At 49.4% G+C, this 121,896-nt stretch overlaps 2 protein-coding genes across 2 annotated transcripts; one reads left to right on the forward strand and one right to left on the reverse strand.

Annotated features, from left to right (window-relative positions):
- Positions 1 to 36,038: 36,038 nt before the first annotated feature.
- On the reverse strand, positions 36,039 to 91,668 carry USP31 (ubiquitin specific peptidase 31). Its single transcript, XM_065412316.1, has 16 exons — positions 91,066 to 91,668; positions 61,325 to 61,462; positions 60,139 to 60,227; positions 58,045 to 58,137; positions 56,411 to 56,546; positions 55,589 to 55,733; positions 51,018 to 51,198; positions 49,850 to 49,961; positions 47,899 to 47,993; positions 45,581 to 45,658; positions 44,945 to 45,074; positions 42,682 to 42,801; positions 41,956 to 42,181; positions 40,590 to 40,748; positions 38,478 to 38,630; positions 36,039 to 37,576 (listed from the first exon to the last, which is right to left on the reverse strand). The coding sequence occupies exons 1-16, from the start codon at positions 91,666 to 91,668 to the stop codon at positions 36,039 to 36,041; spliced, it is 3,996 nt and encodes a 1,331-aa protein (XP_065268388.1).
- Positions 91,669 to 104,719: 13,051 nt separating this feature from the next.
- Positions 104,720 to 121,192, forward strand: SCNN1G (sodium channel epithelial 1 subunit gamma). The gene is made up of 13 exons (XM_065412360.1): positions 104,720 to 104,750; positions 108,397 to 108,721; positions 109,842 to 110,139; positions 110,915 to 111,108; positions 112,843 to 112,946; positions 113,436 to 113,599; positions 116,718 to 116,816; positions 117,827 to 117,944; positions 119,115 to 119,193; positions 119,283 to 119,340; positions 119,972 to 120,033; positions 120,235 to 120,310; positions 120,815 to 121,192. The coding sequence occupies exons 1-13, from the start codon at positions 104,720 to 104,722 to the stop codon at positions 121,190 to 121,192; spliced, it is 1,986 nt and encodes a 661-aa protein (XP_065268432.1).
- Positions 121,193 to 121,896: the final 704 nt, after the last annotated feature.

Genomic DNA, 121,896 nt, shown 5'->3' on the forward strand with positions numbered 1-121,896 from the left:
GCCGTAACTGGCTTGTACAGGGATCAAGGTGGGTCGACAGGCAAGAGGGTTGTCTCGATGGAAAGTCATTACCACTGTCCTGGTCTCACTGAGAATCACACTTCAGAGCTGGAAATAAAAGTGGTCAAAAGATCTCTGTCTTGGCTGAGATTCCCTTCAATCCGGGGGAAGCCATTTCCAGAGCCATCAGTATAGCTATACTTCTCAGCCTGCAGTTCAGGAAGCTCATGTGTGCGTGGGTATTGAACAAGAGGGGAGGCAAAGCACACCCTTGGGGACAGCCATTGTGGAGAGGTTTAAGGCGACTGATTTTTCTCCCCTGCTTCTAGGCTGAATCTTCAGTTACTAACCAGATCTTGGCTGAACCGCACCGTCGGCCTGCGGGGCACAGCAGTCAGCCCAAGGTCCCACAGGCTGCCGACAGATCAATAAGGACTAGACCAACTTCCTTTCCTGACTCCAATGTTTTGTATGTCTTGAGTCAGACCAAGCACCTGGTATTGGGTGCATCGTCCCTCCTCAATCCAGCCTGAATGCAAGGCAGACGAGGATCTACTGCCTTAATCCGCACCAACATTAGTCTCTCCAGCTATTTCCTTGACAGGCGGGAAAGGAAGAGGGATGGTTATTTCTATTTTTAAATACTTGTGGGGTACCTGCAGGAGATGGGGCCAATGTAAACAGACAGGACAATGGCAGAACATACAGGATTAATTCAGTAACATCCCCACCTGCCTGACCTTTCCCCAGCCTCTCCACCTGCTGAAACCCAAACGTGGGACCGAGACCCAAAGAGGCCAGGAAGCCTAAAGTTGCCTTGCATCAGCACATTGAGCAGGAAGTGTTTGCCTCAGTGTCCTGATTCAGCATTTCTGAAGTCAATAATTGACACAAATGAAAGCAAGAGAGCAGCCGTCTGGGCGTGGGGATCGGGACATGAAACAAGAGACAAGTGAAAGGTTTGAAGATGTTTTCAAAGCAAACAGCAAAGTAAAAGTCCACAGCTCACAGCAAGAGGGTGAAGGAATTTGTATCAAATGCTGCTGGCTAGAATTTCAAAGAGCCTTCGGTTCAACCCGCATTCCAGGGCTGGCACTTCCCTGAGCCCTTTAGTCAATGGAGGAGTAGCCTGAAGGGTGAAGAATGAAACGCTTGGTTGGCTTCATGGAAACCCACCTTGGAGCAGCTGTTGTGATGCGTCCATCAGAGAGACGCATGGAACAGCTTCAGACCAGCTGCACCCGGCCTCGCCGTTATCAGGCTACATGGAGGCTCCAGCAGTCTCCTGCCGCCTGTAACTAGCTCCACACCGGCCTCCCCCAGAGCGCTGGGCTCTCACAAACGTCATGGCTCCCAGTCAGTGGCCATGGGCTGCCACACAGGCTGGGCTAGGGCTGTTTCACCTTCGCTTCTAGCCGCTTAATCCAGATCTCCTACCCCAGGTGGCTCCAAACCCCCTTCTCCCTCCTCACCCAAGGGCGACGGGTGCCAGTGGGAGCCCAGCCGAGCCCTGGGGAATCGGCCTCGTAAGGACCTACTCTGTTTCTGTGGTGGGGGTTGGGGCCCCACTGAGCCGGGTGCAGCAAGGACAGAGCTCGAGCCAGTGCACCAAACCCCAGGGGTGGAAGAGCCGGGGGGCGGGTGAGGGTGAGGGGAGCAGCCATAAACTCCCCTAGGGACACAGACTGGCCGCGTTTAAGAACCAGCACGTCGCACAGGATCAAATTTCTTTCTCAAATAAAAACCAGCCCCCTAACTGAGTAGCACAAGCCAATCGCCACTGAGCGCCCGACTCCTTGCAATGCCACCCTGTGCTGAGACGCCTGCAATGGGGGGCGGGTCTTACAGAGAAACCCAGGCAGGAGGGGGAGCGGGAAGGAAGCACCAGGATGTCTGTGGGAGGAGCAGCGAAATTGGCATCATCAAGGCTAAGGGACACACCAGCTCCTCTGAGTGCAGCCCCCGCCCGAGCTCCTGGACGTCCCAGAAGGCTCGGGAAGCAGAGGGGAAGCCAGGAGTGTCTGAGAGCTGGGTCCGTGACCCTCACGGACAAAGGCCGACACACAGTGGGGAGAGGGGAAAAGGCCCAACCAGCTCCCAGCGCCAATCCCACAGGCAGGGGCAAGAGCTCTTCTCCGTTAGTAACAGGCTCCCTGGAGCCATCGACGCACCCAGCTGCAGAGCAGCTCCCCGGGGGCACGTGCGTCTGAACTCCTACCTGGCTGCTGAAGTAGAGGGGCAGGGAATGAGCAGGGCGGGGGGAAATGAAATGCCCCTTGCCCCCCCCCCCCCACGCCCGACAGCAGCTGGCCTGGGATGCCTGTGAACACACATGATAAATAACGACATTGTTATAAATATTCTAGAAGCCCAAGAACTGCAGCGCATTAAAAAATGATGAGGTCTCTGCTTTCCAAGCAGCAGCAACTATCTATTTGCATTGGCACGCTGGGAGAGGTATTTAAAATAGGGTGTCAGCTGGGGCCGACAGCTGTATTTGTCGTGGGGCTGATGAATAGTTTAAGAAATATTCAATACATTTAGGAAGGATTAATTCATCATGGCTTGGTTCAGGCTGAGTGGAAACATACAGCCATCCATATTCCATGTGTTTATTAAGAAATTCATGTCATTATGTTAGACATGAGGTTTCTTATTATTTTTCCACTGGATGAAACCACTGTGAAAAGGAGACCACGTGGTGACGTGATAAATGGCTCCAGCAGCCAACAGTGTGTTAGTTATTCCTGATTTAAACATCTTCTGGGGTGGGGGGGGGAGAGGAACGGGGACACACTCTAGTTTCAAAGTAATTAGCATTTGCAGCTCCCAGCTGGGCTGGGATTGGGACTTGCCTTCAGTTACCAAATAACTAATAATTTTCACATGATTTGCTATCATGGCAATTACCAGAAGTTCCCCAGGTCACAGCGACTGACTGTCCCCGGATCTGGACACACGCGGCACCATGCTAGGAGTTTTTAGACTGAATGGCAGCTGGGTCAAGGCACAGACCAGAGTGGCCAGCCAGGGGCTCTGCGCACCAGTGAGCAGGAAAGGAGGTCATGGGGATTGAATGTGTTTGCATGTCACTTGTTATCTCCCCAAACACTCGGCTTTATAGAAACAAACCCCGGTGTCTGCTGAGCTGCTCCATGACAAATGAATGTTGGCGTGTCAGTGAACAGGCAGTCGGAGGCAGCGAACAGAGAGCACATGGCAGGTGTTCAGCTCAACAAGGCGAGCCAGGGTGTAGTGCTCCCTCCCTACCTATGCCATTTACCAGGCCAAAAGATCGGCGCTAAGAGTGGCTCAACAAGCGAGAGCTCGCTCTAAACGACTAGTCCCTCTAGGGTCATTGCAACAAATGAGTCAATTGTGTTCGCAAGCAGCATTCAAGCCCAGCTTCGCTATTTCCCGTCGGTACATCGGGTTTATATTCTCAGAAAGGCCACCCAGGGACCAGGGCTCCCGCTACACACAGCAGCAATCACTGGAGTGGCAGTCGGCTGAAGAACACCGTGCTGCCAAAGCTGGTGAATTAATGCAGAGGGGAAGGCACCGTGGCTCTCACGGTCCCTGCTGGGCTCCTTGTCGGACCCCATTACGGAAGTGATCCGTAATGATAAGAGACCCCACCCCCTTCCCAGGCCTCCCCAATGGACAGCACTGAATAGGAAGGAGGGCAGCAGGACCTGAGCCTTGGGGAAAGGGATGCCGGAGCCACAACCTCTGCTCCCAGGGGCCGGCAGGAACTTCGAACTCCAGAGGCCATGAGACCAGTTCACTGACCGTCTCTCCCACCCCACTACCCTGCTGGAGATGCACAAACACACCACCATGTACCATCATTTTACGTTCGAATTCCCCATTAGCGCCACCTCCTATTTCCCCCCGGAGTGCTCGCTGCCCTGGAAAAGGTCCCTGCTCCAGCAGCTGCACGGCCCCTCTGCCCCACAACCAAAGCCATGTGCTGTGTGTTAGCGGGGACCTAATACCATCTCCCACTAGCATGGCCAGAGGTTGCTTCCTGAAAACCACGCTAGGACCTCAGTTCCTCTAGGGAGGAGAGGACCTAGTTCTCGGGCAGAAATCCTGGTCTGCACCAGCAGCAGAACCCCACTAGGCCCTTTGAGTGGAGGGCATGTCTACACCACCATCAGGAGGAGCGCTTGCAGCCTGGTTAGACAAAGTTAGCTTGGAGCTAGCTAGTGGGGGCACCAATAGCAGCGAAGACGTGACCGTGCACCGGCTGTAGGAGCCCCAGCATGGCCAACCCCAAACGTTCAAAAACTATGAGTCAGGCTCACCAAAAACCATGAGATTGGCTTTAAAGTCAGGAGATTGTGTAAAAATACTAGATTTGGGGGTCTATTTCCCTTCTGAGCCTTTGGGGTGCACTGGGGTCACATTTTGAAGCTTCCTCCACAGCCACGAGGGCTAGAAACTCACTTTTTCTCTAAGAACGAAGGCTGAAATCATCACAACCACCTGATTCCAGGAGCTGGGGCTTTAAGGAAAACAATAATTATCATGAGACTCATGACAAAATCATGGACGTTGGCAACACTGAAGCCCACCCAGAACCCTGGACGTATATTCATTGCGAGCGTGTGGCAGGATCCACACTGCCACATCAGAGGGTGGCTCCCTCCAATGAGCCCTGAAATCAGGGTATATAAAAGTGAGGTCACCATGTGGGACCCCAGAGTTGACTGCACCCACAAAGAAGCTGCTGAATCCCCACAGCAATAGATGCCCAGACTTGCCGTGTGGAAAGGACTCACCCCCCTGCCAAGACTAACAAGATAAGAAGTGGTGGGTTTCATTGCAAAGCTTATAGCAAAGAAAAGAAGGAGAAATACAAATAACCAACAGTTGAAATAAGTGAATTTTGATCCATTGTTTCTGACATTCTAAACTTAGCTCTTTTGGACCCACCAGCAGGGACCAAACTCTCAAACGTGCCTTAAAGAAACGGGCGTCATCACTCCTAGGAGAAATAGCGGGGAGCCGACGAGTGTGTTAGGTACTGAAGAACTGATGATCATAAGTGAACGTCATGAGAAATCTTGGTGATCTGCATTGATCCCTGGCGTAACGGCTGAGCCTTGACCCTAGTCTTGGACAACTGCCTGCAAGACGGTACCTACCTAGAACCTTGGTTGTGTCTACACTTGATTGATGAGCTGTATTGCATACGAGGTGGTTCTGGGTGAATTAATAAATTGCTGATTGGTTAAAATAACCACATGCCCTGATCTGATAAATATTGCTCAAGTTAAAAGTTGACCTGAAAAGAACCTAGCATTAAATTAGTAAGCTAATGCTCGCTGGACTCAACACAAGGGGGTCACCCTGTTCGATTCCATTCTCACCTTGGCTGTAACATGCAGACTGGGAAATATAGTTTGTTTAATTCATCTTCAAAGTCTAACTGGAACCTCAGCAGATTCACAGAATCGTCCCCTTCGCACTGACACCCCTCCCTGGAAAAGGGCGGGAGCGGCTGGCCAGGGATTCTCTGTGAGGGCTCCAGGACTTTGCTGTCACTCAGGCTAAAGCAGCCCACACGTGGCGACCTTTGGGACACGCTGCAAAGGGAACCTGTTCCGCGGGGATACCTGGGTGCACTCCCCACAACGCTGAACGGGCAGCGAGGGGGTCCTGGCTGGGATCTCGTGTGAGATGATTGGTTTTGCTGCTGGGGTTTTATTGTTTCATTAATGACGTACTAGGGGACCTACCCTGTTCCCAAAAATACAATGCACCCTCCACCCCACCCCCCGCTGACAGCCTCTCCCCTTGTTGCTCCCCATCCAGCAGGCACCAGCACGGGGAAGACGAGCGCTCGCTTTCAATAGGACCAATTGCACATCCTGCTCCTGGATGAAGCGCGTGGGGCTGGCTGGTCACACCAACGGCCTTGTTCACACGAGGACTGGAGAGGAACTGCGTTAGACGCACCTGACTCTGCCCTCATTTACAAGGAAAGGGCTGGAGAAAGGGTCCTACCCTCCCCCCTCCCTCTCTGCTCCTCCCGCCTTGGGCCAGCGCCCTCTCCTTCCCCTGCTCATCCCCAGCTCTCTCTCTCTGCTGCCCCATCAGAGATCACCACATCCCCCCAGCCAGGTCACAGCACAGACTCCGCTCCCCACTGAGGAGGATGGTAGACAACATTACTAGGGATAACTCTATTTAAATCAGCAGGCCTGGATAAACTTGCACCCAATCAAGTTTCCCGAGAAGATCTCTGGCCCACTGAGGCTAATTTTTAATAAATCTGGAATAACAGGGAATTCCAGAATACTGGAAGAGGTCTAATGTAATGACAATGTTCAAAAAGAGCAAACAGGATGACCCGGGTAACTACAGTCCAGTTAACCTGAACATCAATCCCAGGAAAAATTGATACAGGATCAAAGGATAGGAATATAGTGCCCATCAACATGGTTATATGGAAAACAGGTCTTCACACACACCTGATTTCATTTTTTGATTACATTACATTTGGTTGATAAAAGTAACTGTAGATTAATATACTTTTGTAAGGTGTGTCACTTAGTACCACACAACATTCTAATTAAAAAAAATAGCACTATACAATTTCAACAAACACACATTATGGAGATATCCTATCTCCTAGAACTGGAAGGGACCTTGAAAGGTCATCGAGTCCAGCCCCCTGCCTTCATTAGCAGGACCAAGTACTGATTTTGCCCCAGATCCCTAAGTGGCCTCCTCAAGGATTGAACTCACAACCCTGGGTTTAGCAGGCCAATGCTCAAACCACTGAGCTATCCCTCCCCCCATAGATTATAAACAGACTGTTCAATCCCAGGAAAGAGTTTTCCATAGAAAATCACCATCTACTGGGGGTGTTTCTAGTGGGGTTCGGCAAGGATCAGTTCCAGGTCTGACACACATTCTCATCAATCACCAGGAAGGAAGCATTCAATCACTGCTAATAAAATTTGTGAATGACTCAAAAATTGGCGGAGTGACAAATGATGATGAGGACAGGGCAGGCCAAACGATTGGGATTGTTTGGTAAATCAGGCCTATTCAAATCAAATACATTTTAAATACAGCAAAATAGAAAGTTACACATCCAAGTACCAATAATTCAGGCCAGACCTAGAGAATGGGGGACAGTAGCCTGGAAAGCAGCGACTCTGACAAGGATTTAGGTGTCACACTGAACAAGCAACTCAACGTGAGCTCCCAGCATGATGCTGTGGCCAAAAGGATTAACGTGATCCCTGGATGTATAAAACAGAAGAGCAGTGGGCGAGAGTAGGTAGTTGATTCTACCTCTGGATCGGGCACTGGTGAGACAGACGCTGGAGACTGGGTGCCATTCTAGTGAGCACATTTTAAAAGGTTGTTGAAAAATTGGAGACGGTGCAGAAAAGAGCAACAAAGTGATTCAAGGGCTGGAGAAAATGCCTGAGAGACCCAGGGCTGGTCTACACGACCGCTTACCTCGACGTAACTTACGTCAGTCAGGGGGGTGAAAAAGCCCCCTCCTCCCCGAGCGACGCAAGTTACATCAACCTAAGCGCTGTCCACACCAGCCCTATGTCAGCAGGAGACGCTCTCCTGCCAACACAGCTGCCGCCTCTCGCGGAGGTGTGGAGTAATTATGCCAACAGGAGAGCGCTCTCCTGTCAGCATAGAGCGTCTTCACCAGACACGCTACAGCAGCGCGGCTGTGCCGACGTAGCACGGCCGTGTAGACTTGCCCTTAGAGAGCTCCATCTGCTTAGTGCATCAAACGGAAGATCTAGAGGTGACTTGATTACAGTGTAGAAAATACCAGCACTAAAAGGCTGTAATCTAGCAGAGAAAGGCATAACAAGAGCCAATTTAACTGACTTAAAGCTAGAAATAAGGCATTTTGTTTTTGTTTTTTGAACAGCGAGGGTGATTAACCATTGGAGCAAACTCCCCAGGCAAGTGGTGGATTCTTCATCTCTTGACATCTTTCTGGAAGATGCTTTAGTCAAACAAGTGACTGGGCTCAGTACAGAGTAACTGGGTGAGACACACTGGCCTGTGATATAAGGACACCAGAGCAGATGATCTAATGGCCCCCTGGGGCCTTCAAATCTGTGACTGTTAATCGGAGTCTTGTTCTTCTGCTGTCTCACCTCCTTGATTAGGGAGCCAGCCGCAAATTCAAGGCACGACTGGTGAATTAGCCGTAATTCCAACTGAAGCTACTTCTAAAAATATTGAGGCAGTCGCTGACTTGGCCTGAGCTCTCACACTGCTCACAGACACGAGGGAGCAGGAGAAAAGAGCCTCAGAGACAAGGGGCAATGGAGCCGAGGGGCCAATCAGTGTCGGCGCTGAAGAGTGGGATGCAGAAGCAGAGTATTTCCCCCCTGACCTGACGGGCTGGGCTTTGGGAGTCACCGGCTCCTCCACTTCTGTTATCAAAGGAAAATGAGCCTGTCAAATGAACCCCCCTGGCCCTGCTGGATGATCCCTGATCCCATCTTCAGGGGACACAAAAATCCAGTTTCCTTACTGGGCTGAAAAACTCCTTCCGGATCACACATTTGGCGTCAGCCTACGCTGTCCACGTAAGCAAGAACAGCCATCACGATAAGCCTCTAACAATCCCATCATCCAGCCTATCCCCAGGGCCCCAGCGGGCCCCAGCAGGAGTCTATTCACTCTGAAATCCCAGTAACACACTCAATCCATGGGGAGAAAGTTCAAAACTCTCATTGTCTCTCAGCAGCCAGCCCTCCTTCGAGCAGATGATTGATGGAGCTGGCCTGTTAGACCAGCAGCAGGTCACATCTCAAGCCCCCGCACTCGACTGGAAGTCCTACTGCTTGACTATTAGCCAAGACACAGCTAGTGTCTTAGGGCAACATTGTAAGGAGCCGTTGACAAAGGGGGGGCATGATAGAGATCTATAAAATCATGACTGGTGTGGAGAAGGTGCATTAGGAAGTGATATTCACCCCTTCACATAACACAAGAACCAGGGGTCACCCAATGAAATTAATAGGCAGCAGGTTTCATAGATTCATAGATTCTAGGACTGGAAGGGACCTCGAGAGGTCATCGAGTCCAGTCCCCTGCCCGCATGGCAGGACCAAATACTGTCTAGACCATCCCTGATAGACATTTATCTAACCTACTCTTAAATATCTCCAGAGATGGAGATTCCACAACCTCCCTAGGCAATTTATTCCAGTGTTTAACCACCCTGACAGTTAGGAACTTTTTCCTAATGTCCAACCTAGACCTCCCTTGCTGCAGTTTAAGCCCATTGCTTCTTGTTCTATCCTTAGAGGCTAAGGTGAACAAGTTTTCTCCCTCCTCCTTATGACACCCTTTTAGATACCTGAAAACTGCTATCATGTCCCCTCTCAGTCTTCTCTTTTCCAAACTAAACAAACCCAATTCTTTCAGCCTTCCTTCATAGGTCATGTTCTCAAGACCTTTAATCATTCTTGTTGCTCTTCTCTGGACCCACTCCAATTTCTCCACATCTTTCTTGAAATGCGGTGCCCAGAACTGGACACAATACTCCAGCTGAGGCCTAAACCAGAGCAGAGTAGAGCGGAAGAATGACTTCTCGTGTCTTGCTCACAACACACCTGTTAATACATCCCAGAATCATGTTTGCTTTTTTTGCAACAGCATCACACTGTTGACTCATATTTAGCTTGTGGTCCACTATAACCCCTAGATCCCTTTCTGCCGTACTCCTTCCTAGACAGTCTCTTCCCATTCTGTATGTGTGAAACTGATTTTTTCTTCCTAAGTGGAGCACTTTGCATTTGTCTTTGTTAAACTTCATCCTGTTTAACTCAGACCATTTCTCCAATTTGTCCAGATCATTTTGAATTATGACCCTGTCCTCCAAAGCAGTTGCAATCCCTCCCAGTTTGGTATCATCCGCAAACTTAATAAGCGTACTTTCTATGCCAATATCTAAGTCGTTAATGAAGATATTGAACAGAGCCGGTCCCAAAACAGACCCCTGCGGAACCCCACTCGTTATGCCTTTCCAGCAGGATTGGGAACCATTAACAACAACTCTCTGAGTACGGTTATCCAGCCAGTTATGCACCCACCTTATAGTAGCCCCATCTAAATTGTATTTGCCTAGTTTATCGATAAGAATATCATGTGAGACCGTATCAAATGCCTTACTAAAGTCTAGGTATACCACATCCACCGCTTCTCCCTTATCCACAAGACTCGTTATCCTATCGAAGAAAGCTATCAGATTGGTTTGATATTTAAAACAAACAAAGGAAGTATTTCTTCACACCGCGCGCAACCCATGGAACTCATTGCCAGGGGATGTTGTGAAGGCCAAACTGTTGAACTGAGCTCAAAAAAGCATTAGATAAATTCATGGAGGATAGGACCATCGATGGCTATTTGTCAACCCCATGTTCTGGGTGTCCCTAAGCCTCTGAATGCCAGAAGATGGGACTTGATGACAGGGGATGTATCACGTGATAATTGCCCTGTTCATTCCCTCTGAAGCATCTGGTATCGGCCACTGCCAGAAGAGAGGATACTGGGCTCGACCATCGGTGTGACCCTGTCTGGCCGTTCTGGTGTAGTAGAGAGTCCCGGTGGTGTGAGGGAAGCACTGTCATCTTCTCACCCTACTGTCCTTGCTCCCAAGCGGAGGTGACTGGAGTGAACATCTCTGAGGACAGAGTGGAAACTCAACAGCCCACGCCATAGAATCAGCCATGGAGTAGCGGATGCTAAGCCTGGCCCTGGAGAGGCCTTTCCTCATCTCCGAGTTCAGCTCCTGAGCACACACGTACCAGAGACAGACAGAAGTGGGAAGTGATGAATCCCATAGCGAAGGGCGTGGGGCTGGCATGGGGTGGAGCCCTAAGAACCTGCCATTTTCACCGAGTTTCTACAACCTCCTCTGCAGTTCAATGAATAAAACCAACCACCAGCTTCCTTCCAGCACAGATACAGAGCAAGGCCTTTTCAACCCTAAATTAGAGATTTCTCCAATGCACAGATGGAGGCGATAGCATGGCAAATCTCTGTAAGAATGTATTTGTGCTCCAGACCACAGCTATTCAGTGCAACCCTAGAGGAGCGCTGCTCTTCTCGGCACGGCGCTCGGCTGCATTCAAATGTTAATAGGAGAGGATCCTATCGCCCAAAGATTATCTGTCTCCTTTCTGTACCTAATAAAAAAGCTGCACACAAATGTCTCTCTGCCGGGAGGAGACAATGATTTTATCAGGAACATGATCATACAAGCCCTACTGATGCCCCAATTAACTGTCAAGAGAAGATGTGGGCCAATAGCTCTCACTGGTTTCCATTGGCCTCTGTAGCTTCAATTAGGTACCTAGATATTTATGCAATTCTCCGACAATTGAAAGACTCGGTGTTACAATAAAAATCCCTATGTGCAAAATGACTAGCGGCACGGGTGCTCCCTTAACTGCTAAATCCATTCCATAATCAGGCCAGGCTGCCGCTAGGAGGCTGCTGGCCGCGGTTTTTATTAAAAGCTGTGCTTTTGCTGCAAGAGGTACTAGCTTTATGTTACCATAAATTGTCAACAGTTGGTCAGATCCCCACAGAGAACGGATCGATACCCAGCAGAGGGGAAAAGTGCTGAGACAGGGAAAGCAATGCTCTAATTAGAACAAAATTTAAGAGTCCAGGGCTACCACTGACAGTGCCTAATATGTTATAATTTATTAACGTCCCCTAAGATTAGGCTTTTGTTCTGGCTCTCGTAGTGAGACTGCTGGCTGTTCATAACATATCATATAAAGCCTCGTACCTAACTCCAGGGAATGGGCGACTCTTGTGCATCTATTGCCTGCCGCTTGTCTCCGACAATCAGTGTAACTAATGACCCTCCCTCCTAGAGTGGAAACACCATCGCTCGTGCTCTGCACAGCGTCAACTTGTGCTGCAGGCTCTCCACGGAGCAGAGCCCGTCTCCCACGCGTCTCTCTCTCGCTGACCTCTGTCAGCGGCCCGGGATTTCTCTGCTGCTACGGTGCATATTAAATAGGGCTCCCTCCCTGACTGGGATCTTACAGCCCGACTTAAACGTCATTAACAATCCCGGTAGCCAGGAGAAGGCAGCTTCTTGTAGGGTTAGTAGGCCTCAAAAGGCCCTTCGGCTGCTGCATGAAAGTGGAAGCCGGGGTGCGAGTCTCCAGAAAGTGGCGCTCTGCCAGGGCTGGCAGCTTGCTCACGCTACAGATCAGCCTGGACAGCACGATTTGGAGCATTGCTTTGACGCCTCCACAGCACAGGTCAGCCACATCGACAGCTGAGCTCTGAACCCCCCCACCCCCCCAAAGCCAGAGCCCCACAGAGCTGGTCTGCGCACACCCCACCAGAGTCACCCCCGCCTAGGCTGGCACGGGACGGGCAGTTTGATTCACAGGAACACGTTCTAGCCCCACCAGCCAGCACAAGACCCTTCTCAGCCACCCTTCCCGAGAGGGGCAGAGCACACTCACTGCTCACCTGGACGAGACGCCGGAGATGTGCAAACAGCCCACGGGCCGTGCTAGCCATGGAAATCCAGGCAGCTCCCTAGGGTGGCTGACTCTGCGTAGGGCCCCGCCCCGGGGGTGCCAAGCCCAGCCTTCATGGTGCATCAGGGCCAAAGCCACTCCTCAGATTTGGCCCAGCCAGCCCCCTGTCATGGAGGAGGGGTGGCCAGCCAACCCTGAGTGAGTGGCGCGGCAACCTGACACTTCTCCCCACACCCCGTTTCTGCCATAGCCACTGAACCGTCAGAAGGGTCACTGCGCCCCCAGCTGAGACCCTCTGATCTCGGGGGTTGGAGGGGGCGGCACCCTGAGGCTTTGCCTAGGGCAGCAGATTGTCTTGAATGACCTGAAATGGCCAGTTATGCTTCCAGCCCCCACCCCTCACCAGACCTGAGAGGGGCACGTAACTACCCGCCAGGGAGAGGCAGCTCAGGTTGTAGCCAATAGGAGCTGCGGAGCCAGCAATCAGGGCGGAGCCTGCAGATGGGGGCAGCGCACGGAGCCCCCCGGCCGCCCCTGCGCCTAGGAGCTGGAGGGACATGACAACACTTCCTGGGAGCCGTGCGGAGCTGGGCATGGAGCAGGCCTGCCCCGCTGTGGCCAAACAGACTTTTAGAGGCCTGGTCAGCAATGCTGACTGGACCCAGCAAGGTCCCTTTTTGACCAGGCGTTCTGGTCGAAAACCAGACGCTTGGCAACCCTAGACTCAGATCAGCAAGCACTCAGGACCCACCCCAGGGAGCCGGGGGGGGGGGGGAGGAAGAGAGGGAGACCTGAGTCCCACTGAGATGTGGGTCCAAGCCCTGTTATTTTGCAGTGTGGACGCAGCTCTAGCCCCAGACCCGAGTCGGGAGATCTAACCGCAGTACGGCCGTGTTAGCTCAGTGGAGAGACCCGGGACCAGCAATCGTAAACCCAGGTTTCCAGCAGCGCAGCCTAACAGCCCGTCCCTGCCCCAAGCAGCAATAGTCCGAACTGACCAGGCGGGCTCAGGGTGGGAGAAAGGAGACATCTGCCCTGCTTCCCACACGGGGAGCCGAGGCCCCGAGCTCAGTGACTTCCTTCAGGGCACATGGGGAGGCTGTCGTAGAGCTGGGAATCGAGGTCTCCAGGCCCAGGCCGGTGCCTGCACCACAGGCTCATGGGGGCTCTGCCCAGCCAGCCGGGGAGTGCGAGCGACGGGCTGCATGACCCTGGGCTCCCTCAGTCACGGGGTTTGCCCAGGGGGGTGGGGTCTGTCCTGCAGCTTTGGGCTCCTGGGGGCACCGGAACAATCTCAGGTACCCGGACTTGCTCCACCCCCTCCCTTCACACATTGCAGGAAAGACGCCCAAAGAGGCAACCCCCAGCTCCACCCAGGACACCATCCACACAAGCCAGGGCCCAGCCATAGTGACTCCCACACAAGCCTTCCTGCTCTTTCCCCCCCCCCCCCCCCCCGACTCCTGGCCTGCATGCCCAAGCGGAGGCGCTGGTTGCATTAACTGCAGAGGTCTGGGAGTATGGCACCAAGCCCTGGTTTGCTTGCTAGGCTGCAGCGCCAGCTGGCCTCGTTAGTCCTGGGTTGACAGCACTTGCTGCTGCTGCTCCACACTAATCAATGTGACCTTTTGTATTGGCCATGGGTAAAAGGGCCTCCAAAGATCACACTGGCATGCAATGCAAGCTAATCCTTTCACAGCCACCCCACAACAGGCTTCCCTACCCAGCTGCAGTGAATGAACTTCAATCCAATTCAGATTAACCCCTGTGCTGGGCTTGCTCACTGACAGGCAGGGCTGGCTCCAGCCATTAAACCACAGCCTGTTACAGGGGGAATGTGAGACTGGCAGGGGTTCTGGGAGGCACCATGTCCCCGGAGTGCAGCCACTGCACCCCTCTCCCCCTGGCTAGCTCCACTTCGGAGGCACTCACCCTGCAGAGTCCTTTGTGCAGGGGCTGCCACTGTGTCTGGCTGCGTGACCCCGTCTCCACTCCACCCTTGTGCAGATGCACAAGGGTCAGCCCCCAGCCATGATGCAGGAGCTGCCCGTGGGTTTACGCAGCCCAGTGGAGAGAAGGACGGGGTCACTGCAGTGGCTGCACTTTGGACTGGCAAAGTGTGGTTGAGGATCAGGACTAAGCCCCGGGGAGGATTTGGGGGGTGGTTCGTCCACAGGCCACTTTGAACCAGGACAGGAAATTTTACTTTTCCCAACAAGAGACGTCTCTCTCTGTCCAGTGACTGAACATTCCTAGCAGCGGAATGGGGGGAGGGGGAGAGAAAGGAGCCTCATACCCCAGCCCATGTGGGACTAAGGTAGGGTCTCGTTTACACTGGGACTTAGCCAGTCCCAAGCACTGGCATGGCCGCACCGGGTGCAACGCCGGCGAGTTTCAATGCAGGTTCAGGTGCACCTTGCAAGTCACCACTGTCACAGGTCAGTGTAACTTAGGGCGACCAGGTGTCCAGTTTTTTACCTGAACACCCCGTCAAAAAGGGACCCTGGTGGCTCTGGTCAGCATTGCTGACCGAGCCGTTAAAGTCCAGTTGACGGTGCTGCAGGGCTAAGGCAGGCTAGTCCCTACCTATCCTGGCACCACGCTGCTCCTCGGGAGCGGCCAGCAGCAGGTCCGGCTCCTAGGCAGGGGGATCATGGGGCTCCGCGTGCTGCCCCCACCCGAGCACCGGCTCTGCACTACCATTGGCCGGGAACCAGCCAATGGGAGCTGGGGGGGCAGTGCCTGCAGCAGGCAAGAGCAGCGCCTGGAGCCTCCTGCCTCCCGCCTGCTGGCGTTGGACCTGCTCCTGGCTGCTTCTGGGGCATGTGCAACGTGGGTTAGGGCAGGCAGCCAGTGCACACTTCATCCTGTAGAGGCTGTGCAGACGTGCCACGCTTGTGATTCAGCACATCCGGGAGGTGGAGGCAGGGGACGTTCCCACTGGCTTTGGGAGCAGCACTGGTTGCAAAGGGGCTACAACAGGAAATAGCATGGGAAAGTGCCAGGCACCAGAGTCTAAAGCCAATCAGCACGCCGTACTGCGGCCCAGAGAGCTCGCAGTCTGGTTTAGATGGTTAGCAGCTGGGGGCAGGGGCCGAGTCTGTGTTCTGTGTTCATACAGCACCTTCTACACTGGTGGGGGGGGGGGGTCGTCCTCAGCATTCCCACAATACAAAACATGCTGAAGATTCTCCCGCACTAGGGAAAGGAAATGGAGGACTTGCCCTGGATTCTGCAGGCTAGGCGGGCAGCAGGAAGCCAAATGAGGCAAAGGAAAGCACGGCCGGGATGTTGAGAATCGCCGTCTCCTGACACAGAGCGTCTGGTCTAAAGCAAACCCCTCAGCTCAGCCCCCAGCTCATCATTAGAAATCTTAGCCTTGTTTCACAATCACCTAATCCTGGTTTAGCCTCGCAGTAATCCTGACCAAGCAGTCAAACACCAGCTGGGCTCGCATGCTCTGCTCTGGTACTTAACCTTCTGTTGACCTAGATTTAACCACGCACGTTCTAGGCTACTGTCCGCTCCTTTCAAAGACTACAAAGCACCTTGTACAGGACCCTTCATAAAGCTCAGGAGCGATACAATCTAATCACAGCAAGATCAAAGTTCTCAAGTGTTTTCCAATTGCCTGGTCAATACCCTTCCAGCTCTATTAGGGGAGCTGCAGGGAGGTCTCCATTGAATAAGTGGCTGTAAAAACCTGACAGGATTGGAAAAATATTGGCCAATAAGGCTTAATATATTTTTATTGTGTATAATTCCATAAAGCCTAAGGCTATATTAATATATCTTTAATATAATCATCTATAAATAAATGATGGGCCTATGATTTAATTTGACATCTGTCATACCCATTTCCATACAAGATATGAAGCAATTATGCTCTTTAAAATGTAATAAAAATATGGATTTCATCTGTGTCCGTGACCGTACAGTGAAATTTAGAGGCCAAAGCTGGGGGTAGCCAAGCAACAGAAAAGGAGAAATGCAAGGTATTCTGGGACTGCGAAGGGTAAGTGAAAACAAGCTGCTATTAGTGATTTGTACAGCACTATTGGCATGCAGAGGCCTTCACAGTCAACACAATTGCTTGGCTGCTGCTCCAGGGTCAACACACCCAGTGAGAGAGGACAAAAGGGGAGAGGGGCCTGTGGTGGTGGGAGGAGAGCAGGGCTTGGAAATAGAAAACCCCCCACGTCATTGGAAAATTCCCTCTATCAGAAAATGCCTATTTGTCGCCACCAAAACTCTTGGCAGAAGCTTGTCAGTTTCAAGGAAACTTTCATCTTTTGGTAGGTTTCTCAAGCCCAGGATGGAATTTCTGATTCAAACAAGAGGGATCCCCCAGACTAGTTCATAGCCCAGTGCTCAGGGCACACACCTGGGGTAGGGGAGACCCAGAGTCAAGTCCCTGGTCTGACCAATTCGGCACAGATCACAAGAGATGGGGGGGGGGGGGGAAGTGTCCAAACCACTGGGCTATTGGCTAGTCTGGGGGCGCCTCTGTTTGTGAAAAACGTCACAAGGGCTCCGCGCTGCAATGAAAACAAGTTCTGAAACGTCAACGTTTTTTCCTCATGGCCCAGCCAGCCCTCCTCAGCAAGTCCGTTCCTGCCTTCACCACCAGCTCCCCGCAGGACCCTCGTTGAGTCTCCCTGGACCCCAGGAGCTGCAAGGGGGAGGTTTGGTGCCCGCATCGCACAGAAGAGGCCTCGCTGCTGGAGCGCTCAGCTACAGCCGATTGCCCCGCAGGGCCTGGCCTGTTCCCTCAGCCCAACCCCACACCACGTCCCCATGGGCCAGGGGCCGAGTGACAGCTGATCCTCACGGCCACAGGGGCTGCTGTGGGGCCAGTGAGGGGCAGCCAGAGGTGCCTCCTGCCCCCTCCCTCCCCTATTTCCCTGCCAGGAGGCAGCAGCTCCTTGATGGGGGTGGGGGCGCAAGGTGCTGAGGAGCAGTAGGGGGTGCTGGCTGAATGGGAGAGGCCAGTAGTAAGACTCTATCTCTGCCCCCCACCTCCGCATCCCTCCTGACCAGCAGCCACAGCCACCCGAGGGCCCTGCCCCCCTCCCCGCTCCCGTGGCCCCCGCAAGGCAAGCGGTGCCGTGCCGGCAGGGGAGCGAACGCCATCTCGCTTACCAGGGGCTCCAGACCAGGGGGCCGAGTTTGGGCTGCGTGCCGCATGCTGCGGAGAGTCTCAGGCTGATGCGAGTGACTGGGGCTGACCCTCAGTGCCCCGAGGCCACTCACCCGGGGTGCTGGTGTCTCAGGAGCCCTGTCCCGGCCTCTGCCTCTCCACCAGTCACCAGGTCCAGGCAGTCATTAATCACAGCATGTTTCTTAATCAACAAGATCTTCTCCACGTGCCCATAAATCTCAACTGGCCTGTTGGAGAGAAACAAGAGCTGACAGCACAACCCACGTTTTGGGGGGATTTATGGGTGTCCGGAGCCTGCCTGGTGCGGTAAATGCAGCTCCCTTGGCAGTGCAGGCCATATTTCATTCGGTTAGAACAACCTCTATTCAGTAATTTATGGCTCCCTTACGAAATTCCCCTTAACGCTGGCAGGACACGGAGTGTTTCACCGACTCCCTTGCGACTGGAGCCTCCTTGGGCTGGGCTGGAGGAGCAGAGGTCAGAGCCTGTGGCCAGGCAGGCGGCCAGGCAGGCAGCCAGGGTCCTGCCGCCGGAGTCTGAGGCCAGCCTGGACTCGCTAGCACACCGCACTGCAGAGTGCCTGCTCCAACAGCCTCACACGCTGCAAGCGCACACAGCCAGGGTCTCGCTGGTCAGGGATTCCCACAGCCTCCTGGAGTCACCAGCCCCGGAACCCGCTTCCCGCGGGAGGAGAGGCGTCCACAAGGCGCGTCTCCAGCAGGGATTGGAAACACACGCAATAGCTTAAGAAACCCGAGACCAGCCCTCAGAGCAACGTACCCCTCCGACCCGGCTCGGCTGCCTGCACTGCTCCATCCGGACACTGGGTCGGACTCGGGTCTCGTCTTCAACACCCTCCGTGGGGTTAGCCCAGGCTACCTGAGGGTGCCTCAGCCTGCGTGCCCGTGAGCTCCCCCAGCTACATCCCACCGACACCCTGGAACCATCATCCCCAAAGGCCAGGCTTGGACGTGCAGCAGGTAGAGACTTCTCAGCGACTGGCCCACGGCTCGTGAACTGGCTCCTGGGAGAGACCGGAGTGAGCAGGGGCCTCAGAACCCCAGAGCAAATGGCCCCCAGAGCCGCCTCCCCCGGGCAACCTGCCCCCAGAGCCGCCTCCCTCAGGCAACCTGCCCCTGCAGCCGCTTCCCCCGGGCAAAGCGGCCCCCAGAGCCACCTCCCCCCCAGGCAAAACAGCTCCTCCCCCTGCCCCCCAAGCCTCTCGCTGTGATTTTGGGCAAAAATCCACAAGGGACGAGAAAGAGCAACGAACTCACTTCATCTCTGACCTCTCTTGAGGCCGGCGAAGAGGCCAGGTCACCCCCTAACCTCCAGCACCAGTGCGGCCTCCTGCAGCAGGGTCCTTCCATTCCTCCCCTCTCCAGCCCGGCGTAAGTCACGTGACCCAGTCGAGCATTAGGTGGTGGATGGTAATGACGGCGGCTTTGTCAGCGGGGGCTCACGTGGCAGGGCCGGCCTGTTACTCTGGCCTGCTGAACTCTGGCTAGAGTCTGCCAAGGCCTGTGACCCTTGTCCAATATGCTTTGAACATCTCCCAACGTAATGCTCTGTAACCCGCACGCTCCAGGGCGCCTGCCTTTACCCTGCCGTGGGCTCAGGACGTAACCCCGTTCATTTAGACACCCACCCATACCCAACTCCTAGGGCTCAGAGTGTAACCTGGTTCATTTAAGTACCATCCTTACCCAATTCCCAGGGCTCAGGGCATAATCTTCTGCGGGTTTGTGGGGCCTTTTACCAGTGAAAGAGCCTCACGCAGTAATATCCTACTTAACCTCGATTTATTAACAATCACCAAAAACAGACGGCACACGCTGAGCATTCAATGCTCTCCACTCCCAGTAATCAGACAAACTTTTCCTGCCGGCCAGTCAGGATCAGGTTGTCCAGGGCTCCTCCAACTTCTGCACGTTATAGTTGGCAGGTGCTGAGGTCTGGTGGCTCTGATCTTGGGCTGGGTCCTGGGGTTAGGTTCCAAAGAACTTCCTTTTGGACTCCAGTTGATATAGTTAAGCCTGAGTTCTGCTTAGCTGTAGTTTAACCAATCATTGTAAACTAAAGTGCTACAAAACAGTGTTTTGTACCAATCCTAGCCCACTACAAAACAATTCTTTAACAATCAGACCCCACCACCATAGCAGATTTAAATCTTGCAAAATTAGTTATGCAACAGACAAACAATTAAAGAATCAGACAGAAGCCATACAGATAAACAATAGAGACGTAGGGACCGTAAAGGTAAAACAATAAAGTAGCAGAGATTTCACACTCACAACTGTTGACAAGTGATTCCTTGCCAGACAGATGCCATCAAACAAAGTTTTCTTTAAACATCTTAAGATCAGTTTCTTTATCTGGTGAAAGTGGATTCTATTCGAACAGGAGCCTTCTCAACAGCCCGATATTTCATTGTTTGGATAGAATTTAGAGGGATTGTGAGGATGTGACTTTCTGCTTCTTGGCTCATGGCTGCGGAAAAAACATCTCTGGCCTTACAGTCCCTCTGCCCGTTCAGAAAGTTTGCATGGCTCCCAGGAGGTCACAGCCACCGGACGGCGCTGCTCGCCTGCTGTGTCTCTGAGCATTTGATGGACGCTGGACTCTAGCGATCAAGTGTCATTGCTCTAACAGCCTACGGCAAAGCCGCCGCGCCAGAGTCTCAGATCAGCAACTCTGGGTCAGCTTCCGAGCACCCCTCACAGGGCTGGCTCCTTAGCAGTGCCGAGGCGGGAGGCATCACCCCTGCTTCCTTTCCCAGCATCCCCAGCGTTTCTTAGCTTTCCGGCGAGGACGCTAGTCCTGCTCTGCGCCCGGGCAGGCCTGCTCCTGCTGTGGAAAGTGGTGTGGGATTTAAAGCTTCACCAGCGCTCGCCTAGCGACCTGGAGTCTCACCCAGCTGGGTACTGGGTCCCGTTCAGGTCCTGCCACCCCCCCGGAAAGCTATTTGCCAACGTCCCCACTGCAGACGGAGCCATGGCAGACAATTCTGAACTGCTCAGAGAGCTTGGCTTTGCGTCCCTCCACCCCCACCGCCCTGCAGAGGGGGTGTGCGTCCCTTGTAACCAAAGCACAGCTCGGGGGGAGGGAGGGCGGGCGCAGTCTGGTCTATTGAAGCCAGCAGCTGCCTCCCTGTGCTCTCCATCTACGTACACAGCAGGCACCGCACGGTAACCGGCTGCCAACGCAGCACAATCCAGCCCTCAATGTAATCGATACAGAACAGGCTGGTCCTGGGGGACTGCAAACCCCTATTTCAGGCTACTCAAACCAGGCTGCTTTGAGAAGGGCAGAGACTTTCCTTATGGAGGCTACAGACTCCAAGGAAGACGCTGTCGCTGGTACCAATGCACTGGCCCAATTAAGCTCTTGCATTATTCAAAACACGCTCCAGAAGCTTCAGAGCCAACTGCCAGGACGTCAGAGCGTGACGGGTCACCTGGCCCATCCGGAGGCCAGGCCTCGCTGCGGGGGAACTTCCAATGGCAGGAACACACAGGATTGGTCTTGAGCTCGGAGTATCAGCTATTGTCCCGCCTGCAAGGGGAGACGCACAGGAGAGGAGCCAGCCCCCCCCTTGAGCCTGGGGTCATGGCTCATTCACACCAGTCTGCGGCAGCTCGCGGTGAGCACTAAGCAAAGGGAAGCAACGGCGTCTGCCTAGCAGAGCCCATTAGCCCAGAGCCACGACTGACCTGTTAGTCTCTGTGCTGCTGCTGCAGACGCAGCTAGGGGAGGGAGCCCAAGTTAACTAACAAACCCAGAGCTGCGCTGACACAGGCAAAACTGATTCCCAGAGCCAGGTGCTCAGCCGGCCACGACACATGGGTTCCTGCTCCCGAAGGAGCCCAGGAGTCAGCGCCCACTTTGCCTAACGGAAAAGGCAAGCCCACGAGGGGAAGGAGCAGCGTGCAAACAGTGTGGCTAGGAGGCAATTGCAGGAGCTGGGAAAGAATAGAGTACAGGGGCCCACCACCTCCGCCAGCCTCAAGCAGCCCTGTGACCCGGATGCTTCCAGACAATCGCCACAATCCCATCTCAAGTCTCACCCCAACCGCTGAAGAAGTGATCAAGCGAGACTCCACTAGGGAGCTGCAGCATCAGTCTCTTCATTAGCTTCTCCAGGCTCATGTCCGATGCCAGGTCTTCACACCAGCAGTAAATGAGATAGTTAAAGCATGGCTGGCTCCTCAGCTTGGTTAAAATCGATGCTGGCAGATCAGGTGCCAGCTCCGGCCATGGCCCCTGGGCCTCAGCGGACACCGACATGGATTGTATCACCAGCCAGCAATTCCAGATAGCTGGAACCCAGTCTGGCTCACCCGGGCACTAGCCTTGTTCAAACCCGTGTGACGTTGAATGTGTTTAGACTAGGGCTGTTGATTAATCACAGTTAACTCACACGATTAACTCAAAAAAATTAATCCTGATTAATCACAGTTTTAATCGCACTGTTAAACAATCGAATACCAATTGAAATTTATTAAATATTTTGGATGTTCTTCTGTGTTTTCATATATATTGTATTCTGTGTTGTAATTGAAATCAAAGTGTATATTTTTATTACAAATATTTGCACTGTAAAAATGATGAACAAAAGAAATAGTATTTTTCAATTGACCTCATACAATTACTGTAGTGCAATCTCTTTGTCGTGAAAGTGCAACTTACAAATGTAGATTTTTTTTGTTACATAACTGCCCTCAAAAACAAAACAATGTAAAACTTCAGGGCCTACAAGTCCACTCAGTCCTACTTCTTCAGCCAATCGCAAAGACAAACAAGTTTGTTTACATTTACAGGAGATAATGCTGCCCTCTTCTTAGTTACAACGTCACCAGAAAGTGAGAACAGGCATTTGCATGGCCCTTTTGTAGCCGGCATTGCAAGGTATTTACGTGCCAGATATGCTAAACATTCGTATGCTCCTTCATGCTTTGGCCACCATTCCAGAGGAAATGCTTCAATGCTGATGATGCTCATTAAAAAAATAATGCGTTAATTAAATTTGTGACTGAACTCCTCGGGAGGAAAATTGTACGTCTCCTGCTCTGTTTTACTTGCATTCTGCCCTATATTTCATGTTATAGCAGTCTCGGATGATGACCCAGCACATGTTGTTCATTTTAAGAACACTTTCACTGCAGATTTGACAAACCACAAAGACGGTACCAATGTGAGATTTCTAAAGCTAGCTACAGCACTCAACCCAAGGGTTAAAAATCTGAAGTGCCTTCCAAATTCTGAGAGGGACAAGGTGTAGAGCATGCTTTCAGAAGTCTTAAAGGAGCAACACTCCAATGCAGAAACTACAGAACCAGAACCACCAAAAAAAGCAAATCAACCTTCTGCCGGTGGCATTTGACTCAGTTGCTGAAAATGAACATGCGTCAGCCCACACTGCTTTGCATCGTATTTGAGCAGAACCCATCATCAGCATAGTTGCATGTCCTCTGGAATGGTGGTTGAAGCATGAAGGGACAGATGACTCTTTAGCGGGTCTGGCATGTAAATATCTTGCGACACCGGCTACAACAGTGCCATGCGAACACCTCTTCTCACTTTCAGGTGACATTGTAAACAAGAAGTGGGCAGCATTATCTCCTGAAAATGTGAACAAACTTGTTTGTCTGAGTGATTGGCTGAACAAGAAGTAGGACTGAGTGGACTTGCAGGCTCTAAAATTTTAGATTGTTTTATTTTTGAATGCAGGTTTTTTGTACATAATTCTACATTTGTAAGTTCAACTTTCATGATAAAGATTGCACTACAGTACTTGTATTAGGTGAATTGAAAAATACTATTTCTTTTGTTTTTTTACAGTGCAAATCCTTGTAATCAAAAATTAATATAAAGTGAGCATTGTACATTTTGTATTCTGTGTTGTAATTGAAATCAATATTTGAAAAATGTAGAAAACATCAAAAAATATTTAAATAAATGGTATTCTATTATTGTTTAACAGCGCGATTAATTTTTTTAATCGCTTGCCAGCCCTAGTTTAGACTACATGAAATGCTTGTGGGATGCTGTATGTATTGATCTCGCTTATAATATCTGCAGCCCATGGTCTAAAGTTACATTGAGTGTTTGCATTGCAAACCTCTGTCCCTGTGTAGCTCACTGAACAGGAAAGCAGCATGAATTATTGTGAAGTGCTGGTCCTGCACACAAGGGCCCACTGAAACCAATCGAGCCGTTGTGAAACAAAGGCCAAAGACTTTGTTGATTGTCTGTCCCCCCCCCACACACACACACACCATGAAGAGGAGACAGGCGCGGACACTTATTCCATCAGTTTGAACTCCGGAGGAAGGGAATAAAAAACCCTGACTAGAATAAATGTGACAACGATGCTGTTTGGAATTTGGAGAGGGTGATATTTATAAGCTTAAGCAAGGGACCCCAACCTGCTTGGCATGGGTTAGCCCTAAAGGACAGACTGATCTTGCAGATTAGAGCAGCTTCTATTCTCTTGTGAAACCCAAGATTAACTCACTTGTGTGTGTACGTTTACCTGCTTTAACCTTGTAAGTAACATTTCTTTTCCTTAGTTAATAAATCTTTAATTAGTTTATTTCAGGTCTGGCTACAAGTGTTGACTTTGGTGAGAGATCTGAGGTGTAACTGATTTGGGGCAAGTGACTGGTCCTTTGGGACTGGGAGTAGCCTAAATATTGTTCTGATATTATATGTAAAGGGACCATCTACCACAAAGACAGGCTTACCTGGGTGGCAAGACAGACTGGAATGCCCAAGGGGACTGTCTGTGACTCCATGGCAAGGCCATTCTAGTGCTTGAGGAATTCACACTTGTTACTTGGTTGTGAAAGCTAAGCGTAGAACACAACCGGTTTGGGGTTTGTGCCCTGAGGTTGGCACTCTCGGCCGTGAGTCTCTCCAGACAGTGTGGCAAATGCCTATTGATTTGTTATGAAGTTTCCAGAGGCCTCCAAGACACTGGCAGCTGGGGACACACAGATAAACCCCCTAGTAAATGGCTGAGTCTTGTTCCCCCTTAATGGCTGGCCTCATACCTGCCAAGAGTCAGAGGTGCTGGCCTTTGTTTCAGAACTGTGCCATTCACACTGCACTGATGGGCACCAACTGCACTATTTGTACAGGTACACGGGCCTGGGGGGCAGGAAAAGCTCTCAACAAGGGAAGGAATATTAAGCTCAGCAGCCTCCAGAAGCAGGTTTAGCTTCGGCTCCTATCGCAGCTGGGAGGGAGCTAGAGTCCCCGTGACAGATCTGGAGAGGAGTCCACTTTTGACCACCAGCAGGTGTCTAGCTCCCTGCCCTGCTGCACAAGGAGTCTCCATAGGAAGGGAAGGGAGGCGGCAGTGGTTCCACTTCCTCTTTCGAGCCACGTGGCCCAGAGACGGGGCATCCCTCCCAATGCATGCAGAAGCCAGGATAAACTCTCAGAGCAGAACGCGGCAGACGAGACAGGAGCGTCTGACCCCTGGGGACAAGGGACCAGAAGAAGAATCGAGGAGAGCGACTCGCCTGGTCATCAGGGGTTACATGGATGAGGAGTGTCTCCCCATCCCCGCCGCGGCGGTTCCACTGGCCCTGGAAAGGCAGCCTGAGCCCCGCCAGCAGAGGCAGTGCAGCAGTCCTACGTGTTCACAAAGTGCAAGTCAGACCCAAACCGTTATGAGGTTTTAGAAAGAAAGATGGAGTCGGGCTCTTGGTCCGTCTGTGGTTGTTCCCAGCCCCGGTGCTGCCCCCGCTCAGTGATGACGGTACTTGCTAGAGGACCTGCCGAGATCAGGGTATTGGGCTCCGCAGTCACCATTCCATCCTTAACCTGCCCTTCTGGTCCAGGCAGCCCCAGCTGCTCCTGGGAGCCATACTGGGACATTACCCTAAGTACAGCTGCTCAATGGTCCATTCTGTGTCCCCTCAGTTCTCCAACCTGGGGAGCCTTTTACACTGCTTCGCTGTGAGCGTTACCACTCCTGGTGTCCTCACACCCAGCCTCCAGCATCTACATTACTCCCAGCTATGCTGCAAGAGTGCGACAGCCAGCCACTCCTGAATTATATTACCAAGTGACACCAGCAAATTCCCAGTCCCAGACTTGTCCCCAGAAATGTGCATCCTGTACTGCCCAGCTCTCTCCTCCTCTGGACAATGCAAGCTCATGGAAAGTCCATCATTTCATTAACAGGAAATGATACGCACAACCCGTTATCTCCAATGGAGGTTCCCAAACACTTCAACCAAACACACTGGTTTACATAAAACAATAAAACAATTTTATTAACTACAGGTAACTTTTAAGTGACTACAAGTAGTGAGGCATAAAAGTCAGAATTGGCTACAAAGAAATAAAAGGTAAAACAAATACTTAACTTAAGCTAAGTGAATTCAAAGCAAAATGTCCCTCGCCACATGCTTTTGCAGTCTGACTGGCTGAATCTTTCAACCAGGATCACTCCCCAGTCTAATGATGCTTCCTTTGTCTTTCAAGTGTTGTTGATGCCGTGAGTAGAGATGAAGGGAGAGAAGATTTGGGGGCCTCTGTTCCCTTTTTCTTATACTTATCCTTTCCTTTGGAAAATGATCTCCAGCTGGGGTTCAGGAGACTGGATGTCTGTGGGGACGAGAACTTCCAGCTGTTCCTTGGCTAAAATATAAATTTCTTGCTCACACCCTTTTTCCTGCCAAAGAATGGCCACTTAACCAGGTGATTGTCCGTCTGATGTGGACGACACCTGGCTCCAATGTTGGCTAGCCTTTTGTCTCTGGGGAACTGGTTTGAAGTGGTTTCCCCAGACTTGGAACATGTCTTATAGAGTAGAATCTTATAACTTTACATACAATGTTGCCACACATTTTATCAGGACAATAATGTTCAGCGAAATATGGGTTTTTGAATGATACCTCACAAGGCATACTTTGTATAAAATCCATTATAGTTTTGTAGAAAGGGTGAACATAGGGATACAGACTGTCACTGTGCTTCCAGTTCAAGCAGCCCAGCGGCTCCTGGGAGCCATACATACTTAGCTACAACAACGGGAGCCAGCTCCCAGTCTGCCTGACCACAGCCTAGAGAGTTCATCGACATCAGAATTAGTCACGAGCAAACAGCTGGCTGGAGCTTAATCAGCCATCAGAGCTGGAGATTTCTCCAATCTCTTCTCCTCCAGCCCCAAAACAAGGCTGGAGCACTCCCTCCAGCACGGTCACCAGCACCGTCTGGACCAAGCGAAGCAATGGAGCTGGAGAACTACTGTACATCCCTGTTCTGACAGCACAGAATAAATCAGCAACTCATCTACATTCCAGGAGAGCTCGCATGTTCTCGTCACTGACAGGGGGAAAACCACCACTGCATAACCTACCAAATGAAAAACAATATTTAATTAGGACAGAGCTAGACAAGCACACAATTAAATGTTCTATTACTATCACTCTTACACAGTTTAAGCCTCAGTTCAATAAGGGGCCATTAAAAAAGGCTAATAGAATATTGAATTGTACATAGGGAGGTTACAGGTTGCATTTCAATAACTGCTCCAGCACAGGAGATCCGGGGAGAGTTCTGCAGAAACCAGTATGAAAACGAAAGGCAAATGGGAGCAAGAGGTAGGAGTCAGACAAGACCTGAATGGGAAGCCTCCCAGCTCCCTCCAGTGAGAATCAGAGGAGATGGGAGCAGCAGCTGCTGTAGGACTCCACAGTTCCTCCTGGAGAGGCAGAAGCAAATGGCTGCAGGAGAATTGAACTAGCTGCCTTTTCTAAGCAGAGGCCCAAGCCTTCCCATTGCACGAGGGAGCTTGACAGTGAGGCTGCTTGAGAGGAGCCTGCACTCTGCATAAGGGGATCGTCCCCAGACGCCAACCTGGGGGGATGGCAGACACGTGAAGGGCTGGCGGAATCCTCCCGAGGGAGCCAAACACAGGAATCTGAGAGCGATTCAGACTGCCAGCCTCCTCCCGCCAGACCACCACTCACCAAGGTAAATGGGGCTCCCGCCCACTTGGGGTCTCCCCTCCCCAGGGCATCATGAGGGGATTCCAGTCCAACACAGCAGCCGCCATCGGCAGCACAAGAACCAGAACATCCGACATGCCGAGTATCCGAGAGGAGGCCTGAAAAGACAGTGGGATGGAGCAGGGGGTCTGCTTCTCCTTAACCTTAGCGTACAGGAACCATGTCTGTTCTTCCCTGCTTCTGCTGGAGGACTCCTCGGTGGACTAGAGAACTGAAGCGGAAGACTTCCCAGTCCTTTGAGGAAGAGATGCGAGTGTTGTGTCTTTTACTGAGAGCGCTCTCTGCCCCATTGTCTGTCAGGAGATGGAATTAAATAAGGTGTAAAGAATGTTCTAGATCACTATTGTCCTCTGCAGCAACGGAACCATTTGTTTTCCCAGGTTGTCTCCCCTGCCCTGCAAGGGTCAACGGACATTGAAGACGACGCACTGGGTCTCTCTTTGCTGAAGGGCACGTGGCAAAGCGATTCAGGGCCGGGGAGCGGCCTGGGTTGCCTGAAGTTCTCAGCACCGCCTTACCAACCTACTGTGCTACCCCGGGCCCAAGCAGAGCAGAGCTGAGCTGAGCTGGACTAGGGTGGATTTCTGGGAGGGACTGGTTGAAGCCCTGGTTTAGTTGCTGACACTTTTCAAAGCGGAGTAGGAAGGGACCCTGAGGAGAGGGGCCGTGGGCAGGAGGCACTGGAGTGAGGTAGGATTTGTCGTGCATCCAACAAGGGGCTCTGAGCAAACACTGGAATCACAGACATTCGCTCCCTTTAGGTCTGCGCTGCACCTTGGAGAACCAATTCCATGAAAATCCCACCTCAGTGGTATATAAACCCACTGAGCCCAAGGCATCAAAACATTTCACTCCTGGATGAGTCTGCAGGCCTGAGGAGCCTCCAGATGAGCTTCTGAAACTTGCCTCCCCATCAGGGATAACACAGGATGGTTGTGCCATCTAGTGGCCACAAAGGAGATTCTACGCTACCCACCAGCAAGACAGGAAACATGCAATTTGAACGTTGTAAAATCTCATCTAACTGTAAGAAGTGCCTTTGGATCCGGCTCATCTCTTGTCATTTGCTCACAGGGACAAGAGACAAACCCCCCCCCAGTCACTAAACGGAGATGTCAAGTGTAAAGGCTTTGTACACCCCCTGTATGCTAGACTCACTGCACTCTATGCCTTGTCATCGTCCTACTCTAGAGGCCCTTCCAGAAAGAGCTCACAAGTCCAGGCAGCAGCATGAGAACAGAGGAGGGAGAGGGAATGCCCGGTGAAGCCAGGGGGCTGATTGAAGGGGAGTGGCCACAGCATGACAATGCCATCTTTACGTGCGTCCCTGGGCCTGGCCTGAAGGAGAGACGTGGTGTCAGACCAGGTTCGGGAAAGGGTTTGAGCACGGGGGTGCGTGCAGGAAGGGAGGCCAACCCAGAAATGGCAGAGACACCCCAAAGGGAGAAGCTAGTCTGTGGCCAAGGTGGAGCGAAGTGGAGAAAGGGAAAAACAGGGAGTGGTGCCGAGATGAAGAAGGGGCAGGTCTATGGGGTGAATCCGAACCACGTGCCTTGGGTAGCAGGCACCAACCCCTCACCCCTGAAGAAAGCTCATGCAGCCAAGATGCATGGTAATAAATTTATTGTATTTCATTACATTTTCCCACTTTTTCCACTTAATTCCAATTCCTTGTATTCAAAGCTCTTCTTTCTGAAAGAAAATGATCTTTTAACATAAAAATATAAATTCTGCATATTAAAAGTGCATACACCTCGAATAATAAAACATACAAATAAATAATAAAAGGCATCACAGTCTCATGCACTTGTCCTCAAATAATTTAAAAGTTTTTATGGTACAATGTTCAACCCCAAGTAAAGACAGCCTGCTTTCCAGATTACTGTACAGTTCAAAAACATTAAAATACAGAAGAGTATCAAAGGTGGGGTGATCCCCACTGCCCAGTATCCGTGTACAGTGATAGGACATGCAGCTTTTAGAACTGTAGATATTCCAGTGTAAAATCTGAAATTTGGTGACCAGAAGAGAAACTGCATTTGTAACGGGACTTAAAATTCAATTTTAACCAATGGTGAGGCACAGTTGGTGAGCAAACCTGTATACTCGGAAGGCCACAAGAAAGTGTTCTAGCCATGTGTAGCCTATATCTCCTGGTGTTTAATACTACCCAAGGCTGTATAGCACCTAGAAACATTCCCATATTGCATTGCACAAATGCTGCATCCTAACACAAGCTTTCTTGAAAAGTGTTTGTGCTGCAGGGCCTTAAGAGTGGAATAGAATGTATGTTTGCACCTAGTTTTAATCTGTGCCATTTAAACACTATTTGCAGGTATACTGGGTGTTAGCGGGGTTTTTTAAAAAGCCACTAAGCTTTGAAAAACCTGAAAGATACTGTAGGAATCTTCATTTTACCTTTATTCTGCAAAATAAAGCTCCCTATGGTAACAAATGCTTTGTGGTGCTTTTATTAAGAAAATCATGTAGCACTTTCATCTCACCACAGATTAAAACTAAATTTCAGTTGCCTCCACAGATAACATGAGATACTGCCAAATTATTTCGGATTAGTAGGCAAATGACAGCAAAGATAAAGAGGATTACTGTAAAATGATTTGGAATGTCATTTCAAAACAAACGTTCTTTATAACTGCTGTCCAACTGAGAAAAAAGGGTCCTGGAACAGATGCCACAAAGAAGTGGGGGTGATAAGTATGTCCTAGATGTGACCAGTGACTGACTGGATTGTTGGTGATGGAAAAGATGTTTGTATAAGAGGGAATATCTCCTATCGGGGTCACATTCCGTTTTCCAGAAAAATTATAAACATTTCATTGTGGCTCTTTAATTTTCCGTAATAAAACGCCCAATCCCTCAAGAAGTCTTGAAACCCATCTTTGAATTAAGAGGGCACAGTCCCTTAGACCAGCTGTTCTCAATCTCCTCAGACAACTGTACCAAGCTAAGACCTCAGCCAACCCCATGATGCTCCCATTAGGCTGTGCACGCTCTACCCATCATGGAGCCTGCACTCGCACAAGACTGAGGCTTGGAGAAAGCCAAGCTCCATGGTGGTCATAGCATGGGGTACACAGCGGAGTGTAGACAGCCAGTGAACAGCAGGGCCTAGGACAAAAGCTCATCATTCAGGGAGGAACCTACGGTCCCAGTCACCAAAGCCTGCTGTGCCAACATAGGCAATGTGCCAATGGCTGGTAACCATTCCCTTAGACAGCACTGAAATTCTACAAAAGCTCTTTTAGACCGTCAACACTGCTACAGGCGACCTCCTTGTCTCACAACATGATGTACAGAATGTGTCATTAAAACCATATAGAACGTGGCAGGCTACATACAGAACATAACAGAGTCAGGCTATTCCAGTTTAAAAAAAAATATATAGAAAACCAGTTTGTTCTCATTTCAACACTTCAGATTCCTTTCTGACTTTACTCTACACTGCAGTCTTGTCAGTAATCCAAAATTCTGCAAAGGAAAGAGAATCAAAGATGTGCAAATAAAGCAAGAAATCAGATACATGCTCTTCTCTGGTGCTGGATACTTTCTGTGCTGACTTGCAGCCACATTGGGAAATAAAACTACAGATTCAAAAGCAGAGCTCCAGAGTCTACCTAGTAGCTTGTGATACTGACAGTGCAATCTCTAGTTTATATTAATGCTTGCATAGTTAATAAGTGCATGCAGTCGGGATACAGCAAGAATTGCCATGCAAAAACTGTCTTCGTTTCTTAGAAAAAATGGTTGGTCATGCTTAAATTTCTGTTGTGACAAGGAGACAGCTCTGTGTGTAGAGACCAGAGAACTTGTAATGGGCTAAATGTACTGTAATTAAGCTGTTAGTTTTCTACCTAAAGCATGTGGTTTTTGACTTAGCCATACAGATCGCCTAAGTTTGAAAGGGTTAAAAGTTTGTACATCCATCCAAAGTGAGACACCTATCACACTTAAGAATCTGAGGCACCAGTTTGTCTATCAAATGCAAGTAATCCAAAGTACAAGGTGCCTCTATAAATACATTTCATTGAAAATGTACTTCTAGTTCACATACTACTAAATACTTCCCCCAAAACCTTGCCCAGAAGGGTGAAAATAATTTCTTCAAATGGCTCTAGCAAGAGTCTAGCTATGGAATGAAAGCTCAGCTCTTCTGCGATCAGAGGGCAAGACATCAGGATTAGAAGCGAGTAACTAGAGACATTTTAATCTCCACAGTTTAAGAAATGAATTCATTCACCCCAGGCCCACCCACAGATGGTTATAACCATCTATTAAGCTCTTCAGATGACTAACTCTCTCCCTTCTCCTCTGAGGATTGTGTGGCTCTGCAGGAACTTCAAAGACAGGGCTAGCACTGGAATTCCCTACTCAAAAGGACTCTCACATCTAGTACTGTAACTTTCTCTTCCAGTTCATCAGTCTCTGGTCTTGCAGGATCTCACCTGTGAACTAAACAAGCTGGAGACCAGACTCAGCCCCACTAAAGGCTACACTGGCAATTCAACAGAAGCCCAAAGGCTCCCCTGACTAATAAAATGGAGCAGGGTTACAGCCACTTGTCTTTAATTCAGAGCTGCAGGCATGAGGACTACAGGACCCAGCATACAAACCCATGAGATCAGAATGGCATCCTGGGTCCTGCCATCCCCCCAGGTTGCATCTCCTCTACATCAGGTATGAGCTGCTCTGGGAGCCAAAGCTAAATTAAGTTACTGTAAACCAGGTACAGGTCACTGCTTCAGGGCAGTCCGAGACCTTTAAGGACGAAGACATAAATCCCTGCCAGACCTGGCTTTTAGGACTTGCAAAACTCACAGCCAAAGGGACCCCATACTGGGGTTACCCCTAATTTGGGGTCGAACTGTTGCGTTGGACAACAGCACACACCAACTGCTTTCCCTTCCTCTCATCTTGTAGACAGGAGAGAAAACGGATTGATGGGGAAGTGAGGGAAAGAGATTGAGATGATGTCCCTCCTCCCCAAATCACCTCACTGGGAAGCCTCCAAAATCATGCAGATGGCCCTAGAAAAATCTACTCCCCATAACTGGTTCAGTCAGGGCTAACAAGACAGATGCTTGGCTTAGATTCGTATTCAGGGTGGTTCTTTTCTGGAGCCACCACCAGGTCAAGCATCACATATCCCTGGAATTTCACATTCTATTGATATGAATAGAACCCAAGGGCAGAGGAAAGCAGTGAACGACCGCGACACTTTCCAGATAGTTTTGTGTTCGTGTTTCATCTGCCCATAAAGACACAGCTCCAGTTCTAGTTACTGTTAAGAGTCACGGCCATCATATTTATTCACTTTGTTGTGCACTTTATGAGACCACCAACAGAAATCCACTGCCCTATATAAACTGAAGTGATTTGCTGTATGGCTCAGCCTGCCTACTCAAAAATATATCAGAAGTGCAGGCAGTCTGCCACAGGAGAACAGCATGTCACTCACTTGAAGGAGAGATTTCGTTCTTACACTCTTCCCCCGAGATGAAAATTAATGGGAAGAGAGTGATATTCTAAAAACTTCAGATGGGCGGGATTGACCAGACGCCAGGGTCCTGTGTATCCTGCTTTCAAAGGCGCAGGTACCAACTCGCATTGGACAGTTTGCAGAAGGAGAGAGAGGATTTTGGAGCTAGTGGGAATTCCCAAGGAGGGATTATCAGCAGACCCCAGAGAAAGATTGGTGTTACCTACCAGAACGGGGCAGTTTGGCTGTTTTTTATCTTAACTGTTGGAATATTTGGCAACAAACTTCTTGCTCCCATTTTGGTGCTGCAGCCTATGTCTATACAGCAAACTCACCACATGGTACCAGCACACTGGATTAGCATTGGTCTACAACACAATTTCAGTCATTGCTGCAAATTTGCTTCAATAAGGCAGTGAACACAAGAAGTAAAGCTACCACTTGGAAACCCTAAACCAACTTTCAGCTGTATGTAATACAGGAATTGCTCAATGAATGAGTGCACAAGAGGGGGAAAGCTATTCCATAAGGTCACTTTGCACAATGACACACTTTCTAATGAGGTGGCAAACTAGGCCCGGTCTATAGCGAGAGGTCCAACCATGTTAGCACTGGCTACTGGAACGGTGTTCCTGCTAGAAGAGCTGTTGCAACTAAGGAGATACCATGGTTTGCACTCTCAAGACGACAAAGCCTTAAACTAATGCTTCAATATCAGAAGTTTTAGGTAGAAATTTACGACTAGAGGAATATGCCCAGTAACTCCTGCCTGTTCAGGAAACAGAGTACAAGAAACAAAACAATCCAGCTTCACAAATTAAGATCAATTTTCTATGCTTCTTGCCCCCTTTTTGCTCCATTAAGTGTGATATAGGAACAGGAATGAATGGAGAAAATGGCCATGTTTGGGTTTTAAAACATAATCCACGACATGGAAAGTCAGGCAGAGTATAGAGAAGTGTTACAAGCTACTAGCACTGCTTCTGGGGATCAAGAATGCTTGTCCTGCAGAGGGTATGGTCTGGACTGGATGGTGTGGGTTACACTGCACATGGGTTCATATTCACAGGTTACACAGAGCTTTGTGGTATGCACAATCACGTATGAGGCTGTATATGCAAGTCTTGTGTATTACCAAGATAAAGCTACCCTGAAAGTAAACCTCTCAACACCTTGTTGCAGATAAGCTAAGTGTAAGTGATCAAGGAGCAGCCACAATCAGTGACCTGTGAGCAACTTTCCCAACAGGTTCAAGAGAGGAGATTGAACTGGATATTTAATAATAACTATTTGTTCCAGGGTCATTTGTTACTGTAATACTGAGCAGGAAAGGTTAATAAATAGGTCTGTCCACACACTAAGCTCACAGAGCCAGAAGTGTTCATGTGACAGACAAAGAATGAACGTACATAATAATGTAAACTGGAGATGATTTGTGCACACAGTACAACTGAGCTATCATACACCATTTATCACAAAACACGATTCCATACATGAAGGACACAGTTTGTTGTTTTCTTAAAATGAGAATGCAATTCATCATCAGCTCATGAAATAAAAACAGACAATGCCACGTGTGTATCAAAGGACTTGAGGGAAGAGAAGCCACCTTTCAGAGAGACAGTGTGTGCAAAGATGTTGCCGATGTAGTGTTTTAACCCTGACAGAATTCCTCATCTGATCAGAAACCAGACCTGTCTTGTAAGACATTGTTGCAGTTGGACCCATCAGCAAGCATTAGAAATGTAGAATGAAGAGAAGAATGTGGGACTACACTATTGGTCAAAATACAACCGCACAGCATTTTGGCCTGGCCATACAGAGGTGCGTTGAAACACACTCGGAAAATGCAAAAAGGGAGCAGAGAACATGTGGCACATCTATTCACTTCTCCTGCAGATAGAGAGATGCCAATTAAGCATCTGAGCATGTGTGTTAGAAAATTCTTCTCGGGGGTTTAACGATAAGGGTCCTACCAGCTTCACTATTATTCAAGACTAAGAATTCCAGCTGTCTTTCTAGGCATTGTAATAATCTTTCACCTTGGACATTTCACTGCTAGTGGCTGGCAACTGACTAGTCATTTTCTCTGTTGCGTAGTGTAACACCTCAAAGGAAGAAGGAAGTTGGAGCAGACAGTGGAGTCTCCAGATATGGCAACAACAAAATGCAAGTTATATTTTATAAAAAAAAATTAAGCCTGTTGGAATGAAAATATGAAAACTGTTCTGCACACACATACATGGGAGTACCTTTTGGATCTGTCCAGTCACTAATGCTAACCCTCCTATACTGGCTGAGTATATACCTGAGAAACAACATTAGTGTTGAGATATTGCCCTTTAAAAAGCTTGAAAAATGGGGGATTGGGGAGAGCACAAAGAAGCGGCAGTCTCTCTTTTTCACGGGTCCCTTAGCATCTTCTGCAGCCAAGAACCAGGTCACCCATCACCACAGATGGAGCCTGCTTAGACTAAAACCAATGGAATATTAGTTCACAGTTCTATAAAGCACGCTAATTACAGTATAACTGGGTCACAGGTTTCAAACCCGCTGTCTGAAGAAAGTTGTTGCATTTTTCTATAAAGAGACTTCTGTACAAGTGCTATGGGACAGCTGCGTTCATGTTCTATGACTCCAGCTGGACTTCACTTGGTATCAGTGCTGGCCAGCTGTGGCTATTTGGTTTGATGGCAGAATCAAAAGGCGCTTTACCAATTTGCAGTTAAGTTCTCCTCAAACACACATTAGGCACATGAACAAAAAAAACAACAAGAACTCAGAATAAATTAGCTCTCAGCAGAAGAAAAAAACACCTGGATTGCAGCATCTCACTGAGGTTTCGGAGAAGGCCGTGCAGACATGTGCATGCTGGAAGGTAACTTTTTCAATGACTTGTCAGCAGACTGTTTGTCACTGGAAGGAGACTGCGCTCCGGGGTCTAGCTGGGAAGACTTGGATTTGCGGCTGGACAGCAGAGAATGTTTGCTGGGCATGGCATCTTTCAGGGCAAGCTTCTCTTTCGCAGCAATGTTGGGGTTTGCGTGAGAGGATGGTGGGAGGCTGCTCTTCTCGGACTTGTCTTCTGCCACATTTTTACTGCCTGGCTTGGAGGAGCCACCTGCAGTCTTTTTTGAAAGCATTGTCGTCTTTCCCAGATCAGCCGACCGTCGGGTCTCCTTCTGCCTCAGGGCTGATTTGAAGAAAGACAGCCCTTTATCTTCCGACTTGCTGTCCCTCTTTAAAGCGGAACGCATGCTGATGCTTGGGGACCTCAGGCTGGCCATGGAGTTGCTCCGGACATGCCTGCTGTCCATTGCTCTGCTCTCGCTTCTAGGCTGGCTTATCCGAGGAGAGCTGGTTCTTGAGCTGGAAGTGACACTGGTCTTATCCGAGCCAAGGCTTACCTTGGAGCCCTCCCTGCTGAGGCTCTTCCCAGCAGACGGCCCCCGTGTCACTGACCCCGAAGTGGTTTTCTTGGCAGCTGTGGAGGATGGGGAAGAAACTGACTTGTGTTTCTGTTGAGTCGATGACAAAGCCTGGCTTTCCTGGAGTTTGGCGCCAGATTCCTTTCTAGCCTGGCCAGAAGCAGGAGATGCATGTCGCCCACTGGCCCTGGAAGAATCTGTTTTGCTTCTGGAACGGGAAACCTTCTGAGAGGTCTTTAAAGGAGGAGCAGAGGCAGGAGAGGGGTGAGAAATTGGGGATTCTTGGCTAGACAAGACTGTCCTTCCTTTCCTCAAATTTTTATCTGGCTCAGAAATGCCTTTGGAGCTGGGAGCCTTCTTGGGGGTGCCATCTGCCTTCTCGGAGAGCAGCCCTGTCCCACTGGGGGCTTTCACCTCTTTGACTGGAGAGCTCTCTACAGAGTCACTCTGATCCACAAAAGCAATTTGATTGTTGTTATCAAAAGGGTCCAGAGCCAGCTGGCTCCTGTCTGCTTGCACCGAGCTTTTCCCATATGGGTCCATGAAAGCAGAATTTGATTTCCTTGCAGCAGATTCCTCTCTGAACACCCCTTCCATGACAGCCAGAGGGGCTCTGCCCACCGTCCTATGTTCTCGCCTGCTGCTGCTGTCACTTGGTTCCGGGTAACTACTGGAGAGATTCCTTAAGCTGCCAAAGCAGGAGGTGGACACTTTATCATCAGCAGCCTCCCCGATCTTCTCCAGTGTCGAGGCAGAAGTGCGCACAGGGGAGTCTCCAGAGAAGCGTGAAGGAGAGTTGGAGCGCATCTGCAGCTTCGCAGACAGCGACCAGGATGGCCGAACACCATTTTCATTTACTGCCAGAGGGCTGGTGACAGAGGATCTAGAAGACAAACTCTGACGCTGGACGCTTCTTACAAAGGGTCGAGTCGAGAACCCCCCTGCAGGGGAAGAGAGCCACAGTTTTGTTTTGTTTTTTAACTCAGAAAGCTAAACCAACAGCAGATGGAGAAACCCTGGAGAAGCGGAGTGCAGCCAGCAGCTATCGGGTTATTTGTGCTAGTGTTCTCTTTGCTGGGGAAATGAGAAGATCGTGCCTCATGCGTGCTTGAGCATGGCAACACTACACCAGCGGTTCTCAAACTGTGCGTCACTACCCCATTTTAATGGGGTTGCCAGGGCTGGCTTAGATTTGCTGGGGCCCAGGGCCAAAGGCCAAACCTGAGGGCTTTACCCTGGGCGGTGGGGCTCAGGTTACAGGCCCCCTGCCTGGGGCTGAAGCCCTTGGTCTTCGGCTTTGGCACCCCCAGGACAGCAGAGCTCGAGTGGGCTCAAGCTTCAGCGCCCCTCCTGGGGCCGTGGAGTAATTTTTGTTGTCAGAAGGGGGCTGCGGTGCAATGAAGTTTGAGAACCGCTGCTCTACACTAAACGTACGTGGAGTGTCAGCCTGATATTGCTCCCTGCAAACATGAAAGAACTTAATTCTCAAAAAAAACAAACAAAACTGCTTTCTAGAGGGGCTGGGTAGATGCTGCGGTTTCCACCTTACATTTTCTTCCTCTCCAAGGCCCTCTATGCTGGTTCCCACCCTCCCAAAAAGGGCAGCCCCATCAGTGCCACTCAGTCTCCTGGCACTCCCTTGATCACTGTCTGTTGCTCCTAGAGGCTGGGTACACTGCCTGCCTCCCCAGCACTCCCTGCTCAGCATAGGGAGCCCACTTCCGGTGCTGGGTGCATTCTGCTGCTATCCTAGGAGAGGGTCTGTACTGAGAGGAAATCCACAGACCGGTTTTGGTTTGATAACCCCCTTTCCACACAATGCATCAGAATGCTCATACACACCATCATCTTCACTCCTTTCCCCAGTCAGCTCAACCGATTCGGAAAGCGAGGCCAGAGACGTGCGTCGGGAGGAAGCTGCTGAGGCGATGCTGGGCTGTTTGCTGCCAGGAAGCCGGCTCACCCAGTGTTCACACAGAGAAGAGCTTGTAGAGCCTGCAGAGGGGTCAGGGCACTGAGATCAGACCAGCAGCATGTGGCCAATTACAGATCACACCCCCCCTACCAAGGCACTGACTGATCACAAGCAAATTACATTCCTGCCACTGGGATTCAACTCTAACTCCCGGAAAGCTGAGCTGTGCCTATGTGACCGCAATGTTCTGACTAGTGAAGGAATAAATCCACCTTCACGTCACATGGTTTCACCCATAAAGTGAAACTTCTTCCAGCAACATGTGAACTGCAGCCAGGGTGTCACTAGAGCGGAGCTCAGCCCAGGCTGCCACTCAAACGCTCGGCGGCTCCTCTCTAAAGGCAGAGATCCTGATCCTGCCCCAACACCCCAGCGACTTCACTTCTATCCGACCCCACAACGAATGGAGTCACTCCTTTCAACTGACCGAGGACCGCTGACTTGCTGCATTTGGTTGGCTTAGAGAATGAGTGAGATTCTACCAATGACAGACCAGGTTATAGTTAAAGCAGAGCACTGTAATTGGATGAACAAGCTAGCTTCAGACTGGCTAGCTTTAAAAAAAAAAAAAAAAAAATTTTAACTGAAGAATAATGCTCCGGCAATCTGACTGGCTGCTACATACGCAAACGTCCAAATCAAAATGGGCTCCAAGACTTACCTATTTATTCTTTCCCCTTAGCTTTCTCCCCTTCATATTCCACTTTCCCCTTACTATATTCTTCAACTCAGCCCCTCCGAGGTGGTATTCCCCACCTAACCCTGTGCCCCCCAATGCGTGCACACGTACAATTTCCCTGAAGGAGATTTTTCTTCCTCTTGTGGGAAGGAGGAGAGATAAATCAGTCTCTCCCTTTGTGGATATTAAGTCTCCTAGGATTTCTTTAAGGCCCTGTCCATGTCACATCTTTTACCCATGATTTTGTAACCAGTTAGAGGCACCGCCTCTTCAACCAGCTACCAGGAACACTTCAGTTTGTGTCCAGGGGGCATGGATCCACAGTCACGTCGCACTCCCCATCAGTACCCGGCCTGGGCCAAGGAAGCTAATGATCCACCCAGCAGACCAAATCTGGTGATGAAACCTGGGTACATGCCACCTGAGGCCCGGTGCACATACACTAAGAAGAAGTTTGTTTGTAGGAGTGCATTCTGGGAAGAGTCTGGGCAGCCATCCTACAGCACCTCAGCCGGGAGAGCATGCCTGGAGAACGTGCAGGTGGAGCTGCTCCAGTGACACATGGAGCTGTGCACTTGTGCTGGCCTCCTAATCAAAGGAGGACTGACCAAAGTACTGTACACATGATCAGGGCGCTCTAGATAAAAAAACCAGAGCTGAACTGGTTACAGGAAGGAAGCCACGTGCCTCTGGCAGGGTGAAGGGACACAGCTGAGCGCAATAACTGAACTGGGCAAGGACACTAGCCAGGCTGGTTAAAGTTCCCTCAGCACTGATGAGACTGAAGTCCTCCCTCCAGGGCTGCTCCGACAGCAGCCGTGCTAGTGTGATCAGCAGTATTTTTGTCTCTGGGTTGTTCAGAACAGCCCTCTGTGGTAAAAGTGCCTGTGCTACAGGAGTGGGTCCCCCAGGACTAGCCCCAAGAGAACAGAGCAAGTGCCAGAGCAGCAGTGGAGGAATTTCCCAGCATCTTCAGCATCAAGAAGAGGCCTCAGTGGGAGCAAACTCAGGCATATGCTCTAGGATGGGCAGAGCTTGGGTTGTAAGCTCTTTGGGAGCGGTCTCTACTCCTGCCTTGTCAGCACAAGCTGAAACCATCATTAAGAACAGGCAGCCACAAGGGCTAGCGACACGGCTAGTTAGCTACGCCAGCTCCCTAACCACTCCCACAGTAGCCCTGCGCACGGGGGCTGACGAGGAGCGAGGCACAAGGCTGATTTGATCACTAAGCTAAAGCTCTTCCGTCATTTCTATAAGGAAAGACCATGTAAGTTCCTTGACCAAGCCAGCCTGGCTTTACCTGCCACAGAGCTGTTAGCCGACCAGGATGGGATCGTCGTGCGCCTCTGGTAGAAGAGGATATAAGCTGTCTGCTTGCAGACTTCATTTTCTGCCAACTGCTGCACGTCAGTATCATCGAAGCAGTACCACAAGCCATCTACAGAGTTCTTACAATATGCTGTGAGACAGAAGAGTGCGTTAGAGACCGCACAGCACCAGGCACCATTCACTTCATTCCTGCCAACCCAGCAGCCAAATCCGTTGTACGGCAAACGGCAAGCAACCTCTTTGTCTAACTGAGCCCGTGGTAGCAGAAGTGGAGAAGGAAGGATCACAGATTTATTATACTGGCTACCCAGACGCTGAATGGCCAGTGGGAAGCTTGCTGAAGACACCAGAGATGTACATCGTAGGCACTCCAGTGCCTACGGTTGCCCCGTGCTGCCCATAGAGGAGGGACCCCCCTGCTTTGGGGCAGCTCTATTTGTTTTATTTTTTGTTTGTGGCATTTTGCTTCTGTTGCTGTATCTTGTCTCTTAACGGAACCTATTCAGAATGATGCAGGACTAGAACATCCACCGGATACACACTGAAGGATTGGTATGTGTCTGATCACTGGGCTGGGAGCGCACAAGCAAAGACATTGAGCGGTGTTAAATTCCTGTCTCTCTCCAGCTGTTCCTTAGAGCTACAGAAGGCCAAGCAAGTAGGAATCTGCTGGGATATGCACACACACAGCTGAAGCTCATATACAACACAAGCTTTGGTGGCAGGCTAGCACTGACCAGCATTTTGGAAGCTGTAAGGAGAGTTAACTTGACCGTCCGTTCTAAGGATTATGGCTTTTTAGCATTTCTAGCTCCAAGAAAAGCAGTTAGGACGACTGGGAGACATGAAGGTGTGTCCGATTTGATTGTATTTTCATCTAATGTGCAGCTCGGTTCTAAACCCCTATTGGCACTCCAGCATCTGGCAAACGCCTGTCAAAGTCAGCGCCATTAGGGAGTAGGCAGCAGCAAACAGGGCTCTACGTACCGATCTGGCAGCCCTCATCACCACGTTCTCCAAGCACCCCGAGTTGGAGTCTGCTATTCGACTGGGTTTCTGGACTTATTTGCACTAGAAGGAGCTGTGCCCAGGCTGTTTGGTAGGACGTGTGAAGGGAGTTTGGGCCTAGAGGGCATTGTTCCAGTTCCCTGTAAGCAGGTCACAAAAACACACCTATAAAATGGACGCTAAATGGCCCCTTTTTAGCAGGCTCAGAGGGGCCAAGCTAGACTCCGGCAGGTTTGGGAAGGTGGCACATTGGTGAGGGTACAGAGATCCACCTTGACAGTTACCCATCTTCTGGAAAGTGTATCAGTCTAACGCTGCAGAGCACTTGCCTGTATAGTGCCCTCCTTGCATAGTGCCATGGTGATTGCACACCGCATACAGGTCGTAGACATAATCCTCGGGATCCCTTCCAAGACCGTAGGGTCGTCTCCAGGGGGACCAGTGAGATGGCAGACTCCAGCTACTCTGACTGCGTTTGACGACGTGAGGGGTCATATCCAAGCCGGTCAGAGGGAACTTGACCATGTTTTGCAGTTTCATTCTTCGGTCTCCTTCCTGTTTGAAAGGAAACATGTGTTACAATGGCAGGGAGGATCCGGAGCTTGAGGAGAAGAGGAATGCATGATGCAGAAGCACAGTCGCACCGTAAGGGACTTCTCTCTACAACTCCTCTCTCCAGAGGCTACTAGAGAAACGAGAGCAAAGTTCCAAAGCCGGAAGCGGTTATGGCAGACAGAAGAACGCACAGGAAGGGAGGCAATGCCGACATGTTCCAGTGTGCAGTAAATGCAGCTTTGAACCGCAGTGTCGGTTGTGTTGAGGAACACTCCGACTTTACTTTGGTTTGCACAAGAATCACAACTCCAGGTGTCAATACAAGCCCATCTAGGATATTCATACTTCTAGTGAGCACAATTGGCCACTTGGGGACAGTGTTTCATTGCAATGTAGCCAAAAGGCAAAGTGCCAATCAACCGCCTACCCTCAGAGGGTCAGTAGTTTGAAAGCCCATTTTTCAGGGTTCCTTTTGGAGTCTCCCACTTCAGGTTTCTTACCTGTCTAAACCTCTTTAGATGTATGATGAGAACATCGGGTAAAGTCCATAGGCTCAATGTAATACTCCCCTGCTGCAGCTGCTTGCAATGGGGGCAGCGCCATGCATCATCTGGAGCAAGCTAAGAACAAGGAGCATTAGCAGCTGTTAGCTGGCAAACATCTCAATTCAAACATTTCCCTACAGCCATTGCTCACTTATGCACTCAGACACGGTGCATCCAGACACCTGCTCCAAACACCTTCACTGTCCGGCTGGCACCCTGGCCAACAGGGGCTTCCAGCAGCGCAGAGGAGCTCCCCACCACTCGCCACATTGATGGTGCGTAATAAACATGAAGTGGATGGATGCAGGAGGCACTTCAGCCAGTGCAGCTGTGCAAAGCACCTACTTCCACTTCCAAACACTCCCTTCTACGTTCTCTCTCTCTCTCTCACACACACACACACACACACACACACACACACACACACACACACACACACACACACACAGATTAATGCATGAGGTAAAAAACGGACAGGTCTGGCAGCATGAGAAAGCGATTTTTTGCTGAGGGCGAGAACACGCTTGCCCATGGTCCTCGTGGCTCAATGGAACACAGACAAATACACTGCTGAAATCAGTCTGGCTCACCAGGGTGTTAGTATTGTTAAAACAGGTATTGGAATTACAAGGATGTGTTTAGTGTTTAAGTTTTATTGAATGCTTGTGAGCTGCTGCATGCATTAATCTCACATTTAACGTCTGTATCCCATACTGTAAGGTAATATTTGAACATTTGCATTCTAAGCCTTTGTAACTGTGCAAATCACCAGGCAGGAGAAACATTATTTAGTGTGAAATGCTGGTCTCCCACAGAAGGGGTTCTATCCTGCCTCACAAGGAAGGCCCATCATCGGCAGATGGGCTAAAGTGGAACATCAAAGGGCAAAAGACTGTTTACTCTGCCCCCACATCCCATGAGGACAAGTCTTGCAAGTGAATTCCTCCCATCAGCTCAGTTTGCAGCTCAAAGCAGAAGGGGGCCAAGGGTATAAAAGCCCCTAACAAGGAGGGGCTGTATCTCTATGCTGCTTGGACTCTGGAGGACAAGGATTATTTGACATAAGCAAAAGATCCCCCAGGTTTAGCCCTAAAGGTCATATAGAGCTTGCTTATCATAGAAGCTTTTATTATCTTTTAAAACTTAGACTGCAACTCATTTGTGCGTATCTATGTTCCTGCTTTAACCTTGTAAATAACTCTCTTGTATCCTTTCCCTACACAATAAATCTTCAGATAGTTTATTATAGGATGGGCTACAAGGGTTGTCTCTGGGGTGAGATCCAAAGTGCAAGTGACCTGGGGTAAGTGACTGGTCCTTTGAGACTGGAAGTGTCCTGAGCATTGCTGTGATACTTGGTGTAAGGGACGTTCTATCACAAAAGTAAGCTTACTAGGGTGGCAAGACAGAATAGGGGGTACCCAAGGGAACTGTCTGTGACTCCGTGGTTAGGCTGTGATAGTGCCCGAGGAGTTTACACTTGCTAGTTGGTTGGTGAAATCGACGTATAGAACTCACAGCCAGTTTGGGGTTGGTCCCTGGTTCCGAACAGCCTGCCCTGAGGCTGGTACTCATGCTCTTGAGCCACTGCAGAACAGCTTGAACTTAGTTTTGGGACTACACTGCTTCCTATCGGTAATTACAGCCCCCTGCCCAAGACATGTGGAACCCAATTTCATGTTCTGGATTGTGCCAGCCCGTTTCATGGCCAGGCATGCAGATCACATGTGCATGCATTAAAGTGACATTTGCATGTTAGCCTCCTTTACAGCCCCATGCTTATCATGCACAGAACATCCCTCCCAGAAGCCATGAAAAGGCTGCTCTCTGAAGGAACCGGATACCAAGCTGGCAATCTCTCCCTCTAACGTCCCCAGCTTGAAGAAGTCCTTCTACAAGAGGTTAAGTAACTTGGAAACACACAATAGCATATTCCCATGAGAATAAAGAGAAGCCCACACTGTCTCCAGACTCTCGTGAAGCACATCTGCAGAACGCATTACCCCTTCCAAAGGCGGACACTGCCAGAGGGGGAGAAGGATTTGAACCTGGGGCTCTGACACCCCAATGAGTCATGTCTGCAGAACAGCTACTCCAGCAAACTAGTGCATCTCGGCAGCACCGGAAGTGACTAAAGCAGCAGAGAAGATGATGGAATCCCCTTCTCCTCCCCAGCTTCCCGCTCCATATTGAGAGAGGCCAGGTCCTGGACTCCTACCTGTTCCTCTTTGGTGTAAAGTTGGAAACACTGAGATAAAGTGCAGGACTGAGGCTGGTGATGAAGTTCCCTCTGCTGGCGGACACTTTCGGAGTCTGGGACGTACTCATCCTCCATGTTCACAAACAAACTGCATCAGGGCAACAAGGCATTTACCAGTTATACAATACACACCCCAACGTTACAGATGAGCCACTGCAGGGCTGGAGGTATTGCTTGCTTGATCTGTCCCATCCCATAGGGAGCCAGCCTTGGTAAGAGGCTGCTCTACAACAACTAACTTAAAGCAAGAAAGGGAAGCAGTTTTCACTCAGCCTTCGGTCTGGATCAGGTAGCAGAAAAGCCACCCGATGTATTTCCCTTAAGACCCCTCTGACACGAATGGGAGCTGTGCACATGGCGCAAGCGGTTTGTGCTTGAGAAGCCAGCTCGGATAGTACGGAATCCAGGCTAGACAGAAGTAGGGATCCCAGCACACAGAAGCTCCAGTCGCTAGATCCTCCTGTCTTTACAGCTACAGTCTCACCTGGACATCTCAGAAGCTGGAGATTCTATGGGATTTAACAGTTTGCTGCATTTCCTATCATGCCAGGCTGTTTGCCAATATTTCCCTGCAGTTAATGCAATCATACTTACTAATCTTTAGTCTCTTTGTCCCATTCTACTACCAACTTCACATGAGCAGTTCCACCCTGTCCACATGATTTCAGTGCCCTGGAGAGAGAAGACGACATCGTAGGGTTAGAACAGCATTGGGTCTAAAACTCCAGTCACCCTGTACCGCATATGTGTGTGTGTATCTATATCTATACCCACTGTGCACCCTCAGCCCCTGAGCTAAACTAGCAGGGCCTATGAAGCAGGAACTCAGCTGGATCAGAGAAGCAAGTCTTTCAGCTTAGCTACTACTGCCGCTAACCCTCTGCATCAATACAGACAGGCTACTCAAAAAAAAAAAAAATCCAGCAAGAACAGCTTATCCATAAAGTCTCCATTCACAAGACTGACCAGATATTCTGGGGGTTTTCCTTCGTGCTATCAGCAGGAAATAGAATGAAGAAATGATACCAGAAACAAACTACTTGTCAATTGATGTGTTAGACACACTTCACTGTGCAAAATGGAGCAAGGAAAACAACTCAAACAGCAAGTTATGAAGCCAGCAACACGTGTGACCAGAGAAACAGAGCATGAACCAGATTTTCTGTTAGCCAACTGGATTCCAGCATTTTCTCCCTTGAAAAATGGCTGATTTTGTCTGTAATCAAGCCTGTCCCATGCACAAGACTGACAAGAATTTTAAAGGGTTTCTCACATCCAAAATTGGAGGCCCTAGCCACTCAATGTACTATGGCACATAACAGAGAAGAGTGGTGCCCATGAAACTTTGCCCCAGTGAACTGGCCAAATTCCAATTTGGGATCTACCTGTGGCATTTCATTATGCCTAAGGATATGATTCTGTCACTGAGGTCACAGATTCCATGATTTTCCAGGCTCTCTGTGACTTCTTCTGGGGCAGGGCTGAAGCAGCAGCTGGGGTTGCGTCAGCACCACTGGTGCTGGAACAGCGGCAGTCAGCCCCTGCCGCAGGAGCAGCCCCTCCGGCCAGCCGGACTGCCCTCAGCACGGGGTGGCAGCAGACAGCCCATGCCACAGGGGGCTGAAACAGCTGCAAGCCCCCAGCAGTGATCTATTTGTTCATCTGTTCCCCTCTCCCCCCACGCACAGGGTATTTTTAGTAAGAGTCAGGGACAGGTCATGAGCTTCTGTGAATTTTTGTTTATTGTCTGCAACCTGTCCCTGACTTTTACTAAAAATAACCGTGAGAGAATCTTAACCTTAATTATGCCCATCGCTTCAGTATTTTATTGCTGACCATCATATTCCTTTGGGGACAGTTTCTTGCTTCATTCCCTGTCTTCAGGATCATGCAGTAATGTCACACACTGCTGCTATGGTTTTGCATTCCAATCGATTCTAGCTACATATAGGACTCTGCTCAACACATTATCCAAGCACCTTAGATGAGTGTGCATTGCAATGATGGGTGAAGTGGTTCTTGAGTAAGGTTCCTGAAGCGTTGTGGGATGGGAGTAGTAGGGAAAGGCAGAATTACTATAATATGTTCCACTCTGGGGGCAGAAATCCAATTTTAGAGATGAGATTTTTAGAGCCCGCAGTCCCTTCCTTGTTTTCCTTCAAACACTAGCATGTCTAATGCCAGTTAACAGCCGGTAAGTTGAACTCCTCTCGCTTCTAGAGATGGTCCCATCCTGGGCACAGCTGAACACAGCCCTTGCTCAGCCCTTTGGGAAGGCTAGCCCCCAACTCTGCCCCTTCTGCCTGCGCCCTCCCCATGGCCAGAGCCCCAAGACCCCCCCCCCGCCTCAGCTGGAAGAGCCCCGGGCCAGCCGAAGCCCTGATATGCCCCATGCTTTTGATATGCCCCATGCAGGTTCTGGGGCGGCTGAGGCAGCAGTATGTGCCTCCTCAGCCACCCCGGAACCTGCATGGGGCATAATAAAGCAAAAACTTTGCCGCCAAACCCCGCAACCGGGGTCCGGCAGCCGCGGCAGGGGAGGCAGAGCCTCCCCTGGCCATTAGACCTGCCGCCCATGGGGCCTGCAGTCATTTTACTCCCTTAGTCTTTTACCATCTCCGGCGTCGCACACCTGCCTCTCAAAGCTTCTCTCATCTTCTCTCCCCATCTATTTCCAATCACTCGCTCTCCTTCTCCAAGTGGCACCAAGTAGGAGTTTTCTAATGGAATTTTCTGACAACAAATATAAAATAGCCCGTGGCCCCAGGTTTAGAAAGTCTGTCTATGCTCCCACACGTAAGGCACCCGTCTCCTACGGACTAAGCAGCAATACTTTAACTGCAACACTAGAACAAGTGAGTAGTGAACTGGGGAAAAACTGTGCCCCACGGGGGGACAAGGGCCACGCTTACCGTTCCACAGTGGGGTGGCAGAGGGGCCGCTCCTCCTGAGGTAATAGGTATGTTATGCCCACAACACTAACCACCCGCAAGCTGAATGGACACACCTATGGTAAACAGGGGAAAAAAGTGAACTGGTTGAGTGACTGAAGTTAGATTTATTCTACAGGACTGGTTCATTCCCTGCAAGTGCCAAGGCAGGATCTGCCCCTCTGAGTATGCGTTTCACAAATAGATTAAGTTCTCGTGGCTACTGTGCTAAGAGTAGATGTTCCTGCACCTGGAAGCCAACGCGGGGACAGGTGAAAGAGCCGAGGTTTGGGAGAATCACCAGAAATTCCTCCGTAGTGATAGGCAATGTCTCCTCTCTCCCCTCACCTGCTTGTTCTTACACAGACTTTTCCAACAGATATGTCTGCTCTAAGAGCCACCTAGCATGCTTGTGGGAGCCATGAACACATCAACTAATGTTTCAAAAGTCTTTTTTAAGGCAGATTTCTCAATTAAGAATGTTAAATGGCAGAACTACAAAACAAAGGCTGGCACGTGTTTGATCTTACAAATGACTCATTACAGCTTCAAGCCTCAGATTTTTGCAATTTAAACTGAACAGTTTGAGGCTTATTGAGTGGGGGTGTGAGGAAAATGAGCAATCCTCTCATTGAAACAATTATAAGCAAAGGACTAACTGGAGCAAAAGTTCCCCAGGAATAAAGAGATGGAAAGATCAGCATGGGTTCTAAACAGACCACCAAAGTATTAAGGGGACAGGAAAATTCTCGGGCTTCCCATCTAACCTGATCTCAGCTCCTCCATCCACCTTATGCAAAGACCAAAGACAAGCAGTGCCTGCATCAGGCTGAAGCCAAGCACTCTAGTGCGCCTACTCCCCTTGGCATTGCATTTCTCACGCTTGCCTCAGCTCAGAGCGCTTGGCAAAGAGATTTTCTCTTTTAAATGCAGAAGTTACGTCCTGATCACTAGATGTCTGACCTGAGAACGAAGTGACTATCAATATGGCACGCCAAGAACATACAAGCACTTTACTCCCTGTTGGAGGTGCCCACCCCTAGGACAATCCCTTTGGTGCTCCCCAGAATGGGTCACACACCAAATTTCAGACACCTGCTCATCCCAAATTTTGCCAAGCCCAGGCTTTTAATATCAGGGAGAAATTCCAAGTATGAGACCTGAACACTGGGTGGCTATCGTTTAGACCAGGGATAGGCAACCTATGGCATGTGTGCCAAAGGTGGTACGTGAGCTGATTTTCAGTGGCACTCACACTGCCCGGGTCCTGGCCACCGGTCCGGGGGGGGGGGGCTCTGCATTTTAATTTAATTTTAAATGAAGCTTCTTAAACATTTTAAAAACCTTATTTACTTTACATACAACAATAGTTTAGTTATTTATTATAGACTTATAGAGAGAGACCTTCTAAAAACATTAACATGTATTACTGGCACACGAAACCTTAAAGGAGAGTGACTAAATGAAGACTCGGCACCCCACTTCTGCAAGGTTGCTGCCCCCTGGTTTAGACCGAAGGGCTCTGTTCTAAGGGGTGTAAAAGGCAGAGGTCTCCTGCTGGCTGGTTTCAGTCATGGAAGGAAGTGTAAGGCAAGAGTTCTTACAGCATGCTGCTCTCGGAATGGTGAACAGAGCTATTGACAGAAATCCTTTACGCAACCGCCATAGGAAGCAGACTTCATTCAGCCCCTGCCCAGGCCGAGCACCTGTATGTTTTCCAGGTGGTAAATAGAAGTGGGAAATTCGGCAAACGGCACACACAGGCTGACTGTCAGACTGCACACTACCCCCGGGCATATATTTCACTTAAGGAATATTCCATCACCACACACAGCACCTTCGCCACCTCCAATCAACTGGATTCTTCATCAGCTTTAAGCTACAAAAACAAAGAGGTGGAGATTCCAGGATCAGAAGTGTCAGTCTGTCTTACCTGAATGCAGGCTGAGGGCCGCAGAATATTTTGCATCTTCTCCAGGATTTCCTTCTGGAGGAGATCCCACACAATTGTTTTCTCCAGGTGCAACACAAAGGGCTGGCCAAACCTATCGAAGGGAGCAACGTTTTAAGAAACTGTTAGAAGATTAGTCTTTTTGAAGGGACGATCCTGATTCAGTTGATGTTATTTGCCCCCTCTCACTGCATGTCTACAACACTGAATAGCATCAACCCTAAAGCTGACACACTGTATGAGATTTCCAGCAATGGCCTAATTCTGCTCCCAGCAGAGTCGATGGCAAAGCTCACCCTCTCCTCGTTAATTCCAGTTACCACCTCAGGAAAACACATAAGGACCAATTCTACTCTCACCCCACCTCCACTGACTTCAGTGGAGCCCAGGCCTCAGAGACCTATTGAGATCAGAATCAAGCCCAGATGGATTTTGGGGGAGGGAGGGAGGGAAGGTGAACATTCAGGGGCACACCCTGGAGCACACAGGGACAAGTTACTGTTAAGGCTGTCTCAGCGGTCACATTCAAAAGGGCCTTTTCAGTTGGTTCTAACTTCCCACCAACAAGGTCCCATTTTCAGGCTGAAATGTTAGGGTCCAGCCCCTACCTGAAAGTGAGTTTTTGGAAAGTGTGAACATCAATGGCTCAGCCATTTATCAATACAAAGACAAGGAAGGAGAATAAACTTCTCATTATAAAATATTTCCCATGCCCACTCGAGCACCCCAGCAAGAGCCGGTAGAGCCTTGACATTTGGCAGGGAGGCACATCAGGTACGAGTGTGAACAGCACCACCCTCAAAGGACAGGCTGGGCTCATCAGAGGTGATTTCAGGCCACCTGACGGGATCTAATTCCCTATGACACACACAGCTCCCATTAGTGTTCACAGAAGTTGCGCCCATTTAACTGCAGACTCAACTATTAATGGTTTCAAATGAATCCAATGGCTACATCACTGAACATATGTTTTTAGTGGGCCAACAAGTCTTCACACCTCACTCTGGCTCCCAACAAGAGTTCGGACTTTACACTGTGGCTCCAGAGAGGTGTCTATGCTGTTGTCCCAGTACATGGAGAGTTACAACAGTGAATCCTGGCTTTCCATGGAGGCCACGACCAGAGGTGTAGCCTGGAAGCTAGCGTTTACCTTTTCCCCTGCTGTCCGGTAGATGCTCTGTTGCAGACCAGCAATACAAGCTTGTCACTGGCCGCTGAGCGAGTAGAGGTTTCCTGTTTCCCAGACTTCACCGCCCCTTGTGTACAAGATGATGTTCTGTGGTGGTCAGTGCCATATTTCAAGTTATTCAGGTTATTGTTCACATGAATTCCTGAAACATTAGGGGAGAGAAGGCATTTTAAATGGTTTTCCTGTACCACTGGGTCCTTGTGCCCTCCACTGACAGGGGAATGTCAACATGCTCTCAAGAAGCCTTCTTCTAATTTAGAACAGCACGTCAGTGTAAAATCAGGGCTTCTAGATTGGGTCATTTATATTAAAAAAGTTATTTGACAATGAATCTAATTCAACAAAAAAGTTGTTTTTACATACGTGATTATTTCTATACAACAGAGATACAATATAGAGCACGCACACACACACACACCCCTAGTATCTTACACTGGAAACTCAGTTCAATTGTTGCATATACACCTGTAGTTTTAGATCAGCTCATTTTGTTTGTATGTAGAAGGAGAACTGTTTGAAGGAGTAAATGAAAAAACCCTTGCTCATTTTCAAATATAAAATTTTGCTTTGGTTCTCCTACATCCCACTCTCAGATGTTTCCTCCTCTAGTTGGTGAAATCTGTGCTCTGCCAAATTGCCAACAGAGCTCCAGCAAATCCAGCTTCTTTTGGTTTCCTTCTCTGCCTGTGCACCACCAGCATGCAGTTCAGCTGGAAAATGCATGCATTGGCTGAAGCATAGGTTAGCACGAGCTGTTACAAAGACGACAGGAGAAACTCATTGCTTTCATCCTGCAGGATCTGAGTTACTCCTATTGACCTGAATGAGAGTTACCTAGACAGGGAGAGAACAGGGGCCCAAGGGCCTTAGAAAGAGAGGGGCACATTTTGTTTATTCCTGAAACATCACCAGCAATCTGATTTTCATAGCAAAATTTTAGCTTCTTGGGTTGTGTCAGAGTTCAGGACAACTGCCACTGTCGCTTTAGCATCCCAAAAGGTGCACCCACTTTTGTGCTTCCAGCCCCACAGCTGTTGCCAGAGAGTGAGTGCCCTTGCTGGGCCACTAACGGGAAATACAGGGACAGGTGCCCTGAACTGTAACATATACGATAACAGTGTATTTGGGATCTGTAACAATCTGAATTGCACAAGTGCCAACAGCAGTAAAAGCAAGTACTGAAGAAGGAAAAGCACAGAGACAACTGTCTCAGTAGTGAAAAGAAATAGCAAAAAGACAGGGGAAAACGAATTATGAACAGCTGAAGAAAAATGGGCTGGTTGAGTTATGCAGAGACATGCTTTCAGAGCTGATTTGTCTAACTAATCCATTTGTTGTATTCTAATGACCAGCTGAGGAATGATGGTTCAGAAAACCTCCAGCCTGCTGGAGGAGGATCCAGCAGATGGAGAGCCCTGCAGGGAAGAGACAAAGAGGCACAACCATGTTCCATCCAGACCAAGCCCACCACTGGAACAGGAGTGGTGGACAGCTCACTAGCTGGAGCAGGAGAAGCTGCAGTTGGAGCGGGACAGAGTGCGTCTGGAAACCCAACAGCATGCAGACCAGGAGCAGCAGTGTCTGTATGAGAGAGAAGAGGACAAGCAGCAGCACTACTAGCTCCAGATAGAGAGACTGCAACAGCAGAACAGTGGTCGGAACCAGTCCCCAGTTCCTGTCCTGATGGGCGGTGTACCTCGCTTTAGGGAGGGGAATGATAGGGGTGTGTTCCAACATGCTTTTGAACTGGGGTGCTAGCTGAATAAAGCGGGGGGAAAGGGACATGGTAAGGTACCTTGCTCCACCGCTGTCTGGGACAAAGGCCTTGGCCATTTTTACCCTTATGGGAAGTGAGAACTATAAAGATGATGACTGTTAACAAGCTTTGTTACAAAAGTTTAAACTGACCCCCGAACCATACAGGAGAAGGTTTCAGGGAGTTTAGAACAAAAGGGACATGATCTATGCCAAAGTTTCAACTCAAATGAGGAGTTACGTAAGGAAATGGGGAGCTGGTTGTGGGGTGACCATGGTCAATGAGACCTGCAAATTAATGGGGCTGACAGCCTGAGCTCACCCTGTCAGCACCGGAGCAGAAGGAAGGGCCCAGGCTGTCAGCAGCACGGCAGAGGGCAGGGGAGGGCAGGGCACCCAGGCTCCAGCGGTCAGTGTCCCACAATGCCCCACTTCAGTTGGCGGATTGGATGTGCTCTGGTGAGGATGCGCACCACCGACAGAAGGCACAAGAAGGAGCTTTAATTACTGTGGTGGCTGTAAGTCAACTTCATTTTGTAGTGTAGACAAGTCCTCAGTTAGCCTCAGACAGGCAGAGGGCATGAGAGCAAAAATGCAAAGAGAGTAGCTGACGGGGGAAAGGGGCATCACATTTCCACTGCCCATGTCCAAGAGGAGTCCGGTTACATCCCCAAAGCATGCAGACTGAGAGGCGAGGGGATGAGAGTGCTTGTTGCTCAGGAGAAGGGACGAGACCTACTGACTTAAAGGGAAATTAACTGGGCCCTAAAATGCAGATCAGGAAATGAAGTTCTCTGCCAGCCCCTCAAAGGGACCCCGGGGCAGAACAGAGCCTGATGGTGGCAGTGTCTCCAGCCAGAAGTAGGGAGACAGGCAGCTGCAGTGCACTGACACATCTACCCCAGGTTGGGAAATGCACAAGTACAGGGTAAGACAGCTGCTGGGGAGACGGTGAAGGATCCTGAGCCAGGTGGGAGAGGGAATTCTGCTCACCTTGACTCAGTGGGGGTGAAGGGGGTGGACAAAAGGAACCAATGGTGTGGGGGATCAATATTTCATCGCCTGAACCCAGAGGAGCTAAGGTGGGGCCACGGGAGTCCCTAGAGCCCAAATTCAGGGGAGGTGGGGCAGAGAAAGGAATCTGGCTATGGGGGAGGTTTGAAGACACCCCCTTGGCTTGACTTTTCCTGTTAAAAGCAGTGCATTGTTGAGAGCCACTGCAGAACTATTTCTCTCCGTGGTCCAAAGAATGGCTGCTTGTAAAACTCCTGGGTGGTGGGAAGTAGGGAACCTCAATCCAGAACTGAAGCAACTGACCCCTTAGGGCACCACAGAACAAGACACATGCTCTCTAGAAACTGCATGAGAAGTGGGAGAATCAGGTCTCAAGTTTCCATCCAAGAATTTGGGGTAACAGGGCAAGAAGATGCTTCTGAAAGCTCAGTCCCATAGGTTTAAAGTAGAAAATTATGTAGGATGTTGGACAGACAATGCCATACATATTTTTGAAGGATGTATGCTGGTTTGCTAGCAGAAGGTTTTATCTGAACAGGTGAAATGTAAAACAGAGAAGTAATGGCACAGCTGCCATCCAGGGAATACCTCCGCCCAGGCATTCAGTCAATGTGTTCCCCTAGAATGTCGGTCAGCACCCTCATTACACCCACTTCGGTAGGGGGAGAGATGTGACAGACTGACAATATCCTGAATGAGCTTTAATTAATTAAGTTACACCTTATTGAATTATGGTTAATACTTCTGGGGTACACTGCATTAGAAATGCAAGTGTTTATTTACTATCATGAGATTGTATGGAACTTCTTTAGCAGGAAGACAGGATTAATGCGGTCTCTGAAAGGTACTAGGACCATCAAAGATCTTTTTGCAACATGCGTGAAGTGGATTTCCTAGGAAGTACCTGGAGGTGAGGGGAATGCCAACCTCCTGAAGAGAGAGGCCCGTTTTGTACCAATTACTTGCTTCTGGAAACTCCAGATCAAAGACCCCTGAACTGTATAATGTGTGAACTGAACATGTCATGAGTGTGCTCGTTCTGAGCTGAAGCTGTGATGAACTGGTAACCAAGAACTCTCCTAGGGAGGGGTATTGATGGACTTATCCTGCCACAATTCATATAAGGCTTGGGGTTCTTAGTACACTTAAAAGAATGTCTGTAGGTTCTTTTATTGTTTTTAATAGGTCTTCTCCTCAGTGCTGTTTACCAGTAGAATAAAATAGGCTTGCTTGGGAAGTCTGTGTGGTAACAAATCTGTAGCAATTACACTTGTTATCCATCTCTAAAGAGAAAGCATGCAGGTGTTCTTGAGCAACTTATCCATGCTGGGAAGTATACCGTAAAGGCAGGAAACTGTGCAGCCTGGAGATACCAGGTCAGAAGGAGAAGGAGAGGGACACGTCACCACCCAAGAGAGGCACCAGCTGGGGAGCTGGAAGCCTGAGTGCCCGCCCTTGCTGGACCACTAAGGAGAAATACAGGTGCAGTTGCCCTGTACTGTAACAGGTTGCTCTGCACCACCCCTCCGCCACAAGGTCTGGTGATGCCAGGTTCCAAGGTAAGCCATCTAGGTCTGGAACGCCAGCCCATGGAAGCAGAGCTCGATTCAGAGTCAGCAGACCAGGAGACACTCCACGTTCCTCTCTAGGCCTAGGACATATATAACCAAATGCCCCCTTTTCAAACAAATTCCCCATAGCCAATACTCCAGTAGGGGTGGAGTTGGGGGGGGAAGGGGTGTTTAGAAGACCTACCCACTTACCTCTCTGACTAAGGATCCCCTCAGGCCTAAATATCTCAGGGGTCTCAAAGGCAAAAATGCAGTCACTGTCCTGAACCGTGTCCAGGTCATCAGTGTCACAGAAGGAGCGATGGAACCCATCGTAGTACATCTCCGTCAGCACAATCTACAAGGCAGAAATGGAACAGCAGCCATTAGACCATCAGTGCTGGCCACTGCTGAGCTGCCAAGCTCTCAGGATGGGGAGAGAAGTTAACGAATGGACTTTTGCTGAAGTGTTCCTGACGGAGGATGGGAATTCTCCAGTCTTACAGTACCAGCCAATAAGGAGAAATGGGGGAGGGTCTGGCCATGAGGGAGCAGCTGGGATCAAGGGAACACATGCAGGGGTTTTCATGGGACCCTTCGAGTGTCATCTTAGTAGTTTTCCCCTAGGAGTCTCAAAACTCCAGGACATTTCCCATGAGCCCCTGCTGATTTCTCAATAGTGAGCAGAGTACACACGTGCACACACCGTCACTGTAGGGCTGTTAGGCAGAAGCACCAGGCTTTCCCTTCCTCAAGTAATAGAGCAAAAAGGAGCAGAAGCAGCAATGCAGCCTGGAGGCCTGAGCAGGGAGCTGGTATAACCTACAGGCAGCCAAACCGATTCCTGTGAGAGTTACACGCAAGAGACAATGAGTTCAGGCTAGTTTCTGCAGTCACTCATTTCCTCCACAAATTTAGGTCCACTGATCTGAACCCCGAGCGTCCATTGTTACCTGCCATATCAACTAGAAAAAACACATCAGAACGCCTGCAGGGCACCAGTGGCACCACGGTGACCAAAGACCAGCCCATTACCTGCTCAGTGGGTATCTTGGTTTCCATGGATACTGCTTCGCGCAATTTCGCCACTGTTCCAGACAGAGGCACTGCCACACCGATGCGCATGCAATGCGAACACTTCCCTTGATACACCACAGTGATATACAGAGGTCTGCAGAGAGTACAGGGAAGAAGTGGGATGGCTGAACATTTCTATACAGTACCTAGAAAAACTCAGCCTGAGCTAAGCTTGGTCGGATCAACAAAGCAGGCTGCAGAACCCTGAATGGGGACTTTTACATTGCACACATCATAAGAATACAGACCATTTCTGATCTGGTTGTTATGACAACCTCCAGGCCATTTAGGGATGGAAAAATGGTGCAAGGATCTCACTCAGTCCTTGGGTCGCGACCCAAGCCTAGTTCCCACATAGAGCTCCTAAAGAGGCTGGTTGCATCATCAGTAATGGAGTCATACATGACCATTCTGGGCCACGTTACCCTGGAGCTATTCAGGCAATCAGGCCCACCCAGCAGATGCTTTGGAGTCCCAAATGTCTACCAGACCTTTAAATACAGGAGGGACAGACACCTATTTGGCTCCAAGTTAGAGGTATGTTCCCTATGGTGCTAGCCTCTACTCTATGCACTAACTGGGGAGTCCTCCCAAGGAAGTGGAATCACAAAATACAGTTCCTCAATGAGGCCGCCCTAGATGACCTCTTGATTGAAGGGCAATCCTAATTTTACCTCAAGGATCCTTGTAACATGGCCCAGATCAATCAAAACTGACATCCTAAAGTCACTCTCAAAGAGGTGCTGCTGGGAAAACCCACTGGGTTAAAGAGAAGGGGAAGAGTGGAAGCATTTTTGCAGCCTCTTTTCTACAGCTGGTTGGAAATTTTCCCACAGAACATTTTCCCATTGGCAAAAGCCAATTTGTCAATAGCAAAATGACCTTTCTGCAACCGAATATTTCCAATTTTCTGTTCACATTTTTAAAAAATTTTATATTCTAGAATCAAAGAAACGTCGGGCTGGAAAGGACGTTGAGAGGTCGTCTGGCCCATCCCCTGCACTGAGGCAGGACCAAGTCAATCTAGGCCATCTCTGGCAGGTGTTTGTCCAACCTGGTTTTAAAAACCTCCAATGACCGGGATTCTACAGCTGCCCTAGGTAACCTATTCCAATGCTTAACTAGCCTTATAGTTAGAAAGTTTTTCTTAATATCCAACCTAAATCTCTCTCTTGCTGCAAACTCAGCTCATTACTACTTCTCCTGCACTTGGTGAACCTGGAGAACAATTTAAAAAAAAAAAAAAAAAAAAGTCAAAATTGGAACCAAAAAAAACTTTAACCCAAAATGAAATTTTGAAACTTAGTTTTGTAGGAAATTGTCCATCTTTTCATTCTGCTTTGTATAGGAAAAACGTTTCGATTTATGGAATTCTCTGAGAAATAAGAAATCTAGTCCCTGCACAGCTCATCTTTTCAGCGTTGTTTGGGGGCTCCCTTCAGAATACAGCTCTACTGGCCCATCAACTCAGCCCCAATCTGCCACAAAGCTTGTTGGCGTCTCAATCTCTTCTATATGAAGATTTGCAATGCTACCAAGCATTGGGGAAGACACCCAAAATTTTAACTTCAAGGCACAGATTAGCACATTACCGTGTATGAGGCAGAGGAATTGGCAGAGAGATGCAGAGGAAAGGGTCAAAGGTGTTACTCTGCTTCTGACAATGAGGGCACGTCAGAGAGGACCTATTAAAAATATCAATGGGGGTAAAGTTACATCTCTCATTTAACTAGGGACAAGCAAACCATCAAGAACACAAACAGCGACCCTGCTCTTCCCTCCTGATCAAACCCCTTCCCCCACACACTCCAGCAAGGCTCTGCACAGCGTTTTTGCAGACAAACCCTTGCTGTAAATGAAAGGCGCCTAATTCCCAGATGCTCACACAGTAATTAGTCTCTGAGCTCATTCATTACAGGACTTGCCAGGAAAACAGGCTCCTCTCTATTATTCCACTTTGCCTCCACTAAGAGACATTTGTGAAATTAACAATTTGCCCACATTTGATTCTAATCTAAAGAGACTGACAAGGACTATTCTCCCCCAGACACGTGGGCGAGGGGATGGTTATGCAGACAGCACTGCATGGGCCTCAATCTCATTCACTCAGAAAGAAAGGAGACTCCTCACATACACACACGCACACCCTGAGTATTTCATATCCCAAATTAACAAGCCATAGGGTCACTAAGTCTTGCTCAGGATTCTGTAACATCCCAAAGTTTATTTCTTTGCCACTGGGGAGCCTCAGTGACATACTGAGAAGACTGTGACCACGCAATCTCCTACACCAGACTGGCTGCAGTGCTGCTGGGTGAGTTTGGAAGTTGGCCTGTTTTTTTCCAATTTCAGCTCCCAGGTGGAAAGCTGGGGTAATTCCCATGAACAAAGGGGCAGTGAAGGACTAAACGCAGACAGGGCCGGCTCCAGGCACCAGCCAACCAAGCACGTGCTTGGGGCGGCACCTGGTAAGGGGCGGCCAATCTCAGAGTGGCAGGGGGCAGCGTGGCACGGCACTCGGCGGGGGGGTTCCGGCGGCGCAGCGCTTGGCGGGGGGGTGTTCAGCGGCGCGGCGCTTCGCGGGGAGGGGTTCGGCAGCATGGCGCTCAGCAGGGGGTGTTCGGCGGCGCTCCGCGGAGAGGGGGGTTTCAGCAGCGCGGCGTTCCGCGGGGGGCGGGGAGTGTTCGGCAGCGCGGCACTCCGCGGGGGTTTTGGCAGCGCGGCGCTCTGCAGGGGGCGAGGGTGTTCGGCAGTGTGGCGCTCCGCGCGGGCGGGGAGGGGGGTGCTTCAACAGTGCGGCGCTCCGCGGGGGGCAGGAGTGTTCGGCAGCGCAGTGCTCGGCAGGGGGTGTTCGGCGGCGCTCCGCGCGGGGGGGGGGGTTCAGCAGCTCGGCAGCGTGGCGGGGGCTGTTCAGCAGCGTGCCACTCGGCGGGAGGGGGGGTTTCGGCGGCGCAGCACTCGGTGGGGGGGTGTTTCGGCGGGGTGGCGCTGGGGTGGGTGTCTGTGTGTGCGCGCGCGTTACGGCGGGGCAGCGCTTTTTTTTTTTTGCTGCTTGGGGCGGCAAAAAAAAGTTAGAGCCGGCCCTGAGCGCAGAATTTCTTTTCTGCTAGAGGGTTCCTCATTAGCTTAATGATAATGACTACAAGCTTCCGTGGGATTCTAAACTCAAGCAGCCACCACATGCCTCCAGTTCATGCGCCAGGCTCCTGACTCGGCACAACCCAGGCAGCTCTCAGACATGCGAAACCGTGTCCCACACCTTTGCTCCCTGACCAATTGGGCTGGAAATGCCGTGGGGGCTCAGGTTGGGGGTGAAGGCTGAAACAAACACTCCTGATGAGGGAAACAAATGTACATTTTCCACTGAAGTGACAAAGAATTTTAGTGCAATACAACTGGCCGTTACTCCCCTCTGGAGCAAGATCTCTTAGGGCAGATTTCATTCACCGAAGTGAGAGACAACCACTAAGGGAGTCTGACCCAGGGGGGCATGGAGACACAGCAGCACTGTAAACAAAATGGAGGGCTGCAGAGGGTTAATTGCCTGCCGCCTCTCTGCCCCCCCACCACACACAGCCCTGCTGCATTGCACCGGGCTCTGCCACCAGGGATTAAAGAATCTTATTGTGGTTATAAAAACATGCACATAAACCCCCATAATCAGAGTGTGCTGAAAGTTACTGTACCTGTACTGGGCTTGAAAGAGTTCCTGTACGAAAGTGCTACTGATTGGAAAGCCTGGTGCCTCGAGCAGCGCAGCATCTTCCAACGGTGGCTGAAAAGGAAAAGCAATTCCAAAGGGAGGCATGCCAGGATACGCAGGAGTGCCACACCAATCACATACAGCTAAATGGGGAAGAGCCAAGTTAGGTTCTCCCGAGCTAAACACACCAGGACAAAGCCAAGTATTTGAAATTGCAAGTGCTTTCAGCTCCTGTGGGTGGTCCACAGAGGGGACTAGAGCACCTGGGCAGCCATCTTCGCTGGATATAGCTGGCACATCATATTAAGCTGCCAAACTTAACGGGTGGCAGAGTCAGGTGTCACCATTCACACTGGGTTGTGCTGGTGCACACTTGCCACGCATTGACTGAGAAGCTCTTTGCAGTCACAGGGGCCAGGAACAGCCCTCTGGCCCCAATCGCACTGTTAAACAGAATACCAATTGACATTTATTGAATATTTGTGGATATTTTTCTACATTTTTAAATATATTGATTTCAATTAGAACAGAATATGAAATGTATAGCGCTCCCTTTATATAATTATTACAAATATTCGCACTGTAAAAATAAAATAGTATTTTTCAATTCCGCTCATACAAGTACTATAGTGCAATCTCTATTATGAAAGTGCAACTTACAAATGTAGATTTATTTTTGTTACATAACTGAGTGGACTTGTAGGCTCTAAAGTTTTACATTGTTTTATTTTTGAATGCAGGATTTTTTGTACATAATTCTACATTTGTAAATTCAACTTTCATGATAAAGAGATTGCACTACAGTTCTTGTATTAGGTGAATTGAAAAATACAATTTCTTTTGTTTTTTACAGTGCAAATATTTGTAATCAAAAATAAATATAAAGTGAGCACTGTACACTTTGTATTCTGTGTTGTAATTGAAATCAATATATTTGAAAATGTAGAAAACATCAAAAATATTTAAATAAATAGTACTCTTATTGTTTAACAGCGCAATTAATCACAAATGATTTTTTTTAATCACTTGACAGCCATACTGGGAAGCTAATACAGAAATATTTTGTTTCAAACGGAAAGCTTCCATGGAACAATCAATATATACACATACACACACACACACACACACACACACACTCTCCCTGTTGGCCTGTGCTGGATTTGCCTTACCTTCAATGGAGGTCTGCCATTGTATTTCACTAAATTGTTCAGGTCTTCATGAACTCTGTCTAACAGCCAGAGCAGAAATTCCTGGGCATCGTGCTGCGAGTTCCCTCGGTACTGCATGGAGTTCTTCGAGACAATGCTCTGCAGAGGAACAGCAAAGAGGCCCTCAGAACACAGTACAAGCCCAGGGACAAAACATCTGCCTTCAAGAACAGCCCTGTGATCAGAAACAGGCTCAGCTATCCGCTATATTCAGAAACATACAGCTTCCCTGTTGTCGAGGTGGAGCGTTTACAGGTGGAAGGGGCAGTGGGTTCTGTGCCAAGCTTGAAGTAAGCCGAGAGCCGCAGGAGATGTGGAAGTTGCTATCTGATCTGAAAACTGGATAGTGGGGCTAAGGCAGAGGCTACCAAGGGACCTGTTTCTATTTTAGACAGAAATGTAAGTGATGCATTGACTGATTCAAAGAGATCAGCACCAAAGTGATCAGTCTGTAGAACTAGTACTAGCTAAAAATCAGGCAGGTGCATTTTGGATCCACTAAAGTGGAGCAGAGGCACTTGCAGGGAGGCTGGCACAGGGGTCTTTTGGAGAAGGTGTAAAACGCACCTGGGATTTCCCCCCCAGAATAAGAGGAAAAATCCAGCTCCATTATTAATAGTCTGTCTTGAGGGACTATCTACATTCCTAGTCTAGCCAAGCCAGCAATACTCCTCTGGCATGGATGGGGCACCTACATTGTAACACGGCTTTGGCAGTTCTAAACCCATGCTAGGAATCATGTCACAGCCTAAAAGAGTCGAACATCCTGCAACACAGATGCTGCTAAGCACATACTAGTACAGTTAGATTCGTAGTACACCTGGGCCATAAATTCCCCATTATTTCAAAACAATCAACATGTCTTCACTGTGTGTCTGAACTCGTGGAGTAGCTGTGCACTGTTAACCAATTGCCTGTTCGATCCAGAAGTGGCTGCATTTCAGTGATATACAGGTAGGTAAACGTCAAGACAGTTTGCAAAGTGCTTTGGAGTCATTTTGGATAGGAGTTCACTACATATCTTGATTAGCTTCACACTCAGCGTATGGAATCCCTAGATTTAAGTGTCTGCTGTTAAGACGCGTCTTTGGGCTCAAGCTTGTGTGAAAGAGCCAGAAGTCAGACGAATCACAATCCTCTGTTGAGGACACTCAACCCTTGAAGATAGCTACATAAATCCAAAATTTATCTGGACTAGCAAATAGAAATTCCAGCCACTGCTACAATCCTGGCCGAGGGGCTGCTTGCCCAAAAGCACATTTACCAAGTGTTTCATCAGCGAAGCAAGTGCAACTTTTCCCTTTGGTAAATATAAAACATCAGTGACCCAGTGCACAAACCTAGAACGAAGAGCGCTGTTTGCCTTCATATCAGATATGTCGTTACGGACAGGGCTTCGCTGTCAGCCTGGGTACAGCAGCCTACCCTCTGTCTAATGTATGGGACAGGCAAGGAACTGGGAAGTTTGCCAGAGAACTGCACATTAATTTATCAGAAAAGTACTATTTATCATACTACTACTGTCCTAGACTGAAGCCATTAAACAGAGGCTGGCAGCCATGAAGAACTACATCTCCCAAAGAAACAGCACCAGCGGACAGCATTACCTGATTGAGTCCCTTCACCACCTTTGTAGAGCAGAAGTGATTTCAAATGCTGGTGGTTAGACTTTACTCTCAAAACCAAGCATTTGGGGTGGGGGAGGCAGACCTCTGGACTTTTACCATTGTCTATACCTAGGAACATCATGGCTCTGGCGCTTAGAGGTGTGATTGAAAGGGGTCTAAGATCTAAAGAGACCCTAGTATTGACAAGCTAAACTAATAATTGATATTTCACAGCAACACCTTGAAACCGGCTTTCTCTAGCGGAACACATTGTCTTTACAAGCATACAGCAGCTAGGTCCTCAGACCCATGCCATCTAGCCTGGATTCTACCTCCAATACTCCCATCTACAAAAAAGGCTCCTGTCTGAAGGTCTCCAAAGCCATCTCCCTGCTCCCCCACCCATCTTCAGTAAATTCTGACAGTCACTCTGCCCCCAAGCAGACTGTGCCATGCACCCGGGAATGCTCACACTCCACGTTATTCATCATGTTTATCATGGTCGTGCCTAAGGACCAGCCAGGAATGAAGCCCCATTGTGCCAGGGACTGTACAAATATACAGTTGCAGACAGTTCCTCTCCTGAAGAGCATACAACCTAAACAGACAGGGTCAGGGAAGGGACAGAACATAGAAGCAGAGTAAACAAGCTGATGGTAGCAAAGGGCATGACCACCACTAACCCAACAAATACTCCCCAAAGAGACTGCGGGTGGTGTGGATGGCTGACACACACACACACACACACACACACACACACGCTGGAGCAGGGATTGAGAGAGACTGTGCTGTCTCTGGAGGGATTTCCACACCAGGGAAAGCTTAAACACAGGAGCTACATTGGCTTCTTATTGGGAGCCAGAGGGATGCACCTAATTTACATTTGAGTTCCCAGAAATGTATTAGAAGCATGTGCAGGCACCGATGTTTGCCCAGACTTGATTCTTCCTGGACACAAACAGGAACTGCTTGTTGGAGTTTACTAGCTGTGAAAACCTGCAGTTCAGCTTCAACATCACCAGCAGTTTTAGGGATTGTGCTGGCCAGACTGCTGCTTACAACGCTGCTGCCTGTGTTTAGCCATCCTGTCACACAACGTGCACCCCAGCTTTCAGATCTCCCACAATCATTCTCCCTGCTTGTTTCTTCCCTCCACCCCCCCCCCTTAAGTCCCCCTTAGCACATTTGATAAATCAAAGATTGCGTGTTTAGTCTATAGCAGGGATTCTCAACCAGGGATACGCAGAGGTCTTCCAGGGGGCACATCAATTCATCTAGATATTGGCCTTGTTTTGCAACAGGCTACATAAAAAACACTAGTGAAGTCAGTACAAACTAAAATTTCATACAATTACTTGTTTATACTGCGCTATACTCTGAAATGCAAGTACAATATTTATATTCCAATTGATTTATTTTGTAATTATATGGTAAAAATGAGAAAGTCAGCATTTTTTCAGTAATAGTGTGCTGTGACACGTTTGTATTCTTAGGTTTCATTTTGTAAGTAGTTTAAGTGAGGTGAAACTTGGGGGTACGCAACACAAATCAGACCCCTGAAAGGGGTACAGGAGTCTGGAAAGGTTGAGAGCGATGGGTCTATAGCATCCCTTTGGCAACTGATCCACCGCAGCAGATTATTTCACCTCCAGCTCTCAGCACCTGATCGTCAAACAGGATCAGGCTTCCATTGTGCCTTGCACTATACTGAGGTGATGGGACTCCTGCCCTGAAAAGCTTACCAGAGAACCGCTAGGATCCTCCTCACCAACAGCTGCAGCGCTATTAATGAGTGAGGCTCTTTGGCCTGTGTTATGCAGAAGGTCAGACCAACTGATCACAAAGATCTAAGAATTTCTGTACGACCAGCATATCCAGGCTCAAAACCAAACTGCCCAGAGATAGAGAGGCCTGAAAATGCCAATATTGCTGAAGCAGCTTTGCCCAGCTTTTGATGACTACTCCTGCCCAATAACGGGAGATTTGATATGGAGTGACAGGTGGAGAGATCAGCCATGTTGAGAGAGGATTTACTGAGCAACAGGAACCACCATTTCCTCTGAGTCCTCGGCATGTTGACTAGGTCACCTGCGAAAGAGGCCCAGCACCTTCCTTCTGACTTTCATTAGCCAGGAGAGACACGCATCTAACTCAAACGGTCACAGGGCAGAACACTTCCTGTGTCTCAGTCTCAGCAATTGTATCCAGAAAATAATTTTCAGACTCCTCATTGAGGAAGGCTCATCTGCTAGGGGATGCCAGTTGCAGATCTGAAAACTACGGTGAAGAAATTGAAAAATAGTTATCTTTCCATACCAGGCATGTGACAGGACAAGCTGTCCCAATGCAACAGTTGCCAGTCCAGTAAGGAAATATTCCTGCAGGACCAGGAACAAGAAAATGGGGCTGTAAGAGCAACACAATCAGCAATAACAACACGACCAACACAGGGGATTGCTGGAAGAGACCAGACATTCTGCACACATGCTCATGTTATCAAGCCCCCTTCCCCCCCAAATCAGACATTACAACAGATTTGAGAAAGGAGGTTGGGCTACTTGTTTTATCCCTCTAGGAAATGGGGTCACGGCTGGGGAGGGAAATGGGCCAATCAATATTTATTCTAGTTCTCAGTAATCTGCCCACTTGCCCTGAAGCAGCAAATGAGAGGAAATGGAAGCTAAGGCATATAATCTGCTCTCAATACAGATGTGCAATTTCCACTAACATTAGTGGATTTACTGCTCATGCCTGCACAGGGACTACTGTCTTCCCACCTGCAAAGTCTTGTATGCACCTGAGACCCACTATTCCTCCTCCACCACCACCACCACCACGCAGCCCCCACAAACCAAAGGGTTGCCATACAGAAGGTCATAGCTTGCGGACATTTTAAACCTACTCACTCTGTCAGGAATGGCAGGGGAACTTGGGGGTCTACAGTGCCGGAAAGCCTCCCGGAAAGGACAGTGTCCTGACAGAGAACATACAGTACTAACAGAGCCCTTTGCCTACTGTATCAGAAACAGGTGATGTACTAACATTCACGAGCAGGCAGCACTGAACTGGGCCTGAGGTATTTGCAGAACATTGTAGTTTTAAACCTCACCTGGGGCACATGCACAACACGGCTGGAGAAGGACAGCAGTAAGAGTACAGACGACCTGATGGATTTGCGCAGTCTAAACTCGATTATCCAGAATTAGCGGAATAACTACATATTTTAAAGTTTCAAGAGTGAGCTATATCCTACATATTGGAACAAATGTATGAAGTTTAATGCTCCAAGGAACTGTGGCTGATGTTGGATTAGCTAGAAAAACCCAAAGAAATGTGGGAAAACCAGGACAAAAAAAAAATTTTTTTTTTAAAGGGAGCATTTTTACACCTTTCCTCAGCATTCATTAGTACATATTTTGCTAAAAAGGTTACACAGAAAATTCAATTGGTCCTTAAATTATTGGGCCAACTTTGTAGACCAAATTCAACTCATTCAAATGTGAAAGAGGGATTTGAGTCCCAGTTTAAGTGCTAATCTCAATACAACCTTACTCCGCAATTGCTACCAATGCCTCCACAATAATAAATTTGCACTTTACAGCCTTGTCAGAGCATTCACCCTTCCCGCCAGACAGCACTTCACTCATTGAGAAACTGCCTAGGCTATTATCCCCAAGAGGCAGAAAGTCTACATCACAGACCAACCCCACAACCATCCTTCTCAGTGGCCAGAGGGCTAGGAGGAAGAGAGGTACAAGCAAAAAGCAGTTCTATGGCTTTGTCTTGATTAGGTGTGATGTTAGCCTGTTAGCTTTAACTCCACCAGTTTAGCATGTCAAAGGCAGCGTGCCTTGTTTATATTAGTTATATGCCAATACATGCTATCATCACACCTTAAAACCCTAGTCTAGAAAAAGCCTCAGAGGAAAGAGGCTGCAGACCCCCTCTGAGGTATATAAGGTAAAAGTGAGCTTTCTACACAGAAATAGTCTACAGAAATCTAGGCCCAAGTTGCCCCATTTCCCCTTCCCCACTATTGTCTGCACATCACTCCAATCAAAAGCCTAGTGGTATTCGAACAAAAGCTTCACGGATGAGCTTTCACACCACAAGGAAGCCAGCCAATCCTGTAGAAATGGAAGTCTCTGTCCATAATAGAGAGAAAAGCCAGGCAACTAACAGCAAACAGCACATCTTGGGTGGTATCATCTTCCTTCCCTGCCTCACAGGTGTCTCCATGATACTCCAACTCCAGAACACTGAGAAGGGAGCAGGCAGAGAATAAAGAGAGTTGCCCCTGTGGAGATGGATTGCTAGGTCATTGGAGGTGAATCAGGAAGTACCACAGCACATCAGCGGCAGTTCCCTCATGAGTTGCTTTGCTCTGGAGACTCCACCGACAGTAGCAGCATGTTCCCAATTCTATTCAGGCCCCTTCTGCCATCACTGCTCTGAAGTGGGTTTGTTGTTACTGAAACCTTTATATTTGCGGCTCTGCGAAATGTTACATGGCCTTTCTTCTAATCAGATGCTGTGGCAGTAAAGTAATCAACAAGGGACAAGCAAGGTAGAAAGGAAGCAACAGACATATAGCAAAGAACACATAGTACAATCTGGCTGTACTAAGGAGCACAATCGAACCTAAACAAAAGATCAAGAGTAGACTCTTAATTACAAGTGCACTTTAGTAAGACAAAAAAAAAAAAAAAGATGTTCTTTAAATTTACACTCCATGGCTTAGTAATGGGATAGGGTCCTTCTCACTGTCAGATCAACAGTACAAACCCAGCCCATTCTCCTAGCCTGCTGCCCAGTCACTAGATGAGAACACACTACACTGATCTCTGGGCAGTTCAAAACGGGCAGGTGCTCACACCACAAGAAAACCCACCACAATTAGTACTACATTGTTTCAGTAGACAGGTAAGGAAGATTGCATGGGCCAGACGCAGAATAAGGAAGCCCCCTTGCACCTCAAGTGGTGCCCACACAGAGATTTTCCTGCTGTTTTCCCCACTGTTAGCCTAGCACCTGTGCAGCTCTACTAGGGTACACCAGCCACCTGCCTTCCTTTGCTCAAGCAGCTCCAGAGGACAGTGCTAAAATGCCTGTGCTAATTCACAGGAGTAAAACTGCACAGATACTTAGGCCAGCAGTGAGAAAATAGCATCAAATTCTCAGTGTAGACAAGGCCCTAAAGATTGCACCTCTACATCAGGACACAGGAAGTCTGGCAGGACAGTGTGGGGAAGCTTGCTTTGCTGCCCATATACCAGTTCTGTGAACAGCCTATTTCACTGTACAGTAACTCCAGCACTTACCACCAACTACAATCTCACAAAATTAGAGGGTAGAAATGGGAAACAGGGTCACTAGGAGGAAAAAGGGGAAGTTTCCAAATTCCACACTCAGATCTTGTCTACACTGAGGGAACTACATGGACATAAACCCTTAGTGTGGGAACCTTATCCAGACACAAGTTGCTGTTCACACCAGTGCAATGTGTCTAAACATTGGTGCAGCTACATCAGTGCAGAACACCACACACAAGATCGACCAAACAACTAGTCTAATTTACTGCTCTAATCACAAACAGTAAATAAAACCACATGGAACAGAATTATTAGCCTTTCATTTTGCTGTTTCTGTTCCCTGGAACACACAAGATTTTAATGGGAAAAATATGGGTCTGCTATTTTCCAGTACATCTCTGGTAGGAAACAGCTGTGGAAAGGATTGTGTATGTAAACTGATGGGGCTAGCTCATTAGAGGTCTGAAAACATAATGGCACAGATGTGCACAGGAAAGATCTCTACTCTTTATCTTTCGATACAGAACACCCAGTGACGTTAAGACAGATTTTTATCACACGCAAACCTCATTCTGCATTCGGGAAATGATGTTACAGGCAGATCTCTCTGAGTACGGGATGTTATGTGCATAGGACCAGCGTGTCCACCTCCACCCCCCTCCACACACACACCCCTCCCCAGCCAGCTATCCTTCTCTATAAAGGTGAAATCGAAATCTGGAACATGCAAAGTTTGTTTCGCCAAGAGCAAATGCCATGGAACTAAAAAGGGGTTGGACAGTCTAGATCTTCCATTTGTCCCCAAAACAGGACACAGTGTCCCCGAAACAGTGGTGACTGCAACCAAAAAGCTACCTAGGCTTGCAATGACTGGTGTGGGGCCAACACATGTTCCTTCCTGGCCTGCCAGCCACTGAGCTGACTCCTCCATCAAGGGACCAATACGGCCTCCAGATGCAGCGGACAGTACACAGGAGGAGCTGATTTAGCTGTAGGCAGGGAACCTGTGCAAAGGATGCAGAAACAGACGAAACAGTCTCCCTTCCCCACACCCTTAACAGTAGCAGAATCAACTGGAGTGAGTGGGTGGGAAGAGGCAGAGATAGAAGAGGTAATACAGCAACAAAGGAAGGGTTTGTCTAGAGTAGGAAGAAAGCCAATTCTGACTAATCTCAGCCTCAGCCAACTCTGAGCAAACCCCAAGCTTTTTTCCCCAACCCAGATGTATACAAAGAGGAGAGTGAATCCCAGGAGAGGCTGCAACAGGAAGAGGGATTCCATGTTCATCTTCCCGCCCCACCACTGCAGTGCCTCCTTGGGGACAGAGAAGGAAAGGGCATCTCTGTGAGGGGGCAAACAGAAAATGTTTGGGGGGAGGGGGAGAATACAACAAAAATGGAGCACACATACAAAATGGGGGAAGGAGATGCTGATGCTTCCCAATAGAGAGATAAGAAGAGAACACAGAGAGAGGAAACAGTGGGGAAAAATTGTGCCCAACACTCCTGTCACATTCCAGGGTGCAATGCATACCAGCGAGGGGTTCCACCCCTACCTGCCCTGAAACCTTGGGTGCCTCACAAAGTTTTGCTGTTGTATCTCCCAACCTGGGTCACTCTCCAACAGCATGCAGGGCACACCCTGAGTGTCTGTGTAAGGCTGCAGCCCTGTTCCAGCAATTCTGACCCGAGGAGCCTGTCAGCTACACACCAGCCACACGCTGGCTTCCTGCAGCCTTGGTTACTATGTGCAGGGTGACCCCAACACACTCCCAGTCACAAATTTTCCCCAAATTGTGTGTTCTGCACTGTCCAGCCCTCTCCTGGGCAGTTCAGTTAAAGTACCAAACTACTGAAGATCTGTTCCCTTACAGGGACAACAGACCTAATATCTAGAGTTACCCAAACAGTACAGTTTAAACACAACACTAGATTAGTTTTGATTAAAAACAAGTTTATTTAACTACAAAGAGATGCAGTTGTACTCACTCAAGATATTAAAGTCAGAAATGGTTACAAAATAAAATGCCTTTTAGTAGCTAAAACTTAAACTAGATTTGATTCAAAGTAAAATCCTCACCACGTTACCAGCTACACTGCTGACCACATTTTCAGGTCAGAATCACACCCAAAGTCAAAAGGCTGGTTCCTTTGTCTTCTTAGATGAGAGAGAGGGGAAGGGAGAGAAAAAGATAACCTGGGGTGTTTTTCCCCTCACTTTTATAGTCCAGTCACCTTTGAAATGCATTGCCCTGAGGGTTACCCCTAGACAAAGTTCCTTCCAGCTGACAGGACAGAGCGATGGAGTGTCCTGGTGAAAGAGGTTCTATGTTGTTGCTAAAATGCAGATCGATCTGTTCCCGCTCCCCCTCTTTGTCAAAAATGGCCACCAGAACAGTGATTGCTAATCAACTCTGATGACAGCTCGCTAGAGGCATCAGCTTGTCCTTTGTCTTTGAGTAACCGGTTTACCCTTCTCGCTGTTCCAAGAACCCTCTTTCCTGCTTACATGTTAACTGAAGTAAATACATTTCTGTGTTTAGGATAGACCTGTTTAACTACTGCTTAGTCAGGGCTACGTTGGTTTGAACATGTGCTAACAACATCCTAGGGGGGAATTAATGACTTTACACATAATGTTGCTACACCCATTGCACTGTGATATTACTGACCAGTGAGTTATTAGTTTTCAAATTGATACCTCCCAAGGCATATTCTGTACAAAGATAATGACACTGGTTTGCAGGATGTGAATACAGGGGTGCATTCGGTCACAACCCACCCCCCAAACAGATGGAGGCTTAGCATCCCCCGGATTTCCAGCTGATCTGGAGAGTCATTCCTCAAACAAGTGTTAGATGGTGGCAACTATGCACGGGCTCAAGCACAAGCGCCACTTCTCCTGCAGCAGAGGATGAGGAGACCTTAGGTCACCATCAGCTCGCCCATCAATTTAAGAAGGATCAGATATGAGGGTGGGATTTGGGGAAGGGAGAGGATAGCCCAAATAATCCTCTCACTGACCCTCCCAAAAGTCCTAATCCTAGCCCTACAAAGTGGCACGGGCGGGTTAGTGCACAGTCACATGGCTACTAAAGCCATTGGAAGAAAGATGTCTCTCCACAGGGCTTTTTGGCTTCACGGGGTGAACATTCTGCAACATGGGGACTAACAAGAAAAATCAGCCAGTCGGAAGACCATGGCCCAAATTCACTTCACCATGACTTCTACTCTAGTTTAAGATGGGTCAGAGAAGGACAGCCCTTTGAAATGGCACATTTGTATTTCAAAACAGTACCTCCCAATGACTGTTGTATCCTAGTGAATATAAAAAGCCACCTCCTACCTCAGAAGGTAGACATTTCAAGAAAGCTTTTGTATACTTAGTCCACACAGAAATAGCCAGTTTTATGGCTCCTGGTGAAGTTTTGCTCCAGGTTTTATAGGGCTCCCTCACTGCTGGTTATGTTTGTATGTACTACAGTTAACCTTCCTAGCCTTAGCACATAAAATAATGCCATCTGGCCAGACAAACAGCAGGCCATCCATTATTATTGTGTAGATGGAGAGGAATAAGCCACATGCAAATAACATCTCCATGGCTGTTTAAAAGCTCCCTGCTCTATCTCAGATGGACACTGAGCTGACAATGCACTGAGCTCACCACTAGCCTCCCAAGCGTGTTTGACTGTCATGCTGCCCTGGTACTAAAAATACGGTGCTTATAACTTTGATTAACTGAACCCTTTTCCTTTGTGATTGAATTTACTATGAGGCTGTAAAATCTGTCTTTCAGAATTTAAGAAGGAAATACAGCCATCAATCGGCCATCATGAAGATAAATCAGGATTTACCGTCTTACTGCATATGAAATTGCTAGGAGAAGCGTTAAGGCTCTTTATCCTTATCCAAAATTGCTTCATGAGTCTTGCTGCCAAACACAGCTAAGCAAGGCATTCCAAAGAGGAAAGCGGAAGCTTCTCTGGCAGCGTGCCACCCCCAGAAGCTGCTGCTACGTTCTGTTCTACACCAGAGCACTCGCCTTCTTCAGAGAGAAGTGTGCTAATTTGCTTTTCCCTAAAGAAAGTCACAGACTCGATAGAAACTGGCATATTAAGCAGCAGCACAGTGGATTCCTAGCCCATGTTTGATACAAATTCATAGATCAATGAACACTGCCCAGCTCTCCCTATGCCAGTAGTCTGGCAAAACACTAGCAATTAGCCCCATTCCTCTAGTTTTAACCTTTAATGATCCTATTTCTAGTTTTCTCTAATTTTGTTGAAGAAAAAACAATTTTCAGGGACATAATAATCATAAGCCTTCCAGTAAAATAACCCACACCTTCGGTCACACCGCAATTGGGGATGGGACTGTGCAGACAACCCCGCTGTTAAAAATATAAACATTCAGTGAAGCAAACAATATAGCTAAACCTGGGTCTCAATGCTACTGGGCAAAATACCAAGGACGGGATGTGGATGCTGTTTTCACATGAACAGGATTCAAAATGTAGTTAAAATGCAGAGACAGGGCACAGGATTGGGACTCAGGAGACCTTAGTTCCCTGCCACTGACCTGCTGTGCAATCTTAGGCAAGTCACTTCCCTTTGCAGTTTTCCTTCCCACCTTTTTGCCTCATATCTCAAATTATGACTGTAAACCCACTGGGGCAGGGACTTGCTTTTATTTCTTCTGTAAAGCTCCCAGCACATGTCATGTGCTGTAAAATAATGAGACGTTAACTGTCATGTCAGTCACATCTAAAATGGTCAGATGTCACTAATTATTCTTAAAGGCCAAATTTTCAAATGGGTCCCTGAACAGGCTCACTTCAGTGGCAAGCACACTCACCTATAAATGCTAGTCTGCAAACGAGGGGGTTAGGACATATGGATTAATTTCAGTCTCATTGGAACAAGTCACTCACTTATTTTATCATGTAAAAGTGGGTGACCAAAAGGGTCAGTCTGATGTTTTTGCGGCTTAACTTTTATCATATAGCTAAAGCATGTGACGTAAGTTACAGGCCCAGCCACCTCTGAGATCACATACCTAATTAGCACTAAAAGCTTTTTCTATCTGGCAAAGCAGCGCACAGCTACAACTGGACAGTTGATTCCCCCTCCTTGTGTTTGTTTCCTTTGCCTTCTAGAGATGTCAGGCCTCATTGTCACTTCTTCCTTACTGGAGACCTACCTGGCTTTGCAAGCAATCAAGTCAGCATCTCCTGGCTGTTCAACATTGAAATTTGCTTTCAGTTTCTACCTCCTTCTCCTTTACCATTCACAGATCAAACTCACCCATTAAACTCAAATCGCCAGCAAGCCACTGAACTTGACAGATCAAAGCAGCAGCCTGATGAGGACCTGCTTTCAGTGAGCCCTCCTCAGGGTCATCAGAGCAAGGAGGCAGCAAACACTGACTAGCATTTTGAAAGATGTGTGGCGTCTTCTAGTAGCAACTACAGACAAGTAGTAAAAGCAAAGCTCAGATTTTACTGATGATTAAACAAAAAAATATTAACTCAGCAAGACTACCAGAGACTTTAGTGAATAGCAGGTCACATTTACTCTAGATAACATGCCAGAAGTGCTGCAATTGTTTTACAGAAGGTTTTTAAAAACTCTCTTTTCAATTTTATTAAGAAAAGGCACCTGATGATACCAACTAACAGAGCAGCTGTGGGATTAGCACTCAATTCACCACATTTATACTAACCTTTTTTTGGAAGTCTCCCACCATGACATCTCTGTCGGTGATAGCACAGAGAGGGCACAGGCGTTTCAACCACAATGTCACCTTGCCTAGATCTAAGCCAGTCTAGGCAAGCACAGTGCCAAACACCCCAGCAGTCTATACTGGCACTACTAACATGTGAAACTGCCTGAAAAAGGCAAACATGAGGTGACTGGGTTCAAGCCTGCATCCCATCCACTTGCGCTGAAGCAGAACGGACAGGCTGGAGTGATCACTCGCTGAGTGGAGCGCACTTCAGATAACAGTACTGCCTCACTGCAAACTCCACTCAACATTAACTGGGAAATGCTCCCTAAACAAGTTTTAAACGGTGCGTTGAGTTGCTTCTTTCACAAGGAGAACTATCCATAGAACAGGAGAAGGGTGGGCCTGGAGCGAAGGCTAGACCCACATACTACATATACAACTACACCTCTACCTCAATAGAACACTACCAGATATAACATGAATTCGGATACAACGCGGTAAAGCAGTGCTCCGGGGGGGCGGGGCTGTGCACTCTGGTGAATCAAAGCAAGTTCGATATAACGCGGTAAGATTTTTTGGCTCCCGAGGGCAGCGTTATATCGAGGTAGAGGTGTATTTTAAAACAACAAACATGCAATTGAACCCTTTGTACAGAATAAAAAGAACTGACCGCTGTGCTGAATGTGCAGGATACAAGATATTAAACTCTGACCGGAAGGGGGATCCCATTGCCCCTATAATAATGAATCAGTCTCCTAGAAGGACTGTCTTTTAGTCAAATGCGTGGGATGGAAGCGGAGAAGCTCATGGCCCAAGTGACTGCATGTGCAGGGAAAAAAGTCCTGCCCAGAAGGTCAGCATGGGCCAGGCAGCCCAGGCCAGGCACCAGACTGGGAATTTCTAACCTCTCGCCATCTACCAGGAAAGTAGGATCAATAGCCATGGACTTAAGCACTCATTAAGAGTCACCTTTTTAAAGGTCAGAAGCAGAATTAACAGATGAATGACCAGAGTCCAATGTTTATCCAACTTACAAGGAAACTGAGCTTTACTGTCCCTATAAAAGTCAGTGATCACAAGGCAGCATGCGTTAATGTTTGGATAAAAGATATATAACCAATCTGTACTAAAAGAACAGCCTTTATGTGGGACATAGTTCAATTGTCTATTGCAGAGGTTCTCAAACTTTTTTTTTCATGGACCACTTGAAAATTGCTAAGGGTCTCGGTGGACCACTTAATGATCTTTCCAAATGTTGTTTTTACCGTTAGCTAACTAGTGTAAAGCACTTTGGATAAAAGTGCTACATAAAAAGAAACTTTTTTTGTTCTACAAATAAAAGCACACAACTCATATAAATATCAGTAGTCTTGCCTTTCTAATGTGATGGATGTGCCCTCTCTCCCTGGCAGCCGCAGCCCTGGAGCTGGGAAAGTCGCCTCTTTCTCTGGCCGCCGCAGCCCTGCACCTCCCAAATTCCCCCCACCTTCTCGTCTCACCCCACTGCCCCCTCCAACCTACTCCCAATTCTCCCCCAAAGCCACCACCTCATCTTACACGTGCGTTTTTTCCAGGGTCCAGGTGTGACGTTGTGCAGTCTATATGGTTTTATAAAAATATAAGTGAGTATAATGTAACTGGGATATGCTTCATGCAAAAGGTCTCTTGTAAGGTATCATTACAAAGCTTATAATCTACTGAGTGTGATCATCCTATTTGTAGAAATGTACCACTCTTGTATCTAAAACTAGAAATATAAAATGTAACTCTGAGGGCCTATTGTAATTATGTAAAGTGTGGGCCATTAATGATGGTTTGGAATCTTGATGACTCCCATTGTCTGCAGATGGCTGTTTACCTGTGAGTCTCCCTGTATATGTGTGTGCTGGCAAGTGAGTAATGAAGTCTTGCAGTGACATGTGATCATGTCACCTGAACTGGAATCCATCTTTAACCTGGTGCTTTTCCAGTGAGGGGAGGGGGTGGGAACCCAGAGGAACAAAGGGTTCCCGCCTTATGCAAAAGATATATAAAGGGGTGGAAGAGAAGAGAGAGAGGGAGGAGCCATCATGGAGAATCCCCTAGATAACACCTAAGCTGGAACAAAAGCTGTACCAGGGGAAAGAATTGTGCCCAGGCCTGGAAGGTGTCCAGTCTGAGAAAAACTTACTGAAGCATCTCTGAGGGTGAGATTATCTGTATTTAGTTTGATTAGGCATAGATTTGCGCATTTTATTTTATTTTGCTTGTGACTTACTTTGTTCTGTCTGTTACTACTTGGAACCACTTAAATCCTACTGTCTGTATTTAATAAAATCACTTTTTATTTAGTAACTTACTCAGAGTATGTATTAATACCTGGGGGAGCAAACAGCTGTGCATATCTCTCTATCAGTGTTATAGAGGGCGAACAATTTATGAGTTTGCCTTGCATAAGCTTTATGCAGGGTAAAACGGATTTATCTGGGTTTAGACCCCATTGGGAGTTGGGCATCTGAGTGCTAAAGACAAGCACACTCCTGTGAGCTGGTTTCGGGTAAACTTGCAGCTTTGGGACTAGTAATTCAGACCCTGAGTCTTTGTTAGAGCAGACTGGAGTGTCTGGCTCAGCAAGACAGGGTGCTGGAATCCTGAGCTGGCAGGGAAAACAGAAGCAGGGGTAGTCTTTGCACATCGGGTGGCAGCTCCCAAGGGGGTTTCTGTGATCCAACCCGTCACAGTGGCGTAGTCGAGCAGGATCTGTGCACAGCTGATTGCTTTGAGATACTGGTAGTGATTTTAAGTGAATTTTAAGTGTGGTGGCTGAAGAACAGACAAAGTGGTTACTGGTTTGTTATTTTCTGTTTGCTTATTTCGGGAAAGGAAATTAGGGACAGAAAAGGAAGCAAAATAAGTAAGAATGAAGATCAAAAGAAGCTAAAACTACACAAGTTGCAAATTGCCCAGAAAGACTGAACAATGGGCGCTGGAAATGTCTCTGTTAACTAAGAAGCCCCTGAGCTGAGTACATCTCAGTTTCAGTGAACTGCAGATGGGTGTGGCCCAACCTCTGTCTGTGCTGAAGCTGACTGGAGTGTCTAACCTAGCAAGACAGGAGTGGAGGGGTGCCTGTTCTGGCAGGAGGGTGTTCTCTGTGGTATCCCAGCTCATCAAGTGATGGTCTCAAGGGAAGACAAATGGAAATTGATGTACAATTTGCCTGGGAAAAGGCTGCCCTGGAAAAAGAAAAGGCTGCCCACCAGCCTGGACTTAAGAGACAAAGCAATTAAGACCCAGAAGCATGACCTGGCTGTAATGGAGTGGAAGAGGTGCACAGAGACATGTATCCTGGAGCTGGAAGTTGGGGTCCTGGTGACTGCTGCGGTGGGAACAAACCCCAAGGACTCTAGCTGGAAGCAAACCCAACCTGAGTGAAAGGGGGGGGATTTTGCTGGCCAGCGAAAGGTCTCTCATAGCTGGTAGCTGTGAGCCTACAGCTGGATCAGGGTCTCTTTCCCTTTTGGGGGACACAGGAGTGTCTGCCCCATAGGGGAGCCCAAAAACGAATTTTAGGTATACTGCCTCCGCCATGGTCAGTGTCCAAGTCTCTGGCAGTAAGTTCAGGAGGAGGGTGTGACGTTGTGCAGTCTATATGGTTTTATAAAAATATAAGTGAGTATAATGTAACTGGGATATGCTTCATGCAAAAGGTCTCTTGTAAGGTATCATTACAAAGCTTATAATCTACTGAGTGTGATCATCCTATTTGTAGAAATGTACCACTCTTGTATCTAAAACTAGAAATATAAAATGTAACTCTGAGGGCCTATTGTAATTATGTAAAGTGTGGGCCATTAATGATGGTTTGGAATCTTGATGACTCCCATTGTCTGCAGATGGCTGTTTACCTGTGAGTCTCCCTGTATATGTGTGTGCTGGCAAGTGAGTAATGAAGTCTTGCAGTGACATGTGATCATGTCACCTGAACTGGAATCCATCTTTAACCTGGTGCTTTTCCAGTGAGGGGAGGGGGTGGGAACCCAGAGGAACAAAGGGTTCCCGCCTTATGCAAAAGATATATAAAGGGGTGGAAGAGAAGAGAGAGAGAGGGAGGAGCCATCATGGAGAATCCCCTAGATAACACCTAAGCTGGAACAAAAGCTGTACCAGGGGAAAGAATTGTGCCCAGGCCTGGAAGGTGTCCAGTCTGAGAAAAACTTACTGAAGCATCTCTGAGGGTGAGATTATCTGTATTTAGTTTGATTAGGCATAGATTTGCGCATTTTATTTTATTTTGCTTGTGACTTACTTTGTTCTGTCTGTTACTACTTGGAACCACTTAAATCCTACTGTCTGTATTTAATAAAATCACTTTTTATTTAGTAATTTACTCAGAGTATGTATTAATACCTGGGGGAGCAAACAACTGTGCATATCTCTCTATCAGTGTTATAGAGGGCGAACAATTTATGAGTTTGCCTTGCATAAGCTTTATGCAGGGTAAAACGGATTTATCTGGGTTTAGACCCCATTGGGAGTTGGGCATCTGAGTGCTAAAGACAAGCACACTCCTGTGAGCTGGTTTTCAGGTAACTTGCAGCTTTGGGACTAGTAATTCAGACCCTGAGTCTTTGTTAGAGCAGACTGGAGTGTCTGGCTCAGCAAGACAGGGTGCTGGAATCCTGAGCTGGCAGGGAAAACAGAAGCAGGGGTAGTCTTTGCACATTGGGTGGCAGCTCCCAAGGGGGTTTCTGTGATCCAAGAAGAGAGAGAGGGAGGAGCCATCATGGAGAATCCCCTAGATAACACCTAAGCTGGAACAAAAGCTGTACCAGGGGAAAGAATTGTGCCCAGGCCTGGAAGGTGTCCAGTCTGAGAAAAACTTACTGAAGCATCTCTGAGGGTGAGATTATCTGTATTTAGTTTGATTAGGCATAGATTTGCGCATTTTATTTTATTTTGCTTGTGACTTACTTTGTTCTGTCTGTTACTACTTGGAACCACTTAAATCCTACTGTCTGTATTTAATAAAATCACTTTTTATTTAGTAATTTACTCAGAGTATGTATTAATACCTGGGGGAGCAAACAACTGTGCATATCTCTCTATCAGTGTTATAGAGGGCGAACAATTTATGAGTTTGCCTTGCATAAGCTTTATGCAGGGTAAAACGGATTTATCTGGGTTTAGACCCCATTGGGAGTTGGGCATCTGAGTGCTAAAGACAAGCACACTCCTGTGAGCTGGTTTTCAGGTAACTTGCAGCTTTGGGACTAGTAATTCAGACCCTGAGTCTTTGTTAGAGCAGACTGGAGTGTCTGGCTCAGCAAGACAGGGTGCTGGAATCCTGAGCTGGCAGGGAAAACAGAAGCAGGGGTAGTCTTTGCACATTGGGTGGCAGCTCCCAAGGGGGTTTCTGTGATCCAACCCGTCACACCAGGCACCTAATTAGTGGAGCCACGCCTGTGCGGCTCCACTAATTAGGTGGGTAACCCTTCATGATCTCGTGTGCGGCCACCCAGGCGCGCACCGTAGAGGGAACCATCCGCGGACCACCTGAATGGAGCTTGTGGACCATTGGTGGTCCGCGGACCACAGTTTGAGAACCTCTGATCTATTGCAACACAGCTAGCTCTTATTTACGCAGATAGAAACCAGAAATATTTTATTCTTTCTACTAAGATTTCACATAGCAAACTCATACACAGTAGTGGGAGTTGTCAACAGTCAGCAAGGGAAGGCAATAACCAATTCCTGGAAACAAGTCAGTGGTCTTTGGAAAGCACTGCCTCATGCCATAGTGATTATATTCAAATCTGTATATTGGATCAATTCTTCCTTCATCCCTAGATTTCACCGTTTGTACAGACTTGACCTAAACTGATACAGAACATAATGCTTTACCGTACTTGTACTAACTGGTAAGAAATCTCCCTGTTACACAAGAGGCATTCCTCTCTCCAAGGTTTTATGTATATAAGGATTTCACTGTTCATACCACATGCACTTTGAATGCATTTGTCCACAGAACATTTTGCTTTGCTGTCCCCAGATTGCACACAAGTGCTGTTGTGGGGTAAGGGCAACTCTCCTAGCAGGATGTTTCTATTCCCCCACCGAAGCAAAGCCCGAGGATGGAGATGCTCTTTCCCCCACCTTTTCAAACACGTGGCATTTACCATATCTAAAACAATCAATCATTGTGAGCTAACTCCATCCAGTGTGAGATGCTACCTCTGTCCAAGGTGCAGAAGCAGTAACATTCATTAAAGCGCTTGATATTCTAAATAGTCAACACTCATCCTGACCTTTAACTACTACTACCCTAATTTGTGCAGTCAGTTCCACCGTGATTTCTGTGTATGGTATTTCTAATGCACCCAACACTACCCTGCACTTGGTTTTCCCAGGACTGTGGATTGCTACTAAGTTTTGTAGAGCAATGAACTATACCCCGTTCTAGGACTTCAGCACCTTCACAATATTTACAAGATTGCTCCTCATAGGACTGGTGCTTACATCAAGAATGTCCCCAAAGCATGTGCATCTTGAAACCCTATGATTTATTTCTATACAAATACTAAGTATTATAAATTACACAAATAACAGAATGGGTGCACTTTTGTCAATATAATATAGTGATAACATTTATAGCACTCCTGGCAGTGATCCATCAGCTCTGATAAGAATCCAGCTCAATATCAAGTGTCTTAAACTTACAATGCTCCTTTAAATCAAAGTTACAAAAAAAGACAGTCCTCAACTTGTAGAACGTAAAGTATCACCATGCTCTAGCCAATTAAGGATGCTTTATAGCCTATGTACTCAGGTCCTGCATTGACAGGCAGTTAGCATGTAAAGTTCAAAAGAGAATATACAATATTGTTCCCAGCCGAAGCCCCATCAGAAAGGAGAACAAGAGCCGAAGGAAGGCCAGTTAATGGAGTTTGGAGAGTGTTGAAAGTGGGATTTTCAAAGCCTAATTCTCACTGCTTTTAATGGAAATTGGACACCAAGATCCTGTAAGCAGCTTTAAAAATCTCTATGGCAGAGATAGTTCTATGTATGTCATCAGAGTCCAAAAGCCATTCAGAGAAAGAAATGGCAAGTCTCCTGTGAAAAACAAGTCTGAGGCACAGCACTGCTTACCCAGCAGTTGCCTGTTGCCAATTCCACAACATGACAAAGAGGAGAAAGGAAGCATAGGCTGCGAAATTGGCACTAGTTAGAGCAGCTGCTCTCATTAGGCAGAAAAAATGCTGAGCAGCCAGGAGAAGCTGGTTGTTACATTCTGTAAGGGCATGAGAACCATAGGAAGCAGAGTCACCCAAAGCAGAGAGAGGGAACACACTCCACCGCTACATTCAACAGTGCTTCCTCAGGATCTCTGGGAAACTTTCCCCTCCAGCCCTGCCCAGCTCCATTACATAGGGCTATGCTCCCAAAGCTAGTGCTGAGAAGCTACTGTACAAACAAACTGATGCAAGTAGCTAGATTTCAGAAGAGAGGAAGAGCTGCCATCAAGTTGTTTTTCTAAAAAGCCAGAGACCATGTGAACACTCAGAAGCAGACGTAGTTGTGACAGAAGGGTTAGTAGGGGTCAAAAAGAGATTTAGTATAGAGTACAATTACAGTAAGAACAAGTTAAAGCTATTCTACAGTTCTAAACGTGGACAAAGATGTTGAGCCCCCTGGCAGGCTATAATCCATCTGCTTGGCAGGAGTTCACGATCTGGGAGGAGATTATCACAGCTGCACGCTTCACTGCACCTCTGCCCCCTTTCTGGTCTCTGGGAGTGCATCCCGCCGTTCACCCCGAGGTCGGGCCTCATGCTTTTACCTCTCCTGGGACGGAATTCCACGATTCTCCCACTCTTACCCAGGATGCTGTAGCCCACAGCCCACTCCACCAATCACGGTTATCAAGCAGGTCTGACTAGGTTCTTCCCTTCAGGAATTCTGGACCAGTGGTCACTACATATACCAAACAGCTTCCTCAAAACCAAAGCATTGTATGTTGTAGGAATAAAGCACTTAAAGAAAAAGGATTTTAGAAATATACATGCATGTCTATCTCACCAAGTGGCTTACCATCCCCAATGGTCAGCTAGACAGGCCTAGCTTCTTCAGACACCTCCAGCTGGTGCCTGTATCTTAATCTAGTTCCCCAAGCAACTCCCCCCTCTCAACAGGCAGGCAGAGTCCCTTTTTACATTGCTACAGTCCTTCTGGCTCCCTCCTGGCCTGGCCTCTCCTCAGCAAACACCTGATTTGTTGAGAGAAGTGGCTTATTTTGAGCGAGGCTTATTACAATTTAGGACTGGAAAGTATCTTTGCTTCAAGATAATTTGCTGCTTTTTCTCTTCCAGTTTAATTTTTTCATACAGCCCCCCATGATGTTATTAAAATATGACCACACAAATCACTGTGGTCGGGGGCAGGGATAGCTCAGTGGTTTGAGCATTGGCCTGCTAAACCCAGGGTTGGGAGTTCAATCCTTGAGGGGGCCATTTAGGGATCTGGGGCAAAATCAGTATTTGGTCCTGCCTAGTGAAGGCAGGGGGGGCTGGACTTGATGACCTTTCAGGGTCCCTTCCAGTTCTATGAGATATACTACCTCTGTGGCCCTGAGGATGCATCCGAAGAAGTGAGGTTTTTACTCACGAAAGCTTATGCCCAAATAAATCTGTTAGTCTTTAAGGTGCCACCAGACTCCTTGTTGTTTTTGTAGATACAGACTAACACGGCTACCCCCTGATCCTTTGCAACTACAAAGCTCACCATCTCTGCTATGAATCTGAATCTCAAGAATTGTACTCATGTCTGTATGTATATTGATCTTTTAACCAATACTCTTTCTCTCCTTTTTTTTGTAAATAAATTTTAGTTTAGTTAATAAGAATTTGCTGTAAGCGTGTATTTGGGTAAGATCCGGAACATTCATTAACCTGGGAGATAATGTGTCCGATTCTTTGGGATTGGTAGAATTTTTTTATGTGATCAGTAAGATTTACAGTAATCCTCATCATATTTGACTTGGGCGTCTGGGTGGAGGCCTGAGGCTGGGTTGGTTTAAGGGAACTGGCTGCAGACACCATCTATGGATCTACCCGCAACGGACTACACACAAAGCATCGGTCTGGAACAACAATAATCCAGTGGAACTGAATAAGCACTTTTATTACAGGTGCTCTGTAGAATGAGCTTTGGACACCCCCATGATCAGAGGCCAGGACACAAATCCAGGGCTTTATTTAAAAAATAAAACAGATCCTAGGAGACTGGAGAGATCCTGGGACACACACAAAACATGGTGTCTCAGGCACATCTGACCAAAGAGTGGATATTGATTCTAGCTATATAAACATCATCTTTTCACTGTAGAGTTAGCTAAGGCAAGCCTGCTCCACTGAGCTCCGCAGAGTTACAAGAGATATGTTATACAAACTCTCTGTCTTAACCTGATTTTCCGGGTTTTTAAAAAATATGATTATATGATTCATGGACCATGGGTTAGGCAATTTCTCACAGGCAAACTGAAAGGAAGAAAACACCTTAACTGCCACAGAAACATCGAGAAGGATAAAGGGCTGTCAATAAGGGTTCCGACTGAGGTGCTCTCTCTCAGAAGGCAAGTCATAAGAGCAGGCAAATAGAAGAGAAGAGACACTCAAGGACCAAGGAGGAGACAAGAGTCAGCAGGGGTGCAAGTGACAGTAGGAAGTCGACAGTCCCTGCAGATCACCATTTTCTCCCCATCCCAACTTACTCCACAGAGAGAATGGGAAGTTGTCTTTGTCCAGCAACAGTCCGACTCCATCACAAAGCAAAGAGGACTGGAATTTCCATAGCATGCTGGCTGCTACACTAACACGGTTACAGGAACTTTACCTTTGGGTAATTATTTTCTGGTAACTAGCGTTTAGGGCTTCCAAAAAGTCTGCATAGGAAGTTGTTGTTAGGATGAGGTGCAAATTGCTCTCCTCTAGATACCTTCAAACTTCAATAAACGTATTAAAGACTAAGGAAAGGATAGAACTAGGAAACACTGCGTTGCTTCTGATAACAGGATAACATTCATTTAGCTCTCGCTTTTAAATTGAAAAATTCAAGTTCTCCTTATCCCCTACTTTACCGTCCCCGCCTTAGCCACACAAGAGTATTTACTGACACCTTTAAGAAGCATTGTGCAAATCAGCCAGTTAGCAAATAATCCCATAAATATAGGATTTAACGGCAGGCTCAGGATGGTTACACTTCGGGACAGAGAATGCAAAAAGTCAATTCACTAGAAACAGCTTGTCCCTTGTAAAGCACCTGACAGAGTGTAATAGTCAAATCACTTTGTATCTGGTATAAGCCGGCTTGCTCACTCTTTGCACATGTGAAGATGGATCTTACTCAGTGCCAGTCTAAACAAACAGTGCACATCTGAAGAAGTGAGGTTCTTACCCACGAAAGCTTATGCTCCCAATACTTCTGTTAGTCTTAAAGGTGCCACAGGACCCTCTGTTGCTTTTTACAGATTCAGACTAACATGGCTACCCCTCTGATACTTAACAGTGCACAGTAAGCTAGGGTGTGACTCTACTGTCCGTGTGGCCCCTCTGAATAGGATAAACAGGAGTATATCAGAGCATGCTAGGGAACTTTTAGTGCAAGACAGCAGGGTTCACACAGACAGCTAATGAGCGGCAGGCTATTGCAAGGTAGATTTACACCCCAGCTTACTGACTGTTCATTCAGACAATCTCTCAACAGCATTCCCCAGGATATGTTGCTTTTGAGATCATCCAGAAGGCTCCTCGGGTGACTCAAAAGATTGTATGCCAGAGAGACATACAACTAATATCTAGAAAGAGGCGTTCACCTAGCAGGAGTGGGGATTTTGAGAGAGACGGGAATGCAGAAAAGAGTTCTATTAAAATCTTTTGAAGGCAGGAGTGATTTCTATCTAGGTATTATTGTTATTAATCATGTTCATAATGGTAGTGCTTACAGCCCAACCAAGTGAGGCCTCATGGAGGCACTGCACAAGTTCAAGAGTAGTAGATGGTCCCTGCCCCAAAGAGCTTACAATATATTCCGTTCCCCGCCTTCCATCACCATTTTGTCACTGCAATGTAAACTCCTCTGCAATCTGAAGTCATTTATAAATTTCCAAATGCAAGTTCAACTGATTATTTGATAATGGCAGTCGAAGGAGTAATTGGTAATAGTCTGTATGACCCATTCAAAGACTAGTTTTTAGATTGTGGACTCCTTGGGACAGGACCATCCTCTCTATATTCAGGAAGCACTTTGCACGCTCCAGGTACTATCAGGAAAATAATGATTTCATGTGTCAGCGTCCCCAAGCACTTCCAGAAATGGTTTCATTATTCCTGCAGTTCAAGGGGTCTGTTCTTCCAGTGCTTATACTGCCCAGCATGATACTCAGTATTGAAAACAGAAGTGTCCACTCACATGAGGACCCTACACTGCAACTATGCACAAAGTAATCACTGAACATGCAGTTAGCTGTGCCATGCACACGACAGGGACAGCAGCTAGTGGGGCCCAGCTCACAAGTGAATTAACAGACCTCCACAACAAAAAACATGGAAATAGCAGGACTGCACTGGAAAGCCATCAGTGGATTTCCTGTGTGGAAACAGACCGGATTGCTGGCCATTGTCCCAAATTCAGAAGATTGGGGAGCCCAAATTGTGTCAGTGCAGCCCCCAAATGGGCAATTGAACAGGAATCAAAAGGGCACATCTAGTATATACATAGGGTGGGTCAGGATATTACTGTCTATCTTCAGTAAGAAATAACAGGAGTACTTGTGGCACCTTAGAGACTAACAAATTTATTAGAGCATAAGCTTTCGTGGGCTACAACCCACTTCTTCGGATGCATAACATGCATATGCATCCGAAGAAGTGGGTTGTAGCCCACGAAAGCTTATGCTCTAATAAATTTGTTAGTCTCTAAGGTGCCACAAGTACTCCTGTTATTTTTGCGGATACAGACTAACACGGCTGCTACTCTGAAACCGTTCAGTAAGAAAGTGAAGCATGTGAAGATTACATATTCTGGAATTTGATGGGACCTAGTTGCTCAGATCAAGGTAGAGCACTAAATGCTGGGACCTGCAGTCTCCATTGGTCGCACCACCATTTGGATAATGGAGCCCTATGGGGCCTTCAAGAGCCACATCAGACCCACAAACCACATTTCCAGCTGCTCTTGCTAGAATCCGGTACATCATCTCTTCATCCCACCGTGCAGGAAAAGAATTCTCCGTTTAGATGAACAAAATGAAGTCTCCACTGTCTCTTAATCCTCCATGGGAGCGCAGAATTTTGATACTCCAAAGAGTCATTGTTACAAAGAAGGTAGTTTAGTAGTACTGTACTCTCACTATGCTAGGAGTAAAGTTATTCCAGGAATAACCTCTCTTACTGTAGCTTTGTCCGGTGCCTTTCATCCCAAAGATCTACAGTGCTTTAAAAACTACAGACACAAGATCACTTCCCCCCCCACCACAGAAGGGACCTGACTTCTGGGGCAAACAGCACAGCTATTTAACAGCACAACACTTTACAGTATCTTAAGGCAGAAACTAAAACTGCAGAAATGTTGAAGTAGGCAGATTGCACCCAAGTAAAACAGGAGTTGGCACAGATGTGGAGATTAAAATCCTCCACTCTTGCAAAAAGTGAAATTGGATATTTTCACATGGTCAGAAACTTGGTTTGAGTGTAAGAATCTACTCTTTAAAATGACTGACTCTGTAAGAATGGCATCTTGCTATTCAACAGACCTACTTTCTGCATGTAATCAGAGTCAGACTTGCTCACTTGAGTGACAAAAACAAGTTTTAGTTTTAACACATTAGCACTGCAGAGTCCAGACAGCAAGGTGTATGCTTTTCGGGCTCTCACAAAACCAACAGAATTCTTTATCAAGTTTCAATAAAACACTGAGAATGAAAATACTGGAGTTACTAAGGATAGAATCTGATCTGCAGAATATTTATTACTGGTGACCATATATGAGCCAGAAAGAACCTCATTTGATTTATTGCTTGAGTCTGTGGCACTATCATGTAAAATGCAAGTTTGCTTTTTTGAAGACACTTAGAGGCTAAGTTAGGTCTCTGGAGCTGCTGAAATACAAAAGTTGAATCCCACAAGGCCCCTTATGGAGAGGCATGTTTCAAATTAGAACCACACTTTGCATTCCTCCTGAAAGACAGCGTCAATACAGTACTCCCCAGCATCATGCTGGGAAGTGAATCACTAACACCACGTCCTACAGCACCTGCAGCTAGACTACAAAAATTGGAAGTCATATTACAGCACCAGTGCAATGGTTCTCAACCTGTGGCCCAATCAGCACACAGCTGCAGCCAGTGTGACAGGGAGGGATAGCTCAGTGGTTTGAGCATTGGCCTGCTAAACCCAGGGTTGGGAGTTCAATCCTTGAGGGGGCCATTTAGGGTTCTGGGGCAAAATCAGTACTTGGTCCTGCTAGTGAAGGCAGGGGGCTGGACCTGATGACCTTTTAGGGTCCCTTCCAGTTCTAGGAGATATACTACCTCTGTGGCCCTGAGGATGTGCTATATATTGTGTGGATGTGGTCCACATAACACAGAGAGAGCTGCATATGCGGCCTCAAGGGTAAATAGATTGAAAACCACTGCATTAGCGGTAAGCTGCTAGGGCAGTCATGCAAACCTGCTCTGTCCTGTCCTGATGCCATGACTACACCAGTGCCTGCAATATTGGTGGTAGTTGTTGTAATACAGGTAATAATTTTTCTTGTGTAGACCAAGTCTAGGGTGAGAGATCTCCTAGGAACACCAAGAAGTAACCTAGCCCAATAATGCTTATGATTAGACCACAAGTTAAAACAAACAATCCCCTTTTCACATCCAGAAATAGAAATGCCAAAGAAAAAGTGTGGCCTGAGGCAAAAGCAAGCAGTTGTTACAGGGGACTACTTGAGAGAGTACTATTTACACATTACAAATTGTTCATTGCTCAGCTTTGCAAAATCAGACGACTGAAATATACCTTCTGCTCACAGCCACAAGTTGGTTCCAGCAGGCAGCTTTCAGTTAGCAACATATTGGCCACACAACTATACATATTATTTCAGACATGTCAAGAACCCCAGAATTCTGTTCCAAGGGACTTTGGAATAAAGTTTAAGATAGGAAAAGACCACCAAAACAAAGTCTAGTACACACTTAACTTGCTACGTGCCTGGTTTGGTATTGATGTTAATAAGTTATAAACTTATTCAGAGAAGAGTTCTCAGGCAAACTAGTCCCAAGGGCAAAGTTAGCCACTGGCACTTGAGACTGAAGCTGAGTAAAGAGAGGGGGGCTAACTTAAAAGTGAACTAGTTTAAGACAGTAAGCAGGGTATTGCTAGCATAGCCAGGTTAACAAGCAACTGCTGCTCTACAGAGAGGAAACAAGCTGTTTACAAACACTGCCAAGTTTACCTTCACACTCAATTTCACCATTTAGTTTTTTGCTTTGCATTACAGAAGTTTCAAACTTTGAAAACTCCAATCTGCTGTTTGTCTGTTTACAGCCAGCTAGCATCTTTGCTTACTCAGAACTGTGAGAAACAACACTCAGTGAAATCTAGGAGTCACTCAAAAAGCTACATAAGTATTGGTTAGTGACTGCCAATGTAGAACATAACATGCCTTATGAATCTGCTTATACTTGAGCTAGTGGGCCACATCTGGTCCCAGCTTCTTAATAGAAGATAAACATTTGTGGCCAAGAATAAAAAGATAAATATCCACTAAAAAGAGTTCTTTTCTCCTGAAAACACTTAATTGAAACAATAAAGGAATCTCCCTAGTGCACTGTTATTCAAACTTTTTTTCTGGAGACTCAATTGAAGAAAATTGTTGATGCCTGCGACCCAGTGGAGCTAGGGATGAGGAGTTTGGGGTGTGGGAGGGGGTCAGGGCTGGGGCAGAGGGTTGGGGTGCAGGGGTGAGGTCTGGGAGGATGGGGCCAGGAATGGAATGCTTGGGGACATAGAAGGATGTGGGTGAGGGGACTGGGCTCTGGGCTGGGGGGGCAGGCTCTGGGGTGGGACCAGGGATGAGGGGCTTGGGGTACAGAAAGGGGCTCCAGGTTTGGGGGGCTCAGGGCTGGGGCAGGGGATTGGGGTGCAGGGTTGGGGCCATAGGCATCGACTTTGTGGGTGCTCTGGGGCTGGAGCACCCACGGGGAAAAATTGGTGGGTGCTCTGCACCCACCGGCAGCTCCCCGACCCAGCTCACCTCCACCTCCCCTGAGCACACCACTGAGTCCTGCTTCTCCCCCTCCCTCCCAGCGCTTGCGCTGCGAAACAGCTGTTTCGCGCAGCAAGCAGTGGGAGGGAGGGGGAGGAGGAATGCGGCATGCTCGGGGAAGAGGCGGGGCCAGGGCAGGGATTTGGGGAGGGACGGGAAGGGGGCGGGGCCATGCAAGCACCCACCAACACCAAGAAAAGTTGGCACCTGTGCTTGGGGCAGGTCCCAGTCAGCAGCACAGCAGGGATGCTAAGGCAGGCTTCTGCCTGTCCTGGTACCGTGGACTGTGCTGCACCCGGAAGCAGCCAACAGCAGGTCCGGCTCCTAAGCAGAGGCACACAAGCGGCTCCACCTAGCTCTTGCCAGCAGGCACCACCACCACCACCCCACCTAGGAGCCAGACGTGCTGCTGGCTGCTTCCAGGGCACAGTGCGGTGTCAGAACAGGTAGGCACGAGCCTGCCTTAGCCAGGCAGCACCACCGATGGGACTTTTAACGGCCCAGTCGGCCGTGCTGACCGGAGCCGCCGTGACCCAGGGCCTTACATTCCACAACCCAGTACTGGGTTGCGACCCGCAGTTTGAAAGCCACTGCCCTAGTGTATACCAAAGCCCTCACACTTGTAAATAAAATAGTTAAACATTAGGTCAGCCTATGTCAGAGGTGGGCAAACTGCAGCCCACAGGCCACATCCAGCCCGCGGGACTCTCCTGCCCAGCCCCTGAGCTCCTGGCCCCGGAGGCTAGCCCCCGGCCCCTCCGCTGCTGTTCCCCTCACCCGCAGCTCACTGCGCCGCCAGCGCAATGCGCTGGGCGGCGGGGCTGCGAGCTCTTGCCAGGCAGCACAGGTGCAGAACTGCGGCCTGACCCGGTGCTCTGTGCTGCGCGGTGGTGGGGCTGGCTCCAGCTGGGCAGCGCCACTGCCTGTCCTGGTGCTCGGGGCAGCACGGCTGTAGCGCCGCCAGCCACAGGTGCTCCAGGCAGCGTGGTAAGGGGGCGGGGGGGGGTGGATAGAGGGCAGGGGAGTTCGGGGTGGTGGTCAGGGGTGTGGATAGGGGTCAGGGTGGTCAGAGGGCAGGGAACAGGGGGGTTGAATAGGGGCAGGGGGTCCCTGGGGGGGCAGTCGGGAGCAGGGGATCTGAGGGTGGTCAGGGAGAAGGGGTGGTTGGATGGGGCAGGGGTCCCAGGGGGGACAGTCAGGGAACGGGGGGGTTGGACGGGGGCAGCAGGGGGCAGTCAGGGAATAAGGGGGGTTGGACGGGGGCAGCAGGGGGCAGTCAGGGAATAAGGGGGGTTGGACCGGGGCAGGAGTCCTGGGGGGGACGTCAGGGGGCAAGAAGCAGGGGGGGGTCGGATGGAGGCAGGGGCCGGGCCACGCCTGGCTATTTAGGGAGGCACAGTATTACTAAGCTATGACCTTGTATAACCTGCCTTTCCTCTTGTGTTTTTTTAGTTACAAGTTCTCCTGTTAGTCCTTACCAAGGCTGACCGATTTCCCCCTAGCCCGGGTCACGCTAGCGGTGTGAACAAGGGATGCCCGTGTGCGGGACCACAGCACCGTTGTGCGATACAAATCAGCCCCAATTCAAACCAAGTGCGGAGCCCTAGCAGGGCCGCCCTGAGCAGACCCCTGCCCTGTCTGTCCCAGCCCAGCCCCTCGCTGGGCGGCTCAGCGCAGGGGGTGCAGCGAGCGCTGATTTATCGGAGGACACCCCTGGCCAGAGACAGGCGTCGGGCGGGCCCCGAGGCGAGCCCGGCGAGCCTCACCTTGAACTCGCGGCTGTGCTGCGGGGTGTACTCCAGCGTCCAGAGCGCCCGCACCAGGTGCGCCAGCTGCTCGGTGACCTCGCCCTTGGGCGGCGGCGGGGCGCCGTTGTCCGGGGGGGTCCCGTCCCCGGCGCGGGGCGGCTCGCCGCCCGCCTCGCCCCCGCCCCCGCCGCGGTACTGCTCCAGCGCCAGGTACTCGGCGAAGAGCTCGGTGTTGCTGAGGCACTGCAGCACGGCGTTCATGAAGCACGTGTTCCCGTGGTTCTTCAGCCCGGCCACCCCGGGGACCGGCTCCGGGCCCGGCTCCGGCGCCTCGGGCGGCGGCTCGGGCTCGGGGCTCTGCGGCGGGCGGGCCGGGTGGAAGCAGCTGGCCAGGCCTCTGGGCGGCGGGGGCAGGCGCGGGGGCGGCGGGCCCCGGCCCGCCTCGGGCTCGGAGCTGTAGTGCGACAGGGTGGAGAGGGTCTTGAGCACCCGGCTCATGAAGCTGCTGAGCGAGCGGGCCGAGCCCGAGCCCGCGCCGGCCCGGCCCCGGAACAGCCGCTTGCTGAAGGAGCGCTTCTCCTTGGGGCCGCCGGCCGGCCCGGGGCCGCTCACCCTGGACATGGCGCCCGGGCCCAGGGCACATCCCCGGCGGGGGCTGCGATCGGCCGCTCAGCCCGCCGGCCGCTGCATGCCCGGCCGCGGCCTCCCGTAGCGGCTGCAGCCCGGCTCCCTCCCCGCTGGGGGGCTCACCGGGACTCCATGGAGCGCCGGGGGGCGGAGCCCGAGCGGGTCACGTGCCCGCCGCGAGGCCGCCGGCGCCATGTTGAGGGCGGGCAGGCCGGGCGCCATCTTTACTACGGTGCGCGTTCCAGCCCGCTCGGAGGCGCCGCTGTGACTCCGCCCCCACTCCCCCGAGGGGCGGCCTGGGGACCACCTCGGTCCGAGTACAGCACCGGCCCTGGCGGGAACCCTTTCCGGGGCCGGCCCGGTGCGCAGCACCCTGCCTAGCGCCTCCCTCAGAGCCTGCCCACCGGGCAGCCCGGGTCCCGGGACAGAACCAGGCCGGGGAAGGGGGTTGGGTGGCACCAGCGGCCGGGTTGTGACCATCTGCCCCACCTGTCACCAACTGCCATGTTCTGTTACCAACTGCCCCGCCTGTCACCAAGTGCCTTGTCTGTCCCTGGTCTGTCATCAACTGCCTGTTCTGTCACCAACTGCCTCGTCTGTCCCTCCTCTGTCACCAACTGCCTGTTCTGTCACCAACTGCCCCGCCTGTCACCAACTGCCTCGTCTGTCCCTCCTCTGTCACCAACTGCCTGTTCTGTCACCAACTGCCCCGCCTGTCCCTGGTCTGTCATCAACTGCCTGTTCTGTCACCAACTGCCCCGCCTGTCCCTGGTCTGTCATCAACTGCCTGTTCTGTCACCAACTGCCCCGCCTGTCACCAACTGCCTCGCCTGTCACCAACTGCCTCGTCTGTCCCTCCTCTGTCACCAACTGCCTGTTCTGTCACCAACTGCCCCGCCTGTCCCTGGTCTGTCATCAACTGCCTGTTCTGTCACCAACTGCCCCGCCTGTCCCTGGTCTGTCATCAACTGCCTGTTCTGTCACCAACTGCCCCACCTGTCCCTGGTCTGTCACCATCTACCCCGCCTGTCACCAACTGCCCCGCCTGTCCCTGCTTTTTCACCAACTGCCTGTTCTGTCACCATCTACGCCGCCTGTCACCAACTGCCCCGCCTGTCCCTCCTCTGTCACCAACTCCCTGTTCTGTCACCAACTGCCCCGCCTGTCCCTGGTCTGTCACCAACTGCCCCGTCTGTCACCAACTGCCCTGCCTGTCCTTCCTCTGTCATCAACTGCCTGTTCTGTCACCAACTGCCCCACCTGTCCCTGGTCTGTCACCATCTACCCCGCCTGTCACCAACTGCCATGTTCTGTTACCAACTGCCCCGCCTGTCACCAAGTGCCTTGTCTGTCCCTCCTCTGTCACCAACTGCCTGTTCTGTCACCAACTGCCCCGCCTGTCCCTCTTCTGTCACCATCTGCCCTGCCTGTCACCCAACTGCCTCGTCTGTCCCTCCTCTGTCACCAACTGCCTGTTCTGTCACCAACTGCCCCGCCTGTCCCTGGTCTGTCACCATCTACCCCGCCTGTCACCAACTGCCCCGCCTGTCCCTCCTTTTTCACCAACTGCCTGTTCTGTCACCATCTACCCCGCCTGTCACCAACTGCCCCGCCTGTCCCTCCTCTGTCACCAACTCCCTGTTCTGTCACCAACTGCCCCGCCTGTCCCTGGTCTGTCACCATCTACCCCGCCTGTCCCTCCTTTTTCACCAACTGCCTGTTCTGTCACCATCTACCCCGCCTGTCACCAACTGCCTCCCCTGTCCCTGGTCTGTCACCAACTGCCCCGCCTGTCCCTGATCTGTCACCAGCGGCCATGTCTTCTCACCTGCTTGTCACCAGTAGCGTTACCACCCAGCCAGTATTTGACTGGCCTGACTGGTTTTTATTTTTTTATGGATTTTCCAGTTACCAGAAAAATAATTTAATCTGCCGGTTTTGTTTTGTTTTTTCCTGTGGGTCTAAAGATTTGCATTATCACAATATATTGGTATAGCTAATGTTAAAAGTTTCTTCTTAGTGTCTCAAGGGGCACGTGACCAGGATTCATCACCAAATTTAGTCCACTGGTTGGAGCACTGGCAGGAAGTGCGACGTGAACGCTGTTTCATGCCCCCCAGAAGTGTCTGTGTCGAGCTAAAGATGCTGCAGTGTTCCCACTTCCACAATTTAAGCGATAACAGATCAAAACTGTGGAAAATACAGCAGCTGTCTACCCACCAACACGCAAGTGCACTGCGTGTGTGTGTGAGAGAGGGTTTGAGTCACGCGAGTGAGGAGACGTATTAAATAATGGAAGATCAGGGCAATGGTGCGAGTGATCCTACTACATCCCCGAAAAAAAGCTGCACAGTCAGTGATAACTGGCTAAACGAAACAGACTACAAAGCCTGGCTGGCAAAATGTGCTGATAAAACAAATGCCCATTTATTATCAATGATGTTATCAATCTTATCTATATGTGTTCTCTCTCTAGATACTATAAGTGGCTGTTGAAGTGGGGGGAGTTGCGGAGTTACCTTGTTGGTGTTGTGGCAAGCTTGCCTTGGGGGGGAGGGGATTGCTGGGTTTTTTGCATTTCAAAGATGATAACCCCAGTCACCAGTGGCTGTGTTCTGTCACTAACTGTCCCACCTGTCACTAGTGGCCATGTTCTGCCACCAACTGCCCAGACTGTCACCAATGGCCATGTTCTCATGGAGGACAGGAGAGATACTCAAAGACTGGAAACAGGCAGATATAGTCTTCAAGTACAGAAAAGGTTGTTACAAAAAGGAGGGTGATAAACTGTTCTCATGAAGACAAGACAAAAAGCAATGGACTTAAATTGCAGCAAGGGAGGTTTAGATTACATTAGGAAAAACTTCCTTACGCTAAGGGTAGTTAAGCACTGGAACAAATTACCTAGAGAGGTTGTGGAATTTCCATCATTGGAGGTTTTTAAGAACTGATTAGACTAACACCTGTCAGGGATGGTCTAGAATCTAGATAACAACTTAGTCCTGCCTCAGTGGGTAGGGGACTGGATTAGATGACCTATTGAGGTCCCTTCCAGTTCTACATTTCAGAGAATTATAGAATCGTAGGACTGGAAGGGACCTTGAGAGGTCATCTAGTCCAGTCCCCTGCACGCATGGCAGGACTAAGTATTATCTCGACCATCCCTGACAGGTGTTTGTCTAACCTGCTCTTAAACCTCTCCAATCAGGGAGATTCCAAAACCTCCCTAGGCAATTTATTCCAATGTGTGACCACCCTGACAGGAAGTTTTTCCTAATGTCCAACCTAAACCGCCCTTGATGCAATTTAAGCCCATTGCGTCTTGTCCTGTCCTCAGTGGTTAAGGAGAACAATTTTTCTCCCTCTTCCTTGTAATACTAAAGGCAAAAAGTCCTGAGACATTCACAGTTGCTCCTGAGATCACGCTTTTAAAAAACCTCAGAAAATCCCAAGACGTGTGATAATATCACAAGAGCTGGAAAGTCTGCTGCCTGCCCCTATGCCTGCTGCCACCCACTGCCACCCTCTCCAGATGCCATATCATGCTCACCACCTGCCACCACTATCATCACTGCCCGTCCCCGTCACAACATGCCACAACTGCTCCCACCTGTCAGCCACTGCCACCTGGGCAGTCTCTGTTCTGTGAATAAAACTGCACATTAGCCTCCAGGACTGCCAATCCAGCACACTTCACCAGCATGAAGTTCACTTAAAGAGTAAGGATTATGCCTGCAGACCCACCCCATATTCACATGGTTGTGTCAGCTTTTAACAGCCCCCAATACAATGGGGCCCTGGCCTGGCTAGCCTCTCAGTGCTACCTCATTATAAATGTTAAAATAATAATCATTTTGTTCTCATCCCAAAGCATCTTTACTGACAGGGAAAACAGTACAGCACCACCATTCATTCCTGCCCACGGCTCGTTCCTCCATTAAGCCCAGCCTGGTCATGTCCCTGCATACCGTGTCCCGTCATCTAGTTGGTGGTTGGCCTCTCGGCCTGACTGACCTTGGCTGCATTTGCATTAATAATAATTAATAACTTCTCAAAGCAAAGGGCAACTTGCCTTTGGGGCACCCTGCTGCCACTCTACCATGAGACCGCCCTCACATAGTGCCCGGGGCAGCGCTCCTTACTGCCGGTCTCAGTCAGACACTTACCTTCAACCTCAGGCACTAATCGTGAGTTCACCCACGTGTGCATGCCATGCACGCTTATTTCTCCAGGCCCACATTTCCTGCACATTTCCTGTGTTTTCTTTGGCACCAATGACCCTTCAGTGTGTGCCAGTCCCATGGCTCCAATGTCTGGCTTTCCTCCGTGTTCAGGTATTGGCAGCAGCTCAAGGGCTGGGCTTCCTATATTGATTTGTAAAGAGGGAACTGGGTAAAGATCGCCACAAATGAGAGGGAGGCCAACTAACTGTTTCTCTTCTCTTTTTAGGGGAGAGTAGAAGAGAGGTCGAAAGGGGAAACCCAGCAGGGCCCCCCCAGGGATCCCCTCAGTGTGTTTACTGAGCTAGTGGGGGGTTAAGGACAGTTCAGAGCTGTAATAACTACACATATTTGAAAGAGAATGTGGTTTGTACAAAGTAAGGGGTGACAAGAGCCCAGGGGACACGGCAAATGTAAAGATGAAAACTATGGAGCAGATCCTGTGATGCAACTCACGAGAGACAGTGCACAGAAAGTGCAGTCGAGGGAGGGAGGACACGGTGACTTTCAGCCACCTTTGTGCCTTCCAGATTCTGGGCTGCTAAAGGGGCCTAAACATCCCTCAATATAATTTAGAGCAGCTACGAGCATAACCTAGGGCGACCAGGTGTCCGGTTTTGGACCGGAACACCCGGTCAGAAAGGGATCCTGTCAGTCCCGCTGACCGGGCCGCTGACTGTCCGGTTGGCGGTGGCGCCGTGCAGTGGGGCTGGCAGGCTCCCTGCTAGCCACTGCACTGCACGGCTCCCGGGTCAGGAAGCAGCCGGCATGTCCGGCTCCTAGGCTTAGGGGCGGCCAGGGAGGTGGGCGTGCTGCCCCGCCTCCGCCCACAGGCGCAGCTCCCATTGGCTGGGGCAGGGCAGGGGAGGAATGAGCGCCACTCACAAGCGCTCAGCCGGCGGCTGTTGAGGGGTCGCGTGGCGCGCCTCTCTCCCACTGCTGCCCAACCCCCTGCTCCTCATGTGACTGGGCTCGAGCTGCAGCACGTGCCCTGCGACGAACCGCGGTCTGTCTGTCGCCCCATTGCCCCAGAGTGTGAGATGTGTGTATCCCCAACTCTGAGTGCTGGGAATGGGGCTGCACCCCCATCCCCCTCACTGTATCCCTTCTCATCCCAACCCCGCACCCCCATCCCTCTCACTGCATCTCTCCCAGTCCCACACCCCCGCATCCCCATCCCCCCTCACTGCATCCTTCCACATCCCAACCCCGCACCCCCATTCCCCTCACTGCATCCCTCCCCGTCCCAACCCCCCACACCCCCATCCCCCCTCACTGCATCCCTTCCTGTACCAACCCCCCACACCCCCATCCCCCTCACTGCATCCCGTCCCACACCCCCATCCCCCATCACTGCATCCCTCCACATCCCAACCCCGCACCCCCATTCCCCTCACTGCATCCCTCCCCATCCCAACCCCCCGCACCCCCATCCCCCCTCACTGCATCCCTCCCTGTCCCAACCCTCCACACCCCCATCCCCCTCACTGCATCCCATCCCACACCCCCGCACCCCCATCCCCCATCACTGCATCCCTCCACATCCCAACCCCGCACCCCCATTCCCCTCACTGCATCCCTCCCCGTCCCAACCCCCCACACCTCCATCCCCTATCACTGCATCCCTCCACATCCCAATCCCCCCACACCCCCATACCGCCATCATTACATCCCTCCCCTGTCTCATCCCATCCTGCCCCCCACACCTACCCATCCCAGCCCTGTACCCCTTTACAGCGATCTCCCATCCATCCTCTCCACCTCCCAGAGCCGCCACCCCATGTCCCTCACCCCCCACAGCCCTGCACCCCATTCACCTCCATACACTGCTGCACTCCCATTATGTCCCTATATGCCCCTGTGCCCCCCACATCCTCATGCATCTGTAGCCTTCTGCCTCCCCCTGCATCCCCATCCACCCCACATACCCCTCACACCCCCTTCTCTCTCCTTCACTGCCCCCTCTCACCCCCCACCCTGCTCTCGTCCTTGGCCTCTTTCCCTCCCCATCCTCTCTCCTCCACCCCCACCCCCATCTTTTCCCCTCCAGCCCACCCTCCTCTCTTCCTGGCTGGGTGATTTAGGCAGCCCCTGAAAAAGTGTATGAAAAAGTGTCTCTGTGTAGGTAATTGTGTGCATGCATGCATTGTATGTGTGTAAGAGACTGTGTGTCTGTGTAGGGAGGTGTGTATTGCCGCATGTATGTATACCTGTGTGAATAAAATTTGCAGCCTAACTCTTTAACTTTTATTCCTTTTGCTGGCTTGCGCGCAAAACAATTGCATAAAACATAAAATATGTTGTGTATTCATTTCATAACAAGTTTTTAAAAGAGAAGGGAACTCTAAAAGCAATGTGTTATTTCTTAAACAGTGAACGTTGTTGACTAGTCATTGCAGAAGAGCCGACGGATCAGACGTTTCTCCCCACCTTTGTCTAGCTACATTATGAACTCTGTGATGCAGACTCTCTCTGTTTATGTGCACGTCCAGCACCCACCACCCTGCAGCCCTGATCTTAGCTGGGGTCTCTCAGCACTAAACAACAATTGTAACATTAAATAATGAGGAAGTCTATGTGTTAGTGCATGCTAGATGTGTACACATGAATACCCGTGTGTATCTGCAGGTAGGGGTGGGAGTCAGTTTCTACAGATTTATTTATATAGGTATCTGGACAGATGCATTTCTGAGGTTGTGCTCTATGGATTTGTATTTGGGCTTCAGGAGTGGGCATTTAATGGCCCCATTGCAGCTGTGATAATGTGTGGTCCTAATTCCACACATAAAATTACAGTGACTTTAGTGAACAAAAAACATGGAGCTGGTTACGAAAAATGGGAAGAGGGGAGGGAAAGAATCATGAAAACCTTTGTGAAATGTCTTTTTTTTTTTAATTACCCTTTTTGACTATTTTGCTGCCAGCTCTAGCGTCCTGTAACAAATAAAACCTGAACGTAGCATAATACATCTGTTAATACATCCCTCCCTGTTTGGGCCTTGCAGTGAAAATGAGCACATGAGAGAGTGTGCGGGAGAGCAAGCGACAGAGAGAGGGGGGATAGAGTGAGGGGAGGGGGGAGTGCTCAGGAAGGGGCGGAGCCTCTGGGAAGGGACGGGGCAGTGGGCGGGGCAAGGGTGTTCCGTTTTCTGGAACTAGAAAGTTGGCAACTCTAGCATAACCCCACCCCCAATCCTTTCCAAGCCCAACCTCTAATACCCTCTGTGGCAGGGCCTCAGTCTGCTCCAAGCCCCACTCCCAAAATGTCCCCTATGCCAAGTTCCACAGAGGGGGCAGTGTAGAGCCATTGATATCAGTCATACAATGCTCCTGCCCTGGGAGAATTCTCCTGGGCCGCTTGTGGCTCATTGTACAGCCCCTGTGTGTTACTATAGCAGTGTACAAGAGCCAGGCCAGGGCCAGAAGCACTCCCTGCAAATCTACCAGGAACTTCTGAAGTGAAGGCCCATACTGTGTGAAGAGTGCCATGTACTGACTCATTCAAGACACTTTCCACATCACCTGGGTCTTCCTTGGCAGATTCCCATCCAAATAATGACTATGCCTAACGCTACTCAGCTTGTGACATCTGATGAGACCATGACCTGGGTGGTGGCTTCACGCACATTTCCCACACTTTCATAGAAAAGAAAGTGGTGCACAACAGGATTTGTGAGGAGCAGGACCCTTGTTATGAAGATGGGAGGAAAAGGGGGCTGAATTATTGTGGGAACTATAACTGTTGCCCTACTGAGGTTATATTTTTTACTTACAGTGCATAGATTTTATATTGTGTGCATCCACTTTACTATTATTATTGTTATTTATTATTTCTACTGTGAGATCACTAGAGGCCCTGATCCAGGCCCCTTTGCACCAGGCCCTGTCCAAGGGCTGAGGGCTAGGCCAAGAATTTGGGCGGCTGTAAAAGTGGCATAAAATGACCATGAGCTCCTCCTCCTCTGGAGCTGTGCCTTGCTCACTCAGAGGCAAGGCCAACGTCTTATCAGAAACAACAAAATGGCCTTTCTTTGCAAGGTTCTATCCCCACACACTGGCCCAGCATCCTATATTACCTGGTATCATTTTGCACTCAGATGTGCGGTTTGGTAATTTACTGCTGCAAACCATATCCAGCAGCCTTTCCGGTCAGCTTGGCTTTCCCTAAGCTTACGGTTTGCAGACATGCCTCACTGCTCCGATATTGTGGTTTGCACACAAATCCTCACATACAGTCGTTTTCATTCCTAAAAGTGCTTTGGCTAGTTGACACTTTTTGTAGAAGGTATTTTACCACATCTCACTCCTGGCAGTATGTCTGTGACTTCCCGTCAGCCAACTCTTTGTTATGTTTTACTATGCTCTGAAGTTCTGAATGCCTGCGTGTGCACATCACAGCTGGTGTTTATCAGCTCAGGGCTACCCTTCTGCAGGGGGGTAAATTAGCAACACATTGCAATGAGCCAGCTAGTGTCTGCCCTCTACTGGCTAGAATCAAAACTGCTCCATTTTTCTATTATTAAATTACAGTTATAATTACAGTATCATTCAGAAGCCCCAATCCGGACTTGGCTCCATAGAAACATATAGTAAGAGACAGTCTGACTCAAAGAGCAAGCCTCTGTACTGCTACTAGCTAGCGGAGAGTCTCCTTAACTCAGTGGTAGGAGCCTGTGGTTTGAAACAGGAGGATCTGGGTTCTGTCCCAATGGTTGGTTTGAAGTTCCAAGCACGGACTGTCCTGGCAGCTGTGAAGACTTAGCTGGCCAGGCATTTGTTAACATATGTCTGTGTCTGGTTTATCTCCACTGTACAAGAACCCTCCTTTTACCTGCATGTTGTTACAAAAATTCCCTCACTATGTTTTTATTTCCAGACATACTATATTACAGTATTTAAATCGTTCTGTAGGTGGATGCAGGGTCTGGTAGTCTGGAAGTAGCCTTTGTGCCTAGTAGGTTAACATTGGTTAGAATAGGATGTTAGATTTTATTAATAGGTTTCCCCTACGTCCTACTGACTTCAGTCATATGCAACTATTGGGCAGCAGCAGGGAGTTCAGAAGTGACTTTTCTCCGCTTTGTGAGGTCTGACTTGTATAACCTATAGGCCACAGTCTGAGACTCATGGTGGTGTGACTGGGGCCCACCAAATCCATATCACTGACTTGATACAGAAAGCAGCAGAGGCCTTCCGACCCATCACCCCCCACAAAAAGAGAAATGGGATCACACAGACTAGTTCACACACTGGGATCAGAAAACAAGTGTCACATTCTTGATAGTCACAATTGCCCCTCTCCCCAGGCCTCCCCAAAAACCCAGGGGAGGGAGGAAAGGCCAAAGCCTCCATGAAGTCAGTTGGGGACCTTACCAAGTCAATTATTAACCAAGGAGGTGCTCAGATACTGTAGTGATGGATGCCAGTCCAGAACCCTGAAATACGGGACTCTCAGGAATGCTTCTCTTAGGTGTGTGGGATTAGTGAGATGAGCAATTGTAATTTTTACAATGACTGCTTTAGCATGTCAGCGCTTCGTCTGCAGACATCTTTCTGGACCCCGTCACGTGCCCTCGGTGAATGTCATGGAACAGTTCCAGTACAGCTGATTTCAGACACGGCCTGTGGACAGCCCTCCTCTTTCTCCCCTCTCTATTGGCAGCACCAGTGGAAAACTCTGAAATTCTAGTCATGATGTTGTTTGCAGCTCTTGGGCTTAGTGATGCAAGGCTGCCACTTCCACACCCTGGAAATGACCCAGAACTGTATAAAGATTAGCCAGCTCCCTGTGACCAGTGGCTGACTTCAGACTATAGGGAAAGGGAACTGTTCCAAGTTTGGGTTCAGGCACTGCTGGGATCACAAGAAGCCAAGAGCATTTCATCATGGGGGCCATTCTTTCCCCAAACTCCTCAACGCCCACCTTTCCAAGCCCCAAGATGCTAGCACGCATGGAGTGAGCGTGAGACCAGTGCCGATGCCACTTCAGGAAGCAGTGGGACTAACTGGAGTGCCAGAGTTTTCCTCCACACCAGGCCCATTCCCTCCATAACATACTTTGTGTCTCTGGGCTAAAACCACAAAGGGATGTAGGTGTTGCAATATTCAGTCTAAGCCCTGCCCTTTCGAGGTAGTTAGATACTGAACTCCGGGCCCTAGGAAGGCGCCTAGCTCTGCTTGGGATTCACAGCCAAGAATCTTCTCCTGGAATTAGGCACCAAAGTCAGGTCAGCCTCCCTTTCTCAATAAAGAACAGAGAGCGGGAGGACCCATTACAACAGTAGCCCAGGGGGCATGATCAGGGCACTCACTTGGGATGTGGGAAAGCTTTTTTCAAATCCCTACTCTGCCTGATTTACAGCCGGGACTTGAATTTGGGTTTCTTACATCCCAGGTGAGCCACCTGACCACCCGCCACGCTAGGGAATTCTGCTGAAGCTGGGCCAGGGCTCAGGTCTGGGTGAGGGTGACGAGCTGTTCAGTACGAGAATGTAGGTGGTTTGTGCATACTGACTGGCAGACACCTCAGCCACTTTGCCAGAGAAACAGCACCTACAGAGTTAGGCAGTAACTTGAGCAGGGGGGTGGAGGATTTCAGTTAGCACCAAAGCTCTTTTGTGGATTCTGCCATTATCTCTGGCCCTTTGTTTCGCTCATAGCAGCACTGATGTCTGACAAAGAACCAGGATGATTAGCCATGTGCCCTGTTTCCTGGCTGGCTGCCATCAGCCTCGCACCTTGGGCAGCAGACAGACTGGTGGTCGCAGTGGCGTTCCAGTGCAGCAGTGCTTTACACACACAGCTGGCTGCAGAGGGAAACTGACCAGGACTGCACAATTCACTGCTTCTCTTCACGTTTCCCCACTGAGAATTATGTGAATCCACAATGTGTAGGGATGAGCAACCAAAACATTTGTCTAACCCTCAGGATCGCTGTCCAATGGAGGCATTTGTTCCTCCTTGCTAATACACTAGGAAGAAAAGCTATGGGGCAGTAACAGGAGAGCAATACTATAAAAACAAATCATGGGGAATAACCCCCTCTCCACATGTGCACAAAATCTCCTAATAGCCTCACATACCTCATCCCCCCAACCCCACACACGCATACCCTGCCTTCCAAGAGATTTCGGAGTGCTCAGAAGGGATTTCTCTCCACCATCTCCCAAGATTTGGGAGGAGCCTGTGCTCACATTGGGGTTTCCCACATGTTGTACCTGTGTGATACACCCCCCACCAGGCAGCAGAAGGGACATCCAGAGCCGGTGATCATCCAGAACAGTGGTTTTCAACCTTTTTTCATTTGCAGACCCCTAAAATATTTTGGATGGAGGCGCAGACCCCTTTGGAAATCTTAGACACAGTCTGCAGACTGCCAGGGGTCCATGGACCACAGGTTGAGAAACCCTGATCTGGAACACCAGCAACGTATTGACTGTCCTTGGAGTGAGTGACTGAAGAGCAAGGAGGGCAGGCAGGCTCTTGGGCCCAGGGCACAATAGGCCTGGAGCTGACACTAGGGAGACAGGAGACTTGGTTTGGGAATCCTCGGACAGTATCATTGTGACTTGCTCTCCCTGGGGGCAGGTTTTATGTGTCTTGTGTTTGTGTCAACATTGAGAACGTGCCTTGTTCCTTTGAAAGCAATGTTCAGAAAAGACAATGTGCCCACCGCAAGGGCATATTCCCTCGGAGGAGAGCCACCAACCTAGGGACCAGTCTATTCATGTCTGACTTTAAATCAACATTGCTCTGTCAACAACCAAACACGCAACCCAGTTCCTGCCCAAACCTCCTTCGGAGACACCCAGACACCTTTGTTGACTCAGGCGGGTGAGTTAACAAAAAGCGGTGGGGAATAAGAGAACATCCTCAAAATACAATAGCAGCTATTGTTATTTATTTGTATTGCAGTAGTGCCCAGAGTCACCAGTCAGGACAGGGCCCCACTGCACTAGGGGCAGCACAGGGGCACCTGCACCAAATAGCTCACAGCCCGAGAAGACAAGTGACACCGGAAAGGGGTGGGGGAGAGGGAGACCTCCAATAGAGGCACTTTTCATAGACACGGACACTGCTGAATCTTCTTCTGAAGGAACATTATAAATATGTCTGCCCAGGTCAGGAGCGTGATACAGACATTTCTACACACACAGAGCCAACCTCCAAGATACTGCCTGCCCACCCCTCCTCCAATCCACTGCACACTCCCCTCAACACACTGCGCACCCACCCTCTCCAATCCACTGCACACCCCCTACTCACTGCACCTCCCCCTGGTCTAGGCTGTCAGGCGCGGGTGCCAGCCAAGAGGGCGCAGTGGGGAGCGCTGCCCCCCACCCACGGACAGGAGGGGACACTCCCCACCTTTAACCCCTTCTCCTGCCCCATCCCCTCATCCAGGGTTTTCACCTGCCCACTGGGATGCCCCTGTCCACAGGGAGCTGTCCTGGGCATGGGAACCCAAGGCAGCGCTCAGCTGTGGCTGGCCGGTCCCGTGGGCCCAGGCTCACCCCATGTCCCACCAGGGGGGCAGCCACCCCAAGGCTCCTGCCTGCAGCCCAGGCCGCCCCTCTCCCCGCAGCCGCAGCCCCACCGGCTCCGCAGGGAACGGGCCCCGACGCCTGGGCCAAGGGGCCCGCAGGGGCGGGGCAGGCTCAGCACCAGGCCTGCCGGCAGGGGGCGCCGCGGGACCGCTGCGGGCCGGGCAGAGGCGGGGCAGCAACCGGAGCCGGGGCGGCCGCAGGGGTCGGTCGGAGCGCGCCGCTCGCATCCCACAGTGACACCGGCCGCCTCCCTGCCCGCAGCACTCGCCCGCCGGCCGCATGGAGCCCCCCCGGCCCGGAGACACGCGAGGTGAGCGCGCCCCGGGGGCCCGGAGCAGAGCGGGTCCTGGGGGACCCGTGGGGGAGGGACTCGGGGGGGGAGGGATCCTGGGGGCCCCGGAGCAGAGCGGGACCCGGGGGGCTCTGGGGGGGAGGGACCCGGAGGGCTCTGGGGGGCCCCGGAGCAGAGCGGGACCCGGGGGACTCTGGGGGGGGAGGGATCCTGGGGGCCCCGGAGCAGAGCGGGACCCGGGGGGCTCTGGTGGGGAGGGATTCTGGGGGGCCCGGAGCAGAGCGGGACCCGGAGGGCTCCGGGGGGGAGGGACCCGGGGGGCCACGGAGCAGAGCGGGACCCGGAGGACTCCGGGGGGGCGGGACCCGGGGGGCTCTGGTGGGGAGGGATTCTGGGGGCCCCGGAGCAGAGCGGGACCCGGAGGGCTCTGGTGGGGGGGATCCTGGGGGCCCCGGAGCAGAGCGGGACCCGGGGGGAGGGACCCGGGGGGCTCTGGTGTGGAGGGATTCTGGGGGGCCCGGAGCAGAGCGGGACCCGGAGGACTCCGGGGGGGGGACCCGGGGGGCTCTAGGGGGGAGGGATCCTGGGGGCCCCGGAGCAGAGCGGGGCCCGGGGAGTGCGCACCTGCCAGTCCTTGGGCGCTCAGGGTCCACCGGCATCTCCGCCCCGTGGCTCCCATGCGGCTCCTGCCCGTCTCTGCGCTGGGATGAGCCGGGCAGCCTGCGCCAGGCGCTGCGATGCCCCCTCCTGTGTCCGGGCAGCCAGAGCCTCCCCCGGGCAGAGCGGGTCTCGTGTCCCCAGCTCCCCTCCCCGGCCTGGAGACACCGGGAAACACCGGAGCGTTTCAAAGGCGATCCTGTCTCTGCAGCTACCCAGCGCCTGCCCGAGCAGCTGGCGGGGCCGAGCGCGCCTGGCTGGGGAGCTGGCGGAACCCGGCTCCTGGGGCAGGGCAGAGCTTTCCATCCTGTCGTTCTCTCCCAGAGCCAAGGGTCCCAGGACTGAGGGGGGGGGGGGCGCCCATTTACTGCTGCTTCCCAGCAGGAGCCTTGATCCTTCCCAACTTGGATAGGCAAAACCCAGGGCCAGGGGGAGTGCAGGATAATCCGGCAGGTCTGGCCCACCCCAGTTCTGCACAAGGTGAGCCTCAGGCAGGGGGTGACAAAGGAGAGCCCCAATTAGCAGAGAGGTGAGGCTGGTGCCTTCCACAGCTGCTTCAGTTCCACTTCCTAGAGATATCTGGGTAGAAAATAAGTGTAGATCTTTCACCTTAAAATCAGCCAACACTTGTAATAATGAATAACTTAAACCACACGGGAAAGGCTCCTGCCTGGCTCTGGCTTTCAGATGCGGAGGGACCCTTCCTTTGCCACAAATCATGGCCCTGATCCTGGGAAAACTCATGCACCAGAGTAACTTTACTCGTCTGAGTAGCCCCATTAACTTAAATGGGACTGACTGCACCAGTAAAGTTGCTCACTTGATTAAATCTTTTGCAATTGGCTCCCGTGTCCGTATGTACAAAATGATGGTTTCCTATTTCCTGAGTAAACTTCATTTTTCTAACATTTTGTACATTACTGGAGATTTGCACGCGTGCGTGTATTTAGGTCTGGTTTTAAATCGTGTGATTTTCCTTTAAAAGATTTATGAATTCAAGAGACTTGGGCAAATCTGCAATAAGAACAGATTGTAGAATGTGTCATTTGTGTGAAAGTGTTTTGCTATTTTTTGCACAAATATATTTTACAGTGACGCTTCCTAGTTGGGAAATATTTAGCAAAATGATCAGTGATGCACTTAGCAGCTGGCACTGCACCAGGACACTTTCTAGATGCTCAGGTTCCCTGGTACACAAAAACAGGCTAGTACCAGTAATTCTGGGTTCCCGTCTCTGTAACTGCAGCAGTTTCGATTGTAATCAGAGGTCTGTGCTTCCCAGCCTGGCAGCTCTGTCAGTGAGCTGCTATGTGGATATCATGATGCTGTTTGGTGTCTATCACCCTGGAAGTGCCTGTAATTCTCACTTAGGGCCCAATCCGGCAAACACTTCTGTGTAAGAGTAACTTTACTCATGTCAGTAAACCCCGGCGGTGAGATCAACAGTATTTGCAGGATTGGGCCCGCAGTGAATTTGGTGCAGGACGAGCCCTGGCTTAACACAGATCACCTGGATAATTAGCAAAGGGAGCAAGCAAGAAATACCAGAGATAACTGAGCTTGCATTTGCCTCTGCTAGATTTGTGAATGCCCTCCAGAGACCGCTCTCTGCTTAGGGAAGTGGCCTTGTACTCACTTGGTTCCATATTGTTTTAAAATACTGAGTACCTTTCCCAGATAGGGTTGCCAACCCTCCAGGATTGGCCTGGAGTCTCCTGGAATTGGCATTGATCTCCTGGTGACTACTGAAAGCAATCCAGGAGATTTTAATAGGATATTTTAAGAAAATGACATTACGTCATTGGGGGGGGGAGGGAGGGAGGGAATCTCCCAGAATAACTTCAGTCAGAGTTGCCAACCCTATTCCCAGACCCGAAGAAGAGCTCTGTAATGCAAAATCATAGAAGATTAGGGTTGGAAGAGACCTCAGGAGGTCATCTAGTCCAATCCCCTGCTCAAAGCAGGACCAACACCAACTAAATCATCCTAGCCAGGGCTTTGTCAAGCCGGGCCTTAAAAATCTGTAAGGATGGAGATTCCACCACCTCCCTAGGTAACCCAATCCAGTGCTTCACCACTCTCCTAGTGACATAGTGTTTCCTAATATCCAACCTAGACCTCCCCCACTGCAACTTGAGACCATTGTTCCTTGTTCTGTCATCTGGTACCATTGAGAACAGCCGAGCTCCATGCTCTTTGGAACCCCCCTTCAGGTAGTTGAAGGCTGCTATCAAATCCCCCCTCACTCTTCTCTTCTGCAGACTAAATAAGCCCAGTTCCCTCAGCCTCTCCTCGTAAGTCATGTGCCCCAGCGCCCTAATCATTTTTGTTGCCCTCCGCTGGACTCTCTCCAATTTGTCCACATCCCTTCTGTAGTGTGGGGCCCAAAACTGGACACAATACTCCAGATGCGGCCTCACCAGTGCCAAATAGAGGGGAATAATCACTTCCCTCGATCTGCTGGCAATGCTCCTATTAATGCAGCCAAAAATGCCATTAGCCTTCTTGGCAACAAGGGCACACTGCTGACTCATATCCAGCTTCTCGTCCACTGTAACCCCTAGGTCCTTTTCTGCAGAACTGCTGCTTAGCCAGTCGGTCCCCAGCCTGTAGCGGTGCATGGGATTCTTCCGTCCTAAGTGCAGGACTCTGCACTTGTCCTTGTTGAACCTCATCAGATTTTTTTTGGCCCAATTCTCCAATTTTTCTAGGTCACTCTGGACCCTATCCCTACCCTCCAGCATATCTACCTCTCCCCCCAGCTTAGTGTCATCTGTGAACTTGCTGAAGGTGCAATCCATCCCAACATCCAGATAATTAATAAAGATGTTGAACAAAACCGGCCCCAGGACCGACCCTTGGGGCACTCCGCTTGATACCGGCTGCCAACTAGACATGGAGCCGTTGATCACAAAAGCTTGTCTCTCTCACCCATTGCTGGTACAATAAAAGATATTACCTCATCCATTTTGTTTCTTTAAAATATTTTGTCTCCCTCCATGTGTAGAGTTAAACATGGCTCCTGGGAAGACGATCAAAGCCAAGATCAAGAAGACTTTGCCAGTGACTGGCCCTCAGGCTCCAACAGTCAGTGAGCTGATGCATTGGTACTGCATGAACACCAATACGCATGGCTGCCGGCGTATCGTGGTATCAAGGGGACGCTTGCGCAGGTTCATCTGGATCCTGCTCACCTTGAGCGCCGTGGGGCTGATCCTGTGGCAGTGTGCTGAGCTCGTCATGTTCTATTACACGGCCTCTGTCTCAGTCACCGTGCAGTTCCAGAAGCTGCCCTTCCCCGCAGTCACCATCTGCAACATCAACCCTTACAAGTAAGCCAGGAGGGGGTGGCTAATTGCTGTATAAATGGCAGTCACACCATTACAGCCAGGGTGAGCGTGTTTTCAGAGGGCACAAGGAAAGTGTTTCTCAGACATTCGTTAAATAATTTCCCCATAAAACTCTTTCCAGCACTGAGCCCCTCAGGAAGCTTATCCTGCTGCTCTGACACCACGGCTCTAATTCCATCTCCTTCCTGTTAGCTCTGCCCTCTTCCCGCAGCACCCTCAAATGCTGCACCTCTACTCCCTGGCTGTGTACACTCCTCAGACATTTGTAGCCATATTTGACTTTCCAGTGCTGAGCCAAGCTAGATGCATTTAGCTCGTTTTATCTTTCTGCACAAGTCAGCCCCCTGATCCTTCCAGTAATGGAGAGCTCAGGCCTAACTAATATTCCAGGCACACTCTCTCCAGCGGGGGGCGGAGAGTTTGCCATCTCCTCTCTCTTGGATGGGACGCCTTGGCATATGCCGTCCAAAATCGCATTGGGTTCTTTTTCCTGCCAAACTGTATAATCTGCTGTCCCTCTCCCTATCCCAATCTCTCTCTGCCATTCCTGCTTTCTGGTCTCTCCTGCCTACGGAGGATCTGCACGTCAGATTGTATTGTCCCAGCTGCATTGACCCCAGGATAAATCTTTTCCATTTCCTGTCCATCTTTCTTCTCTCTCTAGTTTTGGCAATTCCTCTTCGTTTAGTGCAATCCCCCAACGTATTACTATCTGTCACTGCCTTCTCTAGCCTCTCCAGCTCATTAATTAAGATATTAAAGAAGCTCAGACCTTATAGCGACCTCTTCACAGTTCAGTCTGTTGCTGTTTATAATGGCCTGTTGTCCATAGTCCTTCAGTCAATGGGCAATCTCTAGGATCTAGCTTTTACCCAAGCCAATTCAAATTAATTGTGTGATTAAAAGTTCCAGACAGTATATGAAGTGAAGCATCAGTACTAAGTCAGTCTAGGGAGGAGAATGAGGAAGAGCTGGCTGTCCCCTATAATAAGCTATTCATTGTACAATGCATAGGACAGGATAGGACTGCATGGAGTAGTCCAGCAGGGTGACATGCGGAGAATATGGCCTGTTATTTCCTATTACCTTCTCTCCAATGTAGGTATAGTGCAATGAAAGAGCACTTGTCTGAACTGGACAAAGAGACAAAAAATGCTTTGGAGACTTTATACGGATTTTCAGAGGGCAAATCCAAGGTACGTCGGGATGCAGATGACTGGAACGCTACAGGGAGCAAATTTCTTGAAATAATCCCTCTGCTAAAGTTCGAAGACCTCTCTAAGAAGACTGTGACTGAGATTCCAAGTGGCAATAAGCGGAAAATTGAGACCAGTGTCTTTCACCAAGGTTCCAGCATGGTGAATACTGGAGATCCACAAGATGTCGTGGGCTTTCAGTTGGTGAGTTCCATCCCCACGTGGTGACTGGGCGCGGTGTTGGCAGAGGGAGTGGATGTGCTAGGGCAGGCACCGCTGTTTGAGGAGATGACAAGTGTAGCACTGGAGGGAAATGATAAACTTTCAAGAGTTAATTGAGGCTTTAGTGAGGAATAGATACAAAGAACCTTCAAGGATGGAGAGACCCATGTACTGTAGATCTTCCAAATCCAGACCCCTGACATGGGGTGCAATTTTCAGCAGGTAACAGTCATCCACCGGTTCCTTAAACATGTCCATCCACTGCTTCCCGCAGATTATTCCACATACCCACAACCCTCTGGAAGAAAAAGTCCTTTTTGAAATCCAGCCTAAACTGCTTCCTCTTTATTGACAACCATGACACTGGAGAGGTCATTTCTTAGATCCCGCATGATGAGCCCCCACCAGCCATGCTTCTTTAAGGTTATACACATTCCGTTCCTGATGTCCATGCTCACAGGAAAGGTCACTGGTCCCCAAATGAGCCACTTTGCTGCTTCTGTACCTTTTCCAGACTGATCTGCCTTCAGAATGCACACAGTTCTCAACGCGAGGTCTACCAAGGACCTTTTGAAGAGGATCCGTTTATGTATCCCATCATACCTCATTTGTCTTCCTTTTTTTTTTTTCTCCTGCAACTAGAAACTTCCTGCTTGAGTAGCATTGTTCAGTAGAAATCATATTGCAAACCCTTCAGTGGAAAATTACACCACGTCTTCCTCACCTGAAACTCATTTTCCTCCTTTATTATTATTAGTGTGACCCAAACAACAGCAGTGACTGTGCAGTTTACACATTTAGCTCTGGGGTAAATGCTATTCAAGAATGGTACAAGCTGCATTATATGAACATCATGGCACAAATACCCCTGGAGACGAAAGTGAACATGGGCTACTCCGCTGAGGATCTTCTGCTGACGTGTTTCTTCGATGGCATATCTTGTGACACAAGGTCAGTGCACAAAAACTACTCACCAGCCTAACTTCTCACTTCTTAAAATAAATGCCAAACAATTAGGAATTAAATGTTTGTTATTTACAGAGTGCAAATCAGTGTGTTCAGGAATGTACAGAGGATAGAGGAAGCCACTGTCCCTTGCTTACTATCTAGATTAGGCAGACTACACAGTTCAGACTGACCATCAGCCGATCGCCAGGCTCAGAATGGTGAAGACAGATGTGTAAATTGTAACATTGTGTTGCACACGTCTTGCTCTGACGAATTATCGCTGACCAGTTTAGCAGTAAAAGTGCATTTGAAGGTGGGTTGAATGAAGGAGGAGGGTCATTTGGAGCACAAAGAGAGACTGTTACAGTGAATTTCAAACACCAATGGACTTCAAAAGCCAACACACTGCTGAGTCTTCCATTGCACAGTCAGGGATCATATCTGCACCCTGAACCCCCCGTCCAACGTAAGAGTCGTTGGAGCACAGATTGTTTGGCATCGGTTCTGAAACAGACACTGTTAGTAGAATTGGGACCTAGGGCTAAGATTTTGTTAAAATACACTTTTACAAGTCCAAAGTCCAATAGAAGTGCTCCTTTCTGTGTTCCTTGTCCCCTCGGAACTGTTGATTTCAGAAGGAGTTTGGAGTTTCCCTAGGATGCAGATTCGATCCAAAAATGTTCTTATAACTCTTTCTTAATTATTTAACTGGAAACATTTTTAGCAGTCATTTCCCTGCAACATTTGCAGCATTGTGCTAGTGCACAAGAGCCTGGAAATGAGCGCGTCTGGAAACCAGATATAAAGCAAAGTGAAAGAGACCTGTTTTCCAATCTTGAAAAAATATGCATAAAGAAAACAGCACAGGGGATAAATATTAATTAGATCTGAAGATTATTTCAGATTTAACAAGGTCTGGAACATAGGTGAAGATTGCTTAAATATATTAATGTAGCCAGACAGTACCATTTAATGTGGTTGTATTGGTTCAATTTAGTGTGCTCTTAGGGAGAAATTCTGGACCAGAATTTCATTTAGTGACTGCAAAAAGAACAAGGAGTCCTTGTGGCACCTTAGAGACTAACATATTTATTTGGGCATAAGCTTTTGTGGGCTAGAACCCACTTCATCAGCTGCATGGAGTGGAAAATACAGTAGGAAGATATATATATATATATACAGAGAACATGAAAAGATGGGGGTCGCCATACCAACTAACGAGACAAATCAATTAATTTCTCCTGCTGGTAATAGCCCACCTTAACTGATTACTCTCGTTAGAGTTAGTACGGCAACACCCATTTTTTCATGTTCTCTGTGTATATTTATCTTCCTACTGTATTTTCCACTCCATGCATCCGTTCTAGCCCATGAAAGCTTATGTCCAAATAAATGTGTTAGTCTCTAAGGTGCCCCAAGGACTCCTCGTTGTTTTCGCTGATACAGACTGACACGGCTGCCCCCACTCTGAAGGTAGTGACTGAATACCCTAATACATACTTCTCTTCCTGGGACTGTAACGTGTTTGTTGGCTGTTTTATGTATCGATATGGCATGAATATGTACATTGAGCCTCATCACTTAAGTAACAAACAGTCTAATTTAGGACTCTTAACACCTGTTAAACCCGCTTGCTATCTCTCCTATCAGGCTGATGGGAGATCCAGTGAGTAATTTACATTGCCACAGGCAGTTAGATCAGAGCCTAGGATGAAAAAAATGTTTGCTCTCTTTTAGAAACTTCACCCCTTTCCATCATCCACTGTATGGCAACTGCTACACCTTCAATAGTGGAGAAAACGGAAAAGTCCTGACCACCTCTACAGGAGGCAGCGAGTATGGTAAGGGAACCAAGTTAGTAGAGACACTAGAAAGCAGATTGTTCAGGGAACTGCATCCTAAGGGGGTTGACTGACACGTCGGCATTAGACATGTTATCTGATTGTGTTGGTTCAAATGAACATTTCCCCAATCTGTTGCCAAATCACATGAATCAAATGTTGTTGCATCACTAGAGTTTTTCCACCTGAAATTATTCCAATCCTCCCCAGTTATGTAACTTGTTTTTTAATAGGTTTTCAGTAACATTCTAAGTTATCACAGCTATTTATTATTAGTTGTGCTGGATGCTAAAGATTAGCTGCAGGAGTGCTTGGACAGGCATTGATGCACCCAAATGATATCCTGACAGTTCCACTTGAAGCCAAATGTTTAGTCCAAACAGATGATGACAGTTAGAAGATTGTACAGCGACCATAGACTGGTCGACTCTCCCTGAGCTAGGGCTCTAGCTTTTTTAACCCCGTTAATGCTATTTCTTTGTTCTGCAGGATTGCAGGTTGTTCTTTACATAGAGGAAGCAGATTACAATCCCTTCCTGGTGACCTCGACCGGGGCCAAAATCATTGTCCACGACCAGCATGAATATCCCTTTATTGAAGATATCGGGACTGAGATTGAGACTGCAATGGCCACCTCCATTGGGATGCACTTTGTGAGTGGCAGAGATCTTTCTCCTCAGGCTCACAATAGCGCTTACAAACACTGTATTCACTGTGTTAAATAGATCCCGCTGCTGCCTCGCAGCCTCCCGGAATGCTAGCAGAGAGCTGGGAGGGTACATTTAAGCCCCAGGCCTGGCTCTCTCAAGTGCATTAGAAAGCATGAGGCCAGAGAGACAGCCACTGTAATTGCGAGAGCACTCTTTGGAACCACATTTTATTGCTCAGGGGTGAGAGCTGTTGGAAATGCAGCCCTGTGGGCATCCCACACCTATGGGCGACCCTGGTTTTATCCCATGGATTTCTTGACGATTTTGATGTTTTCTACAACGTTTGAGGCACGATCCACACCATCAAACCCCTGGTTTAACTCATGTGCTGTAGCACGGTACAGACATGGTTGTGGTCAAATCAGGTTCTGATGTGGTTTGGCTGCCAGAGCAGACGAGCTAAAGAACAACTCTGACATCTGGCTGTTCTGATTGGATAGATGGGTTCTGTGCTTACTGCCCTCCTGGGCTGGCTGTGAAGAGATCCTTCCAGATGGCCGTGTCTGCACTCGCCTGCCTAGGGAAATCTCCCACCATTGCTATCACTGGGAGTAGGGTGGAGGCTGAAATAAGGTGCTGGGAGTTTCCCAGAGTAGTTCAGTGTAGAGCAGGTGATAGTGTCCTAAGGGGCCTATGCCTGTTGCAGAGAAGCTAAAGATGTGCCATCAGAAGATACAAACTTCCCCATTAATCTCAAGGATCAGTTAAGTGATCATTTGGGCTTTCCTTTTCTCTGCTGTTCACTGTACCATAAACACTCAGCTAAGCTGTTTATTTGGAGTGGCTGGGTGTGCCATGCCATGCCCTGATAGTCCATGCATTAGAAAGGACAGTAGGATAAAGTCTGACAGGTTCAAATGTGCGTATAGATGGCTATCTTCCAGGTGTCTGGATAAACATTAGGGACAAGTGACTTTATAGTGTCTAAAAATATGGGACTTTCCCAAAGAGGCTTGTAGGTTTCTATAAAAGCAGGCATGAGTAATCAGCAGCAGAGGGTTAGATCTCTAGAGACCTAAAATACCTCCCAGTCCTGCCTAACCCCCATGTCCTTGTTCTGCTGTCTACAGAATAAGAACAACTCCACATATCACATTAGCGGAAACTCTACTGGAACAACTCTAGATATTGAAAAACATGGTTTGCCTTGGCATTCCTCAACTATGTCATACACTGCCTTAAAGTCCCAGAGCTGTGTCTTGGGGCAGTAGATTTCTGGCATCAGGTGGTCACAGGACAAGACTTGGTGCCCAGTGAATAAGATAGTCACTCAAACAGAAAAGATTGACACACAAACTCTGACATGGAAGAAGTGCCCTCTCATAATCAATACATTGTTTAGCAGGAAGCCATTGCAAATATTCTGAATGTGTAGGTGGTTAGACTTCGAGTACCCTGAAATATGGTAGTTTTTGCAATACACATAAATAAGATTCAATACATTTCCTTGGAGTTGGGTTTAAGAGCTTACAGACAGTCTGCTTGCATCCGGATGTATCAGAGAAGGTAGAATCCCACTTCCAGTTTCTTCATCTCAGAATCAAAAACTACATCTTGGTGCCATATCAGTAGTGACTCTCATGAGGAGGAAGAATCTAAGCCTGACATTTCCTGGGAGCCTTTATAGAGAGCGATCTGTGATTGTCACAGACGGCTGCTTCACATGCAACCCCCACAGCACTGTCTTCTCAGGGCACCCTGATCAATCCTGCACATGCATCTGGTTGTGCAAAGGAGAGCCCAGTGTGCACACACCCTGAAATGCCCAGGCCACTACACGGCTGTGTGTGCGCACAGATGGGCTGGTACACGGGCACTTCGTATTTTGCAAATGTGGGTTTCTGGCTACATAATGGATGCACATGCATTTCTGTGGCTGCACCAAGACCCTCCACCCTCTAAATATATTGCCCACAATGTCCTAAACCAGACATGGGTAATATTTCCAGCCCCTCGTCCACACACAGAGCAATGCTGTTTCAGTGCAGGAGTGACAGAAAAGGAGCACATGCCACAGCAGAAATTCTACCAAAAGCTGCTATCACAAGCAAAGGGACCCAGTAGCAGATCCTGCGAGGCAGGATTCCTAGCATTAGATCTCTTCCAGGAACTGAAAGAGCGACACTTAAAAGCCATTTCACCTGAATTTTCAAAAGCAACCAGTCTCCTCTTGCTCTCACCAGCCTGACTCCGTGTCTTTCCTTGCCCCTGCCGGGTGTAATTTCAGTCTTTGATTGAAGTAATTGAGCTGCACGGCACAAGTGACTGCAGCCAGGGTTGCTAGGGTCTGGAATTCCTACAGCCCCATAGCTGTGCATAGTGCTTTACAGACAGGTGCTGCCCCTCCGGGCCCCTGGTCCTACAGTCAGAGCTGCTAGCACAGAACCCTGTACCCACATGGAGCCCCTTTGCAGGATCTGTGGCCAAGTCAGACACGGTACGGGCAGGGAGAACGGATGTACAGATGCTTGAATGAGTATTCCTGAGATCTGGTGCACGTCTTGTAGCTCCAGGCATTCTTTTAGGATGCTATCGAACCAGGACTGTTGGTGGGCGAGTGGGAGAGGCAAGGCAGAAGCAGGGAGGTTGGAAGGAGGTAAGCGAGGTAGCCAAGTGCACTAATGGCCTGAACCTCTGAGTTGCTGAGTGCTCCACTGGCTTCAGGAGAGGTTGAGGCCACTCAGCACCTGTCAGGATTGAGCCCTCAATCAGGAGGCCCCTTATTCCAGGCACAGGAGATGGAATGGGAAAAGGTGAACACCCAGAAAAGATTCCGGCTTTGAGGCAGGAGGCATCGCATGGAGGCGTCAAATGTAATTAAGAAAGAATCTAAGAACAATTCTAGCCACATAATCTCCTACATAAAAGCAACCTACGTCCTACAGGCGAATTCACATAAACTATACGGTGTAGGCACAGCCCGGAAGTAGCTTCAGTCCTGCCTCATCATTGTTATCATTTAGGACTGTGACCCAGGGTGTCCAATAAGCAGCACTGAATGGTCTCTTTCCTTCAGCTCTGCTGGGGTCTCTCAAATCAACATTGGTTTTCTGGTTTTCAGACTCGGTCTCACAAGCTAAGCAAACCGTACAGCGACTGCACCGAGACTGGCACGGACATTCCAGTAGCGAACCTCTACAACAAGAGCTACTCGCTCCAGGTAAAGCGCTGTTACATTTGCTTTTTCAGACCCAAGGTGGGAGATGTAATAATTCCCTGATAACCAGAAACTTCTGTGCTTAAACTCTGTACCGTTCCCTTTTTGTTTAAACAGCATCTTAATAACATTTTTAAATCTGCTCTTGGACCAACTTCTGTTGGCGAGAGAGACGCGCTTTCGAGCCGCACCGAGCTCTTCCTCAGGTTTTTCAGTCATTGGGGCGATCCCCGTATACAAACGGCACAGTATTCTGCAGCGCTAGCCCCCAGCCCTGCAGAAGCTCTGCTTCAGGTGAAATGCTTTGGAGCACAGCTGTAGAATACCGTAGTACTTTTAAAATCAGGGTTTTGTTCCAAAGTGATTGAAGCTTGAAGTTGCCTTGGGGATTTTGTCATATGGCAGGAACATTAGCTCGTTATGAAATTCTCTGGCACTGCTGGACTGGAAAATATTTGCCAAACAAATGTTGCAGCTTAGTGTAACCCTTGAAGCCAGAAATTGTGACCCCTGTCAGATAAGACTCCATGAATAACTGATACGATCTAATCTGTGTCCAACCAGCAGAACGCTTACAAAGAAAGTTTCCACTAGTTTTGCATGACTCCTGTCATAGGCTCCGCCTTGAGAGCGTCAGGCATCCTGGTTTCCTCCATGATCATTCCCATTGCTCTTATATTAATTGCTACTTTTTGCAAATCCGGCACCTGGGCTTGATTTTTCTTTGATTGAGTATGAAAATGCAGCCCCCTGTGATGTGATGCCAGCTGAGGTCACACAGACCTCCAGTAGGATTAGTGCATTAAAGCACAGAGCCCTGCACTGCAGTTGGTAGGGACTGAAGATGGGGCCCCACCTACTGGAAATTCCAGCTGAAAATGTTCGTTCCTGCTGGTTCCAACTGACAACCCATTTGGAACAGAGCAGTAAGTGGCAGAACCTAGAAGCAACCCAGGCATCCTTGCGCATTTGTTGACTCATAGAAACCCAACTCTTGGTTTATTTCCCTGCAGATTTGCCTGCATTCCTGTTTCCAGCGGGCCATGGTGGATATCTGTGGCTGTGCCCAGTACGCCCAGCCCTTACCTCCTGGTGCAGAGTACTGCAACTACAAGAAATACCCCAACTGGAGTAAGTTCTCCACAGCATGAGTCAAGTCCCCACACAGCCTCCTTTACCGCCTAGTTACAACCACCAAATGTGCTCCTGACAGACACGCCCCAGCTCAGCCCCTGGCATTAGATCATTACCACACACACTATTCTCGACTGAAATCTCCACCCACACAAGCCCAGCCGGGCTGGAGGAAAGGTGAATCTGCCTTGGCGTAACGCGGGCGCCCTTGCCGGCTTTTATTGCTCAGCCTGGAGATTAGCTCTCTGCTAGCGAGAGCTCCCGTGTCTCTGAAATCCCAGCTACACGCTTCGGACCGCTACTGGGTTGTGCTCTGGTAGCATTTGGAGGCCCCGCCTGAGTCCAGCACTCTGTTGTGCTGGGGTTCTCAGGACAAATGTTTTGGTGGCCAGTCAGAGCGCGGCCACCAACTCTTGCTGGTGGCCACCAACTCTTGCTGGTGGCCACCAACTCTTGCTGGTGGCCGCTCTCACACTTTTTCCTAAAATACTTAATTAGCGTTAGGAAAAACAAACAAATATGCACATAGACAAGTCCAAACCATTGTAACTTATTTATTGCTAGCTAGTAAGGGGACCCGGGGGGTGGTTGGCCAGGGGAGGTAGCGGGGGCCCGGAGCATGAAGCTTTGTGGCTGGGGGATGGGGCCCGGGGCTGGAGCCCAAAGCCCCACGGCTGGAGCCTGCTGCCCCGCCCCCCCAGGGCTGGAGCCCAACGCCTGAGCCCCACCGCCCCTGGGAAGGTGGGGAACTCACCAGCCGCCTGCTCCTCCAGCGTTGCCCAGGTGTCTCCAGAGGGGGGCAGGGCCCAGCCCCCTGCTGGCGGCCCAGCGACCAACCCCAGGGCGGTGCCTCCAGGAGCAACAGGGTGGGGCCGCTGCTTTCCCCTCCCCCCCAAATCACAGTGAAGGAGGCTGTGGCCACAAGGAAAGCCGCTGGTGGCCACTGTGCTAGACTCTGTGCAGACGCATAGCAAGAGCCTGCCCCTGCCCCGGGGAGGAAGTATTTATCCCCATTTTGTAGCGGGGGAAATGAGACCCTCAGAAGAGAGGGGACTTGCCCAAGGCACAGAGGGAGTCTGTCCCAGAGCCAGGAACTGAATGCCGGTCTCCCAAGCCCAGACGCGCTCTGGCTTCCCCAGCCAGTTACCCTGCGCTCTCTTTCTGCAGTGTACTGCTACTACAAGCTGCATGAGAAGTTTGTGAAGGAGCAGCTGGGCTGTCAGCAGATTTGCAAAGAAGCCTGCAGGTGAGTCACTTCTGGCCTATCTGGCAGCAGGAAACGTTCCTCATGCAGGAATTCAGACATACAGCTAACACCAGCCTCTTTTCCCGCAGCTTCAAGGAATGGACGCTGACCACCAGCTTAGCCCAGTGGCCATCTTCAGTTTCTGAGGTGAGCTCCCAGTTCTGCTCCGCTTGCTCAGCCAGCCGAGACCCACAATGAGGGTAGCCGGCGCTGCGTCCAGGCTGGCTTGGTTCCCTCGTGCCTCGGCCCGCAGGATCATTGTCAGGCTGGGGCTTTCCCCTGCTTCTGCTGCTGTGTCCCGTCCTCCAGGGGTTCCCTGCAGTCTCGGTGCGGGCTGCCCTCCCGCCACAGGGAGGGATGAGCCCAGATTTCTCAGTGAGGGGAGATGAGGTTACAAGGGCAAACGGCCTCCCACAACAAAAGGGGGAGGGGAAGCTTCCCAGCTCCAACAGGAACTAGGTAAAATCCAGAGGTGCAGCTTTGGAAGTGAGAGGCCCCTTCGGTATTTGTGAGCATCGGCCTGGTGCTCCTGAGCAGGGGATCTGAACCCTTGCAATGCCTGAGGCTCCCATACCCGGCCAAGGAGCTCACCAGCTAACCTGGAAAGCTGGGGGTTCAGTCTCTCTGGGTCTGCGAGACCCCCCCACCCGGCGGTCGCGTGAGGTCCCCACCACACAGTCATGGCGTTTTAGAATGAAACCCGGGCCAAACGAGCTGTCGCGTCCGGGCTCCCTGGGCTTGCGCTCATGGCAGTTACGTTGTTTTCTTGTTTTCCAAGGACTGGATGCTTCGCGTCCTCTCTTGGGACAAAGGGCAGAAAATCAACAAAATGCTGAACAAGTAAGTTTCCCCCTGTGTATTTCCAGCCGGTGTCCTGAGTTCAGATACAATCGCCGCGGCCCTAACAATGGCAATAGAAAAGAACGCTCCCTTCGACCGGCCTGGCCCTACTCGTCCAACTGGTTCTTTAAATCACTCTTCAGTGAGCCTCACACTATTGTTTGACTAAAGCCAGGGCCTGCTCTCTCTCTCCCTTCCCAGAACGGACCTCGCAAACCTCGTAGTGTTCTACAAAGACCTGAACGAGAGATTCATTTCCGAGAATCCCGCCAACAACGTAAGCTCTGACGTCTGCAAGTGTCGGTTGAGAGCCAGAATGGGTCCAGGGCAGGTAGCAGCAGGACAAGCTCCCCCAAACAGTGCCCTCCAATGTGCCCCAGTCCTGTCCTGTCGCTACCATCTCCAGGGGCATGCGGGGAGTTCAGGTTCCTTGGCTCATTCAGTCCTTGTCCTCTGTCACGTAGGCACCTCTCCTCTAGGAACTGCCCTGAGACAAGTGTCAGTGACTTTTCTGTTTCTGTGTTAGTTGATATTTCTAAAGCATAAGTGAGAGGGGAGCAGGCAGGAAGCTTAGCGACGTGCCCATTACATTTTGCCTTCACATTAGCGACCAGACTCCTCTGTATTGGGCAGGTTGTGTCTAGTTACCCAGCCCCTGGGCACCTTGTGACAGAGGCGGATTGCTCTAGTTCAGAGCCGTCTCCTCACTCGCTGCTGCTGTCCTGGCCCCCGCGGATGCCTGGCTGGTTCCGGCGTAACCTTGCACTCTCTTCTCCTCCAGATTGTCATTCTTCTTTCCAACTTCGGGGGCCAGCTGGGCCTTTGGATGAGCTGCTCTGTGGTTTGTGTCATTGAGATCATCGAAGTTTTCTTCATCGACTCATTCTTCATTGTCACGCGGCGCCGCTGGCAAAAGGCGAAGAAATGGTGGCGTGACCGACAAGCAGCACCCGCTCAGGTTAACGCTCCAGCCAAAGGGGGCCACGACAACCCCGTGTGCATCGACGAGGACCTGCCCACCTTTAACACTGCCCTTCACTTACCACTGCCCCAGGAAAATCACGTGCCCAGGACTCCGCCGCCCAACTACAGCACTTTGCAGCTAGACGCTGCATTCACAGACCCACTGCCCGACACTCTGGAGGGCAGCTGCCATTGACAGTATTTATCTCCTCATCCAGAGGCCAAACTAGGCAATGAACGTGTAATCCGGGTGTCCAGGAGCGAGAGGTGTGTGTCTGGGGGGGGAGCACTGCGGGACTGTTGGGTAGGGCTTAGAGCTCTGGGACTCAGCCCCCCAGCATAGAGCAGTGGCTGGTAACGCCAGGTCCGAGTCCCTGGTGTTTTCCAATGAAAGGGTGCTGGCGCTGGTTTGTGCAGGATGTGGAACTGAGCTGTGATGGGCCTTGCCAAACAGAGACAAGCCACACACCCCTCCCCATTTCATCTGGGTAGGAATCACACCTCGGGAGAAGCGGGCATATCCAGCATAACCCCGCAGCTGCTCCAGGCCTGACCTGTGGGAACAACCCAGGCCTTTGGGATGGCTTGTGTTACTTGGCTCGGGGCAGGCAGAGAGGAAGCTCTGGGAAAAGCGTTAAAACCAGGCAGGTACTGGATGGTGGTGAGGGGAAAGGAAAATGCCACTGTGGGGTCAGATTCTAACCGGTTCGGCTAAACCTCAAGCGGCAGGATTCTGCCAGCCGCCCCCAAGAGAGAAATTCCTTAGCCTGGAGGAGAACCTTGAAAGCCAGTCGAACTCCTCCTGGAGTAAGGCACTACTCAGCCTGAGTAAAAGGGAGCCAGACTCAGCCCCAACCCTTCCTTTAAAATGCCTGAAGTCTAATTTTGAGCAGGATAATG

This window comes from Emys orbicularis, chromosome 10, assembly GCF_028017835.1.
Source record: "Emys orbicularis isolate rEmyOrb1 chromosome 10, rEmyOrb1.hap1, whole genome shotgun sequence".
Taxonomy (NCBI): domain Eukaryota; kingdom Metazoa; phylum Chordata; order Testudines; family Emydidae; genus Emys; species Emys orbicularis.

What these genes read in the sequence shown, in the direction of transcription:
- USP31 (XM_065412316.1), bottom strand. Translation starts at nt 91,668, where the DNA reads ATGTCCAGGGTGAGCGGCCCCGGGCCGGCCGGCGGCCCCAAGGAGAAG. An exon ending in CCAAGATACCCACTGAGCAG is followed by an intron (nt 55,734 to 56,410) that starts GTAATGGGCTGG and finishes TCTGCCTTGTAG; the next exon opens with ATTGTGCTGACGGAGATGTA. An exon ending in ACCGGACAGCAGGGGAAAAG is followed by an intron (nt 49,962 to 51,017) that starts GTAAACGCTAGC and finishes TCCCTTCGATAG; the next exon opens with GTTTGGCCAGCCCTTTGTGT.
- SCNN1G (XM_065412360.1), top strand. Translation starts at nt 104,720, where the DNA reads ATGGAGCCCCCCCGGCCCGGAGACACGCGAG. An exon ending in CCGGCCCGGAGACACGCGAG is followed by an intron (nt 104,751 to 108,396) that starts GTGAGCGCGCCC and finishes CTCCATGTGTAG; the next exon opens with AGTTAAACATGGCTCCTGGG. An exon ending in ATCAACAAAATGCTGAACAA is followed by an intron (nt 120,034 to 120,234) that starts GTAAGTTTCCCC and finishes CTCCCTTCCCAG; the next exon opens with AACGGACCTCGCAAACCTCG.